At 44.1% G+C, this 144,179-nt stretch overlaps 1 protein-coding gene, 1 long non-coding RNA gene and 1 pseudogene across 9 annotated transcripts in view; 2 read left to right on the top strand and 1 right to left on the bottom strand.

Annotated features, from left to right (window-relative positions):
• Positions 1-2,630: 2,630 nt before the first annotated feature.
• On the bottom strand, positions 2,631-3,509 carry LOC100716191 (heterogeneous nuclear ribonucleoprotein D-like; annotated as a pseudogene).
• A 59,190-nt stretch (positions 3,510-62,699) lies between these two features.
• On the top strand, positions 62,700-132,319 carry LOC101788241 (uncharacterized). Of its 8 annotated transcripts, XR_010044909.1 has the most exons (10): positions 62,700-63,022; positions 96,020-96,166; positions 97,309-97,470; positions 98,078-98,164; positions 100,740-100,861; positions 104,204-104,383; positions 109,991-110,239; positions 110,857-111,797; positions 125,425-125,757; positions 128,069-132,319. It is a non-coding gene; the product is annotated as an uncharacterized LOC101788241 (long non-coding RNA). The 8 variants fall into 8 exon arrangements; XR_010044917.1 differs by lacking the exons at positions 125,425-125,757; positions 128,069-132,319 and having other exon boundaries at positions 62,700-62,923; positions 110,857-115,727; XR_010044907.1 differs by lacking the exons at positions 125,425-125,757; positions 128,069-132,319 and having other exon boundaries at positions 104,256-104,383; positions 110,857-115,727.
• A 1,848-nt stretch (positions 132,320-134,167) lies between these two features.
• The window catches only part of Lep (leptin), a 12,714-nt gene continuing 2,702 nt past the window's right edge, over positions 134,168-144,179 (top strand). The window contains exons 1-3 of the mRNA XM_003475050.3: positions 134,168-134,307; positions 142,425-142,596; positions 143,887-144,179. The exon at positions 143,887-144,179 is cut by the window's right edge and continues 2,702 nt beyond it. Of these exons, the coding sequence (XP_003475098.1) occupies positions 142,453-142,596; positions 143,887-144,179 (437 nt within the window). The 5' untranslated portion in view covers positions 134,168-134,307; positions 142,425-142,452. The remainder of the gene's footprint in view (positions 134,308-142,424; positions 142,597-143,886) is intronic.

Below are 144,179 nucleotides of genomic sequence, written 5' to 3'. Positions count from 1 at the left end.
TAGAAGAGGATAAGGAAGCACAGACAGGCTGAGTAACCTGCCAAGGTCACACAGCTGGTGAATGGTGAAGCACTACTTGGACTGGTATTCTCACCATAATGCCATGTTTTAACCTCCTCCCAAACTGCCTCTGATCTTCTTGCCCCCACCCCATGAGTCTCTGGACTGTCTGAATAATCTTTATCCCAGATACTGTTATGATGGATGTGGGCAAGGTCCCAAGGGTCACAACAAAACAGCTTCTCCTGTGTGCTGCTTACCAGAGGCGTGAGGGTGGAGAAGATAGACACCTCGGAGCAAACTAAATGGACTGAAACCAACAGATGCACAAGGAGCTGAGAGTAAATGAGAGGCCAGGGGAGATGGAGATGAGCTAAAGTGAGAGGAAACGCTTTTGAAGGGAGAGAGTGAGATGGACCCTAGAGAGGCGGATAGGAAGCAATAAAAGGCTTGTCCAGGCCCAGCCAGCCCCGAGGCCTCAGCCCTCCTAAGCTCACTCAGCCTGCTCTGGGCTCCCAGCCAGGTATCACCAGGCTTGAGGGAAGGCCTGCAGCAGGTTTATGGCATTGGAGAGGGGTCAGGGGGACTTCTGCCTCCTTGTGAGAGGCTCTGAGTGCAGCAGGAAGCTGGCTGGAAGGCCTTGAGGTGTAGGATATTGGCAGCCATTTGACTCCCACAGGTCCCCGCCCATACAGGCTGAGGGTAGGCTGTGAGGGGAACTCAGCCTGGCTGGGTGGAGCTTGGAGCTCTTTCCCGGGGTTCCTGAGAGAAGCCCCCAGGAGCCAAGGATGTGAGCCAGTGTGGGCACTGGCGATAGGAAACCTGGCAGGGAAAGAGGCAGCCCAGGGGCACAGGAGACCCAGTCCTGCCACCTATAGCCAGTGTGTCCTGGGCTTACCACACCCTGGGACAACCCGAGGCCGGGGGAAGGGGCCATCTGTGGCTCACTTACTCTGTGCCTGTGTTCTGTCCCCGCCTGTGGCTGCCATCTCAGCTAGACTCTGAGCCTGTGCACAGGGCCTCTCCATGTGGGTCTCTTTAGGCTTCTTCACAGCATGGTGCTTCAGGGCATAGTGCCCAACTGTTTACGGGTGACTGAAACCTTCCAAAGTGAGAGCTCATGCCACTCAGCAAAGCAGAAGCTGTGTCACCTCAGAAGTCACTTCCTCTGTCCTCGCCCAGTACTGCTTCCAGCTTCACTCAGTTTCCAGGTAAAAAGAAACTGCATCCCTGATGCCTGAAAGATGAGGACACCCTAGGCAGAAGCTGTGGGAAGGGAGACGGTGTCTCAGCCACCCCTGGAAGCTACAGCTACTGCATCAGACTATGCCCACAAGATAAATTTTCATACCTAAATAAATTATCAGCATGTCCCCAGGAGGCCCTGTGAGCGTCTCAACAGTATCCGCATCACACCGCACTGTGGGAACTTATCTTGATACGATGGTGCCTTTGCATGCTGGCTGCCCTTAAGGTCATACATGGGGCAGAAGGCTCACAGACCAAATGAACATTCTTGCATCGTAGGGCTTATTAAATCCATTAAAAATGCACAGCAAGAAACAAGGGGAAAGAGATGGGGGAGTTAACATCCAGGCTAGGGTGCCCCATGGGTTGGAGGGGTACACATACTACTACTCTCGTGATGTGACATTCAAATGACTTGTTTTGGTTGCATCAGCCTTGTCACTGTGGTGGGGAGATAAGGAACAGAAACAGGTGAACAAGGGGGCTCAGCAGCCAGAAGGTAGCTGGAGCCAAGCCCTCCTGTTCAAGCAAGGTGGGAGCCAGAGGCAGCTCCGGATCTCCAGTTAATCTGGTATGTATTCATTTTTATACACGTTCAACCCCATTTGATGTCTTTTTTAATTATAAAGGGCACTTTACACAGTAAGACTTAATAGAAATTAGAGGCTGGGATGTTGTAAGTATAGAATTGACTCATTTTCTTGGGTATAGGACACATGGGGACAGAATGAGTGTCACCAGTGGGTAGCTGATTCAAATGTCATAATCACTGAGCATATTAGGTTCCTATTAGGGCTTGGTTCTGACATGTGCCCCGAGGCTTGGTCCCCAGTGCATCAGTGCATCAGGGGCCTTTGGATCAAGTTATTGGATCGTGAGCGCTCTGACCTCATCGAAGGATTAATCATCCATTGATGGCTTCATAGCCGAATGGGCTGTGAGAGGTGGTGGATGCTTTAGGATGCAGGGCTGGGTTGTAGGAAGTAGGTCACTGGAGACAGGTCCTCAGAGTGTATTTTGTCCCCAGTCCTTCTCTGTCTACTTCCTGCTTGCCATGAGCTGAGCAGCTTTACTCCCTCATATGCTCACTGCCATGATACTTTTTTAACAATCACATTAGGAAGCATTTATTTGGGGTTTAATAAGAGAAATCATACAAATAAAATTTGCATAAACACCAATCCACAGAATCATAACACATGGCAAAGGACAAAGTAAAAACAAAGAACACTAATTGGAGGCTGTATCCAGTTGTACACAGCTGGGTCTCGTACACTAAAAAGTCTTTTACAACACAATCATTAGAGCAACAGAAGACCACTCTTCAGTGTCATCCTGGAAGATTTCTTTAGTATCACCTGCTTTCTCCAATGCCTTCCTCTTTAGTATGGCTGGCAATTATTTTGGTGATTGCCACCTCCTCAAGACACCTTGCCATCAGTGCTCTGTTGACCACTGTAGTCTGTATATCCCTGTCTGTAGCCACAGTTCCCACAGTTATACCCAGTATAATCATATCCGCCATAGCCACTATAGTTTTGATCACCTCCATAGGCACTACTGTAACTTCCGCATCCTTGGGTCTTAACAGGTATTAAATCCTGGGTTCCAGTTTTGGCCCTGACCTTAGCCACGACCCCTCGTACCACCTCGTCCCCCAGCTGCAGCACCTCTTCCTCCTTTTTGGGTTGTAAAACTTTGATTTCACACTTTCGAGAACCAGTGTGACGGTATCTGCTTTCTAACAAATTCTTGATGGCTCTTCATGTGTATATGTAATGAAGCAAAATCGTTTCCCTTCATTTGTTTTTGTATCCACAGGAAGTTCAATATTTTTGATCTCTCCACAGGCTCCAAAATATTCTTTAATTTGTTCTTCAGAAGTATCTGGGCTCAATCCACCCACAAACACCTTTTTAGAAGGTTCTTTCTCTTTTAAAGCTTTGGCCTTTTGGGGGTCTATCAATTTGCCATCCAGTTTGTGTTCTTTTAGTTCCAAAACCTTATCAACACCAGCATCATCTTTTGAAAAGTACAAATCTAAATCCTCTTGATCTTCCATGACTGGATCTGTCTTAAGTGTTCAGTCTACAACTTCCCAAATCAAGACAAATATTCAGTCAGATCTTTCTTGCTGTATTCCAGCTCAAGCCTCCAGTAAACATTTTAAAGTCATTGTACTGGTTCTTGCTTGAGTTGATCGTGGACCCCCTGGCGAACTCCTCTGTATTGTTCATGTCCTCCATGGCGGTGGAGCTGTTGGCAGGGGCCCGGCCGGTGAACTGTGCTGGTCGTGGGGGAGCTGGCGGCCAAGGAGCCTTGTATGGGGCTAGATTTAAACTGGGGCAGAAGAGAGGCCAAGATATTTTGTTTCACTAGAAGCTCCAAAATAGAGGAGCCAAGTGACCTTGGACTGACATCTCCGACACTGAGTTAAATCTTTTTCTCCTGTAAATTTTTTCCTCTGTGGCATTTTGTCACAGCAATGGCAATCTAACACGGCATGTTTAATGTAACACGGATTTTTGACACCTTGTGCTTTTCCCATCTTTCCTGTCAGTCATGTTATTTGTTCCATTGTCTTTAAAATATTTTTCAACATACATATATACTTTATCCATGTTTACCATGGTTAACCAACTAGTTGTTTCTATAAGTAGTTTCTGTTGCTTAAAAAGAATTTCATATTCTTAACATAGCCACCATGCTTTACAAACACACACACATACCGCGCGCGCACACACACACACACACACACACACACACTGCATCAGTGATGGCAAACATTTTAGAGGCGACTGTCCAAACTGCAACCTAAAACCCAGTTATTTATCACAAAGTCCCCACTACAATTAACCCTGAATACTGAGGTTTCAGTTTACAAAAAAACAATTCATATATTAGCATCATTTTTCTTAAAAGCAACATGCATGTGGAGGACCACTTGGATGCCTCTTCTTGAGTAAAGAGCAGTTACCTCCACTTTGGCTAAACCTGGCCCTGATACTGATACGTACAGAGCTGGCTAAGCCATTTCCTTTTCCCTTCAATTGGCTCTAAGCAATGTAGATAGGGCTAGCTGAGGTGCTGCTGCATAATCTTTGAAGCTAAGCAAGCGACAGTCACTGTTTCCTCACCCCAGTGTCCCCCTAAACATGGTTGAGTTGGGTGGGATGCAGAGCCATAGTTCTAGAGGTATCTATGAGGTTCAGGCCTCAAGATAAGAGGCCATGATATCCCAAGGCAGAGAAGTTTGTACATCAGTAACTGAAGCACCAGCCTACAAGACATTAACTGCTACCCCAACTGTGCTGTGATTGGTCTTCTGCAAATCCTTTTCTCTGCATATTGCAGAGGTGCTTTCTAACCTTCTAGCTACCCAGCTCACAGCACTCACATAATTCCCACAGTCACTCATGCTCTAGCCACCCCTTCTTCATGAGTTAATAAAACCTAGATTAGGTCCTGGGTGGAGGCCTTTGTTCTGATGAGCCTTCATCCTGGCCGGACTCAGGACCCTTTGGCCACCCATGATTATAAATATGTCTTAAAGTCTTTATTCTCACTGTGGGTTACACTGGAAGTGGTAGACTGAAATTAACTCACTAGAATTCCAGTAACTTTTCCATGAAATTACAAATTTAACTCCCTGGACCTTGACAAGGATGGAAATGGCATCTCTGTACATGCATGCCATAGGTGTGCCACCACTGTACTACAAGTGTTCATAGCACTGCGTGTTCAGAGTCCTCAGAGGGACGTGGTGCATGCACTCAGCACATCATAAGCCCCTTCAAAATCTCTCCCCCTTTCTTTCCCCCACCTCCATTTCTTGGTTACCTTCCCATATGCAAAAGATTCATCTTGCTAGTTCCTATTGGTGATCTTTTTTTTGCACTTTATTCATATGTTGGGTTTGTCATATAAGATAAACAGTTAAGTGTGTGTGTGTGTGTGATTTGCTTCACTTAACATTATGGTCTCAGAGCATGCATTTTCCAAAAACGACCCATTTATTCTTCTTTATGGCAGAATGATACTCCACTGTGTATACGTTTGACATTTTCTTTATTCATTTATCTGCTGCTGGACATTTAGGTTACTTCCAAGATTGAGCTATTATGAATTGTGCTGCTATAAACATGGGTATACATGTATCACTGTAATGTGACATCTTTAACTCTTTCTGGACTATACCTAGAGGGGAATGCCTGGGTCAAATGGAACTTCTAATTTTTGGGGAAATCTCCATACTGGTTTACAGTTTACCAGTTTATGCTCCCACCAACAATGAAGAGGGTTCCTTTCTCCTCAAAGTATTCCAGCATTTGGTATTATTTGATTTGTGGAAGATAGCTATTATTCTGGCATGAGATGGAATTTCAGTGTTGCTTTAATTTGGATTTCTCAAATGACTGGCAATATTGAACATTTGTTTTTCATATATTTACTGGCCATGTGTACTTCCTTATCTTAGAAGTGTCTATTCATTTCAGACACCCATTTTTGATTGGCTCTTTACACTTGGGAGGTCTACCTTTCTTTATATATTCTAAGTATTAGTCTTTTGAGGAATAGTTAGAAAAAAAATATTTCCCCATTCTCTAAACTGTTTTACCACCGTGTTCCTGGTTTCATTTCTGTGTAGAAGCTTTCTAATTTGATGTAATTCCATTTGTTGATTCTTGATAACATCTCTTGTGCAACTGGCGTTCTGTGCAGAAATCCTATCCCTATGTCTTCAAAATTTGCCTATCCCTATGTCTTTAAAATTTTGCCTATTTTGTCTTCCAACAGATTGTTTCTGTTTTAATATTTAGACTTTTGATCCATTTCAATTTTAGTTTAGAAAGATGGTTCAATTTTCAGATATGTGGATAAGCCAGTTTTCCTGCATCATTTTTTTTTTTTTTTTTTGAGACAGGGTCTCACTAATACAGTTCAGGCTGGACTTGAACTCACTGGGTAGCTTGAGCTGGCCTGTATCTCATGGTGATCCCCTCTGGTCCCAGCTTCCCAACTGCTGGGATTACAGGTGTACACCACTACACCTGGCTCACACTGTTTGTTAAGAGGTCATCTTGGTCCTTTGTATTTGTCCTTTTTATCAAAACAAGGTAGCTGAGTGTACCTGATGTTCAGGATTTGATACTCCCTGACTTGCCCTTGTTGCCCAGGTTGCTTTCTCTTTTCTCGGGCACTTCTTATTCCCTATAAATTTTAGGATTGTTTACTCTAGTTCTGTGAGGAATGTTACTGGTATTTTAATTGGAATTGCATTAAATCTGGGTAATAGTTTTTGAGGTATGGCCATTTTCACTACATGCATTCTACCTACCCCAGATTGGGGATGTCTTTCCATTTTCTGATATTTGAGTGACAATTTTAGATAGACTGGATAGGAAAAGCTTCATTGAGAAGGTCATATTAGACAAAATGAAGGCACAAGCTTGTGATGGAAATATAAGGAGAAGGCTATTTGGGGCAGAAAGAGCAACCAGTGCAAAGCCCCTGAGGTTTCAGACAAAAATATGTATTTTCTGTGTTGTAGGTTTTTATTAAATGCTCTCAGACTCAACATGGTCAGGTTCTTCCCAAAATGTGCACAGGGAGGAACAAACAGAGCAGGCCAGGCTTCTAATGTGGGTGAGCTTCAGGTCAGCAAGGGCCCACTGGACCCCCAACGAGGAGCAGGTTCTTTTCATTCCAAGCAGCCAAATGGCTTCCCAAAGGGTTCTCCTCCTGAACAAAGGGAAAGTTGGCTACCAAAGATAAATCCAAGTTTCTGCCTTTCAAAGAAGTTACTTTAAATCGAAAAAGAATAATATTTCCAATGTTCTAACATTTTAAATCCAGTCTTTCTCTAACAACTTCTCTGGACTTACTCTTTTATATGATATATATCTGAAATTTCCTTAGGCCTGATTACTGCTTTGTTTTGCAATTTGGGAACTGAGATTCAAAGCTGGAGGACACAGCTAGCTGGTAACAGAGCTGATGTGCAAATGCAGGGTGCTCCCTGTCCAGTCCCCTTCTGACTGGGGAGCTGTTGGGGATTCAAGAAGGGGGGTGCCAGCCTGGGTATCCCTCCCAGCTGGAAAAAAATCCTTGGACCCAGGCCTTTGGTTTTTGGGCTTCCCTGTGGGGAGCCACGCTCTCCTCAGTGTAGCTAGGTGCAATTTTGCACCTGCGTCACTGGGCCTCCTTGGAGTTTTGCAGGTAGAAGTTGTGGGTCGTTGGCCAAACCATTTGCCTCAGAGCCTCAGAGATGTTCACTTGGGAGGGCAGTGGTGGTTGCTGCCCAGCAGGACAGTGAAGAGTGACCTGTAACAGGCACACAGTAAACTGCTTCCATTTGGCGTGGGTAATGGGAGCCCAGGGTCCATGAGAGACGACGTCCCTGTCTAGTCTGGCCTTGAGGGTCCCAAGGTGATACACAGGACCTATATGGTAGCAGAAACACAGCTTGATTTCAGGGCTGGCTCCTTTAGGCTTTCTGATAAGTTTTTATCTTCCCTTTCCTCTCAAGTTACGATAATTTAACAACCTCGGAAATGAGAAAAAATAGCTGTGAGAGTAAATGTGGAATAGCTTAAATTAAAATATAATTGAAATAAATTAAATTAAATGGGCAACTTTCCGGTGCTCATCTCTTAAGCCAAATTATGGGAGGCAGTTTGAGCTGCAGAGGAGAGGGTCCCCGTGGCAGGCTCTGGAATTCAGGGCAGCCCCTCCAGAGGCAGAGGCAGAGCTTCACTCCTGGCCTCCCTTTTAGCGCCCCCTGGCTGGGGAGGTCCTGGGGAGGCACAGGGAGCCAGAGGCTCAGAGCTGCCTCTGCCATGCTCCCCATTTCCACCTTGTGGGCCCAGGTGAAGTGAACCCCAGATGGATAATCTCTGCTCCAGGTCTCTTGTCATCTCTCTGACTGACAGCCTCCAGGCTTAGATCACCTGTAGGTCACAACCATCTTGGCTCTTTGGGTTTCTAAGGCTGAACCTTAGAGCCGGGTTGGGATCTCAGCCACCTTGCAGCACCAGGCTCCGACACGACCCAGTGCCCTCAGGCCAACCCAAATAGCTTCCATGCCAGGCTGGGGTTGTGGGTTTGTGCTTCTTTCCACTTCCCATCCAAGTCCCCCCAAGTCCCAGGGTAGAAGAAAATGTGCCACCAGACCAGGATTTCTCCCCAGTCCCCAGTTTTGAGAGCAAAAACTCATTTGCATTTTGCATTCTGCTTCATAAGCATTCTTGTTTATTTAACCGAGTAATGTCTTACGATACTTAGCAACAAGTAAAACCGAGAGGCTTGGAGGCTGGGCCCCTCTTGGTTCTTCAGGAGCCTCTGGCAAGGCCTGGAGATCCCTGCCTGAAACCCAGCCGCAGGCTCGCCACACACACAGCGCTCCCTGAACCCCGGCAGAGTTTCAGAAAATGGGAGAATCCTCAGTTCACGGCAGCATAAACAAGCCTTGAGCACATTATGCTAAGTGAAACAGCCCAGTTGCTGAAGGGCAAACGCTGTGTGACCCCACTCAGGTGTGATTCAGGCACAGAACTGAATGGTGGTGGCCAAGGGCCACGATGCAGAGGGGTGGGGCTGTCAGCTGGGGACCACATTTTGGTTTTGTTCAATGATAAAGTGACAGAGATTGATGTTGGTGATGGCTGTGCAACAGTGAGAATATACTTAATGCCATAGGACCATACACTTGCAAATGGATGGGATAGTAAATCTTACAATATATACATTTTGCCATAGTTTTCAAAACACAAAGAACAGAAATGAAGGCATTGGTTAACAAGCCTGGGTCTCACTGTGGGGCAGCTTCAGGGGCTGATTCACCCTCCTTTCCCTTGAAGAGGATGCTGGCTCTTCTCCCCAGGAAGGTCGAAGTAGAGCTGGGAGATACAGCCTAATGGCCACCTATGGTGTCCCCAGCATCAGGGCTGGAAGAAGCCCTGGAAAGTAATCATCCCAATGCCTGAAACTTACACAGGAAGGGCCTGGGGCCAGGGGAGGGGGGAGCCTCCTCCCTAAGTCACATGGCTAGTGGCCGCCCAGGGGGGTGATTCTGATGCCAAGCCTCCAGCTCTTTCTTGGTGACCAGCGGCCACCAAGGTCAAGCAAAGCCTTCCTCCCATCACCAGCCCCTCACCCACCTCCACCCCTCTTCTAAACACACTCTAATAGCCCTTGCCCCTCCCCAGACTGCAAAGAGACTGATTAATTAATTAATCCTCGTTAAGGGTTCAGGCACAGACTAATGGGCAATAGGCATTCTCATTATTATTTTTAATCAGACTCCGCAATTTTATAGCTTCCATCACCCAGGGCTATTGAGTGTCTCTCGAAGTTAATTAAGGCTGCCAAGGATGGGCTCAGAGGGGAGGAGAGGCGTGGGCTGGGCTGTGGGAGGCCCAGAGGTCCTGATTCCCCTGGCTCCACTTAAAGGGTGATATGAGAGGACAGCAGAGGAACTGGCCAGCCTGTTCTAATCTCCATGGTTATCTGAGTAAGCCCACAAGGGAAGCAGTGATGGACGGGAAGCGGGTAGCGATGAAGGTCCTGGCTCCAGCCTCTGCCTCTTTTTGCTTTGTGTTGAGCCTCTTTTCGCTTTGCTGTGCTGGTCAGGCCAGCCTTGAACTCCTGGGCTGGGTCATTCTCCTGTCCTGAGCAACTGAGATTTTCAGACACTCACCACAGCCACTGGCTCTCATCTCTGACTCTGACCCAGGGGCAGGCTTTCTGCTCTCAGTTTACAGCCTGAGTTTCCAGTCTTGGGGAGATGTAGGAACCACAGGAAGTGTGCGACATTCCTCTAGTTACCTGTGACTTTCCATCTGCAAGGGACGAGGGGCGCCCTCTGTGGAGCAGCCCCTCCATTGCCCTTTTTCTGTATTTTCTCAGTCAACAAGTACATCTTGGAGTATGCGGGCTTGGACGAGGATGTGGGACTGAGAATTCCACACCTCCAGGAGATCAGAGCAGTAACCGCCTGTCCAGTGTCCTGTCTCCCCTGCCATAGCCCTTCCTTCTTGCTCACTTTTTTCCCTCTTAGCCCCTTCCCAGCCCCTTGCTCTTCCCCAAGCACTAGCATGGGGATATTCTGGGGCATGATAGGGGTTGGCCTGACCTGGCTCCTGGCTGGCTGAACAGGTACAAAGCTTCCAGGGGTGCTGGCACCAAGGCAGCCTCAACACCCGAGGCAGAGCTGCTCTGACTCACCTCCAGCCACAGCCCAGAGCCTCCTCTCTGGAAGCAGAGGCAGGAGAGTGCTGTCACCACCTTGGATGTTTGGTGCAGGACAGTTAGGTAGTGGGAGCCCAAGGCATGGAGAACACTAACGCAAGGCCCCACAGCTCCTACATGTATGCACTGCCAGACTCACCAGTAACACTGGAGAACTTTGACAGAGAGAGTCCGAGGGTGTGCACTGTGAAAATCAAGAAACCTTAAGGCAGCGAGCTCCCACAGGCACCCCAAGGTGTATGTGAAGTCCTAGAACGAGTCTTGTCACAGCCAGGTCTCTACAGACCCTGCTTCACAGCTCTGCCTGTGCTGGGATGCTGGGCTCTAAGGGCCCAGCCTTCCTGGGAAGGGAGAACTGGAAGCAGACCTTTCAGAAAGATGTAAGAAGGATTCATTGAAAACTTCCAGAATGAGAACTGTATATCGTTTGCCATCAAACACAATTATGCACAGCAAACTATGCACAAGATATAACCCACTCTGGGGCCAGGAGTTCAGCTCAGCAGCACAAGCGCCTGCCTGGCAGATGTGAGGTCGTGAATTCAATCCCCAATTTAAAAAAAAGACACAACCCACTCTGATACTGTAGTTTATTTTTATGATTTGAAGTTTGAATTTATGTCTAGTATGATTCAAAATTCAGTAGCCCCCCACTTGCAGTTTCACCTTCCAAACTTGCAGTTTCCAGAAGTCAGTCAAGATCCAAACATGGAAAACTCCAGATATAAACAATTCATGAGATTTAAATTGTGCACTATACTGGATAGCAGCATGAGACGATCTCAGGATACCTGCTCCTCCCTGCCCAGTACGTAAATGATGACTTTTGTGCAGTGTATCTACATTGTATCCTCTACCTGCAGTTCACCAGGTAGTGGCCACCTCTGTTATCACATCAACTGTGCTTGTGTTTAAATAACTCTTATTTCTAATGGCCCATGGAACAGCCCATGGCCCCGAAGCACAAGAGCAATGATTCTGGAAATTAAGATATTCCAAAGAAATGATGTCAATGCTTTTTTTTTTTTTTAAGTGAAAATGTTAGGCCAGGGATTTAGCTCAGTGGCATAAGCACCTGCCTGGCAAGCACCATACTGCCTGTACCAAAAAAAAAAAAAAAGAAAGAAAGAAAAAGTAAAGATATAAAAGAAGAGGGGGGGAACAAGAGGACTTGTATTATTTTTAAAACAAACTTCATCATAGGTATGTATGCATATGTGAAAATATAGTACAGCCTAGTTTCAGATCTGTGTTTTGTGGATAAGGGAAAACTATTATATTAACACATAAATTTGTTCACCTTAAAAATTATAAAAAATAATCTAAAGTCTTCCTGGAATCAATAATTTTGCCCTTCTTTTATTTTCAGAAGTAGCCACGGTTATAATTTTGATGTGGAACCTACAGTGTAAGAAATATTTTTAAATCTGTGACAACAGATATATCCCAGGAAATAGTGTTTTGGGGGTGTACACTTTTAGAAAAAAAGGTATTTTGTATTCTGCAGCTGTTTTCTTCACTCAGTGACACATTTTTTCATGTATATACATTGATGGTTTTAAATCTGGTTCACAACATTTAGCTGCCATGAAGTCGTCTATCCTAACAATATACCACATTTTGCTTAACCATCCCACTATTGTGTTACTTCAAAGCACAATCATTCTTAGGTGTGCTTACATACATACTATATGCATGTGAGCATTTGCACAGTGCTGACACAGAAGCGTAATCACTAGGTTACAAGATATGCACACTTTCCATTTTGAATGAATGCCACGAGCTCAGTCTCCAAAGTGCTTGTGCTAATGAACAGCCTCCTCCAGCAATTATATGAGCAGGCCCACTTCCACACCCCTCACTAGCACTTGGGATTATAATTTTTTTCTTTTGCTAAGCTGATGATTAAAAGTAATATCTCCTTGGTATTTCAATTTGCATTTCCTTAATTACTCTTGGGGTTGAGAATCTTTTTTTACATGTTTATCGGTCATTTATTTTTTCTACTTTATAAATTATGCATTTCTATCCACTGCTCACTTTTTTTCTATTGAGTCATTTTTCTTTTTTATTGTAGAGCTGTAGATGGTCTGTGAATACTGGATCTTAATTCCACTTGATCTTAGCGAAAAGATTGAGAAACGATGGATTTTAATTCTTTTTGTGTGTATTTAAAATGTTTGCCATCGGTCTGTTGATTGCTCTTTATGCTTATGGTAACCTGTACCCTGTATGAATTTTAGGTTTTGATTTGTTACACTTTCTCCATATAAAAAAACTTCTTAATGATTTATTTTGCAGGCTTTATGTGTATATTAAATAATGCTTCTCTGCCTTGAAGTGGAAAATATTATGACCTGTGATTTATTCTAATAATATGAAGGTGTTTCTTTTTTACATTTAGCTCTTTAGTTCCTATGCTGTTGTATCAGTGATGTGCAACCCTCCCCATCACACTTCCCCACATCCTTGAGGAGGGATTCTCCACATGACCCAGCTCAGCCAAAGAGAAACAAGTGGAAGTCTAGGGGTGTGTTTGGGGCTGAATTTTACTTTCTTACTATGGACAGCACCCCTTTTTCTTCCTTATCCCCGTTTTTCTCTGCCTGGAGTGTGGGCATGTTATTCTTTTTTTTTTTTTTTTTTTTTTGTCTTTTTTGTTTTTATCGGTACCAGGGATCGAACTCACGACTGCAAGGCAGGCGTGTATGCTGCTAAGCTAAATCCCCAGCCCCTGGGCATGTTATTCTTGCATAAGAATTTCGGATTAGTTTGTCAAGTTGCACAAAAAAATCTTGTTGGAAATTTAACTGGGATTTGTGTGAATGCTGAATAACTGAGGCAAACAGACATTTAAAACTATCAGGATTTTAGTTTTGTATAATAAGTAATTCCAAAGGAAGGCAGACAAAAGCTGAGGCAGAAACTCTGAGTTGTAGGCAAAAAACGAAAAACGAAACTTAGCCTCTCTTTTTTCTATACTTTTGGTAGCATGTGGATCTTATCCTTTTGGTTCCAGGATATTCTGGGCATTGCATTTTAATAACATCATAAACGCTAAAGTAAACTCGGCAGAAATGTCTAAGACCTACAGTAGAGTCCTTCCATCCACGAACATGATTTATATTCTGCTGTTCTCTTGCATATTACTTGGTCACTGATTGATTAGAATTTTTGTACTTATGTATATAAATGAGAGTGGGTCTATAATTTTCCCTCTTGTGCTGTTCATGTCTAACAGGACGATGGTGATTGATGCTCAGAAAATCAAATTGAGACTTTCCATCTTTTTCTGGGTAAACTATAAACTATACAAGACAGTTATTCTCCATAATTTAAAAATGTATTAGTATTAGTCACCTTCCCATTGCTAGCACAAAATACCTGACACCCACAATTTTAGAAGAAGAGAAGTTTCTTTGGTTCAGTTTCCACTGGTTCAGTCCACAGTACAGTAGCTCAGGGCAAAAACATCATGGTGCAAGGGTCTAGTGGAGGGACGCTTCTCACTGGATGGCAGGCAGGAAGTAGGCAGAAAGGAGGGGCGGGGCCAAGAATACATCTTTCCAGATCATGCACCCACTGACCCTCCTATAAAACCCACCTCTGTACATGGGGCTTTGGTGACATTTTAGATCTAAGCCATACCATTACCTCAAATACTGTCTGGATCTAGTATTGTATTAGTTGGGTGTCACTACAAATATTATAAACCCGAGAATTTTTCTCATAGTTCAGGAAACTGGTAAGTCCAAGATCAAGGTATAAACACTTTAGTGAGGGGATGCTTTCTCACAGATAGAGATAGAGAAAATAAACATATATAGTGGGAATTAGGAAGTAAAGCATTCTCACTGGTAGAAAAAGCAGTTATAAAAACATGAAGAGGAGAAAAATAGAAGTAACCCTATGATGTTGTATTGGAATTGGGCACACAAGAATGAACTAACAACTATACATACACAGGTATAAATAGATAGATAATAGATAAATATTTATATAGAGAAAGAGATTTTCTAAATATGTGTACTGAGAGTGCTGGGGACCACTACCATCCAATAGAAAAAAAAGCACCCAGTGACTTAGACCTTGGTTTCTGAAATCATCGTCCTCAAAAATGAATGGCAGTTCCTTGGAGAAATGGCTCATTCCAAAGTTATGGCAGGAAAATTACAAGATAAGCCTGTAATATCTCATACTAGAAAATAAGGAAGTGCTCAGGGGTAGAGAAAAGTAGCGTGAATGGGCTCTCATTCTTTAAATCATGGACTATTTGAACATCAAAATTAAATGTCAATAACAGATTATTACTTATAAAGTCAGAATCTATGGGTCTACACATACACACGAGGGGAGAGAGAGAGACAGAGACAGAGAGAGAGAGAGAGAGAGAGAGAGAGAGAGAGAGAGATTTTTCTTGAACAGACTGCCAGTGAATACAGAAAAAAAACAATGAAATCAGAAAATTTACCACCCCTTGTGGTAATGATTAACTCAGCAAAGAAACATCAATACATGCTAAATTAGCAAGGGAAGACGAAAAGTAGTAACAGAGCTTCAAAATACTTATTGATTACCAAGGAGAAAGAGAAGCTTTCTGTGGAGAAACCTGGCAGTGGCTGCCTCAACCAACTGATCAAGGTTAACATCATCAGTACGGGACACGTGGGAAGCACGCACCGTCTTCCAGGCTCAGTGAGAAAAGCACAGCCTCACTTCTGTGACATTCCTGCCAACGATGCACAGCCTGAGTCTAATCATGAGGAAACGTCAGACAAACCTGAATTGAGGTACACTTTATGAGATAACTGGGCTGAAATCTCAAAATGGTCAAGGAAAGATTGGTGAATCATTCCAGACTGAAGGGTGCTAGACACGAAAACTAAGTGAAACATTTTGATCTCAGATTGGATCCTTTGGAAGAGAAGACTTAACAGATAACTGGTGAAATGTGAATGGAGGGTGAAAATGGGGGGATAATGATATATCACTGGGGTTTTGCTGTGTATTGTAGGTAAATAACCTTACTTGTAGAAAACACACACTAATGCATTTTTTGGAGATAGGACATTGAATTAGCTGACCAAAAGGAAAGTTATGTGTTATATTTGCAACTTTTCTTTAAATTTGAAATGTTTTAAATCAAAAGGCCCATATATTAAAGACCTGGCCCCCAGGGTGATGCTATTGGAAGATACTGTAGAACTTTTAGGAGGTGAAGTCATTGGACCTCAAAAAGGACTGTGGGACCCCAGTCTCAGTATTTCCCACTTCCTGGCTCATGATGTAAGTTTTTGCTCTGACATACACTCTCCACCACTACAGTTTGGCCCAAAACAAGAGTCCACTGATTTTGGACTAGAATCCCAGAAGTTTAAGCTAAGAAACCTTTTTCCATTATAGTTAATTGCTTCTGGTATTTTATTACAGTAACATGAGCTGCCTAGTGCAGACATTTTAATGACAATCAGAGAAATCTGAAGACAAAATATTAGATATTAACAAGTAATTTTTCTAGTTTTGTAAGTCTGAAAAAGCTATCGTAAGAAAATTATGTAAGAAAATAGATTTTTCATGTGCACACTGAAGCATATGGTAGTGAAATGACATAAGGTCTGAGACAGGCTTTACAATACTTCATAAAAATAGGGGGTAGACAGATCAACTGGAGAAAGACCTTTGATAGTTATGGGATCCGGTGAGTGTGTTATTAGGACACGGGGTTGGGTTGGAGGAAGTAAGTCACTGGGGTGTAACCCAGAAGGGCACCTGCTTATTCTCCAGCCATTCCTCCCTCTCTCTAGCTCTTTGCAGCTCACTCTGCTTCCTGGCTGACATGAAGCACACAGTGTTCCTGTGCCGCACCCTTCTGCCGTGATGTTTCTGCCTTGGAGCCAGCCAACCACGACAGAAACCTCTGAAACTGTGAGTTACAGTAAACCTTTCTCCTTTAAGCTAATTTTTCTCACATATTTGGTCACAATATTGAAAAGATAACTAATACAGACACATTCTATGTTACTGAAAGTTAGGACTTCAACACAAGAATTTGGAGGGGACACAGTTTAACCTGTAACAGGTATATGGGAGTTGATTATCCAATGATGTCACATTGAGAAGTGTTTAAGCTTTCATAATAAAGTATAAATTCAGAGAGAGGGAGAGAGAGTAAAACTGGCCACTGTATACGGATCTTTTGAGTTTCACTGCTAAAGACACTGAAAAATGAGCTCACTCTTGGAGACGAGTTATGGAGTTAAAGTTCTTTTTCTTTTAAAATGACTTTTATTATGGCACATTTGTATGCTAATAGGAAGCACCCAGTACAGAGTAAAACGTTTATGTACAATAAAGGAGAGAGGTTAATTGCAGACAAAAAAAAAAAACTTGGAGTGGGCAAGAAAGAACAGAATTTAGATTCAAAAGGAGGTCCTGCCCTAGCTCTGGAAACCTGAGGGGAGGAAGTGCAGGTGGGGGCAGCTGCTGCCAGGGGCTCAGTGCATGTGTCTGCGAGAGTGTGGGCATCCTCTTCCAACTGATCATGATCCTCAGTGAGATAAGGCAGAAGGGCACTCACCAGATTGAGGTGAGAAAGTGTTAGAGATTTTAGAAGAAGCAAGAAAGTGTGAAACTTTCAGTTAGGACAGCATGGAGTGAATTGAGCAGGAAAATGTAGGCACAGTACCAAGAAGTAGTTCTGTTAATGGGTGTCTAGTTGCTTCAACACAGGTTGTTGGAAAGACTGTTTCTTCCATTGAGCTGTTTTCACTTTCTTTTTTTTTTTTTTTTGGCCAAAAATTACTTCACTGCTTCTGTACTGGGACCAGCTTTGGATTCTCTTCTGTCTCACTGACCTATAAGCCTATCACTTGGCAGTAGTACTACACAGCCTTGGTCACTTTAGCTATATTCTAAGCCTTAATCAGGTAGGATGGTTTGTCAAAATTAAAAAAAAATAACAAACTATTCTAGGGCTTATGCCTTTTTAAATTTTAGAAATAAACAAAAAAATCTGCAAAAAAAATCTTGCTGGGATTTTGATAGATATAGCATTCAATCCATAGATCCGCTTGAGCAAATGTGTGTTCTCACTATACTGAGTCTCCCAATCAATCCATGAACACAATACATGAAATCAAGCATTTAGGTCTTTGATTTCTTTCTACAGCATTTCCTTATATTAATGGAACCTGCATGGAGCCAAAGTAAGTGTGTCTCTGAAACAGTGGACTTGAAGTGTGGCATCAATTTTTAAGCCTGCTTTGCTAAAGGTTGGTCAAAACCTTGAACAAGGTAGACTAAGAAAATTATTCTGGTTTGGTTCAGAATGGGTTGTTCTTAAGTCATTCGATTTTCTGTTGACACTTTTCCTGTGCTTCTATTCTACTCTATAATGGTCTTTCCTTGTACCTGGGTCCTTGGACTATGAATTTCTTAAGGTTTGCTACAAAGTCTCTGCCATGAGATTGTTAAGAAGACTTCCTCTCTTCCAATGACCTTTGTGGCAATTAGTATATTAACAATGTTGTGTCTATCACAAATATTTTGTGCCTATATATTTCATTGCCCCTAAAGCAAATCCCCAAACCATTAATAACTCACTTCCATTTCTCTTATCATAGGTCTTGGGAGCCACAGATATATATTATGTCTCTTTGAATTTTCTGGGTATTTCATATAAATAAAATTATATAGTATGTGGCCCTTAGTGTCTGACTTCTTTCACTTAGTATATTTTCAAGGCTCATCTATGTTGTAAAAGTGTCCCTACTTTGTTCTTGTTTAAATTTTGTTTGAGACAGAGCCTCATCCTGTAGCCCAGACTGGCTGTAAACTCACGTCAATCCTCTTGCCTCAGCCTCCCAAGTGCTGGGATTACAAGCGTGCGCCCCTACGCCTGGCTTACTTGATTCTTTTAAATGGCAAGACAATGCTGCATTGTGTGGATATACCACATTTTGTTTACACACTCATTAGTTGATGGACCTTTGGTTTGTTTCCACTTAGTAGCTATTTTGAATAATGCTGCGATAAACATTCACGTACCAGTTTTTGAGCAGGCATATGCTCTCAGTTCTGGGGAGAATGTATCTAGGAGTTGAATTGCTAGGTCATATGGCAATTCCATTTCACTTATGGAGGAACTGCCAAATTATTTTTCATAGCAGCTGCACCATTTTGCATTTCTACTAGCAATGTGTAAAGATTCTAATTTCTCTACATTCTCACCAACACTTGTTATTTTCCTTTTAAAAAATTATTATTATAGCCACTCTCAAGTGGACTGTCATTGTGGTTTTGATTTATATTTGTCTAATGATTCATGATTTTGAACATTTTCTTGTGCTTTTAGTCATTTGTCCACCTCCTTACAGAAATGACTTTTGAAGCCCTCTGATCATTTTGAATCTTGTTATTGAGTTGCAAGGGTTCTTTATATATTTGCTATACTGGACCTTTATCAGATATATGGTTTAGAAATATTTTCTCCTAATCTATGAGTTCTTTTCTCTTTCTTGATAGTGTCCTTCAATGCACAAAGGCATTTTTAATTCCAATGCAGTCCAATTTATCTATTTTTGTTGCTTCTACTGCTTGTACCTTTGGGGTCATATCTAGGAAACCACAATCAAATACAAAGTTACCAGAATTTTTTTTTATGTTTTCTTCTGGATTTTTATAGTTTTAGCTCTCTCTCTCTCTCTCTCTCTCTCTCTCTCTCTCTCTCTCTCTGTCTCTGTCTCTCTCTGGCTTTTTTTTTTTTTTTTTTTTTTTTTGTCTTTTTGAGGCAGGGTCTCACTATGCAGTTCAGGCTGGCCTTGAGCTCACTTTGTAGCCTAGGGTAGTCTCGAATTTACAGCGATCCTCCTGCCTCAGCCCTCCCAGTGCTGGGATTACAGGGGTGTGCACTGCGACCAGCTATAGTTTTAGCTCTTAAATTTAGGCCTTTGGTTCATTTTGAAATACTTTTTCTGCTACATTCCAGTTGTCCTATGTTTTAGTGCCTTCATGGTCAATTACCAAGTTTATCATTATATTTATTTGAAAATGTACATCCAATGATAAATTTATCTTGTGTACAGGGAACTTTGTAGTTCAAGCTGCCCTCAAACTCGCCATGATTCTCTTTCCTCAGTCTCCAGAGTGCTGGGATTACAGGTGTGCACCACCACATCTGACCGTATTTAAATTTATTTTAAATGATACGTTAAAAACTAAAAGTTGCCCATATTAGTGGAGTGATAGGTATTGAGTTAATTTCTGCATATGGTGTGAAGTAAGGGTAACTGTCACTTTTTGTGTGTGGACATTCAATTCTCAGGTTAACAAATGTCAGGCTGACATTCAGTTGTCAAAGAGGTCACGATTTCCTTCATTGACTGGTCACAGCACCACAGTAAAAAACCAGGGGATCACAGGTGTGTGGGTTTATTTCTGGACTTCAGTTCTTTTCAGTGAGACTATGTATCTGTTCTTGTGCCAGCAACACAGTATTTTGATAATTATAGCCTTGTAGTGAGTTTTGAAACAAAGAAATCTGAATTTTCCAACTTTGCTGTTCTTTCTTAAGACTTTTTTTGGAGGAGGTCCAAGGTCCTTGTAACTAGAAAGAACCTTTCCATGTCTACAGTAAAATGCCTTTGGCTGGGCATGGTGGCACCCTCCTGTAATCTCAGCCCTGGGGAGGGTGAGGTGGGAGGATCACACATTCAATGCCCGCCTGGGATACATAGTAAATTTTATTTTATTTTATTTTTTTTTTAAATTTTATTTAAGGAGAAAAGAAAAAAAAAGCAAGGAAAGGGTACAAGTTATACAGATTTACAGGAAAAAAAATGAACAGTAGGAAATCACTAGTTAATGGATTACATATTGTCATCTTAGAAATAATTGTTCAAGTCACAAAATTAAAGCTTGTAAAGTGGACATTCCATCAATGATACTGCAAACAGTTCTGTTCATTGATCCAATAAAACTCTGTGATATCATTTTCTATCTTATACACTTAAATATACATGCAGTTATATAATTTGGAGCACTTTCTTTTCCTCTCTTTTGTACCATGACTATTACACATTTTGGGTTTCATTGCTCCCACGGTTCTTATTACTTTTTTGGAAGAGAGTAAAACCAAATGTGACATAATAGAACAGAATCGGTCAAGTCAAAAGGGTGGACATAATAGATAATGTAAAAACATAATACAAGGTGATCAACAATGGTTACCATAATGCCTCCCGCTATCTCTAATAGAATTGCCTATATCGTTAGTTATAATACAATTGAACAAAACAGTAAAGAATAAAACCGACAAAACCAAAACATTGGAGACATTGTAGGTCTTCAAAAGTAGATAAAAGTCAACAAGAATGGGCATCATAATGAATCTCATTATCTTCACAGCTGATGCCTAAACTTTCGAACCTGATACTATCCAGCAAAACAGAATAGGGGAACATCAGTTAAAAACCAGATGGTGAGAGTAATACAGGGCTTTAAATCAAGGTAATGAAAAGTCAAAGTGGGTTACTATAATATATCCTGCTATTTTTTCCCTTTAATTAAAAGGATAAAGATAAAAAAGTAAATAATGGAGTGGAGATTGAGATAAAAGAGGGCATAACAACGAAACAGCGCAGATCAAAACGTAACCATTTAAGCAGAATAGTGTTTCACCACCAGATAATCCTAACCTAAAAGTAGTTACCATATTGTCTCTTTCTTTGAAATCCTTGAGTTTGTTCGTATACTGTAGCATTAAGTATATCAAAACAATGTAAAACCATTTAAGAGAATGACAGCATTACAGAATATTTAGAATCGACTAACAGAAAATGAACAATGGTTTCTGTATAATCTCCTTGTCTTTAAAAGGTTTTCGCTTATACTATCATATATAATAAAATCCAATAAGATACAGCCTATTTAGACCATTGGAGACAGAAGGACAAAAGCTAGATGAGACTTCAAAACAAGATGATACTAAATCAGTATTACCTATTAAGATGTCATTTTCTCCAAAATAGCTTTTCCTATCATCCAATCTTCTCTGCCTCATTTCTGTTGAGCTCTTTTTCTGTCAGTAGCTGTCAGTTTGTCTTCTTCATTTTGTTCTCTGCTCCATTTGTTGTGGCCTCTCTGCCATTATTTCTGGATTCTTTGTATTTTTCTTTTTTTAGAATATCCTGCAATACTCTCTGTAGAGTTGAATTGGTGGTTGCAAATTCCCCCAGTTCCTCTTTATCCTGGAAGCACCTTGTTTTTCCATCAATTTCCAGGGACAGTTGTGCAGGATATCTCAATCTTGGCTGGAGATTATTATCTTTCAAAGCTTGAATTATTTCCCCCCACGCTCTTCGTGATTTGATGGTTTGTGCAGAGAAATCTGCTGTAATTCTGATGGGTGTTCCCTTTTAAGTGGTCTGTTTCTTGTCTCTGACAGCTTTTAATATTCTGTCCTTGTATTGAATTTCTGGAATTTTTATTATTATATGCCTGGGTGTTGCTCTGTTTGGGTTGTAGGTAGCTGGGGTCCTGTATGCCTCATACATCTGAGTATCTTTACCTTTTGCTAAATTAGGAAAATTCTCCTGGATTATTTCTGTGAGTAGCTTTTGTAGTTCACTTGTTTGTGTCCCTACTTCTTCTTTTATGTTCTTAATCCTTAAGTTATGGATCCTCTTATCATCTTCTTGTCTTTGTATTATTGCTGTTTGTTTCTTTGTTATTTTTAAGAAGTTTTTCATTTCATTCTCCCATATTACAAGTCTGCCCTCCAGTTCAGATAGTCTGTCCTTAGTTTCTTTCAAGCTGTTATGCCAGTCTTTGATAGACTTTTTAGTATCTTGGTAGTCCCTTTGAACCTGCTTCACATATTCTATGCTTTCTCTGTTTTCTCCATCAAACAATTCTCCCCTTTTTTTCTGTTCTTCCATTCCACCACCTGTTTTTTCTTGGGTGGTACTTAGCATTTCTCTAACTATTCTGCATACTTCTAGCTTCAGGTCGTTGATAACTTCATTCCTGAATTGGTCTATGAGGCTCTCTATATGGTGCCTTATGTGTATTGGTGTGGTGTCTGCTATTGCCTGTTTCTCAGAATTGGGGGCCGAGGAGCCTTTCTTGTTGCTGCCTCTTCCCATGCTGCCTCTTCTTCTCTGTTCCTTATATATGCAAGCTTATATAAGAGGCCCAGCTTCTCTCCCAGTCAGCCACAGCCTGATCAAATTGCGCCAGTTAGGTGTTCCCGCTCACCGCTGCGCACCAGGGAGTTACGGACCAGGCAGCCTACGCGTCTCCCCTCCCGGCCACCGTCAGGCTCTGGGATCTGGGTTGGGACAGCCTACCAGGTCGGCCAGCAGCGTCACGCAGGCCAGGCACTTTTCACCAATCCCGCCCGAGAGGGGGATGTGTGGCTGGAGTCGCCACCGCGCCCTGCTCCCGCAGGACTGCTCGGGTCCAGAAAGTCCTCTGCTGGAGTCAAACTGTGGTAGAGTGTCAGTTTCTCTCACTCACCTCACCACAAGTCAGTGCACGCTTCCCTGCCGTTCGCAGATTGCCGTTCTCAGAGCTTCTGCGGGTCTCTCTCCTTGCCGAGCCACTGTAGAGGCAGCCAGCCGCCGCGGGACGGGAAACCCAAATCGCGGCTTACAGTGGCGCGGGGTCCAGCTCCACACCGAGGCTTTTCTGTTCCTGTTTTAGCACCAGGACTGCATTCCAAGTTGGTTTCTCTCAGCCCAGTTCGTTCCTGAGTCAGCAGAGCATATCTCCACCTGCTTATGTCTCCTTAGTCCGCACCATTCCTGGCTTCTGAGCCGAGTCTTTCAGAGAGCCTCCGGTAGTTGCTGTTATCTGTCCGCCATGTTCTCCCGGAAGTCGATACATAGTAAATTTTAAAAGCCACTGAAATTTTGATAGGGATTTCCTTGAATCTGTAGATCTCTCTGGTTAGTGTTAACAATATTGTCTTCCATCCTGTAAATATGAAATGTATTCTTACTTATTAGTTCTTTAAGGTCTTTCAACAATATTTTGTTCAGTGTGTAAGTCATGGTTCCTTTATTACATTTTCCTAAGTATTTTATTCTTTCTGGTGTCACTGTGAATGGAAGTGTTGCCTTAATGTTCAGTTGTTCATTCTCTGTGTGTTGAAATACAATTTTTGGGGGATTGTGTGTGCTATAATTTTGCTGCACTTGTTTCTTAGCCCGTGTGTGTGTGTGTGTGTGTGTGTGTGTGTGTGTGTGTGTCTGTGTGTGTACGTGCACCTCAATTAGGGTTTTCTATATACAAGTTCAAGTCATCTGTGAATAGAGATACTTTTACTTCTTTCCAATTTGAATGCTTTCCTTTTCTCGCCTAATTGTTCTGGCTGGAATATCCAACCTAATGTTGATTAGAAGTAGTAACCTTGTCTTGCTGATTTTTTTTTTTTGTCTTTTTTTCCTTTTTATCGGTACCAGGGATTGAACTCACGACTGCCTGCTTGCAAGGCAGGCACTTATGCCGCTGAGCTAAATCCCCAGCCCCGTCTCACTGATTTTTGATAGAGGGATGCTTTCAGTCTTTCCTCATCAGTATGATGTTTGCTGTGGGTTTTTCATCTGCCTCCCTTGTTATGTTGAAGAATTTCTCTTCTGTTCCTAGTTTTCTAAGGGCTTTTATCATTAAAGGATTTTGGGTTTTGTTAATTGTGATCATTATGTACTTTCCCCTCTTCATTCTCTTACTGTGGTGTATTAATGTGATATACACTGTTTGATCATTATACATTTACTCCTCCTGAGTCTTTGGATAATTCCTACTTGATCTTTTCAGTATGCTGCTAAATTCAGTTTGCTAGTATTTTACTGAGGATTTTTTTTTTAAAGACAATTTCATTATGCAGTTCAGGCTGGTCGTGAACTAACTTTGCAGCCCAGGCTGACCTTGAACTTAACAGTGATCCTCCTGCTTCAGCCTTCTGAATGCTGGGATTACAGGCATGTGCCACCACACCTGGCTGTTGAGGGGTTTTGCTTTTCTTTTCATGACGGGTGTTAGTGTCGAGTTTACCTTTTTGTGATTATTGGTGTGTGTTGTTTTGGTAGTTTGGTGTTGGGGTAATGCTGGTCCCAGAGTAGGAATTTGGAAGTGGTCCTTCTTTTCCATGTTTGGTAGCATTCACTAGTGAAATCATTTGGTCCTAGGCTTTGATTTAGAGAATTTTTTTATTATATTTAGTTACTTCATTTATTGTAGAACTGTTCAGATTTTATATTTTCTCAGAAGACAGTATTGGTGGTTTGTGTATCTCTAGTTCCATCTAATCTAGGTTATCTAATTTATTGGCAATTTTCAAGTGTCTCTTATAATTTCTTATACCTGTAAGTTTGGTATTAATGTCCTGGCTTTAATTTCTGATTTTGGCAATTTGAGTCTTTTTTTAAGTTGGTGTAGCTATTTTACCAATTTTGTTGACATTTTCAGAGAATTAACTATTGATTTCATTACTTCTCTTTATTGCTTTTCTATTTTGTGTTTATTTTTCCTCTAATATTTTTTCCCTCCTATCTGCCACCTTTGGGCTACTTTACTCCTTTTTTCCTAGTTCCTCATGGAATAAAGTTAGGTTACTGAATGAAACATTTCTTCTTTCTCAGTGTAGCTGTTCATAGCTACGCACTTTCCTCAGAGCCCTGGATTTGGGGAATCCCGTGAACTTTGGTGTGTTGTATTTTAATTTTTATTGATCTCAAAGTATCTATGTTTAATTTTCATTGCAATTTCTTCTTCAGTCTACTAGTTGTTTAAAATTTCCTCATATTTTGATTTTCCAGGCTTTGTTTGGTTATTTCTACCTTTAATTCACTATGATTAGACAGGGTGCTCTTATATGTCTAGTTTTAGATTTCTTCTAACATTTTTGGGGGATTGTTTTGGCTTCCAGATTGAGATTTTGGTACCTTACATTTATTCTGAAAATTATCAGCTATTTTAAAATATTCCTGTCTCTCATTTCCTGTATTAGCTTCTGACTGTTGTTTTCTTGAGAGTTTTGTTCTCTTGAAAATTTAGTTACTTTTAATTGGGAAATCATGTTCCTTTGAGATATTATCTATGGAATTTATCTTTAGCCTGGGTTTAAAATGTCTTCCTTGAAAGTTGGTTCTTTGAAAAAATAAATAAAATTGATAAGCCCTTAGCCAATCTTATTTTAAAAAGGAAACAAAAAACTCAAATTCAAGCAATAAGGAATGAAAAGAGAGAAATCATTACAGACCCTGTGGAAATACAGAAGATCATCAATGCCTACTTCAAAAACCTTTACTAACTCTCATAGGTTTGATAACACAGAAGAAATGGACCAATTCCTAGAATCACGTGAATTACCAAAGGTGGATCAAGAAGATATGAAACTACTGAATAACCCACTTTCAATTAATGAAATTGAAAATATAATTAAAACCTTACCAGCAAAGAAAAGCCCAGGTCCTGATGGATTCACTACTGACTTCTACAAGAAATTCAAGGAAGACTTAATTCCAACACTTCTCAAACTCTTCAATGAAATAGAAAGAGAAATAATTCTCCCTAACTCATTCTTGGAAGCAATTACTACCCTAATACTAAAACCAGAGAAAGACCCAACCAAAAAAAAGAGATCTACAGGCCAATCTCCCTAATGAACATAAATGCAAAAATTCTCAATAAAATACTGGCAGCAAATCATCAAGTAAATCAAGATCACACACCATAACCAAATGGGATTCATCCCAGGAATGCAGGGTTGGTTCAACATATGTAAATCAATAAATATAATATACGATATCAATAGAGCCAAAAATAATTACATGATCATTTCAGTAGGTATAGAAAAAGATTTTGATAAGGTCCAGCACTCATTCATGATAAAACCCTACAGAAAATTGCAATAGATGGTCTTTACCTCAATCTGATAAAAGCCATCTATGACAAACCAATGGCCAATATCATGTTAAATGGTCAAAAACTGAAAGTTTTCACTCTAAAATCAGGAACAAGACAAGGATGTCCATTATCACCATTCCTATTCAATATAGTGCTGAAATATTAGCCAGAACAATTAGACAAGAGAGAAATAAAAAGAATAAAGATAGGAAAAGAAATTAAATTATCATTATTTGCAGATAACATGGTACTCTACATAGAAGATGCCCAAAACGCCACTGAAAGAATTCTAGGTATAATAACCAAATTCAGAAATGTAACTGGATACAAAATCAACACTCAAAAATCAATAGCATTCCTCTCCACAAACAAAAAACTCACTGAGAGATAAATAAGAGAAGCTACACCCTTCACAATAGCATCCAAAAAAATGACATACTTAGGAATCAATCTAGCAAAGGAAGTAAAAGATCTATTCAATGAAAATTACAATACTCTGAAAAAAGAAATAGAGGATCTCAGAAAATGGAAAACCAGCCCTTGTTGATGCTTAGGAAGAACAAATATTGTGAAAATGGCCATTCTCCAAAAATTGTTATGCAGCTTTAATGCAATTCCAATCAAAATATAATTAGCATACCTCACAGATCTAGAGAAACCATTCCTAAAATTCATCTGGAACTATAAAAGACCTAGAATAGCAATTCTGGGTAACAAAAGCAAGGCAGGAGGCATCACAACCCTTAACTTGAAGTTACACTACAAAGCTACTATGATAAACTCAGCATGGTAATGGAATAAAAACAGACCTGAATATCAGTGGAATAAATTAGAAGATACAACCACAACTACAAACACACTCAGCCACCTTATCTTTGACAAAGGGGCCAAACATGTTCACTGGAAGAAAGATAGGCTCTTTACTAAATGGTGCTGGAAAAACTGACTTTCCATATGCTGAAAACTAAAACTAGACCTTATGCCTATCACCATGCACTAAACTAAAGTCAAAATAGGTCAAAGATCTAAATATTGAAACAGAAACACTAAATCTGCTGGAAGACAAAGTAGGCAGAAATCTTGAAGACGTAGGAGTAGGCAGAGAATTCGTGAACAAAAATCAAACTGCATGGGAATTACTTCCCAGAATCAATAATTGGGGTCTTGTCTTATTAAAAAGTTTTTGCATATCAAAAGAAATTTCCAACAGAATAAAAAGAAAACTCACAAATTGGGAAAAAAATCTTAGTCAATTGTCCCTCCGACAAAGGACTACTGTTTAGAACATATAAAGAATTTTTAAAAAATCAGACCCCAGAAATTCAAAGACCCAGTCCAAAGATGGGCATCTGAGATGAATACACAGTTCTCAGATGAAGAAATACAAATGACAAATAAATGCATGAAAAAATGTTCATCTTTATTGGCTGTTAGAGAAATACAAATTAAAACCACACTGAGATTCCATCTCACTCCAGAAAGAATGGCCAGGATCAAGAAAACTACTAATAACAAATGCTGGAGAGGTTGTGGGGAGAAAGGAACTCTTCTGCACTGTTGGTGGGAGTGTAGACTGGTGCAACCAGTCTGGAGATTCCTCACAAAGTTGAGATTGGAAGCCCATTTGTAGGGGCTGGGGATTTAGCTCAGCAGCTTAAGCACCTGCCCTGCAAGCAGGCGGTCGTGAGTTTGATCTCCAGTACCGGAAAAAAAAAAAAGGAAGCCCATTTGTCCTAGGTATTCCATTTCTGGGCATATTCCCAGAGGCATTGAAAACATCATACCACAGTGATACATGTACACCCATGTTTATAGTAGCACAGTTTGTATTAGTCAAATCTTAGAGACAACCTAAATCCCATCAACTGAGGAATGAATAAAAAAAAGATGTGAGATTTTTATGCAATAGAATATTACTCAGCTATAAAGAAGGATCACATTGAGGCTTTTATAGGTAAATGGATGTGACTTGAGATCATATTCAAGTGAAATAAGTCAAATTCACGTGTAAATGCTGTATTGTTTCCCTAGTGTAAGAAACTGAAAAAGTAAATAAGATACAAAATCTTCAACAAATATTGTAAAAGGGTAAGAAACTGCTCAAAGGGAAAAAAATAACTCAGGGAAAATGAGGAAAAAAAGAAGGGGAAAGAAAAAGATATAAGTTTGTATATATACACTTAAGATAGCTAAGATGATTGTGCTACTAATTTTACTAGTTCTTGAAACAAAACAATTAAAATTCATTCATACATCAATTTTGCATGTTTATATCTGGTAATCTGAGTAACTCTTTTTAAGATAACTATGCAAAATAACAACCTTAGTTCTGTTCCTACCATCTTGTTTTGAAAGCCTATCTTGGCATTGTTTTGGGCTCTTTGCTATTGTTATTTATCTGTCTCTTCTGTTTCTTTTTCACATAATTTATTTTGTTTTCTTTTGTTTTGTTTTTCCCTCTAATACAGAAAGGATAGATATACATGTAGAGGCTTATACATGCCCAGAGCTTCTCTTAAAGAGTTTACAAGAACTGATGTTATTGCATGTGATGGTGTGAATGGCTGCTTTGAAGAAAATGAGACATCATGGTAGCCATTGCTGATCTGCTATCATCTTGTTGTGAAGTCCAGTAATGCTTTTATTCTTTGTTTTAATTGGTTTTAGTGTTTTGTATTATTTAATTTCAATATATGTGGAGATATGGATCTGCTTTGTTTTGTTATGTTTTGTTCTGTTCTCTTTAAAATTAAAAAAAAAAATTTCATTTGAAAACCACGACTTCTTGTGAGCCAGGGCAGCCACCATGGGGAACGGGAAGAGAATCAATAAGCCAAACCATGCCTTCCCGTGAACCAGCCGGGGTGCGGGGTGCGGGCTGGTAGACAAGAAGAGCAACACCCCTAACCTTTCTCCTGCAAGTATTGGGCTGACTCCGAAGAAGTCAGACTGAGATGATAGCAACTGAAGTAAAAAAAGAAAAAAAAGCTTGTATTGTTTGATTGACTTTTCAGGCCTAAAGCTGGTAGTCTGAGCATCTATTTGGGATAACAATATGCATTATAGCAACTGTGTGAGATTTCCTTTTGTCTTATTTTTGAAATCCAATGTTTTATTTGATTTTACTGCTTTGTTTTATTCCTGTATCTGGTAACTAGAGCAACTATTTTGACGACAACAATATGCAATATAACAACCATCGTTAAATTCCTATCATCTTGTTTTGAAAAACGATATAGCTCTTGTCCTTCTTTGCTGCTGTCATTTTGGTTTTATTGGTTTTTTTTTTTTCTCTTTTCCCTTTAAAATTAAAAAAAAATGTCTTCCTCCATGGAGAAATTTCTTGTTGGATTACAGAGTGATACTGGGAGTGGAGGAGGGAGCACAGCACACATTGGAATAATTTTAAGTTAAAATTAAGCTTTTCAAACACGTTAGTATGCTGTATCAGCTCCAATCATATGTAAATGCAACTTCCTAGTTAGGAGTTACCAAAGAATGTTTTTTAAGTTTTGCACTCATATACAAGAAGGAGGCACGCCCGGGCTCCAGTTCCTGCAGGGGCATTCTGCTCTGGTGCCTTCTCCAGGGCGGATCTGGCTCTGGGGGGCCCCACTCTCATGACTCCCACCTGGACTGGACCCTGAGCTTCACCGGCTGCCTTGTGGCTCCCACCGTTGGCTCACTGAAACCTGGGCTCTGGGCAAATGCTAAAAGCAAACAGGGGCCCAGGGGCTTCCCCACACTCAGGGAGTCATCCCTGTCAGTCATTTCTGATTTCCTTCCTGCTAATTCAGATGCTGATTTTTTAAAAACCCATAGAAGCATTTTTATATATTATAAGCATTTCAGGTATGTTATGCCAAGGGGAAGTAAGGGGGATCTTGAACACATGCCCTGTATGTACTGCCACGAGTCCTCACTGCACGGGTGACTTCTTGGCCCAGGTCATCTGGTTTAGAATTCCATGTGAGTGCACAACGCAGCGTTTTCCTGCTGCAGGCGCTTCACACTCTGTCCTGTGGCTGCATCTGCTTTCCCTCCCCGTGTGCTGTCAGAGCTCTTTTTACTGCTCGGAGCTTTGCACTTTGCTGTTTCCCTCCTTCTGAAATTGTACTATTGGTGTTAGAAATTCATTGGTATTAACAAGAATTGATCTGCTTTTACATTTTTTTGTTTTTAAATTATAAATGAGGAAAGGCTTGTCCATGGTTATAATTTAATGTGAAGTTGTTTAACAAGTGAAACTTTCTCTCACCTCCAAGTTCAACTTGCCCACTCTGAGAATAAGAGTTAGATTGCTGGAGAAACCAAGTGAATGTACGTCAGAGCCAGGCACAGGCTCCTGGAATACCGAGAGAACATCAGGACAGCTCCTTCATCCTCTTTATTCTGACAGGCCCTCACTCCCTAGCCCAGAGCCAAGACGGCAGGGACATTCTGTTCCTTTACAGGTTCAGGTTCAGCTGACTTTTGAGAGGTACAGCAGTCTATATAGAGAATATATACATATACATATTATGTATATATATGTATATATTCTTTCTTTCTGAATTCCAAAGAAGAACCAACCGACATATAAAAGAACGGGAAGTCTAGACCCATTCGCCTATTCTTAGGGGAAAAATTCACCCATTCTTCCCGTTTCCTTTAAAGTGAAGGTTTGATTGGTGCAGTTCCTGGCTTCTCCACACATTTCACTTCTATCCCCTTTTCCTCCTGAGAGTGACCCTACAGCCCAGTGGAGGAGTCTGCTTCTCTCTGGGGTTCAGCTGACAAGCATTTTATCCTCGCAGTAAGATAAGTCCTCCAATTTAGGCTTGGTTAATAGGAAAGTCGATATTTCATTTCTCCATCCTCTTGTTTCTGTCTGATCTTTCAACTTGTTCAGAACGTAAGTTGGAGTCTTTCAATCTCCTTTAGGCCATGTTTGTTATTTCTGTGTCCCACCAGATTCTGAACCAGACTTCACTAGTTCAAGAATCTTCAAAAATAAGATGAAATTTCTCTCTTCTTCCTTTTTACAATATGGCTTTTCTAAGATTCAAGACATTAGCAATGTGCATGTAAAATGTTTGCATGCTCATTCATTCATAAACTCCATCAGTGGAAGATGGGAAGATTTCCACCTGCTCATGCAGGAATGTTATTAGTGGCAAAGATTCCTTTGCCACAAAGATTCCTGTTGGCATTTCCGGATACAACCGGGGTTTCTCCTAGGCTCAGTGGCTCTTAGCAATCCCTCGGCCTTCCTGTGGAGCCAGCCAGTCATCCCCCCAGAGCTCCTGCCACCTTCAGGGCTCCTCTGAGCACACCAGGCTCTGCACCTGCTGGCCTCGCAGCTGTGCAGAGGAGACCCTCTGCAGTCTCCTTGGGCTGAGCTGCAGCAGGTGCTGGAAGACCCCCACTCCACCATTCCATCTCAGCCCCATAGACAAAGGGAAACTGAGTGAGGGCAAGGTAGGTTTGGCTCTGAAGAGGTTCAGAGTCAGTGGACAAGTCATTGCAAAGCCCTTCTCTGCAGGACTTACTGATTCTCCTCTCAGCACTGAGGTAAGTTCGAGGAAAAACTGCTGCATGACTCCCCGCTGGTGCAAGACGCCATGGCTGCGTCTGGCTGTTGAGCCAAACTCTTTCTCTGCTACAGAGATTCTTCTTCAAAGGGTCTCCAGTGTGTTCTGCATTCAGCAGTCCCCTCTGCCAGGCCCACAGATTGAGAGGCTACCCTGCCACCAACCCCAGCATACACAGGCCAAAGTTGGCTCACATCAGGCATCTCGGCCTTCTTGCAAATCAGGGATGCAAACCTACTGGGGTGCGGTGTCATGGGAGAAAACCCCTGTTTCCACCTCTGGCTTGCACTGGCGTTCCAAGTGACCTAGGACACAGTGGGCGGCAGGGAGGGTGCACTCAGGGCGTAGGCATGAAACAGGATGAAGGGGTGAGGCTTTCGGAGCTAAGGGGCTTTGGGGACCAAAGGGGGTGGCAGAACCTGGCGCGGGGGGGGGGGGCTCACTTGGCACCCTCGAGGTCCTCAGGGCGGGGTGGGGGCAGTGCCCCGAGTTCCCACGAGGGGGCGCGCGAGCTCAGGGACCGCGACAAGGCGGTGCGGAGGCCAGAGGAGCCAGGGACTCCGGGTTCTCTGCTGACTCCAGCGCACCGCGGCCTCGGGAAGGGGGGGCTTTGCCTCTGAAGCACAGCAGGTGCTGAGCGAGTTCTCGTGGGCTGAAAGGACGAGTGGGCTGCTCTGACACACTAGGAGTCTCTTCCGAGCTGCTGCCTGCCCCGCCCCCCAGGCTCTGCCTACTCCCACCGCGGTCCTCGGGAGGTCCTCGGAGGTCCTCTGCCTTCTCCCCTGTCCTCCCCGCCCAGGCCAGGCGTGCAGCCTGCAGTCCAGCAGCGCCTCGGTCGTCATAAGGTTCTCGTGTCTCGGCCTTTCAAGCAGCTACTGGTCTCCGCATGCCAGTGGTGCCAGCAGATGACTCAAGCCCAAAAGAATTGCTCCCTCATGCCCAGGACCCGGTGTGGAACCTCCTTCTCTCCTTTTTCCCACCCACTTTAAAAACGAATCTTGTGGAGGACCCAGATTTCTGCTCCCTGCTCACTCCAGAGTGCTTATGTTTTGGGCTCAAGCCTGAGAACTGCCAGAGATTCGGTGACAACGGGGAGGGCTGAATGGTGTGGTGCGCGGAGAGACTCAGCTTTTGCTTGACGGATGCTTCAAAGCTTCCGTGCCAACTCACTGGACCCCGTGACCTGGAAAGGACACACACTGGTGAGGCAGCTGGAGAGGGAAAGTCCTGTCTGCAGCTAAGAGTCTCCAGGGAAAGGAGCCGGGTTCCTGTGCTGCCCTGGGCCGTGCCATAGCTGGCCTTGCCTGGCTGCTCCAATGGCTGCTCTCTCCCAGACAACTGTGTCAAAGTGGTCACCTGGGGCATGACCTCTCAACTGGCCATTTCAGCTGCTGCCAGACCCCTGCATGAGCAGGAAGTGGATATGGCCCTTCATTGCCTCCTCAGAGAGCTGGGCCTGCTCTGGGCCATGGGCTTCAGCCATGGAAAAACAGAAGAGAAACCCGCTCTTACAAGCTCCTCCTCTCTGCCTTTCAATTGTTTATTGGTCACTGTTGTGTCTCTGCTACATTCTAAATGCTGTGCCTGTAGGAACTCCTGACTCTGCCTTTCTCCCTGCCTTGTATGATCCTCATTATCCCAGAGGGCCGCATAGTTTTGTCACCTCGTGTTTCCGTTCAAATGAAGCCCCTCATCTTTACAACCCTTGTCCCTCTCCAGCTTTATTATCTTTTTCACAGCACTTATTATCACCCGCCTTACAGATTTTTAAAAAAATTATTTTGACAGTACTGGGGGTTGAACCAGGGCTTTGTGTGTGCCAAATACGCACTCTGTCCCTGCTGACCTATATCCTTAGGCCTGGATCTTTCTTCTTACCCATTTTTCCTTCCACCTCTTCATCCTCCCTCTGCCGTCTCCCTCCCTCTGGGTTTCTAGGGCATCTTTATCCCTTAATATTCGAGCCTCAAAGGGGACAATAGTTTAGGAAAAGATCTACTTCTGGGCTGGAAGCCTCCTGAAATGCCAAGTAGAGAAGAATAACCAAAAAAAAGGCAAACAGAAGAAGAGGGGGAAAATCCAAACCATTGACAATTACAAGACAATAAAGACTTGTAGAAGGTCTTGTAAGAAAGACAGACAGTAAAATCCAGCAGCAGATCTTTTGCAGATGACATGATCCTCTACATAGAAGACCCAAAAAATTCCATCAACAGACTCCTAAAATTTTTTTTTTTTTGTCTTTTTCTTTTTTATCGGTACCAGGGATGGAACTCAAGACTGCCTGCTTGCAAGGCAGGCGCTTATGCCGCTGAGCTAAATCCCCAGCCCCGAGACTCCTAAAATTAATAACCAAATTCAGTAGTTTAGCAAGATACAAAGTCAATGAAAGAGTTTTCAGCGTGTTTAGAAGACAGAGTATAAAGTAAAGTGGCCTTTATTTTAAGAATGTGGAGAGAAACTCCATGACCGCTGGGGCCTGGCTTTCTCTGTGGGACCCGTGGTGTGGGGGGCATAGATAGAGCTTTGATCTGGGGTGGTGCCTAGAGGGGCACAGCTGATGCGCCAGCAGCCAATTGGAACTCATTTTTGCCAGAGGTAAATTGCCTAGGGGCGGGGAAACGACCTCAAGGTAAAGGGAGTGCCTTGGTCCCGCCTCTCACTGCTGTAGAGTCCTGTCTAGGGCAAAATCCTTTCAGTCAACACTTAAAAATCAATAGCATTCTTGTACAACAAAAATAAACTCACTGAGAAAGAAATTAGGAAAACAATACCTTTAGCAATAACATCAAGAAAAATTAAATACCTAGGATTTAACTTAACCAAGGAAGTAAAAGACCTCTACAATGAAAACTACAGTACTCAGAAAAAAGAGATCAAAGAGGAAATCAGAAAATGGAAAGAACCAGCCTGGTGGTACATGCCTGTAATCTCAGCTCTCAGGAGGATTGAGGTGGGAGGATCACTGCAAATTCAAGGCCAGCCTGGGCTACATAGTGAGTTTAAGGCCAGCCTGAACTACAAAGTGAGACCCTGTCCTCTCTGCAAAATAGGAAATATATCCCTGCAGATGGCATTAATGTTGTGACATAGTTTGGCAAGTATTTCCAAAATACATTGAGAACCACACCAAATTCCTCCATCAGGTCAACACTAAACCTAACCACTGAATTTGGTTTGGTCCCTATCCAGTTCGGTTTGTGACCAGAATTGTGAAAAAAATTAAGTTTGTGAACCGAGGTACCACTGTAAATGTATTTAAGGAGCTCAAATTGTTGATAAAGGAACAACCATTAACCAAAAAACAAAAAGACAAGGCACTCAAGTAGGAAGAAATGATTTAAGAAATGGATATTTTGAAAATGGAAAAAATTGTCATTGATTGAACTTTATTAGTGAATCTGAAAATAGTTAAAAAATAATGGAATACAGCACCGAGAGATGAATAGATGAAGACAGGCCCAAATGAGACACATGAATGAGTGATTAAGAGAGACACCAATGTTTGAAAATAAGAGTCTCAGAAGAGAATGAAGAAGTAGTGTTTGCTTTTTTGTTTGTTTGTTTGGTTGGTTTTGGTGCTGAGGACCAAATCCATGGCCTCCCACTTGCCAGAGCAGTGTTCTATCACTGAGCTAAGCCCCAGCCCTGAAGAAGTAATGTTTGGAATAAAAAACTTGAGGATTTCCTGGACTGCAGAGGGCATGAATTATTTTATTGTAAGTGCTGTGAAGTGTCATGCAAGGCAAGTACAACTAAGTCTACACCCAGACACGCTGTGCGGAAGCTGTAGAATTGAAGGGTGTAGTCGACAAGCGATAACACCTAACGCAGTCTGTCAGACTGTCAGTCTACTTCCCGTGAGCAACAGTACCTGCCAGAAGACAATGGGGGAAGATCTTTAAGGTTCTTAGTTAACATGCAGCTAAATTATTATGGAGGGATAAAGAAAAATAAAGATATTTTCAGACATTCAAAGACTAAGGGAATTTACCACCCACAGATGTTCATTACAAGAAAAAGTCATTCAACAAGAAGAGAAAAGGACCCGGAAGGAAGCTGTGGGTGAACACAGCACTGACAAAATGCTAGTAAATTTAATTAACTTCCAACTTAGAAAGGAAGTTTTGTGACTTAAAAAGGTGAAATGGAAGCTCTAAAAACCAAGCAGTAAAAACAGAGGGGAGGCTGGTATTTGGTTGATGACTAAAACAAACTAATAGATTTCTGTTTGGAAGGAGATAGAAATACTAAATTTCTGGCAAAGCCAGAATAATTTATAACTAAGCATGCGTGTAAAATTATAATGGTGATTATTAAAAGAGAGGACATGTAATCTATCTTAGTCATGTTCCTGTCACTGGACACATTAGCCAGCATCTTCAAGGCACAGAGATTTATTTTGGTGCAGTTTTAAGCCATAGTTGGCTGCTCCAAGCCACAGGCAGGACGGTAGAAAGGAATGGCAGAGGAGGAGATGCTTAACCCACAGTGGCCAGCAAGCAGAGCGAGAAGGAGAGAGCCAGGAACACCCTCCCACGTCAGTGTCCAGTGACCAACCCCTTCTGAACAGCCTCCCCTTCCAATGTGGAGCTTTTGTGGGACATTTTAGATCCAAACCATAAACAGTCCTTAGCTTCCAAATCAGCAGAATGTAGAAAACTGGTTTTTTTTTTAAGAAAACTTTTTGATCAGTCCAACAGAAGGCAAGAAGGGAGAAAATGACAAAGAAAATGGATGCAATCATTCATGACAAAGTGAGGTGGTAGAAATGCAATCAAATGCATTTACAAGCAATGTGAACTAATTAAATCCACTAGACCAAACTTTTAAAAATCCAGCAATATAGGGTTTGGGTTATAAACACACTAAAACAAACCAAACAGTAAGATTAAAGACATGGAAAATACATATCATACAATACTAACCCAAAAAAGTTGGTGTAGCAATACTAGTAGTATCAGGCAGAGCACATTTTAATACAGTCCTACCAATATAAAGGTAACATAGACAGACCTGGTGACACAAGCTGGTTACCCCAGCACTCTGGAAGGCTTAGCAGGAGGACTAAGTTTGGGCTCAGGCTGAGCAACTTAGTGAGATCCTAAAAAATTTTAAAAAAAAATTTTTTTTTAAATGAGCTGGTGATGTAGCTCAATTCAAAGACCCTGGATTCAATCCATACCGAGGGGGAAAAAAGAGGGTATCATATAACAATAAAAGGAACAAGCCATAATGATTTAAAATTCATATACTTGTGTGTAACTTGCAACGCAGCCTCCCTGTATATAAAACAAAAACTGACAGAATTGTATAGAAGAATGAATAAAACTATAGTCATATGGGCAGAGTTTAACACCCTCCATAGAAACCAGTTATATATTATGATATACATATTTCGGGTTTTGTCCACGGCTCCCAATTCCTAACTCCCTCTCCAGTGCAGGCTGTTGAAACTCAGATTGTAGTCATAAGACCACCTTCATTCCAGAGGGTCTTTCCCCACGCCCCAGAGGGACAGAGAGGGAAAGATAAACCAGTGTGGTCTAATCGATCAAGGGATTCTATCAAAACTATGGCAAACACAGAATAGGAAGGCTTTGGAATCATGCTACAAAAATCAGAACCAAGACAAAAATTGCTGTTCAGCATCACACTCAAGATCCTACACACAGGGGCTGGGGATTTAGCTCAGCAGCATAAGCACCTGCCTTGCAAGCAGGCAGTTGTGAGTTCGATCCTCGGTACAGATATAAAAAAAAAAATCCTATGCACAATGACACAGAGAGAAAGAAAAACAAAGCATAAGAGTCAAACGAAAGAGAAGACACTGTTCTTAGTTGCAGAGGCACCCATTTTCTGTGTAAAAAGTCTAGATGTCCAGGTAAAGATGATGGACTGAACACACAAATTGAATTCTTTTCCTCTCTGTTATGCTGCTAAAACTGCAGGAAAGGCACTGTTTTAAAAGTAGACATAAATCCATAAGGACAAAGAAAATAGGAGAAGTGTTAACAGCACTAACATTTTAGAACCTGGGAAGCAGATGGACAAGAAGTTGCTGACTTAGCAGCTCCAAGAATTTCAGAGCCCAAACAGGCAGTGGTTAAGTGGGGCGCACCTGAGCCACCCACAGTTGCCTCAAGAATGGCAGCCACTGCCGCTGTCGTGACTGGGGTGGAAGGGCAGGGGTAAACAGCTGTTTCTCCCCCTTCTCCACGCTGATGAGCTATGCCCCTCCCACCCTGGCATAAGTGGGTGGGGCTGTTTTTTGGACTGAGAAAACCAGATGTAAGGGTATGGAAAGTATATGCTATCCAAGAAAGAAAGTCTTAAATTAATAGGCTCCATAAATGCTGCAACTGCCTGTTATGGTTGATACATTGCGGCAACTTGAGAAGGTTAGAAGTTTAAGCCCCTCAGCAGGGATCCAGGGTCCTTACTTTGTAAACCTCCTGAGCCTGTGCAAGAGGAGGGCAGGGAGATTTGTGATTGCTACTCCCGCCCTGATGGGATGGTAGCCTGCTCACAATAGAAGGGAGGAGAAGAGGCTTGCTTCCCTCCCCTCTTTTTGCTCTTGCTGCTTTTGCTGTCTGCTCCTGCCTTAAAGTTTTGCCCCTGTGCCATACTCCCCTGCCTTGGAGCCCGCTTACTGTGGGAAGAAACCTCTACAAACCGTGAGCTAAATAAACCTTTCCTTCCTTAATTTTGGGTGTTGGGTATTTTGTCTCAGCAAAAAGAGAAAAGTAATCAAGACACTGCCTAAACTTTCCTGCTAGGTTCTCAAGAAGAAAGATCTAGAATGATGACTACTGGGGCATGCTGAACAGTCCAGCCAAACCTCTCTCTCTCTCTCTCTCTCTCTCTCTCTCTCTCTCTCTCTCTCACTCACACACACACACACACACACACACACACACACTCACGCCACACCACACACAACCCTAACTTGCCATGGCTTGGAGCATTCCAGTGACTCTTTAGAGTCTCACACTTGCTGAGAACAGGCCACCAGGCCACCACTTAACATGAAAGAAATGGGGCAAAACCACATAAAAGGCCAGCCAGCAGAGATGATGAAAGTGGGCTGCCTTTTTAGAAATGTGAACTACCATTCATAGCCTTGGAGGCACGGAAGTTTTATGTCCGTGAATTGAGAACAGATGCAGTTCTGTTTCTTACCAAGATGCTGAAGTGTATCAAAGCCACAGAAATAACTAGAGAAAGCCACCCCCCAGCAAGCTCTCAGGAAGCCCCCCTGAACTGCTGGAGTTGTTCTCGTGATCCTTCCCACTCGCCACTCTGAGCCCGACCGCACTTGTTCTCTGCACAGCTGTTGAGACCCAGCTTCCTGGCCTGAGAACGTGGGGAGTAGAGGTCTAGTGCTTGTGAGGAGCTGCGGGAAGTGCAGACGGGCCAGCACCCTAAAGGGGTTTCTTCCTCACCCATCACTCACAAACCCCCAAGGCCTGAAAGTTATAACCATAAAGAACCATCAATATTGCTTTCTCCTGAGGAGCTAGTTGGAGACTGAGGCAGATCACTGTGAGTTCGAGGCCAGCTTGGGCTACAAAATGAGTTCAAGACCAGCCTGAACTGTATAGCAAAACTCAATCTCAAAAGACAAAATGAGATAAAATAAAGTCAGTTCTTTATGGGCAGGACTGAGGCTTTCTGACATTGGGGCTCCCCACCCCAAATCCCATCTGCTCACCTCATGCCACAGAGCTGACTGGGTAGTACAGAGAGCTGGCCTTCCACATTGCCTGGCAGAGCATCCAGGGCCCCAGGAACTCAGAGGAACACATATTCCATGAGAAAAACAACATACTGAATTTCAAATTCCATCAGAAGCAAAACACCAGAACAGATGGACCCAAATTTTCTATTTAACTTCATAAACATAGAATGATAATGATATTAGCAACATGAAACAAAATTTTAAAAACAGAAAAAAGAACCAAGCAGAAATACAGCTCTGGGTGTGAAAAATGTAATAGTTGAAATACAATAATAGATATGGAAAATATAATCATTAAATAAAATAGGGCTGAGGGTATATTTAGCAGTAGGGAGCTTATCTAGCATGCTCAAGGCCTTAGGTTCAAACTCTGGTGTTGTAAAAAGAAATAATATAAATACCTATAAAGATATATAAATAAAATAATTACCAGCTGAGGAGTGAACTGGAGATCAGGTGAGGATAGCCTCAAGAAGAAACAAGGAAAGGACAAAAAACTGAATGCACCAAAAAAAAAAAAAAAAAAAAAAGCTAAGAGATAGTGAAGTCATTAAACCACACTGATACTCAAGGTATTAGGGCCCCACTTGCCAAGAATTATGGAGGAATTTGTGGATATTCCATCCACCACATTGGCAATAGATTTTCTTAATGTATCTTGCTTGGGATGAGTGAAGATTGATATCTCTCCTTTATTTTAGAAAGCTTTCAGTCATTATCTTTCAATTCTTCTTTATTTTTTGGTCTGGGATTCTGTTAAGCAAACACCACATTGTCTCTTTTGGCCTATTTCAGTTTCCATATCCTAATTTGTACTGAATAATCAACATGTTCACATATGACTTCTAGCTCATTAATTCTCCGTTCAAGTAAATTTTCAGTTGGATCGAATATGCTATTTATGACATGCTGAATTTTATTTTAAAATTCCATTTTACATTTCTAAAAGTTCTGTGTGTTTATCAATATTTATCAGTTCTTCCCAGTCAGTTTAGTCTTTCATTATTCACTCATTTTGTTATTCAGTATTCTATTTTCTTGCACACTCCCTCCCTACACAGTGGTTTATATCCTGTGTTAGTCAAATTTCCTGTCACTGATACACAATACCTGACACCCATACCTTAAAAGTGGAGAAGTTTAATGTGGATAATGTTTCAGGAAATTTGGGCCATGGTTGGCCAGCTCCAGGGCAGAAATATCATGGAGGAAGGGCTTGGAGGAGCAAAGATGCTTAGTTTGTGGTGGTGGGGAAACAGAGAAGGGGACAGTGCCAGAGAGGAGAGAGCCTGGGACCAAATCACACTTCCACGGCCCACTCAGACACAGTCAGAAATGAACTCTACTAATCTCTTGGGCAATCAAGTTGACACAATTAAGCTCAACTGCCACACATGGCTACCTGATTATTCCAATATCTGTAATTCTCACAGATTGAATTCTGTTGGTGGTGGTTTCTCCTGTCCCTTTCTCTGGGAGTTTGTTTTTTTGTGTCTTTAGTGACTGTTGGTTGTGCATTCACACCGATAGGTATTAAACTGTGGGAAGTCTGGGCCTTAATTCAGAGAAGGTTTATAGTTGCCTTATCTAGGTGTCAGGTTATTAATCACTTCCGCCATCTTCCAGGGTGCCAGCTTATTACAGGAGTCTTGGTTCAGCTTCTCCTTGCTGCTGGCCCAAAATTTAGTCTTACAAAAGTGGACCTGCTGCAGTTGCGTGCACAGACATTGGCATTCAGGGCGAACTTGGTCTTCTGTATGATTATTCTTCACTAGTTTCAGTTCACTTGGTCCCTTAGAGATTTCAGTTACTTCCTGCAATCTAACTGTGTTTCCTGCAGGATTGACGTGAAGGTGGCAACAAGATTTCTCAGCATATCTAGCGTGTTATTTAAATAAGCAGAAGTACCAGGAATTCCATGCACAAATAGAATTAGAGAATTCTGCAAGATTGCTGAAAGAGGTTAACAAAAATCTATACTATTCTTATACACAATTGGTAATGGCCAATTAGAAAATACAATGGAAAAGTATCATTTAAAATTGTAATACACTTTAAGATAACATGCATAAATCTAACAAAAGATATGCAAGACTTGTATGGAGAAAAACTACAAAATATTACTGAAGAGCATAAAAGACGGTCTGAATAAATGGAGATTTTTAAATGTTCATGGGTGATATTCCTGGGTTGGAAGATATTATCGTAAAGGTGTCAGCTCTTCTTAGTATAATCTATAAATTTAAAGCAATAGAAATAAAAATTCTGGGCAGAATTTTTTGTGGAACTTGACAAGCTTATTCTAATATTAATGTGGGGGAACAAGAAGAAAAGAAGAGTTAAGAGCACCATGAAGAGGCATAACAGGACGGGGTGTGCTTCCATGCAAAATATGAAGATTCGTTATAAAGTAATATTAACTGAGATAGTGTAGTATTAGCATAGGGACAGAAAAGTACCCCCATAAATTAAAATAGGCTGCAGCCCAAAAAATAAACCCACTCATATTTAGAAACTTGATATATAAGAGAGAATGTCTTGTATTCATGGGGAAAACTTTCAAGAACTATTTAGTAATGATGCTGACACAAGCTATTATTTTTATGGGATCATAAATCTCCGTAGATACCAGAGAGAAATTCTATGTAGCTTAAAGACTTTAATGTAAAGACAAAAACTTGATAAGTCTTAGAAGAAAATAGTTTATCTTTGTAATCTCAGGCAGAAAGAAGAAGGATTTCTTTTTTTTTTTTTTTTTTTTTTTGGTCTTTTTCCTTTTTATTGGTACCGGGAATCGAAGAAGAAGGATTTCTTAAGACGCAAAATCTCCAGATATGAGAAAATGATGGATTAAACTTGACCTCATTAAAAATGTAGATCTTTGGGTGTTAGTGTATCTGTCCTTCACTCTTCTACTGTTGGCCAGGCCAGCACAGCTGCAGAAGGGCTGCAGCCCCCAGCCTAGCACGTCATCACTTCCTCCTCAGACAGAAATTATATGGCTAAGCTCAGAAGCCATTGCCAACAGGCCAGCAGTTTTTTGGTTTCTAGGCCATGTATTGCTATTGTTATTATTCATTGTAATGCTTTAGCGAGGCTGTCATACTTGTTGTAGTCAGTTGTTCTCCCCTCTATTACAACACTGGGCCTGTCTAGGGTCATAACCACTGCCATAGTCTGGTACCAAAGAACAGGGGGCTCAGCCAAATAGATGGTAACAGCTTACTCTTATTAAATTGGACAGGTAGGATCTTGGGATAGACACAAAAGCCAAGAACTTTCCACACATAGGAGAAAACTCTGAAGAACCAACATTTCCCAGGAAGGCTTCAATATTAGTGATACTACTATTAGTATCACTACTATCACTAGTAGTACTAGTAGTAGTGATACTACTACTATAAGAAATTTACAGGCATCAACACAGAAAAAAATAAAAACGTAGATCTTCAGTATAACAAAGACATTATAAACATGGTTAAAGACAGACATAGACTGGAAAAATTTTTGTAACAGAAATAGCCCAAAACTTAATAGCTAGAATATATTTAAAAGTCCTATAAGTCAATTTTTTTAAAACAACTGGCACAATTTAAAAAATAACAAGTGATGCAAAGAGGACTTTCATAGTTATAGAAGCCCAAGTGGACAATAAGCATCTGAAAACTGCTTGACTTCAACAATAATCAAGAAATTGCACATAAAATATAAATCAAGGTATTATTGTTAGATATTAGACATTTAATATTAATAAATGCTCGCATTATGGGGGTGTAAGCTAGTATAACTGTTTTCAAGGGCAATCTGGGAATCCTTAGCAGAACCAAGGGGTACACCCTTATATCCAGCAAATATATTTGCAGGCATACTCCCTAGGGGAGCTGTTATAAATGTGCGCAGGGAGATTCTAGACAGGAATGCTCACCATCACTCCAGAGGGCTTTGTAATAATGAAACACCAGGGCCACAGGAGAATAGACAAATTGTGATGTTTCTATTTAACAGAATTCAGTGCAGCTTTCAGAGTAAATTAATAAAAGCCACATATATCAGTACAGATGTTGAAAACCAAGTGTCTGAAGGATGCATATTGTATGATGTCATTTATAAAAGTTTCAAAATAAGAAAAAACAACTCTACATTGTTTATGGTTATGGTTACTGCATAAATTTGTAGGAAAAGTGTAAAACATGGATGGGAAGTAAAATATAACACAATGTTAAAAATTGATAATGTTGAATATTTGATAATACAGGCATTTGAGGATTTCATTATATTATAATTTTTACTTGTTTCAAAGTTTGAAATATTTCATTTAGAAGAAAGTACCCTGAAACAGTGTGAAGAATAGATTAGTAGGAAGCAAGACCTGCTGGTGGCTTCTGCAGGAAAGGATATGAGGTGGCTGGATGGGGAGGTGGTAGAGAGATGGTATATTAGTTCACTTATTTTTATTACTGTAACAAAATACTCAAGGCAAACTTACTTTACGATGCAAAGAGGTTTATTTAGCTCTTGGTGTTAGAGGATGAAAGTCCAAACAGCATGATACAGACTCTGGTGAGGGCTGCAGGCTTTGGCTCCACCAACCCATAGTAGATGACAATGGTAGGAGCTCATGCGGGAGAAGAGATCACATCACCAAACAGGAAGCCAGAGGCCAACTCAGAGGTTGGTCTTACTTTGGTACCAACTGCTTCTCACGGGGCAGCTCAGGAGTCCCAGGAACTACCTTAATTCCCTCCAAGGACAGCTTCCCCAGTGACCTCTCACCAGACCCTCCTTTTAAAGGTCTGTGACCTTGCACCATCTTGCACCACCCTGCACCACTGGGAATGGGGCTTCCAAAATGTGAACCTCTGGGGACACATTCAAACAAAAGTAGATGGGGGGATGGATTTTAAACTTGTCCTTATGTTTGTGGGTCTGTTTTGTTTTGTTTTAGTCTTAATCAACTGTATAAATGGGGAGGCTCAGAAAAAAGTGGCCAAGTCTAGCCATTTTATGTGTTGTCACTGGTGTGGGGAACTAGCACCCATGCCTGCTGCTCTGGGTGTAAACTGGCTCAAAGGCTTTGTTGGCATCGTGGTGATTGTGGCACCATTGATCAAACCTATGTGCCAGGAGCCCTGTGCAAGGACACTCAGTACAGCATCAACCTCTATATCCTGCCAAAGGGGGACAGATGAGGAGACTGTGGTATATGCTTAGGCCGGCAGCCTGTGATATCTGCTTTAAGTCTTTGCCAGACTGATCCATGAAAAAACTTTTTTCTAATACTGAGGACTGAACCCAGGACCCTTGCACTGAATACATCTGACTTTTTTTCTTTTTGGTACTGACAATTGAACTCAGGACCTTGTGCTTGCCAGGCAGGCACTATGCCACTGAACTATGTCTCCAACCCCATCTGATCATTTTTTGGAGAAAGGATCTCACTAAGTCACTAAATCACCCAGGCTGGGCTCAAACTTGTGATGCTTCTACCTAAGAGTTCTGGGATAATACACATGTGCCATCACACTCAGTGATGTACAAGGGAAAGCCTTGAAATCTTAAAATCTTGACTAGCAACCACGACACAAATATAAATCAGAAAGTACCTGCTTCTAAGGTAAAGCAAAAATTTAAAAATCCTTGAAACCAAATGCTTGAAACCAAATGTCGTTGAGAAGTGAATGTAGCCACTTCCACACACTGAGCCCCAAGTCCTTTTATCTTTGAGCTGTGTGGAATTCTCACTCCTAACAGGATGCTGTGCAGAGGGAGGGGCAGACACAGGTAGGAAGTTATGCATTCGCATCCTCAAGATGCTTTCAAAGAAACCTGAGTCAAGGTCCAGCTGTTCTTTCTAGTCCTAGGACCTAGCCCCAGACCCTGCTTAGCAGTTAGGAGATATGAGTTGAACACTGTGCACCAGGGTGAGTACATCTCAAGAGCAACAGTGAGTGAATACAAGTGGGGTGCGGAAGGATGTGTGTAGCCTCACACCGGTTTATGGAAAGCAAACTGTAAAGCAAAGTTATACCTTTTCTATGGACACACGTGCATACACAAAATGCACTTTTAACAACTAGAAAGAGCTCATCAGATTCCTAATAAACTCTCCTGATAGATGGAGAGAATTAGGCGGAAAGAGTGGAGGTCCCGAAGGTCAGTTTTCCTTGTTAGGCCTAAGTGTTTTCAGTAAGGGACACTGTATTCATATATTACATACATGACTGAAAAGATGTGAGCATAAAACACAAAGCAGAAAAGCAAAAAGGCCAATATATTATGCAGAGGTGACTTTTTGGAGATGAGAATACAGATAATAGCATCGTTATCCTTGTGTTTTTTGCATTATTTTCACTTAAATCGCTCTTAACTGCTGCTCAGAGAAGATCAAGTAATGTATTACACAGAACCTGTCCCAAGGACGCTAGAGTCCCAGTAAATATTTGCACACTTGAAAAATAAATGGAGGTTGAGGCTCAGCGGCAACTGCTTTGGAGAAGGCTTGCTGTGAAGGGGAGCAGGTGCTGGCCTCCTTTGTGCTCAGCGGGGGACGCTGCTGTGGCTGTGAGAGTGGAGCAGGGTCCTGGCACCTCAGTGGGGTGGCAGTGGGAGGGGAGTTCGTCCCCTGTCAAGAGCAGGATTTTGAGTAAGATGCACTCAGGATCAAATTCTTGCTTTGCCTCTAAGTAGCTACATAAATTTCAGACATACCACATACTACTTGGGCCTCAGTTTTCTCATCTGTATAATGGAAAAAACAATGCTTACCTCACAGAGATGACAGAACTCGTGGACTCCATTCTGGAGATCTTCGTTTATTTCATAGTAATTCTTCATGGCTCATGAATCAACCTAAACCTTTTTCCCTCTCTGGGAAGGCTTGCACCTCCAAATTGTCCAGTGTGACAAAGAAAAGATGGGCTGAATTCTCACTCCTGGGGCAAGAGCAAGAAAACTGGTGTCATGCTTAGCATGTGGCAACTGTGTCCACTAGCTTGCAGCAAAATGCTGTCCTTCTAGTACTGGAGAAGCAAGGCAGGAATAGAAATCTAACAAACCTGGGCAGTGCTGATTTAAACAGACCGAAAAAGTAATTGTCTGAACTTTTCAATTTTGTCCACTTTATGAATTCCCACGGAGAAACTTAAGCATATGGACCCCTCAACTTCCTGGGCTGTGGGGCTCTTGTTCAAGGAACATCTGTAAGTCTGTGGAATAGGAGTTTGAGGACTGCCTGCTCAGAAATTAGGTTCTAGGTAGATAAGTTACACAACTGGGTTGTAGTAGTTTTGATTATCATTCTTAGCCTTGAGCTCTTACACAGAGACTGAGGGCCGGGAGGATGGTCCAAGCCCAAAGGATAAGATTTCATCCTTTAGGCGTACACTGATGATTCTTGAAGGAGGGCGGGAGGAGTCTTGGGGGGTTTTCTTTTTAGACAAGGTTCACTGTGTAGGGCAGGGTGGTCTTGAACTTGGTTATGTAGCCCACGCTGGTCTCAAACTTACAGTGATCCTCCTGCCTCAGCTTGCCAAGTGCTGGGATTACAGACATGCACCACAATGCCAGGAGGGTCTCTGTTCTGACCACGTAGAGAATATCTTGACTCACACCTGTCCCGCAGGAATCTCCTCTCAAGGATTGGGCTTTCCCGCACAGCTGCCCGACTCTCTAGCCTTTAAGCATGGGATCCAAGGCCAAGTTGGTGCCGGTTTAACCAGAACACAGTTCTTTAGTTGGCTGCACTACAAAGCTAATCTTTTTATTTCTACAGTGAGGTAAACTTAAGCTTCTCAAATTTGAAAAATGGGTGATTTATTTGGCTAGTGAGGGAATGTGTTTGGTAACATTTACTTCACAAAAGTGTCAGACATAGATAAAAGTAGAGAAAATAGTTTAATGCACAGGGTGAGGAATTCTGCTCCCAGGTTCTGGCTAGCATCTGGCTTGTTGAATGTGGCTTAGAAGTCATGCTGCGTTATCTGTGCTTTTGTGATGTAGTCAGTTAAATTTTTTGTTATGAGACCACTGTAGATTCACATGCATTTGAAGTAGATGTACAGAGAGATTTCTTGCACTCTTTGCCCTTTCCCTGCTCAACGTAACATCTTGTGAGAGTAGATCTACAGTATCACAACCTGGCAGGAGGCATTGGTACAATCTATCAATCTTACTCTAGTTCCCCAGTTTTATTTAAACTGTGGTTGTGACTCTTGTGAGGGAATTTGTGACGATGCACTGTGAAAAAGTAAGGAAAAGGTAGCATAGCAAAGGGAAAAGGAAAATAGGCAGGGCCCCAGGAGACGGAGGCACCGAAGGATGAGGCGGCTGCAGCAGAGGGGACTTCATAAAAAGAACAGACGCGTAACAAGCATTTTCAGAAAGTTGTGCTGTGCAGTGAGTGAGTGATCTGACCACATTCCCACCAAATCTGAATGTTCTCTTTAATTAATTCATTTGGAGTTGGATTTGGGGCAGGTGGGGAGACAGAGTGGTGAGGGGCTGAGACTGGTGGGAAAGGCTCATCAGCGCCAGTGAAGCCTCACTAGCTTCTCACCACCATACAGAAAGCGGAGAGCAGCACACTCTCCCTGCAGCATTGACACAAGAAAAAGGACTGAACATAAGTGACTTGCCCAGTATCACACAGCACAGAAGCAACAAGCTTTGGAAAAATCCAGGGGTGGAGACATCCCATTTCCTGGCTCCAAATCAAGCCTGGCTAATCCACGAGGATGCACATGGAGACCCACTCAGAACAGCCCGCTGGCTCCCGCTTCCTTCCCTGCCACAAATGGCGCCACCATGGAGTCGTCCTGGACTCCTCTTAGCTCACTGCTGCACCTTGCACATAGGCACGGCCTGGGCCCAGCCCAGACGCCTGGGATCCTTCCCCTCACCTCCACTGTGGTCACTCACAGTAAGCCTCACTGTCTCCTGATAGATTCTTCTGCAAAACCTCTTAATGATGCATTGACCTGAATTATCTGACTTGGGAGCCTCCATCAGGGGTCTGCTGACTGCACCCATGGGCCAGTTTATACTTGCTGCCTGATTTCATATGGTTCACGGGAGCTAAAAATGATTTTTACATCCTCAAATGGTGAGGAAAATCAGGACAATAATAGTTTGTGACACAAAATATGATGAGATTTAGATTTTATTGTCCACAGTGGAGTTTTATTGAAATTCAGTCACACTTATTTGCTTATGTATTGACTGTTACATAAGCTGAAAGTTTGCATCAGAGATCAAGATCTCGTGGCCTATGGTGCCTGAAGCAGTGCCCCCTGGGTCTGGCAGATAAAGTTTGCAGCTCGAGGGCCGCCTCTTCAAAGAGGCTTCCCTTTCTGCCTCTTCCCTCACTTCCTCTATCTCATTCCTCCTCTAGGGCGCTTTTGTTTAGCTGCTCCTTGCCTGTGCACCCCACCCCCTCAACCCCGCTCCACTTGGTAAGGCACAGAGTAAGTGCTTAATGAATGTTTGCCAGTGAAGGAAGGCGGTCCAGGCGCTGTGTGTCCGTTTCCCTACCTGGGTAGCTTCTGTCTCCTAACTGAGAAAATGCCTGTTATTTCCTCTTTAGTGCTGTACTCTTGTCTTGTACTCATTACTAGTAGTAACCACAACCAACCTACAGAAGTACTTCTCCTCTCAGCAGAGTAAGAGGCGCCTTCTAGTATCAAGAGCCCCAATCTATGAAAACAAGATCAGTCATGTCAACATTGAAGTTCAGTGATTGGGTCAAACATGAAACATTTTAACTCACTTGTTTGTCTAAATAATAGGAAACAGCTTCAGCAAATAAACTAGCAGATTGCAATGTCATATACAATAAGGTTGAGGGTCTGAGTACATGAAAGGTACAGTGAACAAGCTACCCACACATGTGTGTGCGTGCACCCACACATATACATAGTCTGTCTGTCTCTCTCCATCAAAACAGCACAGGCTTCTCTCACCTACAGTACACCTCCATGAAGGGTTGTCACAGATACCAAGAATGGTAGTCACACAGGATCCAGGACAGTGGCATCATTGCCATCTTGACTGCTGCTGGTGGCCATGCCAGGAAGAGACTTTGGATGATCTCACGTCAGCAATCAGGTGTTCTGGTGGATGAGTTGCAGAGGCACATCACCAGCTGTCTTAGTCACAATACCCAGGACATAATACCTGACACTGACAACTTAAAGGAGAGGAGGACTGATGTGGCTCAGGTTTTCAATAGTCTGCTGGCTTCAAGGCAGGATGGCACAGCAGAAGAACACAGCAGAGGAAGGCTGCTCACATCATGATGACCACATGGAGAGAGCCAGGGAAGGAGATGTATCCTTCGAGGCCCGTGATCTGTGTCTTCTGATCAGGCCCCACTTTTCACATTGCCCATGAGTCAATCACCTTTACAAGACCACCTTTGAGTGCATGCGCCTTTGAGGGCCTGCCAGATATAAACCCTAACACCAGTGAGATTCATCACATGGGCTCAGTCTCCAATTATGGGGAACAGGGGTGCAATCCTATCCTGAACCTGGTAGATAAAAGCTTGGAGCACTGCATGAACAGCAAGAATGACAACCACATGGACAGAAAATGTGTTCTCTTTAGAAATAAAATCAGATGAAAGGAGGAGAGGGGAGCACAGGGAGGATGGGAACTGAGACTGATAGAACTACTAAGCTTATAAAGGGCTTTCGGTGAGGCTAACAACTCTGGTCACATGCTCTGTTCACCTGAGCTGTAAATTCCTGTGTCACCTATTGTCATGGTATCTGAAAAGCTTATTATGCACTATTCAGAGCTCTCAACTACTTTTTACTCTTAAGCATTGATAGTACCCTTCTGAACGCTAAGTTACAGCAATCCTCCTCAGGTAAAATCATTCTGTAAGCTACTGCTTCAGTGAGCAGAGGAACACAATCCCTGGGGGACATGCCAGCCAAGGCATGAACTCTGTAACAAACTCAGCTGCACACAGCATTTCACGCATACCTAGCAGTAAGAACTGTGAATGAATAAAAGAAACCTCCTTTACTCCTTCTCTTGGGTTGACATTAAAATACGTTTTGTGTTCATGTCAAACCTTCCAGTTGCTCAGTATCTTCTTCCTTTGGAGTAGTGCTGCCCAACAGCACTTTCTGCGGTGACAGAAATAGTCCATCCCTGCTCCATTCAGCGTGGGAGCCATTACCCCCTAGAGCATTGACACGTGAACTGTGGCTAATGCCGTGGAGGCACTAAATTTTCTACTTGTGTTTAATTTTAAATAATTTAAACTTAAGTAGTTATGTGTAGCTAGTGGCTACCATATTGGACAGTGCAGCTTTGGAATGAAAAGCAGAAGCATTGCTTGGAATTCGGCCTATCTTTGCTATTAAAAAAAAAAAGGAAAAAGATCAACATAGTTGCTGGTTATGTTTAAATCCAGTATCTCCTTCTAACTCAAACTGCCCTGCTCACAGCCTCCTATCCAAGGAAGATGTCCTGATATTCCTCGGAGAAGAATGGCATCTAATTGAACGGGGAGATGAGTGTCTGTCCAAAGGGTATTCTTCAACTACAAGATATGGGAGCCCAGAAAGATGGCCAACCGTGAAGTCTCTAAAGGTGTAGTGATGATTGACTCGCACAGCTGGGCTCCTTCCTTGAGAATTTTAAAGGCCTGGCAAGTCAGAATCAAAAGGAAGCAGCAAATAGAAATGAAGTCTTCTGGTTGAAGGATATACATGGTTCTAGTTGAGAGAGCTAGGTTCCTGACAGCTAGCTGTCCTGTTCTAATCCCAGACCTCAATCATATATATCCTTCAACAAGCAAGCAAGCAAATACCAAGTGACTATTTTTCTTTGTTTCAAAAGAAATTAAGTAACTAGAATTTCTTTAGATCAGAGTATTAACCCTTGGCATGACTGACATTTGGGGCCAGATAATTCTTGGTATTGGAGACTGTCCTGCACATTGCAAGATATGTCCAGTATCCTTGCCCTTCATCCTAGATGTCTGCACATCTACTCACCACTCCTGACACTGCACAATGTCCTCAGAGTTGGAGTTGGGGGCTCTCCCTCCCTTCCTGCTTGAGAACCAATTCTATAACTGAATCCTAAATCCACCGCTTCTGGTTTCCTTAGGAGGAAAAGATAAAAGCAGCAGTTTATTCCTAGCAGTATCGCAGCTCTCCCTCCTTCTCGTCTCCAGGCTAAATAAAGATAGTTTTTTTAGTCTTTTTTCTAGACTCTGTTTCATGGATATTAATGGAGATATCTAAAGATGAGGCTGGAACCCTTTGGTCAGGACAGACTGTGTTCCCTACTTACAGACAGTGTGGGGGTGGCAGGGACATCCAGGCAACCCCACGCCGGGGAAGGAGGCGACCACTCGACAAGGGGGTCCCTCTGAGCCCAGCACTCGGCTGAGCCCGTCTTCCTTTGAGCCCACTCAGACCTACCAAGCCTGCAAACTGCTAACAAAATGGAGGGAAATGATCTTGAGCCATCAGGATCTGTCTGTTCCCAACCTGCTGACCACTCCCATTCACCTGGCATCTCTCCACTTGATATTTTCAGGGACACCTCAAACTCAATAAAAACAAAACCTGTCTTCCTTGAATCCACACTTGTGCCCATGTTTTCCATTGTATCAACTTAGTTTCTAGAATCAGAAGCCTGATCATCACCCTTATCTTGTTCTCCTCCCTCATCATCGTATTTAACCAAACACCAGGGCGCTAGTCTCCTCATGTCTCAGCTCCCCTCACCCACTCTCCCATGAGGTTTAGCTATGCTCCCCTGGAGTACTTTTTAGTCCCTGAACTATTTAAGTAGTCTCCACATCTCCCCTGATTCTCTCACTCTTTTTAGGGCAGCCAACATAATCTTTTTAAAAAAGAAATCTAAGTATGTTTCACAAATACTTAAAACCTTCAGTTATTACCCATTGTCTTAGGATGAAGTTCAAAATCGTTACCACGACTACAAAGTTCTCCAAAACTTGGGTTCTTTGCACCCAAGTTTTATCTCTTCTCACTTTTGCTCCAGCCACTGTGGTCTTCTTTAAGCTCTTCAAAGACACCACACCCCAGATGGACTCTGGGCCTGGCACATGTCAGGTTCTGCACACATCCACCCTTCATCACTTTCTCTGGGAGAACTTCTTTCAGTTCTTTTAGTGTCAGCTTAGACATTGTTTCAGAAGAAGATCTTCCTAAGGAGACCTTAGAAATCCAACCAGGTTAAATCCTCCTAGCACACCTTCTCATAGTTCCTTGAAATTCCACTGTGTTTAGTTAGGTCCCCGAAAGCACAGCATGAGCCATCGACTTAGCACAGGCCCTGTAATGCGGGTGTGGCCATGCAAATCAGAAGCACAGGGGTGGGGAGAAACAGGTAGGAGGAAAGGTGAGGAAAATGGGGCCGTTATTGAGCTTTCCAGGTTAGTAGGGAGACTGTCCCCTCAAGAATTCCCTCTCTCTCAGATTTCCGAGAGGGCTCCCACAGAACTAGAGAGGACCCTAAGGCAGAAATGAAAACTTGGTAGTGCACAAGCTTCAAGGGGGATATTGTCAGCAAGTGACCAACCCGAGCTTGTCTAGCGCTGCCCGCCAAATCTGTAGCTGAAATCAGAGATGGGTTTAAAGAATGCTATCCAAGAGATGAAAGGAATCTCCCACAACTACTTTCCTTGAACTTGCAGCTACTGTACCTGCTTATATGTTTTACTTTATCTATGAGCTTGGAATCTATGTTTGTCCTCTTCATAGCTGCGCCTTTGATGCCTGGCCTACTGCAGTGGAGAGTACGCTGAGAACACAGTGGGCAATCAACTAGCATTTGTTGAATTAAAATTAATTGAAATGGGGAGGGGTACCCAGGAAAAAAAAGAGCACTGATGTTCCACTTAGAGCTCAATAGCCCTCTACTCTGGCTGACATGTATAGTTCACTTATGGATTGAATGCTAGCTTTATTGTTGTCTTTGTTTTTCTCTTGTTAGTCCAGATTCTTTTTTGCTTTGGAAATAAAAACCTTTGTCTCACTATTACTTTCCCATCCTGTCTTATTAACAAGATCATATTTCTAAACTTTAAATCAACATTCACTAGATCTCAATTATTAAAAATGCCAAGAAATATCTTACTGGGGTATGATAGTGAAACCTGGTTATAAGGAGCCTTGATTATACAGCATCTCCTTTCCTATTTGTCCTCTCATTTTTGTCTACCAGTCTCAGAATAAATCTCCCTTATTCTATGTTCCCTTGATACTAACTCTGGAGGGATCTTTTTAAATCCACTGCCCACATATTTGAGAGTTCACTGTACATCAGGCATTGTGCTACCTTCTGTGGCTACAAAGACAGTCTGCTCTGTGCTAATTTTCAGGAGATCACGAGGGAGACAAGTTCACACTAAACTGTAAAAATCTAAAGATTTGACAAATTCAGGAGTGGAGGGAGGCTTGGAGCATCAAGGGAATGCCACAGAGTGACACCTGACTGCTCTTGTGGGTTAGTGAAGGTTACCTGTAAGACAATGTCTGAACTGAGCATGGGAATTGTGCAAGGGTTAATTACACCAATGGGAACAAATTAATCACACCAATGGGAACATCCCAGATAGTACAGAGGCAAGACCAGCAGGTGTGGAGCAGTTGAACAGAACTGAACTAAAATATGAGAGGAGGAGATCAGCAGAAGAAAGGTTTGAGATTGTGACCAGTTCATGGAGAACTTTGTGTGCTGTACTAAGATTTTCCATGTAGACAGCTGCCTCGTTTTTCTCACTTCTTGGTCACTTCTTGCATTTGACTTGCATGCCTACCACACCATTCCTAATGTCCTCTTGAAAGCCCCTGCCATATTCCCTGACCTTGTTCGTGGCAGGCTTTAGACAGGTGGGTACAACAGGAGTCAGGAATCTTGGGGCCATCTTAAAATTGGATTTTAATCACTTTTCTCATTGCTGAGACACAATATCTGATGCCTACACTTTAAAGGAGGAAAGGTTTATTTTGGCTCACAGTTTGTAGAGGCTTCAGTCCATATACAGCTGGCCTCAAGCCAGAAAGAGCATGCAAAAGGGCCCTTGGAGGGAAGCTGTTCGTATCAGGTGTCAGAAAAGACAGAAAGAAAGAAAGAGCCAGAGAGGGAGAAACACCCTTCTGGGTCACACCTCCCAGGGACGCACCATTTCTGACCAGGCCCTCCCTCCTAACAGTGAGGCAGCTGTACTGCCCCTGTGGTGGATTAACTAACAGTCAATCAGTAATGCCCAGCTGAATTGAATCCACAGGGTGCCAGGCACGGAAGGCACACCTGGGGATTGGTATCAACACATAAAAAGAGAACTGGAGGGAAGGCTGTGTGTTGTTGATCTTCCTGGAGAAGCTTGTTGCACTGGTTTTCCTGATATGAACTCAGCTGTTCTCATCTTCAGAGGAGCTTGGGGCCTTGCTGCCACTAAGGATGGCTGTGAGTCTCTTCAGGGGGTGCGCTAAGCCTTCCCTTGAGATTCGATTCCTGGATCCAGGATAGATCCTTCAGCCTGCTGATGCAGATCCTTTGTTCTGCTGGCACAGATTTTCTAGTTTCCACCCCTGACCTTTGGACCTTCCTAGAACAGATCCTTGATACAGACTTGCTTGAGACATTGTTGTGGGCTCTAGGCCTCCAGCTGGACTCACGGAGGGCATTGCCATGGACTCTAGGTCTTTAGCTGGACTCATGCAGAGCACTGCCATGGGATCCAGGCCCTCAGCTGGATCTTTGGGTTGCTAGTACATGGACAGATCTATTGCACTCTTCTGCTTCTGACTTTTTGGGTGAATATTATAAAATAATTCTACATATTATGCATCCTGTATTAAATCTGTTTCCTTGCAAACCTTAACTACAACAGCCCCCATGGTCCAATCCTCTTCCCAAAACCACGCCTGTGAGCACATGAGGCTCTTGGGGGACATCTAGATATAAACCATAACAAATTATGCCTCATGTTTCCAAATCAACATACTAAAAAATATTTTCCCAAATAGACTCTATGATTCAAACTGTCTATTTAAAGAAAAGAGATAATGATAGAGACTGTTAGCTCTTCTTAAGTATCTGAACTTCTCTTCTTGTAGAGAAACAGAGTCTACTTTGACTATACAATTTTTGGCTGAATGTAAGTTTTCTTAGAAAATAAAGATCATACTTCATCGTACTTCTTAGATTCTATTGCAACTAAGTTTAGCCACAAGACAAATTTCTGGGCAAAGGAATGTGCAGGAACATGATGAATGCTTACTGATGAATCTCCCTCAAGAGACCCTGGCTGTTGTGTTTTACCAGTTCTTCTCCATACGGATGCTGGAACCCAAGAACTGCCATCTGGCAACATGAAAAGGGACGGCAGGAGTCTGGATTTCGCAGGACTTTGTGGAACAGAATTGCCATTTCTGGTGCAGATAAAACCTTCTATTTTGTTTAAGCCACTGCTGATCGGTCTGATACTCACTGTTAAATAGTATTTTAATGATCATAGTGACTATTTCCTTAGTCTTCCTAGAATTAAATGTTTACCTTTATCTTTCTTCCCTCAGTCTCTCTAAGTCCTTATGTCCACTAAAGTCTTAAATCCTGTTGACTCCTCCTTTGTGCCTCACCTTACACTTACCCTTTCTTTGCAGTTTTCATGGCACTCCTGACCCCAAACTCTTCTCTGGATTCCATCTCCTCCTCCAGTCAAGACTACACACCTTTTAGATTCTCAATGTGCTTGCTAACTCCCTCATGTAGTGCTGCATCTTTGAACTATAAATTTGAGTTTCTGTTATGCAGGATGAAGTACCAACATTTTACTCTGTTATTACACAATGTAGCCCATATATAATGACTTTCAGTTTCTCCTCCAAGGATACACATTCTTTCCAGCATCCAAGAGTCTGTGTAACAGTCTGCTTTGTCTTAACTTCCTTGCCCTTCCATTATGCTAGAAGTTCTCCTCATGGCTACCGATACAACTATTTGCAGAGACATTTAACAGAACAAGTACCCAGGGAGTCCATCAGTGATCCACACTTGAAAGCATTATCTCTTGGGGCAACAAAACAACCCCAGGAGATGTAGGAGCTACTATTGTCACCATTCCACAGGGGAAAACCGAAGAAATTCATTAATCTTGGGACAACATTCTTGGTCAGATGGTCAATGAGCAGGGAGCCATGATTCTAAGTGAGAGAACTTGCCTCTAAATCATACTCTAGTCTACTGAATTATGTTACAAATTAAAAATTATTTCTGACAGTGTGACACATAGTTGCCAATAAATCACAAAGTACAAATGAAAATTTTAAAAACTGTAAATGCTTGGGCCTCACCCCAAAGCAATGAAACCTGAGTCTCCTGGGCCCTGGGTATCCCCACATTAGCTTTTGGTCAGGTCAACCCCCGGAAGATTCTAAGGGGGAGCCAAGGTGAGAACACAGCCTTGTCTGGGGACTCCCACCTGTCTATCTCTCTCTTGTTCCCCCTCCCCGCTTACATCCCACTTGTCTTTGGAGTTCAGTCAAAGCATCCATAGATCTAACCTGCTTTCTGCAGCCACCATGAACACTCTCTTTTCCAAATGCTGGTTATAGAACTTGTCTTCCCCAGCTAAAGTGCTGCCTACTCTACTCCTTTAGTTTGAATTTAACTCTTGGCTTCATGCCCCCAGGCCTTTAGCAAGTGTTCTACATTTAATCATTTGATGCTCAGTTACTTTCTTCTCTGTACAAGACAGCAACAAGAGCAATGAGGTTACTATCAGAAAGCAATATTGGACCTCAGGGTCATGCCAAGTGGTATCTTTGACTCAGCACTCCCTCCAATGCTTTGGAACCCAGATAAATTCAGGAAAACAGATTGTGGGTAAGGGCCGAGGGCACCAGAGTAATGGGGCACAGAAGTGGGGGTCAAGGCTTCCATGCTGTCAGATGCAGATCTGGAGATCAGAAAGATGAACACGGGCACTGTTAAAGGACAAGTTGGGCCCATGGGCTAGGAACCATTAAGTGTAAAATCTGGGCCTGGTAGTTAAAGAATAAGACCAAAAATAAGACCAAAAAGACTGGGGCCACACTGGCACTGGGTCAAATGAGGCTGCTGAATGACTGAGAGAATGGCTTTTCACTTGTGTTGGTAGGAAGAACTTAGGGGACTACAGCATTTTTGCTTCATGCAGGCTATTGCCAGACAAGGAAGGATAAGAAGGCTTCAAATGGAAGGCAAGTTGAGAGGAGAGGGGCTGTGGCCACCAAAGGCTCAGGTAACTAGGCCACATCCAAGAGAGCAGCCCACTCTGCCACCTGCCTACCTATAACCCACAGGTTGGAGGGGAAGAGTCTGTTATGAGCCCTCCAGAACCCCCAACCTCGAGTCCAAAAATGGTGCATGACATGTTTTTTAAAAAAGCAGCACTGATTTATTTTATCCTGGGCCCAGCAATACAGTGCAGTCGGAGTTTGCAAGAGCTGTGTGTCCCCCTCAAAACTTTCCAGACTTCTTGTAGAAAGCACAGTTTACAAAGTAAGGGGTTATGGGCATGGATCAGGAAATCTGCTAAGGAATGAGGAAGACCTTTGTTTTCCTTTGCAGAGGACAGAGAAGTCTAGCAGGAATTAACAATCCTTTGTCAACTTATTTTAGCACAACATCTGTTATTTGTAGAGGGCAGTAATGGTTAACATATCAATTAGGTCAGGTTCTCAGGGATGGCGGTGTTATAGGTACTTTGGTCATATAACTTAAGCATAACACAAACATAACAAAGCTCTTTTTGCTAGTGTACAGCAATAACTGCTTGATTATGCCATTCCACCAGCATACAAAGCAGGTAGCAAAAAGAGCCAGCTGGGGATAGAGAGTACATTCCTCTTTCTTGAGTTATACCATGACTTACAGTCAGTAATGGGATTAGAAACCAGTTCTCCTAATTCCCAACCCAGAGCCCTTTCTTCCTGATCCTATTGCCCACACTGGTCATTTTGCCTTTGTGGGGCTCAGAACAAGCCTTCTGGTAGAGATTATTTCATAGGAGACCCCAGGTCTTCTCTCAGCAGCCTCTGAGGGGACAGCCTGCTGGGTTCATTGCCAGACCATTGGCCCTCTCATCTGGTTATTGGCTCTTGCTGCTTCAGAGCTACAAGACAGCCCAAGCAGTCCATAGAGCAACCTGGTCCCTAAATGGCCTTCCAGGTATCTCCTCTGAATAGCAACGCCTGCTATGTGTGGATATGCCCAGAATCCTAACTCCCTTATCTCAAGCAGCTCCTTACAACAAACCCAATAACCTGGAGCAGCCTGATTAAGGCCCTGTTACCAAAGACCCTGGGATGGCAGCAGAGGTACTAGTGGGGACAAGTGTCCTAAGGCAAAGCAGGGTGCGGTGACCACCCCCCTCCACATTGCAAATGTCTACCTTGGAGAATGAATATTCTATTAGATGATGCCACAGGACCCTGCAGACTCATAGGCTGGAATATTTATGCTGACTGGCCTGAGGTGCAAAGCTAAGACTGTTTAGGGGACAGTTTGCTCAGTCCCACAGCTGTGTGATGGGGACCTGTGGCTGCCAACAGACCCTGCTATGGGCCTGGGTGAGACTGGAGTCTGTCCTTCGAGGGCAAGACACTGACTTCCCTGTCCAACAGCTCACTGGGTGGATTATGGGCTTTGACCCTGGGTAGCTCATCTCCTCAGGTTGCCAGACATACTCTGCACCCTCCCTTAGGGTGCAAGAAAAGCCAGGGTCTCCCTCTCTGGGGCTGGGCGGCTTGGGACATTTCCTACAGATATGAAGAGGTCTCTTTTAGCCTCTCACCATCAGCACCAGCCTCCTCCTGTGGCCTGATCAAACCTGCACAGTTCAACTTGGCAGACCTTTCCTGAGCACCCACCGTGAGCTCAACTGGCATGGCTGAGCCACATGTATTGTAATCCTAAATATTAAGTATGGTAATCCAAATATTGTAACCCCTTTTCTAGTCTTCCTCACAACCCAAGAAGTTATGTTTATAATCCCACTGAGACATTATTGGAATCCCAGCAAGTTAATTCCAGTCTACCACCTTCAGTGCAGCTCACAAGGAGAATAAAAAGCCACCAAGACATATTCAAAGATAAGGGCAGCCAAGGGCTCCTGAGTCCAATTCCTGTGAGGATGTCTGCAGGCCTCTCCCTGAATTTATTATCTTGTGAAGAAGGGGATGGCTTGATGAGTGACAGTGAGGATGGCAGAATCTATGTGAGGTAGGTAGTGAGAAAAGCATCTTTGCAAAATGCAGAGATAAGGATATGCAGAAGGATCAATTTGCATAATTCAATTAAGGTAGCAACTGAATTGTTTTTGTTGCTTCCAGTTTCTAATATGTAAACTTTTGTGCCCTGGGGAGTCATAGCCTCTTTGTCTCATTTCCAGGCTCATACGAAGCTGACATTCCTGGAGATGACTGGCTCTACCATCCCTCTGTGCTTATATATTTTAGAGAGAGCACTATGTGAGGAAGTAGGAGACTGTCTGATGGCTTTAGAGATTACATACCAGCACCTTGGCTAGCCTTATTTACAATGCTTAGAGCCAATTGAAGAGAGAAGGAAATACCATTGTCAGCTCTGTGCATATCAGTATAAGGAAATAAGTGTTGATATAAACAAAGTTGCAGCAGTTATTCTGCATTCAAGGGCAGTCACTCAAATAGTCTCCTACAACATGGATACCACAGAAACACTTCCAGCTCTGAAGAATTTCCACAGGTAGGGAAATGTACAACATACTCAGAGAATGGCAAAATCAGGACAGAACCTGATCAAACCAAGAGATCCTGCCATGTGATTCAAGAACAAATGACATGAGAGTGCACAACCATGAAAAGCAGGGAGGAAGAGTCAGAATTTAACCCAGGCCTCAGGAGCCACGTGGACTTTGATGTAGAGTGGTAGATGGGAGCAGGAAGCTGGAACAGGAGATTCCCAAAGGAGGGATTACCAATTTTTTCTGCACAGAGTCATTATCAGTTATTGTGCCAGGGACTGTGTCAAGAGGAGCTGCCGTTACCCACAGGGAGGACTGGACAGGAGGTAATAGCCACAGGGGACTTTGGGGAATCAGATGCAGCCTTGGTGTATATCCTGTAGGCTGGGAAATACACTGGAGGACGAGTCAGCACTCCACAGCTGTCACCACTGCTTAACCTAACTTCAGTCTGAAGGTACCAGAAAGCTGTTTTAAGGGTTTTGGTTAGAGACTAATGGATATCTCGGAAGGAAAGAGTACTGATGGCATCACTTTTGGGGGTCAGGGTCCTCAGTGTCACTGTTCTCCACCTATACTTTGATTTAGCTTCCCCAAATACCTAACCAAGGAGCATGAATATGGTGGGTTCAGTCTTGGCTGAGAGAACCATTTTCCAAGGCCAGGAGAGGAACAGGGCATATGATTTCCCAGCATATTCTCCTAGCATCACTCTCCACCTCCCCAACAGCCTGTGGAGGGGCTTCATGACTCCAATTTGCAGCCAAGCCCACTGTGGCTCTGGCAGAAACTGGCAGAGGGAGGATCTCAGAACTTTCAGGGGGCAAGGCGAGGCCCGACCTCTCCGAGTCTTGTTTTGGCCCTGGCTCCTACCTGAGGTGACTGTGTTTCTACTCATCATCTCTGTGGTCACTAAGACAACGGGATGCTAAGGGTCTAAGGGTCGCCTCTCCTCGCCGAGCAACGGGGCCGGGTGAGTCACAGCACCTGGGCGGGCTGCGGGGACGAGTCCCTGAAACCCAGTCTCACCCTCTTCCACGCCAGACAGAGCAGAGGCAAGACAAGGCCGGAATGAAAGAGGAGAGACCTGTCTGTGCCCTTGGCAGGCCCCATAAGGGACACTGGGGAAAGGACTAGGAAGATCCTCTCGGTTTTCCGGCCAGCCCAGCTCCTCTACCTGCTTAGGTTCGCCTCTTCCTGCGCCCTCGGAGTTCGTCTCCGCCTGTCGCCTCCCCGCCTCCGCTCACAGCCCTAAACTGGTCGCTTGCTATTTTGAACGGATAAGCACTCTCCCCAACCTCCGAAAGAAACTGAGTCAAGGGCGCAGCCAAGGAAAGAACTGACCGCCAGGAGAGCCTCTGGGGCCAGGGGGTCGCCTTAGGCTGGCTCGCTAGCAGGGCGCGGCGGAGAGCTGCGGAGCTCAGCCGATGCTCATAGTAATCGGTCACTCTCCGGTCCAAACTATTCTGGAACCTGCGACAGCAGTCCCATCCCGCAGTGTCTTTCTACCCTGTCCCTGAGTCCTACCCTGAAGAGGCGTGGAGGCGCCGCAGTGTGGTCTGACCCATTTCGGCCAGGGGCGTAGAGAACCGCGAGCGGCCGGCTGGATGCCCGCAGGGCTTCCCCAAACCCAGGTCGGGGAGCAGCCGGGGGAGAAAGGGCGGGTGCGCCTGCGGGGAGAGGAGCCCCTGGCGCCCGGCCTGCCTGGGTGGACGGGACAGGTGTGGAGAGAGGGAGTGTATCCGATTCTCCGGTGGCAGGAGGGATCAGGTCCTTCAGCCCTAGTAAGGCGGGAAGTCCTGCCTGGAGCCTGTCCCCGCGCGCATAGGATCGCGCGCACACACCCGAGCAGGTGCCCACAAGAGTCTGCAGCCGTGAGGACAGACAGACCCAGATGTGTGCGTACGCGTGTGTGTCTCAGGGTGTGCGCGCGTGCAAGGCGAGAGGGTCTAGGCGTCCCCCGCACCCTCTCCGGGCTTCTATATTTTCCCTTCCTTTGTTCTCAAAATAGTAGGCGAGCGCGGCCGGCGCTGCCCCCAGGAGGGTGGGGGCTGTTGCGCGCTCGCCTGCGCGCGCGAAGTGAGCTGCAGGGTTACAAACAGTCTCTCCCTGCTCCCCCGGCCTGAATTAATGTGTTACTATTTCGGGCGAGCCAGTGTTTCCAGGGGAAACCTAATGACGCAATGACGTCAATGCAGGTCAGCGGCAGACTCTCCGGGAGGGCGGGCGGGCTCCCGGCTTCAGGCTCGGCGCAGTCTGCGGGCGGGAGGGCGCCGAAGAGGTGGCGAGGGCCGCGGGCGCGGGGGCGCGGGAGCCCCGGCCGAGCCGGGGGACCGGAGCGCGCCCCCTCCCAGCGTCCGAACGCGGCAACTTCCCGCGGCCCAGGACGGAGTTTCTCCGTTGCCCGTGGACCTCTAGGGAGCGGTGTGGAGGGCAAGCAAGGTAACTCCCACTCCCACCTCACCTTTATCGCGGGGAGGCAGAGGAGCCAGCAAGCCCGGATTCGCTGGGGGGGCTCCACGCGGGGCCACCCACGCACAGGTACGCGTTATTCCTCCGGGTGTCCCCCATTTGGGAGGGAGTCGCGCTCACACACTCGCATCCGCTCTCCCCTCCCGTCCTGGCACCATGACTGGGAGTTTGGGGAAAGGAGAAGGGTGTCAGAGACCTCTGCCCCCACCCCCTCCGCCCCCCTTTCCTGCCTAGGAGCTCGCTGGCTGCTCCACTTCAGAATCTTCCCTGATCTCGAACTAGAATGGGGTTTCCTACTGACGGTACCTCCCTTGGGGTCACCACCCGAGGCCTGCCAAGCAAAGCGGGAGGAACGTCCGGGCCAGACGGGCCAGAGGGACGCGAGGCAGGAGCCGAGCCTTGGCATCCTGGCGTGAGCCGGTGCCTGGGTATAGGACGCATGCACAGGACTGCTTGCGTGTGCTTGGTGTGTGCTGATTCTGGGAGCGTGCCCCGTGTGTCCACGGAGTGTGTGTGCACCCACGACGTTCACTGTTCAAGTGTCTGAGCCATAGGCATGGGAGCACTGGCCATGCATCAGTCGCGCCAGAGTGTAGGAGGTCAGCGAGGGACCCGCCCAGGTCCCGGATCTCTCCCCTGCTCGCCCCCTACAGCTAGCCCAGATTACTTTCTACTCCTAGGGGGGCAGTGGCCTGCTTTCCTACACTGGCCACAGCTTTGACGGCTGAACACTTCGCAGAGCTCAACTCGCCTTCTTGCGCCAACTCTCTTGTGCCTTTCCTTCTTCCGAGAGTGAGTAGAATAAAGAAGGTGAGGGGGGTCCGTTTTCACCTCCTGTCTCTCCCCGGGAAGCTCAAGCTCTGCCCTCCGTTTTCAGCACCGTATCTCGGACAGCTCCATGTCCGTGGGCGAGGCCTCTTTCCTGGCCTTTGCAGAGGGCCAGGCCTGAGACTGAGAGCTCCACCCTCACTGTAGTCCGGCCTTGCTAGCTTCTAACTAGCTCCAGAACCTGATCCTAGACCTTTCTTTCGGTCCCCAACACACACACACACACACACACACACACACACACACACACACACACACACACAGAGTCCTCAGCAGGTGGCCTGGAGCACCTAGGGGCAAAGCCTGCCAACAGAATCTCAGCGGTTGTTGGGAAGGCCTCACTATGTCACCACCACAACCAGCCTTTCTTCCAGGAGTGAGGGACTCTAAATAGGGCCCTGCCACAAGTTCCCCTTTCCCTGCTCAATTCATTAAATTAAGTGGAAAAAGGGTAGATTGCTCCTCCTCAAAGGCAAGTCAGATTTCAGAAAACAGAAAGGACGCCAGGATTTTCTAGATTCTAGAGATCTAACTGGTGTCCCCCGAAATGCTCTTCTAGACATTCTCATGGTCCCGTCTTTGTCTCTTTTATGTCCAAACTTCACTGGGCAGAGAATCATGGAATGAATCCCAAATACCTCTCCACCTACAGACAGAGGATTCAGATGATGTCATGTTTCTGGGGGCACTGGGTGGGATGGTATCTGGGTAAGTTTAACCAGAAATGTACCTGACCCCAGAAGGCCACAGAAGTGATTTTTGTAGTGTTGCATCTTTACACACAGACCACAATTACAGGGTTGTGGCCACCCAGGACCTCTGAACAGCTTCTATCCCACAACCCAGCACTGGTAGAATCCAAGGTACAGCAACTCAGTCTGTGACTCCCTCCACTCCTGGATTTCTTGTGTTCATAAAATACCAGCAAGACCTAGAATATTCCCATACACTTCTCTCCTTCTTGGTCAGGAATCTTTGTACTATCTTCCCAGATCTGCCAGGGCCTATGTGATACCTCAGCTGACTCAGATAAGTATGAGAAACCAAGGAGAAGTCACTTCTCCTCATCCTGTCCCACCCTATTTCAGAGACCATTGGCAAGCTGGAGACCAGCCATGAACCTTCCCACAGCGTGGGCACCAGACAACACTTCCTCCATTGACTTTCTCTTTCAGGCATTACAGATTAGGCCATCCTTGTTAAATCTGGCCCAGAAGCAGATCCTACTGTTAGCTTTGCCCTATAAAGGCCAGACCATTGGAGGAGTTTGGGAAGGAAGGTGCAGAAGCTACAGACCTAGAGCTAGCCTTGTATAGTGTCAGAAGAAAATAACCTTTTCTCTGAAGTGGCCATTGTTCTGCCTGCTGCTGAGCTACCAGAGAGAAGAGAGAAAAATCCCCCAGAATGGGGACCAGGGAAAAAGACTGCCATCTTAGTCCCCTGGCACTTGCCTCTCACAGGGTAGAAGCCTAAACCCAATTCCCATGAAATCTTTGGTTTCCATAGGTCCCAAGGGAGCCAGGAAATGGCTGTTTTCCCAGAGAAAATAACTTTTATGATAAAAAAAAGAGCAGTGTGTGATCTGGTTTAAGAGATGACAGCGTGGGCAGAACATATAACTGCAAGGAGATGTTCGTTCCCCTAAAGGACAATGGCCTCCCCAGAGTCTTACAGTCGAAATCCAGTCCTCTGGGAGTGCTAAGCAGCTGCCATCTGCCTAGCTCAGTGCCTGGCTACTTTCCAAGCTTCCCTGGCTCCCTGGCTTTCCTCTGTGCTCAGCTGGGTAACATCTGGCTATGGCCTCGGTGGAAGGCTGGCCAAGGTCAGCAGACACAGGGAGGTTTGCCCTGTGGATATGGGTCTCGTGTGTCCTCTAGTTGTACAGATCAGAGGACTCAGAGAGCTGGCTAAGGTATGGTGAGGGGTCCTACCCTGCTGCAGGAGAAAGCCCAGGTCCTGTTGTTGTCCTTGCCTAATTACAGATGTCAAGGATCGGAGGAGCATCTGGCCCCATAAGTCCCAGGATTAGTTATCAGCAGGGAGTGGACAGACCCAGCACCATTCCCAGAATAAGGGGCCAGAGTCTGTCTTCAGTCCCATGCTGACTGCTTGAGCAAGTCCTTCTGATGAACCTGTCCTTCATCGGCATGATGGGCACTTGGTGAAGCAGGGATAGCACTCACAGATTGAGAGGTTGCTTGAACAGTGTTGTATTAGCATCTGAAATCAGACCTGGTGGGTAGAGCTGGCTCATTTGTTCACTAGAATGCCTAGGTGTCCTGACAGGCTTTGCTGCCGTGGGGTCTGAGAAGGGCTGATCTAGGGCTGATGGTAATTGGTTTGCCTCTGAGCCAACTTTTCTTCTTTCCAGGGTCTCTGTCTCTTCTTATAGATGAAAGCCCAGGCTCCACCATTCAAACATCAGAGGACTCACCTTTCACTGTTGCCAGAGAGGAAACAATGTGTGGGGAACAGCTCTAGGATGGCCAAAGTTACCCAGTCCTGACCCACACTTTAGGGCTCTAGCTGGCAACTCTCCTGTCCTCAGATAGAGGACAAGGGCTGTCTACAGCAAAATAGCAATAGTGTTTCTCTTGAGGCTGTGACGCTTGGGGTGTTCCCAGCTGCAATGATCATGTAGAGGTCTTGTGATCACTTCGCTGTCCATCAGCTGGACCCCTGCGGGGTTGAGCGAAGGTCCAAGTGAGCTGGAACAAGGTCACTGTGCTGTCTTCTCTATGCAGAGTTTCCCAGGAGACGCTTAAGAGAGACTCAGTCCAGAGGTGTCCTGTGGCCAGTTTAGTTGGTGAGACCTGGAATTGCCTCACATAGGGGAGCAGGGTCCATGGGCAGCCACAGGCACAGGTTTGGCACAGACCTTAGAGCAGGCCTGTGAGGGTGACCTGGCCCCACCTCTCACATGTGACCTTGGATAAGGCACTTCACTTCCCAGCAGAGAAATAGGTGTGCATTTGCCACTACTCTTCCTATGGCAGAGTCCGCTGAGATGTGGTGGAGATAAGCGTATCATGGGGTGATGTGAGGGTCGTGGTTGCAAGAAGGCACCAGACACTCTCTCTTGCTGTCAAGGTCTTAGCCTCTCCCTGTGAACGGAAACCCAGGCACCACCATTCAGGAATAGGGAAAGGACCCCTCAACCCTGGGGGTTCAGGATTTAGACAGTTTGTTAGCCTCCATGTTCCAGCCTAACTTTTACTAAGTTACCTATTCTGGCCACTGCCTATGTACCCTCATTGGTGAAGGAAAGACCCCTGCCCTAACTTAGATGAGACAACCAAATAGACCACCCCTGGCAATGACAGATGTGGCTGGCAGCAATTTACTAGTCATATAGACAGCCTGGGGTTGGAGGACAGCAAATATTATGCAGGGCCACATGAGGACTATACTCAAGAGCTGCACCAGGGCCTGAGTAAATCAGCAGGAGTTGTAATATTCAGGCCTTATAGTAACACAAGGATGGGGTGCTCCTGGTTCCTTACGAAGCTATAATTGCCTTCTTTGTAATCTCATGGGGCATGATGGGAGTGTGAGTCAAGTTCTGTCCCCCAACAGGCATGGTGTACACTTGGGAGGCTGAGGCAAGAGGATCACCGTGAGTTGAGGCCTGTCTGGGCTACAAAGTGAGTTTAAGGCCAGTCTGAATTACATAATGAAACCCTGTCTCATAAAGACAAAAGTAAAATAAAATAAAATAAAATACCATCCCCAGCCTAGCCTCACTGCCTCAAAGAAGTGACTGGACTTTGTTGGCTAAGGTCAACTTCCTGAAGACGCTCTAGGGACAGAAAAGTGTTCTGACTTGTCATCTGGTTTCCAGAGTTCTGACTCCTTTACCTGTGCAAGTCCTCTGCCTCTAGGCCTGTCTTTCAGATACTCATTATACCTTCAAATGCTTTCTTTCCTCTCCTGTAGGGTTGCTGGATTTAGTAAATAAATGATTAGTTAAATTTTAATTGCAGACAAATACAAGCAATATTTTAATATAAGTATCTCAAAATTCTCTGTACCTAGGCCCAGACCCTTCCCATACTAGAATCTGTTCCCTCTGTCTCCAGCCTCTTTATCTTGGGGCCCAGGGTTCCTGCTGCTCCAGGGATAGGAATGTGCCAACTTGATACATTATACCAATAAGAGTAGAGATAATAATGACAGGAAACTGAGTTCTAGGCTCATGCAGCCAGGGGCAATAGCTAGATTTGAACCTAAGATTTTTGTGTTTGTTTTGTGCTTTTGCCTCAACCCATACAGAGATAGTTCACAAGAAATAAATTCTGGTGCAGATCTACAGCCTTGTTGCCGTGGGTCAGGTGGCAGCACTGTGGCGTGTGCTGAAGACTGTGGGGGAGCCTGGCCCACGTGGGGCCAACCAGCCCGCCATGCAGCATCCAGGCTGCAGGTAGGCTGCTTTGTAAGGGTTGTGTTTTGATTCCACCTCTCATCCTGCTGCAAATGCAGGTCCCGTGACTTCCCCTTTGGTAGCTGGGCTGCTACTAAACCATCTGCTCTTTCGCTGGGTTTACAGTTGGGAATTTATGCAGGATAGAGACTTCTCTGCTGGCAGCCAGTCTGATCCATGGGGATGTGAGTGGTCACTACATGTTAGAGAGGTGAAGACAGGCAGTGAAGTGGACATGTTTCCAAATTCCTCTGGAGTCTTGACTTCCATAAGCCTCTGCAACAATTGGGGACAGGCGGAGCACATATTTTGAGTCTTACATTGGAGATGAGGTTAAATTAACCTCTTGAAGATTGTATAGCACCTAACTGGAGAATGGGGACTCAGCTATGATTTCACACCTACTCTTCGTTCCAGACTCTGAGCATGCCCGTCTGGGACCATTCCTTGGTGGCAGAGTCTGAAAATGGATCCCACTCTGGCTGCATATTAGAATCAGCTGGGGAGCTTTAAAAATGCTCAGGTCCAACCCCAGAGATTCTGGTTTAATTGATGTGGGAGCAGTCTGGGCATCAGTAGTTAGCAAGAGCTCCCAGATGATTCTAATGAGTGTCTATCACTGAGGAGCGACTCTGAGGAAGGGAGAAAGGCCTAGATTCAGAGTTTCAAGACTTCACTGCATGTTGGAATCAGCCAGGGTCTCTAAACTCTGACCTTAAACTCTCTTCCTTAGGCATTCTAAGTTAATTAGTGTAAAAAGTCTGGAATTTAAAAAGTTCTCCAGATGACTCTAACATTGCTTAAAGTTTGAAAGCCACTGGTATAAGATAGGGCCTTCTCTTGCAAGTGTGACCAGCAGACCAGCAGCATGAAGATCACCTGGGAAAGCCAGGCGTGGGGACACACATCATTTTAGCTGCTCAAGAGACTGGGGCAAGAGGATTACAAGTTCAAGGGTCACTTTGGCAACTTAGCAAGACAATTTTATATATTTAAAACATTAAATATATAAATAAATCAATAAATAAGGGCCGAGGATGTAGCTCAGTGTTGCCCAGCAATGTAGGAGGCCATAGGTTCAAGCTCTAGTATGGAAAAAAAAGATCACCTGGTGTTAGAAATGCAGACGCTCAGGCCCCATGCTGAAGGTACTGGGCAGAATCTATGCTTTACCAAGGTATTCAGATAATTCGTATAAACATTAAACCTTGTCCTAGGGAATGACTTGATGAAGAGGTGGATGTGGGCATTTTTAAAAAGAAATCAGTCCCTCTGTTGATCCATTTATTGCACTGCTTTCCTGATCACTGCGAGTGCCTGCTATGTCCCTGCACCATGCCAGGCACTGATTATTCAGAAAGGAACAGGACCACAGAGAGGAAGACACAAGGGCAGTGCCCATGCTGGTAGAATCGTAAGGAGGGTACAGTGTGAGAAGTGACAAGGGATGTGTTCTTTACTGTCCCAGGGTGCAAAGGAATTGTCCTTCAGGGCCTAGTATGTCCAGGGGCTATAGAGGTTCAGGATGGCCACAGGAGCAGTGGACTGGCCAGGCCAGTGAGGGGCGTGCTGAGCCCCTTTCCTATGAACAATGAGGACGCTTCAGAGAGGAAGGAGAAGAATGTCATGAGGCATTCTGATCTTTGTTAGCTGGGGGTGTAGGTGTGCGCCTGTAATCCCGGCACTTGGGAGGCTAAGACAGGAGGATTATTGTAAATTGGAGAGCAACCTGGGCTACAAAGTGAACTCAATTCCAGCCTGAACTGCATAGTGAGACCTGTCTCAAAAAGACAAGCAAAAAACATACTGGTCTGGGAGAGTACATGGAAGGACTGGAACAGAGAGAGCCTGGTGACCCTGCAGACCAGCTGGGACCCTTGGAGTCCAAAAGTCCAGTGAGGAGGGTGTGGCAAAGGAGATAGAGAAAAGGGCCAGGCTCAGAAGATAGATCTGGTCAGGACCCGCTAGATTTAGGGGCAGATTGCATATGGCTGGGAGTGAGGAAAGTGGACCGTGTCTCCCAGCCACAGGAGATAGTTTAGTGAGATGAGGCTAGGGAAGGCAGAGGAGTTGGGGGAAACTGAGCTCTCAGCTGTCCTGCTTGGGACTGGAGCCAAGAAGAGGGAAGTTGAGGCTGGATGTAGATGTGGGTGTCTGCCACATCCATGATGCCATAGGTGTAAGAAAGAAAACTTAGAAAAGGAGGGCGAGGAGGGTGGAAAGCTCACAGGATTTCTGTGCTAAGAGGAAGACCAGAGGGATAGTGAGGAGGCAGGGAGGAGACGGGGCAACAGAGCCAACAGGAAAGATTAAGTTACAATAGCAAAAAAAAAAAAAGATCACCGAGAAACAAAATCACTCAGGGGAAAGAGCAGGATTCATGGAATCAAATGCCGCAGAGAATTGAAGTTGGAGATAAAGGCTGGGAGCGGGCTTTGATAACTAGGCCATTAGTGACCCAGTAGGTGCAGGGGTGTGTAGAGAGGAAGAGGGGATTGAGGAAGAGGATGGAAGTGTGGTAGATAAATCCCTGACCCTGGGAGGAAGAGAGAGCTGGAAATGGAGCAGTCATTTGAAAGAGAAGTGGGACCCAGAGAGCCTTGTTTCCTGCTTAGGTTGGGAGATGAGCCAGTTTCTCAGTAGAGAGAAAGCGTCAGAAGGTAACCATAGACTCACATCTCAGAGGTGCTGGGCAGAAGCCATCGGGGAGAGAGAGCTCCTCTTGGAGAGGACAGAGGTGCTAATGTGGTCCCCGTCTGTGGTATGACTGTCCTACACTTAATCTTCCAGAGATAAAGGGTAGAAAAACTTGGCTGCCGAGATGATGTTCTCCCCAGCACCCTGATGCCCTTCTTTCCTGCCTGCTGCTTGGCTGGTCCATATTCCTTGGTTTTCCTCACTTCCTGAGCCTCTGTAGCTGCAGCAGCATATCGTCACACCCTCTCAGTCTGTCTCCATCACGGGCAATGCCAGGGACAGGGCTGCTGGTGCCAACGCTGTGGATATGCATCTATTTGGAGGGAGCCTCACGGGTGCTCTCCCATGTCCACCAACCCGGATGGCTCCAGAGACTGGGGTCTGCCAGTCTCACTTATCCTCTTCGCTGGCTCTCCAGCTCTGGAAGGAATCTGATAATCCTATATTTGGAAGAGACTTTATGGTCACTTAGTCTAGTGGTAAAACATAGGAGCATTTGGAAATGTGTGGCCATACTTGTGATTGTCATAATGGTTAGAGGACTGCTACTGACATTTAGTGAGTGGAAGCCAGAACATTCATTGTACTACTCAGTCCTGCTTAGCCAAGATTGGTCCCTTCTCTCTTATGGTTTTCAAATGCCCTGCCAAACAGTAAAAACCTACTCAGAATAATTGATGAGCTATGTTGACACATAAACACAGTTGAATTGTCTAGGACTAGGTAAATTGAAGCAAGGTTGTACTTTGGAATTTTCCTAAGAGTTGTGTATCATTTTGGAAAGTCACATGTTGGAAGGCAAAGCTCCTATCATGATTGAGTCATCGAAGCAGCACACCTGTATCTGGCTACACTTGCACTAGTAGTACCATGATGTCTCTGCACACTAGTGCATTGTGCTAAATGCCATCATGAATTTGCATTTATGCTAAAATGTATGTCCTTATATTATAAATTATGCCATTTAAATTTTACATCTCAAGGAATTATATTGATTTAAAATGTTATTTCTAAAAGTATATATTAGTCTCTTTTATTTCAGAATAATAGAGGGGGTATTATCAAATATTTGGTGTAAAAGAGGGTGCTTTAATTCTGTTCCACTTAGAAAGGACTGGTCTAGTCTCTGAACCTGTGAGTTGACTTGTCACTAGAGCACCTCTGTTGCTGGTTGTCTAGCTGTGCTTGAGCATCTCCAGGCTGGGGAACTCCTTCCTTCTCCGGGTAGATTTTCCATCACCAGGAAGCTGGCTGTTCAAAAGGAATTGTGTGTAAGGAGCTGATGCTGTCATGAGTGCTTCCACCAGTCCTGGTCATATCCTCTGAGGCCACATCAAGAGTGGCAATTCTTCCATGTGAGATCTTTCTGATACTGGTAGATGCCACAAGCCCCAATACCTCTACTTCCTCACTTCTGCTCTCTTCTCTCCAGACACAATGTCTGCAATCTATGTGACCTGATTTTTCTGTCTGTCTTGTTATCTTGGCCAGTCCAGAAACCATACTAAGCACAAGGGATTCAAAGAGGCCAGAAAGTTCAATTTCACTTGATGGATGTTTTATAGACTGTTGACTGACCTATGTTATTCACTGTGCTCAGCTTTAGTAGCACAAAGATGATTTAGAAGCAGCTGTTGTCCCTGGGACCTCAGCCAGCAGTGAAACCATCCCATAAAATGGCAGATTGAACACATATTCCTGTCTTGCTGCTCTTCCAAGAATTCTCTAGATGTATGGAAAGGGTATTTCTTCACTTTATTTTTATTGGGAGGGTGGGCATCTTTCTGTGTTGCCCAAACTGATCTCAAACTGATTTGTTTTCTTTTTTGGTGGTAGTGAAGAGGATTGAACCCAGGAGTGAGCACTCTCCTACTGAGCAATGTTCTCAGCCCTGACCTCAAACTCTTGAGCTTAAGTGATCCTCTCGGGCTCAGCTTCCCAAGTAGCTGGCATTACAGGCATGTGCCATCCTGCCAGCAGGAAGGGATTTCTAAAAAAAAAAAAAAAACTAACAAAAAACCCCAATAGCAACAACAAAAATACCATTAATGTGTTATGATAAAGAGAGGCCATGAACAGATTAGATGTTTCTGGCAGATTCTAGAAATCTAAGAGCAAGTGGAGATAGGGGATGGTAATGTAGAAGAATAGAGAAAACATTAGCTTAAAGTTCATAGAGAAGAGCATGGAAACATAAGGGGTTTATTTCTTCCTGGAGAATTCCCAAGAAAGTGATTTTCAAAAGGCAGAAATAAGAGTTGGTACCAGAACAAAGGAACTGTTTAAAAAGTCTACTTATGTAATTGTCAACTCCTACACCAAATAGAATGTTTGCAGGCAAGGCTCTTCCCTTCCCCAAAGACATTGGAGTTTCTTCTCAGGACAACTGAAGAGCCCCACGTGTGACAGCTCCCACTGAGGACCCAGGACTCAATAACTCAGTTATTGAGAGAAACTTACCCCCACCCCCGACCCATACACACAGCTCCCAAGTGATGGATATCTTTTTCTTGCTACGGCGAGCAGAAACACTGAAACGACGTCCAGGATTTGGAGGCTGATTTAATTATATCACTGGGCATTGATTGGGATCATTCCAAAAATATCAGGCCCTGATCTCTGGTGGTCTAGGTTTTACATGGGAGCAGCAGGCAGGAAGTCTTGTGAGTTGAGAATGAGTTTATACGTGTGTATGTTAGTGACCAGCTGTGCATCACAGTGACCAGCTGTTTCTAAGCGACAGTAGCAACCAGGACTGGAACAGAAACTATTACCTGGACAACTAATGCACTGAAGTATCCTGGCTGGGGGGACCATTTTCTATTACAATCTTAGATATAAGATTTTATATATATATGTATATATATATATATAAAGGTAATCCATTCTCAAAGGCAGTATCTAGTATGATTGAAACTAAGGGAAACCGAGAGAAAATAGAGGTAATTTTTTTAAAAAAGGAACTAAAAACAAAACAATAAAACTTGTAACTCATATCCAGAGAGACAGTACTTAAAAAAAGGAAAACTTGGAAGAAAAGAAAATGCATTGGAAATTAAAATGTTTTAAAATTGGCTACCAGAATAAAATATCTCATAGAATTGAAAATAAGGTTAAGGTTTCTACTCTTAGAAAGTAGAAAATAAAAAATTCAATAGAATTGGAAGATGAAGCTAAGGAAACCTCCAGGAAAGTAGAATAACAAGGCAGATGGAAATGATAAATAAAATTGCAAGCTGAATCAACTTGGAAGGCTCATATTGGACTAATAGGTATTCCAGAAAGAGTGAACAGAAAATCAAGAAAAAGAAATGATCAAGCAAATAAGATAGACAAATTCTCAGTGCTGATGTTTAGAAGTCTTTAAAGAGCCTGCTGAGGCAACCCAGCACAAAGAATGAAAATTGATCCTCACTAATGTATGTTAACCTCAAATTTTAGTATATCAGGGACAAAGGGAATAACCAAAAAAATTGCAGAGAGAAAAAAACATCAAATCCCAATGAACATTAAAATGGCATGGAAATTTTTCATGATAACATCAATCCTATAATAAGGGGAAGCAGGCTTTCAAAACTCAGAGAAAAATTAGTCTTAACCCAGAATTCAATACCCAGATGAATTATTGTGCAGTAGGGTAGAACAAAGACATTTTTCTAATGTGTAAGGACTCCGTACCCTTTTTAAGGGAGTTATTAATAATGTGCTCTAGCAAAGCAAAGGAAAAGAGTAAGCCAAGAAGAACAGACAAAAATCTGGAAACAGTGGCTTCATTCTGCACAGTAACTGAGAGATGTCCTGGGCTGCGAGCCATCGAGTGTGTGCGGGAAGCTACTGTCCCCAAGGACAGAGGGACCATGACAGGTCCTGAGAAAAGAGACTCAGTAGGCACCGGAAGGACTCAGTAAGCACTGCAGGAAGTATGGAGGATTATTTAACAGAAACCACGACAAAAGGAAAATGAGGAATTCCTGAAAAATCCAAAATCTGCACCCAAAATTTAGTCGATTAGGCAGTGACATGTAGTCAGAATAATGCAAACATTGTTTGACCAAAGACAGCACATAGAATGAGAGAGTCATGGTATGGGTGATGTCAGAGAACTGAACCCTCTTCTGTATCTAAGAGTAAAAATGAGGGATATATTTGATAAATCAAGAAGTGACTTTTTAAAACATCATTTAGAGACATGAAAGTAATTTTTAAATTTTTTACTTTAAAGAGAATAAAACAATAAAACCAATAAAAACAGAAAGTGCTCTAAAGAACACAACTGCAAGTGTGTTTAGGTGTGTAAGATAGATGACCATATTACTAAAGTTTTTGTTGGATCATTGAACACAACTGTTTGCAGTCTCACTGTTTGAAGGTCCACTTGGTATGCTTAATTTTGTAACTTGAACAACTATTCCTAAGATGACAATATGTAATCTATTAACTAGTGATTTCTTACTGTTTATTATTTTTTGAAATTCTGTATTACTTGTACCCTTTTACTGTTTTGTTTTGTTTGTTTTTTCTTTAAATAAAATTTTTAAAAAGCCAATAAAAACAAACCAGTGTAAGAGATACAGGACTTCAAAACATTATGAAATCAACAATAATTATCATAATGCCTTTTGATGTCTTCAAAATAGCTGCAGATAACTTCGAGCATAGTAAAAATCAAACAGAACAGAATAGAATAGAAATGATAAAAACAAAGCAGTGTGTGCAATAAAGGACTTGAAGCCAATAGTAAATCCAAAGTTGCAACCATGATATTTCTTGCTAGCTTTGAAATAGCTGCTTCTCCCATCTGATTTGACATAATTAATAAAAAAAAGAGAATAAAACCCACCCCAACAAAACAATGGAAACAATATAGGACTTCCAAAACACAACCATAGGGAATCAACAATGGCTGCATCCCTCAGAAGGAGATCCCCCCCTAGATGTTGCACTGCGTACCTATGAACCTAGGATCAGACCACTGGCCATAGAGCTACAATGTTAGTGAAACACCGAAGCACCCCAGGCGTCCAACTGCATTTCACCTCCGTAGCTACCATCACAGCTTGCGTTTCTCCAGATAAGCTGGTTGCTTATGACACGGAGGGGGTGGTGGTGGTGGTGGCAGTGGATACTGGTACTTCTTGTTTGCCAGCCCATATGCTGGAAGGGGCTGGTCGCTGGCTGTTCTAGTCCGGTGGTGGCTCACATATGGCACTTGTTCCCAGACCAGGCTTGCTTGCTGGTGTGGCCTTGTTCTCTGTATCCCTGGTCTGCAAGTGGCACTGACTCAAAGGGAGAGGCTGGGGTCTACCTGTTCCTGTTCAGCAGCAGCCTGTGCATGGCGCTGGTTCCCAGAACAGATATGAAAGTAATTACTAGAAGACATAACTGCAAGAGTTAAAAGTGTCTCCAAGGAGGAGCACAGAGGAGGGAGAAGGAAAGGCTGGTTTTTGTTTATTGTCAGCCTTTTGATGCAACTTGATTTTTATTTGATAACTGTGTGCACATAGTACATTAAACCTATTTAAAAACTCAAATCAATATAGAGTGGTCCCCAGCACTTATTTACCATATTTTGGTGGGTAATAAAAGAAACAGGCCAAAGAGCATCAGTGAGAAAAGAATGGACCAAGGACAAAAGCCAGGACTTTAGCATTTAAACAGCAGGCTGATGACACTGTACATAAATGCAAGCATATTTTAATATATGAATCACTTTTATTTCTCCTGTGAAACATCTACTTGTATTTTGACTGTTTTCCTATATTATTTATTTCAAACCAAATCCATTGTCTAGCTTGATGATAAAACTATGAAAAGATTCCCACTAGACGAAGGCAGTTAGGTAAAGTATTAATTAAAGCATTTAAATAGTAAGAAGAAATGAAGCACCACATTAGAAAACCCAAAGTAAAATTGTATCATTAATATAAAATGATGTGATTGCATAACTTGAAAAAACCCATGAGAACAGAAAAAATTGCAAATAGTTAGAATTCTATAAGATTGTTGATATAAAATTAATATGAAAAATTGATGAACACTCCCATATGAATCGTAGTTTAAAAATACAATGGAAGGGAAAAACCAATTGTAAGAGCAATAAATATGCAAGGCCCAATTTAAAACATTATTGGGGAACACAATAGAAAAACTTATAAAATAGAAATGAAAGTCCTCATTCTTGAAATGAAAACTGTTGACCCTAAATATTATAAAGCTAATTCTTCTTAAATTACATTTTATACTTAATTACCTAGATAACTTTTTTCTTGGAATGAGAGTAGCCTATTCTCAAGTTCATATGGGAAAATCAAGCTGCACAGATATCCAGGACACTCTCTTAAAGAAGAAACATAAGAAGAGATCAGCTCTGTCCTATGTAAAAATATAATTAAAATAGAGAATTAATAGAAAATATTCAGCCAGAGCAACAGAATAGAATAAAGAGCTCAGAAACATGCCTGAATTAATATAGAAATTTAGTAAATGGCATCTAATGTCAGAGGGGAAAAGATAGATTTTTCAGTGTATAGGCTGGGACAAGTGAGGGCATATCTAGGAGAAAAGGTAAGTTCTACTTCACATTGAAATAATGGAGATAATTTAAAAGTTAAAAATCAAATAAAAATACTAGAAAAAATCATGGCATAGTTATATATATAATTATGTATACTAGTAAGGAAGGATTGTTCTTATGAAGTTGTATAACAGAACAATTAAACTGGCTGTATAAAAATAATATAATTCTGCATCAGGAAATACAGCACGTATAAACAAGATCAAGCAACAAATGAAAAATTGTGAAGAGATTTGTAAACATAAATGGTAGGCAAATGCCTACTTATTTCTATATAAAAGGCCACTATAAATCAATGAAAAATGGGTGAAGACTATCAGTAAAGCTCACAGCTAAAGAAAAATTGCTCTCACATATAAAAAGATATTCAAGTTTATTTATGAAGGAAAGGTAAATTATTTTTTTAAATGTTTTTTGGTACCAGGGATCGAACTCACGACCTTGCGCTTGCCAGGCAGGCTCTGTGCCACTGAGCTATATTCCCCGGTATAAATTAAAATTATAATGAGATATCATTTTATGGCCATAAAAATTTAATAAAGATAAAAATGTTTGATAGCACAATGAATTGGCAGAGATGGGAAGGAACTCATGCATTACTGGTTGGACACCAAATTGATATGATCAAGATGTACTGTCAAGTAGAGAAAACAAAGTCGAAAATTGTATGTGACATGCTACTTACTATTTGAGTTTTTAAATAAAAGCATACATTTTATAGAGATAATTTTGGAAGAACACAAAATACAGATTTTCTTCCTCCTTCCCTCCTCTTCCCTCTCTTCCTTCTTTTTTTCCTTTATTTAAACGACAGATATAATTTTAACTTTTCTCATTATAAAAGCAATACTATATTTTCTTCTCTTAAGAAAGAATTTGAGCCAGACATGGTAGTGCCCCCTGCAGTCCCAGCACTCAGGAGGCTGAGGTTGGAGGACTGCCACAAGCATGAGGCCAGCCTGGACCACATAGTGAGACCCTGTCTCAACCCCTTTCTCCACAAAAGAAACAATCGGAAAATACAGAGATTTAAAAGAAAGCAAAGCCACCCCTCAGTTTTATTACCCATGGAATAATCACATTAACATTTTAATATATACTCTTTAATATATTTTTCCTGACAGGTCCTTTTGAAATGGATTCCTATCTGTCTTGCATATAACTTTTAATGTGATTTTTCTCACTCAATTGCAACTCTTTCCATGTCATTAAATTTAAATCTACATCATCTTTTTAAATGTGTGGATGCATAATTCACTTAATTATCCATTGACTAATATTCGAAGCATTTCCCCAATGTTTCATTCTTATAAACAATGTTATGATAAACACATGTATACACATGAGTGTGAACTTGAGTGTATCTATGAGAAAAACTCTTAAGATTGAATTCATGAGTAAATGCACAGCATATTTGAAAAGCTCCTTGTCCCTAAAATGTTGGATCAGTTTACCCCCAACCTATTGTAAGAGGCCCTTTTCCCTCTCCCCTTGGCTTGTCTTAAACAACATTACCACATTCTCTAGCTAATCTTTGCTGTTCTTACAGATTTGAAGTTGGATCTCATTTTTAAAAATCTGTATTTCTTTGATTACTATTGAGACTGAACATTTATATTGCTTTGTAAGAGTAATTTGTATGGTAAGGACATTTATTTTCATGTGTCAGGTTGCAAATTTTCCTGCTTGGGATCCTTAATCAAGGTATTTTCTATTTTGGAATCTTTCTACTCTGCAAAATTTCAAACATGTATAAAGGAGGGCAGAAGAACATAGCAAACGTCCACCTGTCCACCAGCCACCTCCAGATACTTTCACACATCATTTTGTTTCATCTGTACCTCTCCCAAGTTTATCTGGGTTATTTTGCAGCAAACCCCAGGCATCAATATTTTTTCCTATATATAAATAGCATTTTCTGTAAACATTTGTATTGTATGGTATCTTTGACATATGGAAATTGTTTATGTTTCGGTAAATCAACTCCAATAAGAAGCAAACAGTCTTCATGTTATCCCAGCAGCATTTCCTGAATAGCACATTCTTTCCCTCACCAACTTGAAATGCCAAGTGGATTTTCTCTTCTGCTCCTTTGATCTGTCTGTTTACTCTGACACCAGGACCCTACTGCAGCAATTATGATGGGCTTAAAATATATTTTTTCATATATGATATGACAAGCATGCTCTGCACTGATGCACACTTTTCTCCTCTAAATTTTATGAATTTCCTTAAACTCCTTCATCCAGATTAATGTTAGATTCATTTAATCAAGTTGGATTCAAAACTCAATCGAGATTTTCATTAGCATCATAGGAAGTATATAGGTGTATTTGGGGAAGATTGACATTTTTACAATATTGAGTCTTCCTGGAGTCAATCAGACTTTCTACCTTCTCTTTCCCACAATTATATTGCTTTTTCTTTTCTGGTAATGATTACCTTGACTAGAACTTCCAAACAATGTAATATTTCAGGATTGCTCTAATCAAGGACAGCTCAGTGCAGTGATAAGGTAATGTTTCATTGTTAAGAGTAACATTGGATTAGGTTTGTTCTTTATCCTGCTCTGAAATTATCCTTCTATTTCTAATTTACTAAGAGAGCTTTTGAAAATACATACACTGGATTGTATCCTGCAGTGTCTTTTGAGTACCTCTCAAATGATCACATCATTTCTCTCTCTCACTCTATTCATGACATAAACTGTATTAATAGATTTCCTGATGGTGGCAGCCTGCACATTCCTGGAATAAACTTCACTTTATCATTTATGCTATTTTGCTTATTACTCTTCTGCTAGATTTTACTTGTAGTATTTCATTTTGTTCCCATTAAGGTTGGTATATGAGAGAACAAATTATTCTTTCAAAAAGCTTTGCTGAGAAAAGGAGGCAAGAGAGAGCTGAAGCTCCTGAGAGTCAAAAGGGAAGACGTGCACACTTCTAGAGTCTTCCCAGGCTCCAGGGAGGAAGCCAGGAAAGCAAGAGCTTGAGATGAAAGAGACCAACAAAGGGCCAGCGGAGAGGAGGCGTTGGGGCCAGTACACTGCATGTCCATGGACAGGACTGTCCGTGCTATGAGTCAGGAAGGGAGGAAGGCAGGACTGGTGACATGGACAGATCACTCATGGCAGGACACTGGGGGAGATCACTGGGTCCAGGAATCCAGTGTGTCTGCAGGTTGGTGTGTAAGAACTCCCTCCAGGCAAGTCATGAAGGATGGAAACAGTTGCTGAGACAAGTGGGAGAGTCAGGATTATCACAGGGTGCTGCGGACCCCCTGAGGTTGAACATTGTAATTTTGGGTGGCATCAGTTTGCAAGAGTATATCACGACTTTTCTCAGGGGATTATGGGAGCAGGACTGGGAGAGGATGACGGGACTGACGTGGGTGGGCAATTTTGATGGATGGAGGTGAAGACAGGCAGGTCCCAAGGTCAGAAAGGCCATGGCAGAGAGCAGGTGAGGACAAGCACCATGAGGCAGGGCTCACTGTGAGCAGCTATTGTGGTCTGTCTTTATTTTATATTTTCACCTTGAGGCGAAAATTTCCATTTTTGCCCTGTCACAAAACAAATAGACTGCATCCTGGTTTGGCTAGATCACTTATGTAACGGGTTTCATGCTCTGCCACGTTCTTGACAGTTACAAAAAGTCGGTGCTGTTGGGAGGCTGCGTTGGGACACCAAGACGTGTGCTCCAACGTGGGGACACTGGAATGGGGGCGACTACGCCCCACTCTGCACTTTCGGCCACTTGGGGCGTGGATGGGGGAGTGGCCCCGCATGCTGGCTTTTTCCTCCACCTTTAACTGTTCTCCCTCCCACAACCTGCAAACTGCTGCACCCCTGGACCTCGGCCCTTCTCAGCCCTGGATGCAGCAATCCTGCTTCCTTCCCTTCCCTCGACCAGAAATAGATTGTAAACACAGCGTCCCCTCCCTCGGCCCTCAGTCCCTGTCCCCTTCCTGAACCCTAAGGCTGCGGCGGGGGCCTTCCTCAGATCCTACTCTGCCCCCTCCTTGTCTCCTTCCTCTTCCGCCTCCCTCTCTGTCTATTCCTCCTCTTCCTCCTCTTCCTTTCCATTGGCCTCTCCTTCCTCCCCCCTCTACTTCTCACTTTCACGTCCTCTTCCTCCTTGTTTACCCCACCCCTGCTTCTCTCCTTCTTTTTCTCCTTTCCTCTTTTTCCTCCACCCTTCTCTGTCCTCTGCTTCCTCCCCGCCTCCTTCCTTCTTTCTCTCTCTCCTGCTTGCCCAACCTGGTGCCCATCACATCCTCCTGGTCCCCCACCAGGTGCCAGCCTGCACCTCCACCTGCTCTCTGGTCCTTGCTTTCTTGGTGGCTCCCTATGCTCAGCTTCTCAGACCCAGTAACCCTAATTCACATGATCTGGACTGGAGCCCTGGCTCCTTCTGGGTCTGTGTTTAGGCTGCGCTTTCTCTGTTCCCCAGTTCACTGCATATAAATGCCAATTGAGCCAGATAGGGTAGCTCACACCTGTATTCCCAGCACTCAGGAGGCTGAGGCAGGAGGATCACTACAAGTTCAAAGCCAGTTTGGGCTACATAATGAGTTCAAGGTCAGCCTGAACTACACAGTAACACCTGTCTCAAAAAATAAAATAAAATAAAAAGGTAGATGTTAGTTGAGTATTTCCTTTTGCCCCCAAGTTAACCTATCCCTGTGGTTTCTGTTTGTGCTAATGACTCTTGCCTCCAGGCACTGGATAGAAATCCAAGCCCTGGCCTCCAGCTTGCCTCACATGCCCCCACCAGGCCATCCCCAGATTACTCAGCTTTCTTCCACATTGTTCTCTTCTTTTTAGAATCTGTGATTGACACATAATAATTGACCATGTTTATGGGGTACCGTGCAATGCTTCAATATATGTATACATTGTGTAGGATCAAGTCAAAGCAATTAGCCTATCTGTCATTACAGCATTTATCATTTCAAATATCATTAATATTTCAAAATAGCTAGAGCAGAGGATTTAGAATATTCAAAGAGCCTTTCAGTTTTCTCCTTACTGTTACACATCATTGCCTAAAAATAATTATAAAGTTAATTTTTTTTCTCATGGCAAGTAATACGTGCTTAGAGTAGAAAATTTGGAAAACAAAGACAGAGACAAAGCAAAAACTAGAAAGTACCCATAATTTCAACAACCAGAAATAATCATTATTAAAATTTAGGAGTATAGACTTTCCATCTTTCAAATAAATTAATGTATGTATAAAATATATTTCTTTCAACTTAAAACTGAATTGAAAATGTTCTGTAACCTGGTTTTTTAACCTATTGACCATGAGCATCTGTATCTAGTGCAATATAACTTTTTAAATCCTAAAAATATATACAATGTATGCACTGAATAAAAACTTCAAAATAGGGGCTGGGGATTTAGCTCAGCAGCATAAGCGCCTGCCTTGCAAGTGTGTGGTCGTGAGTTCAATCCCTGGTACCAGTAAAAAAAATAAAAAAATAAATAAAAATAAAAATAAGCAAAAAAACCCTTCAACATATACCATAGTGAGAAAATGAACTTAGAAGAGAAGATTTGAGGGGCTGGGGATTTAGCTCAGCGGCATAAGTGCCTGCCTTGCAAGTTCGATCCCTGGTACCGAAAAAGACAAAAAAAAAAAAAAAAAAAAAAGAGAAGATTTGACCTCCAAAAAAATCAACAACTATTGTAATGCTATAGTAATTAAGACAGTGTGCCATAGAAGGAATTGAATTATGAAAATCTGATTTATGGCAATAAAGGGCACTGTGGGTTCATGAGGATAGGTTAGTCTATTCAGTAAATGCTGTAGAGATGATTGCTTACTTTTAAGGAAGAAAAGTGAAATTGTTGCCACACTTCATATTCTTTACAAAATTTTTTTCTACGAATATCCAGTAACTAAATTTAAAAGGTAAGCCAGGCTCCCTGTAGTTCCAGCAATTTAGGAGCCTGGGACAGGAGGACCTGTTGAGCCCAAGAGTCTGAATAATACAGTGGAAACCTATTTCAAAATAATAAATAAGTAAACATATAATACAGCAAATAAATAAGTGGCAAAACTATACAGCCTTTAGAAGATAACAGAAATTATCCCCATGAGCTTCAGCAGGAAAGTAATTTTTAAACAAGACATACAAAAAAAGCACAAAATGGCAACTTTAAAACAGAGGAACTGAGCCAGCTTGGTGGTGCATGTCTGTAACCCCAGCACTCAGCAGGCTGAGGCAGGAAGATTGCCTTAAGTTTAAAGCAAGCCTGGACTAGATAGTGAGTTCAAAGCTGGCCTGAGCTACATAGCAAGTTCAAGGCCAACCTGAACTGGATATCAAGACCCTATATATATAAAAAAAAAAAAGAAGAAGAAGAAGAAGAAAGAAAGAGAGACAAAACAGAGAAACTCTGTATATCAAATGACTCATAAGAAAAGTAAAAAAGTTCTAATTACAAATTTAAGAAAATATCAGCAACACATTAAATTGGATACAGCCAAATGCAGTTCATATATAAAGGCCTTCTACAATTCAATAAGGAAAGTATGCTTGTGCAGCTTTGGAACCTTGGGATGTATCCGTGAGTAAATTAGATGAGGGCCTGTGTAAGGAACAGTGGGAAGCAGGGACAGGCCAAGACCACCCGGCTGTGTAAAGGCAACATGGCATGAAATTCGCTGTGCCTAAGTTCAGGCAGACAGAGTACAAAAAGCCACCTGTGCAGTAAAGAGAAAAACGGAGCCTTTTTATAGGCCTGGGACAAAAAGACTCAAGTGAGATCAGGCAGATGGTCAGGTCTGGACAACACATCCATGGTCAAAGTTCTCCAGTGTTTCAGTGTTCAAAAAGTCCTCAGGGTGCCCACGGTAAATATGTGGGTGTCTTCAGAAGTCCTGGTGCCTGGAAGATTCCATACTCTATCTTCTGTTTTATGGCATCCTGTGTTTCCTGAAGGCAGCCCTTGTGGTGAGCTGCGTGTCTGCTGAGAACACTTCTGCTGGCAAACAGGTTGGATGCTGGGAGAGTCACATCTGCTGGGAGCCTGACAGCCTGTGCCCTTATAGAGCGTGCAATGCAGCAAAGAAACACAGAAAGTAACAACAGGCATAAAAATGAGCAAATTATAAAAAGCGAAAAGCTCGAGTATTATAACCAAAACAAAACAGAGACATAAAGCCAGATAAAGTGTTGCAGAGGTGGGGTGGGGCGGTCTGCAGTATTAAATTAGGGGACCGTCCCTGGCCTTGTTGAGAAGTGAGACTTAAGCAAAGACTCAAAGGAAGCCAGGCAATAAAGTAACCCAGGGACGTCTGGACTGGGGGCTTCACAGGCAGAGGAAGCTCCTGGAACAAAGGCTTGGGCCAGTGTGGTGAGCTGAGGAGCAGCCAAGCCAGTGTGGCCAGAGCAGAGTGAGAACCTGCAGGAGGAGGTTGGGAGGACAGTGGGGGGCAGCAGGTGGCCTGCTGGGCTGTTGTAGGGACTTTCCTGCTACTCAGAATGGCCTGGAAAGTTGTCTGAGACACAAGTGTCCATCTGGGTGAGGACACACCTAGGGAGAGCCCAGGAAGAGGGAGCCCTTCCTCCTGACCCCGATGTATTTCTTTCCCGGGGTTTGGTCGCCACAGTGCTCCCCACAGAGGATTGTGAGCCCTGGGGTACTAGGATAATATAGTCTGAGTTCGCTGACTTTATTTTCATTTTCCAGAATTCTTTGTATATTTTAAGTTCTTTGTGTTTTTGCCCAAATTTTCCTCTTTTTTTCTTTATTAAGGTATATTTTTCTATATAATAAAACTCAGTCATTTAGATGGACTGTTTGACACATTTTGTAATTGTGTACTGACATGTAAACTCTATCACAGTTGTGATAAAGAATTATTCCATTTCTCTAAAATCCCTCTCCCAACCCCGGGGCTTCACCCACTACTGATCTTTCTGCCACTATGGTTCCACCTTTTTAAAAGTTTCTGATAGGGCTGGAGAGGTAGCTCAGTGGAAGAGTGCGTGACCAGCAGAGCTGAGCCCCTGGGTTCTACCCAGGACTAATAACAACAAAGCTTTCAAAACATTGAATCACTTAGTACACAGAATTTATGTCTGGCTTCTTTTACTTTGGATAGTGTTTTATACCGCATAATGCACACAGCAGTGCAATGCTAGAGACTAGATCGCGCCTGCTGACCACAGTACTACTTTCCACGAAACACAAGCATTCACGATGGAGTCATTCATGCTTTCTCATTCTTTGTGCTATTGTTGTCATAATTTTGCTGTATTTCTATGTGCTGTAAACCCAATAATGTTACTATTTTTAATAGTTGGTTTCAAAATAAGAAAATGAAGAAGCCAGTCTTGTACATTTACATTCCATTGCTGGTGTTCTTTCTTCTTCCTATAGCTCCTAGTTTCTATCTGGTATCATTTCCACTCCGCTTTAAAACTTCTTTTATGATTTTATGCATGTCTTTTGGCAATGAATTCTTTTAGCTTTCACTTTTCTGAAACTGTAATTCCTCATTTTAAAAAAAATGCTTTCACTGGAGATAGAACTCAGAGTTGACAAGGGTTTTCTCGGTTGGGGGCATCTGTTTCCTTTCACTGGCTTAGCAAAGTTCCCTGTCTCCTCTTCATGACTGCTTCACATGAGAGGTTGGCTGTCATCTAAAGTGCTTAACGCATCCTTTTTCCTACCTCTGGTTGTTCGTTAGCTTTTTCTCTTGTGTGTTAGTTTTTAAGATTTTGGCAATGGTGTGCCTATGTGTGCTTTTCTTTGTATTCATCTTGCTTGGGGTTTCCAAAATTTCTTATATCTAGGGATTAATGTTTTCCTTCAAATTCAGGGAATTTCCAAACATTATTCTGAAAGTAAACCATTATCCTTTTCCACTCAATTCTCCTCTACTTTTTCTTCTGATTCTCCAATTACAAAGTTTAAGTTATATAATATGGTCCCATGGGTCAGTAAGTTTTTTTTAAATAATTTTTCTCTGTGGTTTTCAGATTGGATTGTTTCTGTTAAGCCTTTCTTCCAAACAATTTTAGATCTTGTAGTGTCCCATTCTAGAGTTTCCATTTAGGTCTTTTTTAAAAATGGTTTCTATTTTTCTGCTGAAACTCCTCTACCTATTCACTTATTCTGAATGAATACTTTTAAATCTTTGAATATATTTATAACAACTGTTTAAAAGACCTTATCTACCAGTTCTAACATCTATGCTATTTGGGGGCCCATTTCTATTGTCTTACAATAATTTTCTAGATCATAGATCACATTTTTCTGCTTTCTATACCTATAAAAATTTTTATTTTTGTACACTGGATATTGTGGATGTCACATTATAGAGAATCTAGTATATATTTTCTTCTTTTAAATGGTATTGAGTTTTGTTCCAATAGACATTAAATAATAGATAGATCGTCTTGATCCTGGCCGGCTACATTTTTGTTCTTTGCTGTGTTTCTTCCCTTGGTCTCAGAATATGGCCCTTCCTTGAGGGCACAGCCGTAACCCTAAGGGACGGCCTTTGTGGTGTGACTCTTGAGCATCTGAAGTACTTACTGAGGTTTTATCATTCTTTGCTGGACTGAAACTTTGTCTCAGACCCTCCGTGGACCTTGGTAACTCTGTCCCGCTCTCATCTCACAGCAGCCACTCTGCTGAGTTTTGTAGCCCAGGCTTTGTGTACAGCAACTCAGCCTTCAGCCAGCCACCCAACAGGAGCCCTTGTAGATCTTGGTTTCCCTCTTGAAGTTCTGGGGATTAACATATGAGATCAAGGAGTATCTCTGTGTTCCTAAGCATGCTCTTGTATGAAAACAGTCAGATTAGATTAGCACTTACCTAACAACCTCACTTTAATAACCTCTTTCAAAATCCTTATCTCACAGCAGGGTGCCCTAGTGCATGCCTGTAATCCCAGCACTCTGGAGGCTGAGGCAGGAGGATTGTTGTGAGTTCCTAGACCAGCCTGGGTGGACTACAAAGTGAGTTCAGCCCAACTACATAGCGAGACTTTGTCTCAAAAAGACTAAATAAATAAATAAATAATAAAATAAAGCCTTATCTCCATATCTTGAGGTACCAGGGGTTAGAGTTTCAACATATGAATTTAGCAGAATTCATCCTGTAACGGCTATATCCTGGCCTTCCTATTCTAGCCGTTCAGAAGAAGCCTTGCTCTTTGATGTCTGCTAGCTGAAAAGTGACCTGGGTAGCAGTCTACAGCAAACGTGGGCTTCGCCTCATGCATTTCCTTTCAGCAATCACACCCCATGACTGGAAGCATTTGCTTTTTATGTGTGGTTGCTCAAATCAAGAGGGCAAGTCCAGTTCTAGCGATCCTAACATCATTGGCAGTGAAACTCAACTCCAGCTTTTTGCCTGCTATACTCCAATTTAGTGGTCAAAATTATCCCCAGGGCAAAACAGACTTATTTCAGCGCAAGTCCAGCTTTTCTTTCCCTCATACCACAGTTATGCTGTGGTGCTTAGCAAACCGAAAGTATCCACGGGCCTTGTTTGCCTGAGTCTGTCCCGGGGCTGCCCTGACCTCCCCAGCCTGTAGTCCTCGGATTGGGATGGGAGGAAACAATGTGCCCTTCATTTGTTTTTACATGCTTTTTTCTCCCTTCATTTCATATATTGCTCTAGAAAAAAGAGAGTCAATTTGGCCCTGGAGGTAGGAATAATAGGGAAGCAAACAGAGAGACAGAAGGGGGGACAGAGGGAAGAAGACAGAGCTGTAGAGAAGAGGCCCAATGGGAAAGGGATGAGACCAGGGAAAAAGGTAGGAGGAAGAGATGGCTTTACTTCTGGGCTTCACCTGGGCCAGTGCTGTGGGCCGCACGTCTGGATACCACCTTCCCGGTCAGCATCAGGACATGGCATGGTCTAGGGCTGTCTCAGTACTAGTAGAGAAGACCCGCAGGTAGCTTATTCCTTGACTGTCACATTCTTGTCCGACAGCTGCCTGCTGTCATGTCAGAAATCATAGCCCAGCAAACTGTCTTGGCCACCAGGGGACTTCTGGCCAGGCTGGGATGAGGTCCCTGGGTGACAGGCATGGCCTGGAGTGTGAATGTCTCCTTCAGATAGGCCTCTTCCCCGGACAGTAAGCCAGCCCAGACCGTCAGCTCCATTTCCCCATCCCCAGCTCCCTTCAGAGCAGCTCCGTTTACATTTGTTAAAACCACTCCCATCTTCGTGGCTGCAGTTCTAGTCTAGGACCATCTCTGAGGGCCTTTCTAGGAAGTTTCAATAGCACAACTCTTGGGGCATTGTTAGGGTGCAATGTGCTCACCAGCTGTGCTGTTTTATGTTGCTTCTTATCCTAAGTTAAAGAGGATGATGCTTCCAAGCCTGCTCTGATTTTGAAATGAGGAAGAGCTTTCTCCCTATCCATGTGAATATTCGATCTTTGGGAAATGTTCTCTTTCCATTAAGGTCAGACCCTGGAGAGCCCCAGTGAATGAATGACAGCTTTCTGATTCTGAGGTCCCTTCCCTCACTCCATAGTCTAAATTCCTTTCTATAGCAATTTCAAGCGGATGGAATGGGAGTAGGAGGTTAACTTTTCACTAGAAAGAAAGAAACCAGGAAATGCTAAAATTATTAATAGAATAGAATTCAATAAATGGCAATATCTCAATTTATACACCATTCAGAGTATATGCAGTAGTTATTTTTATCTAAATTATTTCCTGAACAAGAATAAGATTCAGATGTTAAATTAAACAACTGTTACTCTACTTAGTTTCATTTTCTGGCTAATGAAACCATGAAGACAATAAGAACTTATAATAGATCTGGAAAATATTATTACTGAGCTGATAAAAAAGAATATGAATACTGGCTTATAAATTAGTGAGTAACACTTGAATAAGAAGTAGTCCTATTTTAACATGAACTAAGAAAAATAAATGTTCAATGGAGAAAATTAAAGGGATAATTTGTCACCAAGCGGTGACAAATCAAGAAATGTGAAGCTACAATGAAGAAAAATGTATGAAAGTTATTCACTAGGTAATGAAGTCACAATATAAAAATGCATACATTATAACAGAAGGTCAGGAGCAGTGTCTTGGTTCATCTTCTGTTGGTATAACAAATGCTTGAGTCTGAATAATCTACAGAGGAGAGAGATTTACTTTGGCTCACTGTTCTGGAAGCCCACGAGCCTGGTGAGAGCATCTTCTTGGCTTGGTGAGGACCATGTACTGCTATGTGGATGGTGGAAAGCAGAAGTGGGTTTGTATGGTAGACCCGGAGAGGATGGAGGAGCTGATCTTCTTTGTAAAGCCCACTCTTGAGAGAGAGCTAATCCATTCCCCAAATCCAGTCTCAAGATAAAGGAATTAATCCTTCTTACAGCCATCACCTTCCAACAGAGCTACATTAGCAACCAAATTTTAATATGGGTTTTGGTGTGTTCAAAGCACATCCAAACCAGGCCTGATGGCACACTCCTGTAATCCCAGCACTCAGGAGGCTGAGGCAGGAGGATCACTGCAAGTTTGAGACCAACGTGAGCTACAAAGTGAGCTCAAGTCCAGCCTGAACTACATAGCGAGACCCGATCTCAAAAAGACAAAAAAAAGGCAAACCACATCCAAATCGTAGCACAAAAAAATAGATTGGATTCCCTTTCGAAGAGACTCTCCCAGAGCTCTCAGAGAAGGAGGGTCATTGGATGTAGTAGTGACTACAATAGGAAACCCTGGCTCTTAAAGGAGGACTTAGCTACCCATTGCTGCCTACAAAACCCACTTGTGCCACTTGCGAAGACCCCCAAGTAGTGAGAATCATCCTCTGTGAGTGGCAGCAATGTTTAGAACAAGACATAAGACCAAAATCGGTCATCACGGCAAGGTCTCAGCCTGCTTCCCTTCACAGCTTTGCCACTTAGCGGAAAGATTCTGGGATCTAGGCTACAGCCCCTCCTGCCCCCGCCCCGGGTCCTCCCTGAGGTCTAGCCACTGGTGCCGGCAATGGCTTTCTTTGGTTTTCCTCTCTTGGTCATATTTCTGACCACTTCTCAGCCTCCGTCAACATGATATCTTCTCCCCAAGTCCCTTCTGGAATGGACAGAGAACACTCCCCTCAGAGAGCATGGGACCTGTGCCACGGCTCTGCCTCTGTGTCCTGGTGGTAAAATATGGGCCGTTCAGATGAGTCTCCCTGGAACACTGACCAACCACCCTCCTCTGCCCACCGAATCTTAGAATAGTTCCAAACCTTGGGTCCAGAGATGTCTCCAGCTTCCGGCCTCCATACCCTCTGTCCTTCCCTTCTTCCTTCCTCTCTCTTTTCCCACCCTCCTTCCTCCTGTTTAATTTCTCCCTTCATTCCATGGACAGTAATTATGGGTGCTGGGCACACAGCAGCTAATGAGACATCAGACAAGATTTCTGTCCCGAGGGATTTACAGTGCAGTGGAACAGACAGTCACTAGATAAACAAATCACAGCCATGCATGCATGTGTATTTGTGAAAGGAGATTAAGGGAAGCACAGGGTGCTCTTGCAATGGGCTAGCAGGGTGGATTTAATTTGGGTGCTGCAGGAAGACCGCTTAGAGCCACTGATAATTAAGCTCCCTGCTGCAGGCTGTTGGGGAAGTGGGAGGGACGGTGTTCCTGGCAGAGGGGACAGCAAGGGCAAAGGCCCTGAGGCAAGCTTGGAGTATTCAAGGAGCTGGAAGAATGCCAATGAGGCTGATGCATCCAAAGAGAGGGAAAGATTGACACCGGAGGAGTCTGGGGAGAAGGCAGGTGATCACACACAATTTAATTTTAAGAGTGGCAAGAAACCACTTACAGATTTTTTGGGCGGTGATGGAACAGAAGCATATTTGCATTTTTTAAAAAGTGCTGTGAGGACTGGAGGGGAAGGGGTGGGCGTGGAGTGAGCGGGTAAGGAAGCACTGTGCTGGAAAAGGTGCGGAAGACACAGGGTTTCCCACAGGGCAGAGCAGGGGGTGGCAGGGACCCTCAGAAGTGTGACCTTGAGATGTGTTAGAAATGGAGCGTGAGGAAGTGGGGGTGCTGCAGCCCTGGAACCCTGGACATGCCCCCCCCCCCGTGGGGTGGGCCTGCCCTCCAGCCGCCCTGAGACCCTGAGCCCTGACTGCCCCCTGGTGTCCCTGGAGCAGGGAGGTCCTGACCCTGCACATCTCCCTCCTTCACTGCTGTCACCTTTGTCCTTCAGTACCACCATTATCAAGTCCACACCTTGACAGCTGAAGGTGACCTTTAGGTCTGCTTCAAATGTGTGTTACTCTGGACTGCACTCGGTATGTGATCCAGCCGCTCACCCTCCTCTGTGGCGGGCCCTCTCTCCTCGTTGCGCTGCGGGGACCCCTTTCCCCAAGCTCCCGCATGACCTCGGTTCCGTTTGTTACATCCTCATAAATCCGCCGAGTCGCTGTCCTCTTTCCATCCTTCTGGGTCAGCCAGGGCTCCATTACCGCTCATCAGAATTATTGTAAAGCTTCTATTTTCTGCCATACCAGCAGTCTCGCCCGCTTCCAGTCAATTTCACAAATTTTTCTGCTCAAAAACCTTCAGAGACTGCTGATCGTCCGCTGGAGGGACAGCAAACTCTTCAGCCTGGCCTGAGGATCAGGCTTTGACTGAAGATTCTCTCCCACCTTTCTCACACCGACAGCCCGCCCCCCTCGAGGGTGTTTTCATCTGGAGACTTTGCTTCTTCCGCACCCCTCACTCAGCTTCACACCCCTGCCATCCCCACAACTGCAGCTCAGAACGACTTCCTTGGGGAGCTCCCCAGTTGCCTCCCCCTGATCCCAACCAACGTGGAGCCTGACCTTTCCTGGGACCTTCCTCAGGCATCTGTCCTCGCCACCTGCTTTGCTGCCTCACCATTTACAGTGGTGGAGAGGTGACCCTGAGGGAGACCGGGCTCCAGGAGGAGCCGGGGGCTGGATGCAGGATGTTTCCTCCGAGTGCTTCCAGGCTTCCAGGCACTTCCAGGCAGAAGTGCTCTTGTGTAACAGCTGCTAGAAGGCAGGGTCTGTAGTGGGCTCATCTTTGTAGCCTCACCCCCAGCACAGGTGTGGCAGGTGCAGGCCAGGTGAGCACCTTAGGGTCCTTGGTGCAGGGACTCAGAGACAGAGATTAAGGCCTCCAAGCGAAACCTCATGGAACGGTGAGATTGCTGGAGTAGACAGGGAGGGATTTGGATAGGAGGGGTGATAATGAAGATGTTCTAAGAGAGGAAGGAAGGAACTTCCAGGGAGAGGTGGAGAATAGCAGGGAGGCTAGAGCTGGGCTTGGAGGAAGGTCGATGTTCCATCTGTTGGGTTGGTTCTGTCTGAACAGGTGTTAGACAGAGAGGGAAGAACAGATTTGGGCAGGTGCTTGAACAGAAATTTGAGACCCAGCCTCCAATGCTGTGTCCCACCAGGTCAAGGATGCTAGATGGGACCTCCTGTTCCATCTCATCTGTAGGGGAATAGCCAGACAAAAACACCCACCAGACCTGGTACAATGGTCTGTGTGAGAGGAGCTGGAGCAGGAAGGGACACTGAGGACCTCTTTCCATTCACGGTCTCATCTTTTGTGCTGGTCAAGTCCCAGGGAAGATGTTGAGGTGGTGGCAATCTCAGCCAAGGACATGGCGAATCCCCAGGGAGGCACAGAGCCACTGAGACAGTTGCATAGATCTTAGGGATTTAGGTGGCAGGAAGTGAGAATGTGGGTGGCCTTGGAGGCGGGCCTTGAGATTGCTCCAGAAGAGAGGTACAAAAAAAAGAAGTCACCGGAGACTCTGAGGACCCACCTGTGTGGTCAGGCTTGACCTTGTGATCTAGGAACCATCCCAAACAGAGTGGATCTGCGTGCCTGTCCTCAAACAGGGGTGTTAGCCAGGTGAGAGGAACAGGCTGAAACCAGCCTCCCTATGGGCCCTAGATAGCCACAACGTCTGGGAGAGAGTTCTGAGGTGGCAGGATCCTGTCCCTGTGTTCTCTCTTTGTCTCATCCCCCGCCCTCCTCTCATCTTTGGCATACCCCCCCTCCCGTGTCCTGACCCCACAGCCTCTACTTCAGCCTCTGAGCCAGGTTCCCCTCCCAGTTCCATTCAGTGAAGACTTGTGAGCTCTGAGGAGGACAGCCTCTGGTGGCGGCCATTGTCACCTCTGCAGAAGGAGGGATCAGACTCAGTCTCATTACCTCTACAAGCAGCTTCCTTCTTGCTAGAGTGAGAGGGTGTTTGGAGAGGGACTGGGAAGGAGTGACACTTTCCTGTATCCTCATCCCTTGCTCATAACCTGTGACTTTCTCCCATCATGCCTGCCAATCTGGGGCAGTAGGTTGGGCTGAAAATCTGGAGGGTCATTGGTTTGTGAGGAAAAGATATAATGAATCTAGTTTTTGACAAATCTAGCAGCAGGATGGATACACATGCCTGGTATCATTCTACTAATGGAGCCACGGGAATGTGGGCCATGACTCCATGCCAGCTCTGTGTGTGTGTGCTCAAAAGACATTTGGAGAGGGATTTCAAAGGAAGGGCCTCAGAGGATGGACTGATGTTTGGTTGTCCCATATATCTGAGCCCTTTCTACAGTAGGAAGCATTTTCTCTCTATGACCTCATTTCATTTGTGCACTCACCTACCATTGCATACCTACTATGTGCTAGGCACAATTTCGGGCACAGCCCATAGTGGCAAAACAAACCAAGTCTTGCCTCTTGGTAGCAAATTCTAAAATATAACATTTGGTTGTCTTAAGTATCATGAAGTCTCACAAAGTGGGTGAGGATATAGAGGATGAGTCCATGTGTGCCGAAAAACATTTATTACTAGGAGTAGGTTCACAGTCCCAAGATCTGCAGCCAGCAAATTGGAGGCCCAGGAAAGTGGATGGTGTAGCTCTAGTCCTGAACCAACAGGCTTGACACTAGGGAGAGCCAAGATTCAGTTCAAGGTAAAAAAAAAAAAAAAAAAAAAAAAAACCAAAAAACAGGGGAAAGAATCCTGTTCAAAGACAGGCAGAGAGTGCTCTTTTTTTTTTTTTTTTTTTTTAATCAGTACCAGGGATTGAACTCACGACCGCCTGCTTACAAGGCAGGTGCTTATGCCACTGAGCTCTTTCTAGCTCAGCCTGTTTCTCCATTCAGGACCTCTGGGATGGGTGAGACCAGCCACAGTAAGGATAGCAATCAGTTTTATTCCTTCTCCTGATGCAGGTGTTAACCTGAGCTAAAAATACCTTTAGAAGCACAGGATGTTTGACCGAATAGCCAGCACCCTGTGGGGAGGCCAAATTAACACCTAAATATGACCAGCACAGCCTCTCTAAAAAGGCCTCAGGTGACAAAGGTGCCTAGTGAGCCACCAGGCTAAGCCAGGGGGATGGAGGAGAAAGGCATCCGGGTAAAGGCAGGGGCAGGCTCGGAGCCCTGAGGCCAGCTGGCAGTGTGGAGTTCCACAAGGTGAGGTCAGAGAGGAGATGGGCTGGGGTGGATGTAAGGAACCCTTAGCTTCATTGACCATGGCAGAGCCTGTGGGTGTCAGTCTGAGTGAGACGGAAAGACCCCGAGGAGTAAAACTTTAAGCAAAGACGGAATGGCCGGGGTCACTCAGGTGCTGTGTAGAGCCTGGACTGTGGGTGTGATCATGAAAAAAGGGGGACCCACTGGGAGGCTGGTGGGGTGGTACGAAGCAGGTGAGAGCCTTCTCAAAGATATACCCAGCGATATTCACGGAGCAGCTTGAGTTGAAGTGAGGGAAGAAGAAGTCAGGGATGATTCTAACGGAAGGTTTTGCCCTAAAGCTGGATTTCCATTTCCTGATGTAACAAGTGAGATCCCACAGGGGAAGCCTGCGGGGCTGTGCAGCTTGTGGTAAGCACTTGGTAAAGGGCAGTGCTGGAAAAGCCCAATCGAATCTGATGGAGGCGCCTGGGAAGAGGGCGCCACGGTGATGCCAAGGAACCCGGGGTGGGGGCCTGTGCAGGAGAAGGAGAAGCTACTGGACTCCCTGGGGGCCCAGGCTCCAAAATCTGTGTGGATCAGTGAAAACACACCAGGAGGATGCACTCTGCTGTCCCCCACCCATGCTGTCCCCTCCCTCTGAGTAGCAGGATTCATGGGGACCAGGCAGAGCTCACAGTGAACCGTGGCAGTTCTCCATCTTGTGGCAAGCAGCACAGCCTGCCCAGGTGTCTGCAGCTCAGTGTGGGACCTGGCCCCCAGATGAACATCTGGGCAAGGAGGGCCCACTTTCTGGGCAGGGAAGATTCCCTCCTCTTCCTCTCAGATGGCCAGCAAGGCCCCCCATAAGGAGGCAGTGTGAGTGCTACTCAAGCCTTGACCCCTTGTGTGGCCCCAGGCACTCCTCTGCTGCCTGCCCTGTGGCTGCTACCTGTGGCCACATTCTGGTCCCTCCTAGCACCAGCAGCAAAGCAAAGCCCAAACCTCTGTGTCTCTAGGGTGGCCTCTGCTAAAACACTAAGCACTGCCATGTTGTGAGTTGGTGCAGGCCCCCAGGCCACCCTCTCTAACAGGTCCCAGTTGCCTCCTAGACTGCTTCGGGAAAAATGAGACATCCACCGACTGCCCCTGAGGTTCGAAGCACGATGGAGGCAGAAGCCAGCCATTCGCACACCCTTGGGTCAACACTGCTGGGATCTCTTCTGCTTTCCGTAGCAGTGGCCTCTGGGACTCTCCAGGTAAGGCAGGCAAGGCTCTAGCCAGCTGGCTCAGAGGCTCCTAGTAAGCTTTACTGTCTTCATAGCTTCTGGAAGCAGTGACCACTGTGTGACGTGGGAGCTTGGCTGCCTCTTTTGTGGAACAGCCTTTTGAGGTAGCAGGAGGGGTTTGATCATGTTGGCTGTCACTCTAACAGTGATGTCCACCCAAGGAGACCAGAGCCATGTCTGAAAGGTATCTCAGGGTAAGCTCTGGGTCTCATCCAATGGCAGCATCTTCCCATTGGGTTTCTTGGTGTCTTGAGACTCTGAGAGAGTCCAATGGAGACAGGGTAGGCACCAAAGACCTTGAGCCCCCCAGCTGACTGAACTCCAGCCACTGCACAAGGCTGCAAACTCTCCCAAGGTGGAAGAGAAAGCAGGGAGCCATGGACTGGGGAGGGAAACAGGAATACAGCCCTGTGCTGGCGTGTGCTGCAGCTCTGCTTTTAATAACTGGCCAAGTAAGAATGGGGATGAAGTGGGCTAGGTGGACTCACAGCTGGGATCACTGCTACCACCTGCTTTCTGGGGCTCCCAGCCCTCCCTGCTCCCCTGCGTTCTCTCCCCAGCCCCGCATCTCCCAACCACAGCCCATCTGCAGGTGTGGGACCATCCTGGAGCGGCCACGCCCCCCCTCTTGAGCAGCAAGGTGCTGTCTCCTTTGGATCTTTTTGCGGTCTGGGCTTGCTGTTTCTTGCAACGGTAGTCAGGAAGCCCTTACCCCAAAAAGTATCTACGGGAGGCCAGGTCCACCGCAGAGACCCCTGAATGCTCAAGGTGAGTCATACACAACAGAAGAATGGACGGAACTGGCAGTTTCTTAGGGTCAGTAGTATCCTCAGGTGAACTGCTGAGGTTCTCTATGCTTCAGAGTTACACACCCCCTTAATCATTTCCTGGTGGGCCATGCCTAGGGGACTCCACAGGTAAGGACAAAGGGGTGGACCTATAAAAGGCCGGGAAGACCACAAGGTTGACTTTGGGGATCCTCATTCTCCTATGTTCTGTCTTCAGCCTGCACACAACCAACCTCTGAGCTCCTTCAGGGAATGACTCTTCCGGCACTGTGGGCACTCCTGGAAGAACTATCACTCAAACATTCTGTCCTCCCTGCCCCCTAGGTGGACATGAGACCCAAGACAGGCCTGCAAAGGGAATCCCTTGCAGGGGACTCAAGACTGAGAACGAACTGACTGATACCAATTGAACCCAGCAGCTGCTCAATGAGATTAGAAGCTCCTGCCACCTGGATCGCTGAAAAGATTGCTGTCTGCTCACCTCTGGTGTGAACTTTTGATGGCCCCCTTCGTTCCGTGAACCATCCCCAAATCCTTCAAATAAAATTCTTGATTACTGAAGTTAGGCAGAGTCAATAGATTGCTCGCCTTGGATATAGAGACCTCTAGAGGGAGGAGAGAGAATTGTGTGCCTTGGAGAAGAGGTGGAAGGGACAGAGCTGGGGGGAAGGTCTGCGTCACCTTCTTGGGAGAGGCTGGCACACAGAGAGGGCAGGTGTCATATGCGAGGGTTTGGGCCAGAGCCCTGGAAACTTTACTAAAGTTAAGAACCATGTTGGGTTAAAAGAGAGAAAAGAGCTAATATAATAGCAAAAGATTTGAAGCAAGGTCAATGAAGTCCTTATTTTCTAAAGGAGACAGAAAATGAGTTATGACAGTTGCAGGTGGCAGTGGGTTCCCTGTCTCTTCCACCGTGCGTGGCTGGGTGGTCACCTCTGTAGCTGCGATGAGGCCACTGAAGGTCAGGGAGGTCCGCAGGCACCTGTCTCATTTCCCACCACTGACAGAGACCCTGAGTACCGTGTGCTCTCTCCTGGGAGGAGACTGGGCTCCCACAATGCCGGGCCTGCCCTGGGCCCTTTGCTTGTTACAGAGCCACAAGTCTGAGATCTTTGGTACCTGGAAACTTCCTTCCACCTCAGAAGCTGCTACGGGCGATCCCAAGGCAACTTGCTAGCTGGTGTGTGGCCCCACGCTGAGTTCAAGCATGCTAAAGGACCCCTGAGCAGGGCTGAGGTTCGCTGGGGAGGTTCAGGAAGGAGGGCTGGGCATTGGGATGAGAAGCGATGACTGTGGGTAAACTGCGCCCACCCAGACTCAGGCAGGCATCCGTGGGAGCAGGCAGAACAGGCAGTGCTGCTGGGCTGACTCATGCCCATGACCCCTGCAGTTCCTGCCGCTTCCCTCCGGATCTTCCAATTCCACTCGCTGCAAAACAAAGCAGGTCTTACGGCCACCTGCCCGCAGCAGGCAGGTAGGAAGAGTGTGCAGCTCAAGGGTGGCATCGTGTGGTCATAATGGGTAGTGCGCTCAGGCCTCCATCACGTGCTGGGTCTCTTAGCAAGTCTTGCCAGACTGAGGCACTTTTCCCGAAAGCAAGAATCTTTCCCAGCAGAATCGGTTTCGGTGCAGGACAGTCTCGAGGGGCACAGAGGCCAAGAAAGGGTGGGGGAGAAGGGAAGGCAGAGGGAGGAGGTTGCTGGACGGGGCCTGGCCCTCAGTGAGGGTGTCTACAGTCTACAGCTCTCCAGTCGCCCTCAAGGTGGGTTTCTGGGTCCCTGCCCAAGGAGTTTTGACTGTGATTAGCCCTTTACTTGAGCATCTCAAGTTGCAGTCCGCAACCGGCAGGGACCTCCTGGTCCTGCAGAAGACATTATTCAGAAAAGGATTCCAGTTCAGGAAGGAATCTGGATTTCAGGGTCAGTCAGATCTGGAGTCAGATATCATGCCCCCCTATACTAGCTGTGTGACTTCAGGACAGTCCTTAACTTTCTCTATGCTTCAGTGTCTTCATCTGTAAATCAGAGATAATAATACCTAGCAATGAGCTCATGTTGGTACAACGAATGACCTCTCATAGAAAGGAGGACCCCAAATCTGATCTAGAGGGTGTTAGCTCAGGGTAGGATCAGCTGTGCATGGCTGTCTTTCTAGATTTGTGTGTGTGTGTGTGTGTGTGTGTGTGTGTGTGTGTGGCATTTAGCAATAACTTGTTGATTGAAAGCAGCAGTGTCGCCTGTCCCCTACCTCTCCCACCCAGACAGACAAGAGGCATGATGCTGAGAACCCACTCATTTGTGCCCTGACCCAGGGTGCTTTGGGAGGGAGCAGGGGGATGGTCCACCTCGCAGGAAGGGCTTGGAAAAGGCAGAGGGCGCTGTTGCCCTGCAGCTCTCCCAGGGTTTTGGGGGGGGGTTGGAGGGGTGTCCTGACTTCAGGGTCACCTAGAGAGGGAGGGAGAATTTGAGGAGGTGGCACAGAAGAGGTGAAGGAAAGTCAAAAAGAAAAGGTAAGTATCAGTAAAGTAAGGCAGAATGGGAAGCCTCTCTAGATGGCTGGACCCCCTCCCATGGTTCCTAGTACCAGCTGTAGCAACCTATAAAGTGACTTTTCCAGGCACCAGGGACTGAGCAGGCCTGAGCCACACCTACTTTTCTGAGCTGGGGTTTCTGCATCTGTAAGCAAAAGGAATATGCCGGATTCTTTCCCTGAGCTGCCACCTCCACCTGGAAACAGGCAGGCAGGGACTGTGTCCTCAGTGCTGTGCTTGAAGTGGGCACTGCCTAGGGTGTGGGAGGGGCTCCTGAGCCTGGCAGCCAGGAAGGAGGCAGGCTGGGCAGGTTCTGACAGGGAGGAGGCAGAGGAGTCACCAGCAGCGGGAGTCCCCAAGCCCACCAGGAAGAAATGTCAGATAAACCCGCAGCTATTGTCCCGCATACCCCTGATGGCACAGGAGCCTACGTACTCCCATGACGCTGTTCCATGACGTTTGCATCCTACTATCTATGAGATGATCTTCCTCTGGCCAGCAGAGCCTGCAGGACTTCTTTGTCCTTCCCAAGGTGATCTGGGTCTGGGGGAAAAGGACAGAGGAGTGAAAGTCAAAGGCCTTCTTGATGAACCAGCATGTCAGCTGGAGGGGAAAGGGTACTGCCACTTGGCGCTTTCATTTTTGCCTTCTCTGGGGTGTACCCTGGCAGTCCTCTCCTTGCCTCCCTCCTTTCTTTCTCCCCGCAGCATCTATACCTTGTGTAGCCAGGAACCTTCTCAGAGTAGGAGGCTAAGTGTGCCGGTCCTGTTGGGTGTGCTCCTTAACAGCTGTGGTCAGGGAGCACTCACCATAGGGCCGGGACCTCCAGCCCAGTGCCCCAGCTTGGTGTGGAGTCAGGCTTGCTTTATGCAGGGTGCCCTGGGCCAAACCCCATAATATGAGCCTCCTTTGCTGAGAGACTCCTTTTGAGATGCACTACCATACTCCTGTACCCTGGTTTCTAGGACAGTGGCTCTTGAGGTATGAATCACTTCGAGACCAACAGCTCAGAATCACCTTAGATCTTACTAGACATGCAGATCCTGGGGTCTCAGCGCCAAGGGTAGGCTGGAGAGGGCAGGCGTCGCCTTGGGAGGACAGCTGTGCACAGCCCCTTCCCAACTCCACAGTCAGTGACAGTCACACTGAGGGCTTGAAAATGGCCGGGATTTCACACCGTGGAGACTGGCAAACACTTGGGATGTTTGCTTGGTTTTCTTTTCAGTGAACCTGTCCTTCACCCAATTCTGGAGCAACGCTGGGCCCCATCCAGACCCACTGAGGGAGAAACTCTGATGAGGGAGCCCGGCAGCCTGCGCTCTCATTTGCTTCCCAAGGGACTCCAAGGTGCACAAGAAAGAAAGGAAAGTACTCTGGGTTGTGGATAGAAAAGGGAGGGTTTGGGGGTTTGGAGAAGGATTTCACAAGGAAACTTGGGAAGGGTAAAGAAAGGAGAGGGAAGTAAACCAAACTCCGGGGCTTTCCTCTGGGCAGAGGCAAGGGCAAGCAGTCCCCCTGGATGGAGGTGAGGCCTCCTGGGCTGCCCAGTGGGTTGGATCAACCGACTTCAGGTTTTCTCATTGTTCTGTGGATCTGGATAACAGCGATGCTTTTAATTTCTGAGTCATGAAATCAGAACAGCATGGAATAATTGGCTGGAAAATGTCCCTGTGGATGCATATTTCTACAACAAGGAAAAACACATCTTGGGTATTTAATGGGACATACAAGGAAGGAAAATCTTAAAAGTTCCTTTCAGAGAAGGAATGAAAATGGGAAATCACATTACCCATTACTATTCTTACAAATGTGTGCAAAATGCCAGTGGAATTTTCTTTTCTTGTTTCAATTTTGAAATACTCTGAACATAACAGCAAAATACAAGAAAAAATAAAAAGCCTTTTACCCACCAAAAGAAATGCTAACATTTTGCCACATTTATGTCTCTTTTTTTTAAAAAGAAAGAAAACCTTCCAGACACAGTTCGAGTCCCCTTTGTACACCTTGTCCTCCCTCCAACTTTGCAGCAAGTGTCCTGAAATTGGTGATGTTCTGTTCTTACACATGCTTGTGCCCAATTGCTCATAAATTATACCTAGCAATACTTTGAGTGGTTTTAATTTGCATAAATGGTGTCACGCTGACCTTATTTTTCCAGAACTTGCTTTTTTATCTAACCTTGTGTTTCCAAAATCCACCCACATTGTTGGGTTGATTTCCAGCTCATTTTAACTGCTGAACAACATTAAGCTGTACGTAGAAATCATAATTCATCTGCTCACCTAATGATGGACATTTAAGTTTGCTATGGTTACATAAAGGATGAATAATAGGAACAGGGAATAGAATTTTTGCAAATAGGAAGATCTAAAGGTAGAGGGGGAAGACAGGGAGGGGAAGGGACATGAAAAGAATTAATATGTGTAATGTACATTCATCAACTCCCCACAATGAATTGTACTCATTACGTACTGTAAACATGCACTATCAAAACAATTCGCTATGGTTTGTTCCCTCCAAAATGAGTTGAAATGTGATTTCTAGGGTGGTAATGTAGGGAGGTTGTATGTGATTGGTCATGAATGTACTAATCCATTCATGCATTAATGGGTTATGGAAGGAATGGTTTTGTTATAAAACAAGCTCTCTCTAACTAACTTGCTTTGCCCTGTTGCAACGCAGTGACAGGGTCCAAACCAGATGTTATGGCTTATATCTAGGTGTCCTCGGAGAGCCTTGTGTGTTACACACAAGGTGTTTGGAAGGTGATTGGATTATGGGGTTTAGAGCTGACTTGCTATCTTAGGAGACAGCATCTGGGAAGAAGAGGGGGCCCCTAAGGTCCTGCCCTGGATGGGTGTCTCCGTCTGTTGCTCCTTCCTTCCCTCTCCGCTTCCTAACCACCACGATAGGAGCAGCTTTCCTCTGCTCAGGCCCCTTCGCTATGCTGTTAACCATGCAAGAACTGAAATTTCAAATCTCTTCTCCTGTAAGTTGTGAGTGTCAGTGGCCCAGAGATGAGGAAAGTGACTAAGACATCAAATGCCATGCAGATGTCAGCACCCTCCTCTTGAATTTTCCAGCCTCAGAAACCATGAGCTAAATAAACCTCTATTCTTTTGAATGACCCTGGCTCAGGTATTTTTACAGCAATGGAAAATGGGCTAAGACAAAATTGTTTTTTGTTTTGAATTCGTCACTGTCACAAGTGATTCTGCAGCAAACATTCTTGAACGTGCTTCTCTAGAGGAGGCCCCATGTGTGGGTTGCAGGGTCACGGAGAGGGTGCATTCCCACCTATAGACACGTTGTCAGTTTGCTCACTAGCTTGTCTGAACCAGTTCATGCCTCTACCAGCAACATATGATGCAGGGCTAAAACATGCTTTGTTTGGTGTGCGCTTGGATTGTGTTCTTTCCTGAATATAAAATCAATCATAAATATTAAACCACCCCTCACATTTGTTCTCTTGGCTTTGCTATCCCTTAAAGTCTTAAATCCTTCAGCCATGAATTCTTCTGCCACTAGGGCTTTCCAGAATATGAACCTAGTAGCCAAGAATGGATGACTGGTATGCATGTGACAGGGTGGAATGTCCCTGTACACGTACATGACTGTGCGTATGTGTCTGTAGCCTTGTAGCAAAGACAGGAAGGAGAAAGACTAAGAAAGGCAAGGCTCCCATGATGTTTTCTCAACAATACATCAACCACAAGAAGAAGGGGCGCTCCTAGTGACCCAGAACCCACGCTCAAGCTCTTGGTCTTTCCCTCCCCTTGTATTTGTCATGGGCCAGCATGGGACAGGAGTTGTTCCAGGATCTCATTCTGCAGCTCTGTCTTCCCTGCTTCTCTGCCCCCATGAGGCCTGGAGCTCTTCACTACGTAAATTTAGGGGAGAAGAAGGAGGTGAGCTGTGGGGTGGAGGGCCAGTCCCAAAGCTCATCTGCGACAAAGGGCTGATTTTGGCCCCCAAGCCTAAGGGCTCTCTGTCCATGCCAAGGACTGCCCCTGAACCTGTGCCCGGGGGAGAGCAGAGCCACTAAAATCTTATACTGGGCAGTGACAGGACCAAGCCTAGCTCCTTCCACCACCAGCCTTCAGCAGAGCATCCTCCAGACCTCAGAAACTGACTTGAGAATAGGTGTTGAAAGGGACCACCACCAAACTGTCCAACTCAAAGGAGAGACATTTCAAGGCTCAGGGACCCGAAGTCAGTAAAAAAGTGCAATTCACTTTTGCAAATGGAAAGGGAACCAGGAGATAGAGGAAAGGATGTGAAAGAAGGAGGGGAGAATGGGAAGCAAAAGGAGTTAAGATGTGTTTTGTACAGGTACTAACTGCCCACGATGAGTGTAATCATAGTATACCACAAATTAGTCCTAATAAACATAAAAGCTTTTTTAAAAAGTGCATTTCACAGTTAAGTGAATGTTCAGGGGCCCAGATCCCAAGGACGATTTTTTCATGAGATACCACCCCACCCTCAACACCTAAAGTGTGGTCTTAAAGAGTTGTTTTTTCTTTAAAAGATGAAGTCTAGTTCTTATGAAGTCAAGGCAGGAGGATTGTGAGTTTGAGGCCAGCCTAAGCAACAATGTACAATAGCAAGTTCAGTGCCAGTTGTGGGCTACGTAGGAGGGCCCTATTTTACAAAAAGGAGTTCCATCGACTCCTTTTGATCTCACAGGGTCTTTGATTTATTTCCGTCTTGCTGACATGAAGCCTATGCCTCTGTCCAGGGCATCCCACAGGGGACTTCACCTCAGAGCCTCACCCGCAAGGAAATGGGGATGTGCAGAGGTGATGTCACTACATCCTGTGGCCCAGCTCAGCTGGAGAGGACAGGACAAACTGGGGAAAAGAGCCGGTAAGTAACGCATGCCACCCCTGGAGCTGGTAAGGGAGTGATGGAGGGCGAACGCGTCAGCAGCAAGTTTGAGCAATGAGCAATTACACCACAGCGTGTTTCTCAAATTCTTGTCTACTTTTAGCAAGCAGGCAACGCCATTCGGTAGGCATCTCGATTCTGAAATAGCTACAAAAAATGTTAAAAATGTTGTGTTGTGAGGATGTGCCCGCACTGACCTCTTTTCTAAAACAATGGTTAACGATTGTGTCGTGCGTCCTTAAGCAAATCTTTTAACCTGGCCATTCTTTGCTTTCCTCATCTGTGTGACCTGAGGGAAATGTTTTCAATATCTCTGGTGGTTCTTTCCAGACTAATATTCCTTGATTTGATGATTGATAATAAGCTCGCATTCTTAATACTCAAGCTATGTCTGCACAATGCCAACATCACTGGCCAATTCACTTAGTGTGGACAAAATGTTCTCTCCAATCAATTCTTTGGCCTGGTCAGATAAAACAACCAACTAATTGGCACCATCCTTCATTTCATAACTGATTTCCCTGGCATCGTCATGCCCAATGTTTCCTCCACAGCACTGTCCTGACAGGCTGTGTGTCTGGCACATGGGCGAGGTGTGTCATCCACAACTAGCTACTGATAAATTATTTTCAAGTGATTGAGGATTTGATCGTCAATTCAGACAGACTCAGTGAACCCCTTTAACACTAGGCAAGTGCATTCTGATATGCCCCTTTGTGCGGAAGAAGAAGTGGAATTATAGCTGGTGGATGGGGATTACCTGTAACCCTGAGCCAATGGGACACCCATGCAAGGGTGTCATCTGCAGCACATATGTCTGTCCCCTGAATCACCTACAGGATGATTAATGGGGACCTCTGACACATACTTGGACATTAAGTCACTAGAGACCAAGCCCTGGAACAATCTGATCTAGATGTGGACAGCTGGCAGCAGCCTATGATCCAGTAGCCAGCCAGCGAGGAAAGCAGTCCACAGAGCACCAAATAACAGGGCTGTTCAGTCTGCCTCTCTCTAGTCCCAAACAGAAAGGTTCCTCCAGCATATAAAGCATAGATTTATGCCTTCAGCATATAAAACAAGAATACAGCCAAGGAGGAAGTCAGGATATGTGAGCCTCACGGAAGCTCGTTATCTGCCAAAGCACAGCACGAGTCGAGTCCGTTCCCCAAGGTCCAGTGGGCTCAACTCTTCTCTTAAATCAGCCTATTAGTATTATCATGACTGCCTCAGCTGGCTCAGCCAGCACCTAGGAATGCTCTGGAGAGTGGGCTGCAGAGGAAGGGAGAGAAGGAGCACCTCCGTTAGGCACAAGAGGATTCTTCCCTCCCTGCAAGCCTGGCCTGATGGGGAGGGAGATGGGGGACCACTCTGATGCTGTATGGCTCCTCCCCCCTGTGCCAGGTGCCCTAGAAACTGTCAAGCTGAAGGGAGTGATTGCCACTTCTTTGGTGGGATGTGTTAGTTCCAAGCCCAGTTTTCTCCCATGTCTGTTTCCAGATCACCATTTTCTGCTGAAATGCCACACGCTGGCCATAAACTTAGAATTAGAACCATTCAGTGTCCCATGGGACTCTGCACTTCTGCCTCTGGGGAGGAAGCTTCCTAGACACATCACACAAGGAAGGTAGACAGCCACCCAAGCCCCAAGGAGCACTTGGACATTATTAACTACCTGCTATCAGCAAGAGTCAGGTAGGAAGCATCTGTTAAAGCCCCCACTGCCTTCACTGAGCAAAAAGCAGAGATGTCCAGTTCTAAACAAAGTCTAGATGCCAGGCGGTGTTTGTACCTGGCATCACCCCAATCTCCACTTGTTCTTCGGTTTTTATTCACCTATGCAGAACCAGGTCCCAGGCGAATTCCCACGGTCAGTGTGGGGTACTCTGACCTCCAGTGGATGGGAAATTCTATTAGGAAGCATGTAGAAGATGTCCATGGATTTGTGGCCAGTGCTTAGGGTAAAGTACAGTGAGAATGGAAATGAGACTGTGAGACTGAGTCCTGGAGAGCCATTCTACTTCATTTTGATCAAGATCCCAGATCCCCAGCCCAGATGAGAATCTACTAATTGGATTTCTACAACATAAGAGAGACGAGTAGTGGTTTGCTCGAGCATCCACAGAAGCGGATGGAGCCTAGTGAAAAATATTCACTTTGTGAGCCAGCTTGTAAACCGCAGGTAGACTGAGCTGGTTATGGTGGGAGTGTTTACTCCCTAGACACACAAATGCTACACACTGGGGCTGATTTTTCCTTCTTCTCCTTCTCCTCCTTTTCCTTCTCCTTCTTTCTCTTTCCTCTCTTTTTCCTTTCTCTTCCTTTTCCTCTTCCTCTTCCTCCTGCTCCTGCTTCTGCTTCTCCCTCCTTCTTGTTTTCATTACGCTTGTTTAAGAACTACTTTGCCAATATATAATGGCTCCTATCCCAGGTACAGAGATGGGATCAAAGGAATCAGTATTGTATATGGAAAAAAAAAAATGGAGCTCTCTTAGCCTTGAGGACTCTTGGTAAATATGACTTTTAGCATTTAGTGATACTCTGATCAGATAGCGGAATGTGGCTTCAGACACTAGATTTTACATTTAAAAGCTTTAGCTGAAGTGAAAATTACATGCAAATGTTGGGTTATACAGAGCTGCAGGAGTCTGCAGTCATGTTCTGGCAAAAAGCCTTTGCTGAATTCTCACTGGAGCTGTGGTCTCTCATTGATGTGGTTTCCTGGGAGGAAGTGTCTAGCCCAAGCCTTGCAGAGAGGGACTGCCACCCGTGTTGCGGCTGACTGCGCCCGTTGCTGTAGGGCTGCTGTTAGAAGAACAAAGAACACAGCACTCTAAAGAATCCATGTTGTGGATTGAATTGTGCCTCTTCAAAACTACTATGTTGAAGTCTTAACCTGAAAGTGACTGTCTTTGGAGATAGCACCTTTAGGGGATTATTTTGGTTATATAGCATAAGGATGAGGCCATAACCAATCTCATGTCCTCAGAGGAAGAGGAAATGTGGGCACACAACAAGGATGAGTATGCACATACAAAAGACCACGTGATGACACACTGTGAGCTGGGGAGAGAGGGATCACCAGGAACCAATCCTGGATCTTGAACTTACAGACCCCAAAATTGTGAGAATATGGATTTTGGTTGTTTAACCCACCCAGTCATGGTATTATGTTATGGCAGCAAGCTGACTGATACATCCTTTTATTTTATTTTATTTGCTTGTCTGCTTAATGATCAATTCTTTTTTTCTTTTTTCTTTTTCTTTTGTACCGGGGATCAAATTCATGACCTCATGCTTGCCAGGCAAGGCCTTATGCTGCTGAGCTGAATCCCTGGCCCTAATGATCAGTTTTTAAGAGTAATTGACACTCTTCCATGATTCTTCAGATCCTCTTAAGTCTGCCTGATGCCTTCAATGTGTTCAGTCTCTCAAGTATGAAACACCTAGCCAGGACCAAGAAAGCAGAGACAGAACACAGTATGGTCCATGGTTCACTAGTCACTTCTCTGTCACTGGGACAGATGCCCAACACTCACAATTTAAAGGAGGAGAGCTATGTTTTGACTCACGGTTTCAGTGTGTGCAGTCCATCGGTGGTTGGCTTCAAGGTAGAAACTGCGTGGTGGAAAGGCATGGCCAAGGAAAGCCACCCCAGCCCTGGCAGGCAGAAAAGAAAGAAGAGAAATGGGGTCAAAAATATTATTCTCCCCCATAGAGGTAAGGTGAGGCTAAAACAGGATAACAGAGTGATAAGCACACAGCACAGTGCTCAGGGCAATCCTCATGAGCAAGCCAGCCTGCGTACAGCCTGGGTCTGGGACAGGGCTCTTCACCTTGGCAGTGGGTAGTGGGGAAACCAAAGATCAAATACCTGAGAAAGCAGAGTCTTTCTTTTCCAAGTGGCCTGCACCACCGGGAGAAACTGGCACCCGACCTCTGCCTCCACCAGTTGTACTCAAACATGTGAAGCCCTTGGAAGATTGAACTGTGTATTGCAATACATAGGATAATGAAGTAAAAGTTTCTCAGGGTACCTGGCTCTCAACAAGCACTCAATAAGTGGTAATGATTTTTGTATGTACAGCACCCACAAGCAGTTTTCATGCCATCTCCCAGAGCAGTTGTGGTCTCAAAATTGAGGTATAATTTGAATACTACATTGTATTGACAAGAGCGACTTCATTAACCACTTTGGTTCAATTTTACTAAGGAGAAGAATTCTATTCATAGGTCATTCAAAGACTTTTCCAAGCCTTTCCCATATATTAAACCTCCCTCAATATATTGTTTTACTAGAGAAACAGATATAACATAAGATGTACAAATGTATAAGAAATGATAAGATTGACTTATGACAGTCGGCCACAGAGCTGGACAGGAAAGCGCACAGAAAGGATCTGCACACTGGAGACCGAAGGTTTTGGTCCAAGGCCTAGAGCTCACTGCAGTGCCCCATTAAGTCCATATCAGGAGGCCAATGGGTCTCTGTCAGAAGGCTGAAGGGAGTCTATGCTGGAAGTCTGAAGGATTCTCAGCAGAACTTGAAGCATCTTCACCAGAAGGCTGAATAGTCTACAACAGAAGCCAGTGAGTGCTCTGGAAGCCAGGAGATGACATACAAGGTAAAGGCGAGGACTGAGCCCCTGTAAAGAATAGAAGCATATGTGTCCTTCCTCACTTCCCGTTTACACCATCCAGGAGACAAACCACCTTAGGTGGGTCTTCTGCACCCTAGGGTGTAGAATTGCTGAGCCAATTTCATTAAACTCCTAAACCTCTCAAGTTGACACAGTCAGTCAACCATCACAACCCAACAATGCCCCCAACAAGAATGACTTCCTGCCAGAACCCAGCACATTCCAGCAGCTGGTCTTCCCTCTCTGATACCTCCTGATGAGGACTCCACTCTGTGGCTTTCCTAAACTTCACCCTTTGCACCTTCCAAATGTCTTTTTTTGTACCATGGTCAAAGGCATGGGCGACCTGGTGCCAGAATCCACTCTGACCCTGATTGCTGATAGCAGGATTCAGATCCTCAGAACCTGCTTAATACCAGAAAACAGGGCTTTCGTCACAGGTGGTCCTAACCCAGCAATGATGAGCCACATGATGCTGGTGGCGTCAACTCTGTGGCATCTGGACCAGAGTGCTTTGTACCTGACTCTCCACGTGCCTCCATCTATACTGGCTGAAAGCTCCTTCAGCATTTTCTGATTTTCACATCCTCTGAGATCTTGCTGAGCACACAGGGAGACTCAGGTAGAAGTTGCTTTGTGTCACTTTCTGCTTAAAAGCACTTTAAAACTCATGTTATGGAATGACCTGCTTTGTACCTTCCAAAGAGCAGGCTTTGTAAAGTCAGTGACATAAAGGGTCAGTTTACAATCTAACCTTGTCAGGGACCTGGTTGCTAAAGGACCTTTCTGTGGAGATTACTGATAAGAAACTCAACAAAGGATAAGGCTGACACAGGAATTCAAGAAAAGAAAGTCCTCCTGCTGATTCTGAAAAAGGCAATCAGGAGTTTCAACCATTCTGGAAACATCATACTTCACTATAATTTTTCTGTCTTTCTATCTGCAGACTAAAAAGTGGAGCTAGGACAAGGAAAATCAGGAGAAGCCAACACCTTCTTCAGAGAAGTTGTAAGGGATCAAGAGAGAGTCCTTAATGAGACATCAAAAATCAAGGCTGGCGGGAAGCTGCAGACCTGAACTCTGGTCAAATCTGACAGTACCTAAGAAAGCTAAAATATTCAGTCTGTTGACTCTACTGAAGTCTAGAGAGGAACCAGGACTAAATAAATAAAGGATGAAAGCTCTGGTAATTAAGGTATCAACTTTTTCTTACATATTTATATTTCTTTGAATTTAACTCCAACTGTATATCTTGTTTCAAGTTAGTATTTGTTGATATCTTAATTTGATATTCTTTGTTCTCAGCTATTTTAATAAAAAATTCTACTTAAATTTATATAAAGGACATCAATGCCACTAGAAATGAATGCTTTAATTATTATTGCCTTTGGGGAGTTCAGCAATTCCAACCTGGCTGGATCCTTGGTGGCATTTTGTTCCAAGGACAGGCAAGGAGTTTCAAAGGAAATAAACAATTTGTAAGGTGCTGGTGATGCTGACCTATGAAATTCTGATCACTGCCATAGTATTTGATCAATACTTATGAACAAACCACACCATGGAAGAAATAAGTCTGAAAACACAGACACTACTGTTGAAGATACTGGTGTTGTGCTTTGTTTAGATGTCCCCCCAAAGCCTCATGCAGTCATGGAGGCAGATGAATCTAGTGTTTGTGGTTGATTTGTTGTCTAGTGCTGGGACTGGCAGTGTGAATGCTGCACCCACCCAGGGATGGGTAGCCAGCATGCAATGTAAGGGAAGGAAGGAGGCTGCCTTTCTCTTTGGCCCGTCCACTCTTGTCTCTTACAGGTACCATGAACAGCTGCCCCTCATCCATGCCACCCTGCCTTGGGACCAGCTGAGTATAGACTGAAACCTCCAAAAACTAAGCTAAAGAAGGATTTACTTGCTTCACTTTGGGAATCGAGTACTTTATCTCAATGAGAGAAAAGTAATCAAGACAACTGGATAATAGTGAGAAGGCCAGACACAACATTTTTCTGGGGCAATGTTGCTGTGCTTTAGGTCAAAATGGCAGCAAGTGATCCCACCTCCACTGGGTTAGCTGGAAGAAACATTCCTGCAAAATGCCCCCAACACAGCACTGAGTTCTGCAATGTGAAGAGTGGAGGCCTCTGTGCAATGTCAACTCAGACCCACTGGAGATTCTGAGAGCCTAAGGGAGAAACTTGGGACTCGGGTATTTGGGGGCAACCCTCTTGGTTGGAAGGTGTAAAAAATGAAATACTGGAATCCCAAAAGATATATCAAACTACTCTATAGCACAAATTTTTGTTTCTCCTCAAAGATCCACATTCTCACCAGCATTTCTAGACCTCTTTGATTATTTGGGGCCACATGGCTGGTAGGAGTGGCAGATCTTGCTTCCAAGATGAGATATGGAAGAGCTTCACTTGAAATATCAACTCACTCTTTCCTCCTGATGCAGGGGCCATGGAGCCACATGAAATGTCAAAGGAGGATATGCTGTAGAGACTCCACACACCTAAGCTAGACATACTGTGAACACACAGTAAGCCTGGGATACGTAGAGCCCCTGTGACGTCAGAGCACATTTGTTCCTGAATCTTATGCCCCACCTGGTAGAGTATACACACACCTCAGTTCTGAGTAGTGCCTGTAATCAGACTGGAAGACAATAACACCTCTGCCCACGTGTAATCCTTAGGATGTCACTCCTCTGTGTGTCATTATCCAAATTCAGAGACACGGATAAATTGACCTTTCTGGTATGTCATTCTCTAGTTTTGTGTGTTTGAAAATACTAACTGAAAAGTTACTAATTGTCAGTAACTTCTTATTCACCCATCTATTTACCCACTATCCATCCATCCTTTATCCATTCATCCATCCTTCCCACATATAAGTTCACCCTCCTCCTCTTCCCATCCATCCATCCATCCTCCTGTCCATCCATGAATTCCTCTATCTATTTCACCTGTTTCCTTATAAAGAGAGCTAAGACAGCTGAAGTAGTGTTTCAGACTGAGCAATTTGTTTTGCCTTCCCTGCATCCCCAAGAAGATTCTAGGGATCCCTTACTTCAGTGGTTAATTTTTGAATCAAACTGTCCAGAACATAGTGCCCAGACAGTTAAAAACATTTTTCCAGGTGTTTTTATGGTATATGTGTTGGGGTGTTGATAAGGGTAACATTTAAATTTCTGGGCTTTGAGGAACCAGATTGTCCTTCACAATTTTTTTTATTGTTGTTGTTGTTTTTCTAAGAGAAAAAAAAGACAGAAGAAGAAAAACAAAAAGCAAAAGAGACAAACCAGAAGCAACAACAACAAACCCCAAACAACAAGAGTATAGGTTTTCAAAACAACATGGTAAGAACCGGGCATGATGGTGCAAGTCTATAATCCCAGCACTCAAAAGGCTGAGGCAGGAGGATTGTTGTGAGTTCAAGGCCAGCCTGGGCTACAAAGTAAGTTCAAGGCCAGCCTGAACTTCATGGTGAGACCTTGTCTCAAAAAGCCAAAAAACATGCAAACAAAAAACAAGATGACAGGAATTTAATAATGGTCGTAATACTGCATATTGTTATCTTCAGAAGGGCTGTTTAGATTACCAGATACAGACTTGTAAAATTGATCCAATCATGAATATTAACTATTCTTTTCCAAGAACTAATATAATTATTAGTATAGTCATTTTAGCTATGTTATGCATATATATACAAGTTTATGTCTTTTTTCCTTCCTTCTTTTCTCCTTTCCCCCATCCCACTTATTTTTTCTCTTTGAGAAATTTCTTACCCTTACATAGTATTTATTGTAGATTTTGGATCATATTTGCTCTTTCAGTGTCTTACATTAGGGAGACAATATGGTATTTACACATGTGAGTTTGATTTATCTCACTTATGAATATGGTCTCAAATCGTGTTGTCCTTTACAATGTTGGTGGGCCTTATCCAATCAATTGAAGGCGTAAGTAGAGCAAAGCAATCTGACCCTTCCCAACTAAGAAATAAGCCTCCAGCAGACCACCTGCAGACTCAGACAGGAACATTTGTCTTTCTGGGTCTCCAGTTTGCCCTGAAGGTTTTGGATTTGTCAGTCCCCAAAGTCATTGCAAAAGGCATTACTGATAAATGTCTTTATGTACACATGTGTATGCACATACACACATACAATTTCGAGCATATTGGTTCGAGCGCTTTGGTTTTGGGACATTAGGACAAAGCTCCTATGACCAATCTTGCCCTGAGTCATAGCCACCTTATCTCTTTGGGTCCTGCCTCCATAGTGGAGACTGCACCTGGCTGGAGAGCTCCCCAGTGGGGCTGTGGCACCAAGTGACCAAGGAGGAGTCTTGAACCATGTTACCCAGTCCAACCTTTGCACCTTCACCAATGGCCTGGTGATGGTAAATACCTTTCTCTCCTGTGATGCCAGGTTGCTGAGAGGATGCACTGAGAATAATGTATAAGAAAGTGCTCGAAGAATAGAAAGGCGCTATCCAAATATAGAGTGCTGTTACACAACATTCATTCATTTCACAAATGCACTCTCTGCCAAGAACTGTGCCGGGGGTGGAGAGCCAGGGAGGGAAGATGCAATCTGTTCTCAAACTCTTGGTCGTGGTCTTGTGGGTGAGACAGACAAATAAATAAGGGATTAGAATAGGGTGTGGCAAGTACTATAGTAGAGGCATGACCAAGGTAGGTGGGAGCCCTGACAGGAGCTCTTCCTCACTTGGGGGAGTTGGGAAGGCTTCCTGCAAAAGGCAACATCCCTGAAGAATGAGCAACACTTAGCAAGACGAAGTGAGAGCAGATGGATTCCAGGCAGAGACCTTCAGGTGTGGCCAAGGGAGCAAGGGAAGCATGTTTGGAGCAACAGCTCACCAAGTTCTCATCTGGGAGAAATGGGAGACAGGGGCACGGTCCAGAGCCATGAGGAAGAGAGCAGGTCAACCCATCACCTGGCCCCATCAATCCATCACCCAGCCAGGGTCCCTCCTGTTTGCAAACAGGATCAGAACCAATCAACTGCTAGGATGACAAGCAGAACCATGCAGAAACTCCTCTCCCTACACTGCAAGAGCATGCACACGCCTGTGACATGCAGACATGCACACAAGCAGTTCATTCGCAGAGACACACACAAACAGCATGCTTAAGTGTCAGATCCCACCCTGGATTTGCTAGCAGAAATATAAAAAGGCCTGCATGCCACATGCTTGCAAGCACACACTAGCTCTCAAGGTGCTGTTTAGACTCTGCCAGCTGTCATAGCACCTCATCATCACCATCCTTCCCACCACCTCACGTCCAACCTGCCCAGAAGCACCCCCGGAACCCCATCTCCTGGTGGCTCTGCCCCGACTGTTTGCAACATTAACACTCAGGGCCTGAGTGGAGCAAGCCATTCTGGAGCTGCTTTGCAACCCCTTGCTCCATCCCCACCCCCCAATTCTTTTCTTCTCTGGAGAACACTCAGCAGCAGAGGCTAATTTATGAAGTCCCTAAAGATTTGAACTTTCCACAGAATTGGCAGCAGCTTCTAGTGGGTTAGAGTCTAATTGGAGTAGAGCAGAAGCCGTGAGCGATGCTGGGCAGGGGAGGGAAAGAAGAAGCCACGGCCTGGAAACCACACCAGGACTCTCCTGTCTGCAATCCACAGATTCTCTTGTCTGCAAGTTGCTGAGACACCCAGACTCTGCATGTTGGGGAGGGCACCAAAGGTGATCCAGAAGTCTCAAAAGGCAAAGGGGTCAGAAGCTCTGAGATTGGAGGGACCACTCAGCCTTGCTAATATTCACCAAATGCACAAACTACCCAAATGCTGAATGTTCCTAAACACATCCAGTCTACCCTTGCTATCTCCCAGGGCTGCAAGATCAAATTCAGCTTAACTCGACCCCTTGGGTTTTCTTATGTTATAGCCAGCTGCCCCTGGAGCTGGACAGTCCTTTCCCTGGTAGGTGCTACTTGAAGGCCAAAGTTGCCATCTGTAAGGGCAAATAAACATTAAAAATGAGAGGCGTAAATAACAGGAGAACTCCCACCCCCATAGCACTCCCTCTTCTGAGATCACTTGCTTTAGAAAGCTACTTAATTGGAAGTCACTCTCTGAAATATATGTATCTCTTAAAGACCTCAGTAAGCCCCTTTCCAATTTCAACCCTTCTTTCTCAGACACCTGGGAACCTCTCCTTTGAAGAAATTGTCAAGAAAGTTAGTGTCTCCATCCTCAAGGTTTTAGGGGAGGAGAGGAGCCTAATTATGTCTCCCACTTCCAAAACTACCTCTTGCCATAAAGAGATGAAAAGCCAATTTTTCTTTTGGATGAAGGCAATTAACAAGCACTGAGGGTGTAACTCAGAGGAAGACAATTTGCCTGGTGTGCTTGAGGCCCTGGGTTCAATTCTCAGCACCAAAAAAGAAAAGAAAATGCAATTAGCAAATGCAAATGGCCACTCAAATAGTAGCCAGGTAAATCTGTCTCTGTGGCAAACGGTGCTGCCATGTCTTCCTACCTAGAAGAGTGATTGTTTATCCCGAGACGTGTAAGTAATGGATTGGATCTGCTTGGCTATGCTGAGATATAATATTCCTCTCTGTCTTTGTGGACACTTGGTAGATTGCCCGTGATACACGTCACATTCTGTTGGATGCTTATTCAATAATAAAAGTTTTTCCTTCTCTTCTGCCTTTGTGGGGAGCTCTGGTTTGAAGGGAGATTTTGTCTTTAATTGTAATTGCCCTCAGTGCCTGCGCTGTCCTTTAGCAAGAAGTACAGGCACTGGGGGAGAGGAAGGGAGAAGGGTTGCATAGGTTTGGGCACCACTTCAGAGAAGCACCTCAGTCCACCCAGACCTGGGGCTGGCCCACCCGCAGCTCCAGCCTGCTTCCTCCCAGAGCTCTCTCTCTCTGCCTTCACCTACACCCAGTGTGCACTGATGGTTAAACTTTTTTTGTTTCCCCCTCAACAACTCTGTCTGCTCTGAATAGGGGCCAGGTATGTCCTGGGCCCACCATGGAGGTTCCCAGATTCCATTTTCTATTCCCTAAATTCTCTTGGAGCCCGCGGTGAACCGCGTTCACCTGGAGCCTCATTTGTAACATTTTTAAAGATCACTTTTCCAGGCAAAGACTAAAGTGTGCTGTGCGTTTTCTGTGAAGAAAGATTATGTCAAGTAAATTTGTCAACGCATTTGCTGGAAGCATTGAGTTGACCCGAACGCCCAAATGAATCCTTTCTGAACGTTTGGCATCTCAGCACAGCGGGCTGTCCTGTGTAGGTTTTGTGTGTGTGTGTGTGTGTGTGTGTGTGTGTGTGTCCCCGTCCTCGCTGTGCTCCCCACGGTGTCGTGGGAGCCCACAGAGTGCTGGTCCATGTTGCTCTGGGCTGTGTCCTGACTTGGAGAGGCAATTTTGTTTAAATCCCCAGATTCTAATTCTTAATGCTGACTGCACTTTAGAGTCATTTGGGGAGCTTCCCAAGCCTTAGGCTCTTTGGAGCCCCTCCTCTCCTCCCAGAGTTCTGCCTTCACTGAGAGACCAGGGCACCATCTGTCCTCAAGCCCCTGAGACTGTTGAGGAGACTCAGAGCAGGAGCCTCTGCCACTTTCTCAGCGCCTGTGAGTTCAGAGTCCCGTCGGGTGAAGGTGTGAGACCAAGGCCTCTGCAACCTGGCTGCCCTTCACAGCACCTGGGGAAATTTTAAAAATTCTGATGCCTGGCACCAAGCCCAGCTATTCTGACTGAGACCTGGGCACTAGGAATCTGTCTGCAGCATAGCCAGGGTTAAACTTGCCCAAATGAAGGAAAGAATCTTGGCTTCTCACCTTGTCCAGGAATAAAACTGGGCTCTGCTGGGTAGCTTTGAGCAGCTTAATTGACCTCTTTGAGCTTCTGCTTTCTTATTTCCAATATTTGGATGGTTTTAGGTACCTTGAAAGTTGACTGCAGCCTGGCTTCCTGCATCAGTACAGCCTGGCCAACTATCAATAATTTTTCCTTGTCAAAAAGTACAAATTTAGCTGGTCATGGTGGCATATTCCTATAATCCCAGCTACCTGGGAGGCTGAGGCAGGAGGATCCCAAGTCAAGAGTAGCCTGAGCAACTTACTGTGATGCTGTCTCAAAAAAAGAAAAAAGCTGGTAATATACAATGTGTAGCTCAGTGGTGGAGCACATGGGAGCCCGTGTATTCAATTCCCAGGACCAAAAAATAAGTATCAGTAATTAACTATGCCACCAGCTGGGCATTGGGGCCCATGCTTATAATCCCAGCATTTGGGAGACTGAGGCAGGAAGATCACCATGAGTTTGATGACAACCTCCACTTCATAGTGAGATCCTAGTTAAAAAAAATAAAAATGAAAATTAAGTAAGCTACCAATAAAAATTCAGCCTTATTAAAAAGGTGCTGCTTCTGGGGTCATGGAAAAGAAGATACAAAGGTCTGCCTGTTTTCCTTGTGGACTCCTGAGGTATAGTTAAAATCCCGCATGCTAGTTACTATGGTAAAGCAGTGAATTCGCTGTAAATAATCAAGTTCATATCACAGTATTAATTAATATGAAGAAACTTAGTTCCTATTGAATTGAGCCTTGAACTGAATGTCAGATCATATGGGTTCAAGGCCATTTGTGTGCCTTGATCACTCCGCTAAATTTTAGGTTACAGTTCCAAAAGGTAGGGTTGAAAATGCTGCTCTGAAGACTGCAGTTCCACAGTGCATTCCTGCTGTCGGTGTCAGCAGGCGGAAGGATGGAGCTTCACAGCACTGCAGGGTATGTCTGAATCGTTAGAAGAGTGACCTTTTCCTAAGCATGCCCCTCCATCACACTTTCTGAACCTGCTGTTAGTGCTGCACTCCGCCAGGTGTAGTGAGGGATAAAGCTGGAATAGCTACCGCTTCTACCTGCCCACCCACAGATGGATTGTGGTGGGAAAGTTCAGATGAGTCATGTGTGTAATGGACTCTAGCGTGCAATGGAAAGAGATCTGTCTCGGGTTCAGGTAGGCTTGCCAGAGGAGGAAGTATGCGAGCTGTGCGATGCGGAGGAAGCGCGAGTAATGGGCGCGGAATGCCTTTCCAGTGTCAAGGGTGGTAAAGAGCTCAGGATGTGAGGCAGGTGAGAATCGGTTCCTGGAAGTCTTGAATTATTTTAAAAATACTCCTAGGGGTGACCTGATGGTCAAGAGGTATGTATATTTTAAGGCTGTGTGTATGTGTGGTACTAGGGATTAAATCTAGGGAGTACTCTACCACCAGGCTACATCCCAGCTGTTTTATATATTTTTTTAACTTTAATATAGGATCCTGCTAAATTGTCCAGGCTGGCCTCAAACTTGTGATCCTCCTGCCTCAGCCTCTGAGCAGCTGGGATGATAGATGTGAACCACTGTGCCTACTATGTGAAGGCCTTTGGTACATATTGCTCAAGCATCCTCCAGAAGGAACATTCCAGTGTAGAGTGCAATGCCAGCTGCTTTGATCTGCAAATGCAGGTCAGCTAGGTGTGGAGCTGTAAGTTGGAGCAGAGTCTGTCCCATCAGCTCAACAAGCATTTACCCATCACTGGGTTGGGGTGGTATGCAGGGGTGAGTGCAAATTCTGCCACTGGGAAGCTCAGTTCACTGGCAATGACAGCCCACAACCCAGCAGTCAAGTGGGCAAACCTGGGGCTCCCCTGAAATCAAAAAAGTTTTTGAACTGGAAAGAGCCTGTCCATTCTGATTCTTCCTCTGTGTGGCCGTTCACTCACTTCCATGGAATTATTCATGTGGTTCCTCCCGGTCTCTCGTGGTCCCCTGAATGTCCTAGCCGCCACTTTCCTTTAGTAGTGGAGGGATTTCCAAGGTGCTTGGTGACCTTGCCCAGCTCCCAGCTTTCTACAAATGGCTTAGCTGTGTTTTTATCTCTGGGAGCTGTGTTCTGCAGCCATGTCCCAGGAACCCTTGCAGTTGGCATCTGAGGCCTCCATGCACGCCTATCTGTTGACTGGCATTTAGAGATGATCCTAGGGAAATATGCACGAATATTTGTAGAGATTTACCTGTAAGATTATGCACTAGAACTGTTCATGAAAGGAAAGAAAATCATTGAAAATGATCTACATTTCCAACCACAGAAATTGGTTAAATAATTTATGGCATATTTATATACTGCAGACATTGTGAACTACAACATGGAAGAATATTTAATAACATGAAAAGAAATGTAAGGCAAATGCAAAACATTATGTACTATATGATGCTATTTCTGATAGGAAAATGTATACACATATAAGGACACAAAGCTGAGAAAAAAGTTTAAATCAAAAATACAAAACATTTGTGATTTCAGAGTAGTAGAATTATAAGAAATTTGAATATCTTCTTTGGGTGTTATCTACATAAAATGTGCATCACTTGTATATCAGAATACAAGATAACCCTTTTTAAAAAGTGACACCTTTAAGGTAAAGGATAATGATTCCCATTTAAGACTCATGCAAAAGTCATGCTACCAGGTGAGGTAGCATATGCCTGTAACCCCAACATTCTGTGAGGCTGAGGCAGGAGGATCGCAAGTTTGACCCCAACCTGGGCAATTTAGCAACTCAGTAAGACACTACCTCAAAAGGGGAGGGGCTGCGAACTAACTATCTTTCTATGAAGACACTGGGTTGACCCCTCCTGGACAAGATGACATGCAGGTGGGGGCTGGGAGCCACATCCCTGGGGAAAGGCCTCCTTCCAGAGACAGCAGCTCAGCCATGCCCTCTGCACGGTGCCATGCAGCCACCTCCCTGCTTATGCAATGGCACTGCAGGGAAAATGTATTTAGTAGCCTCTTCCCTGGGCAGACAGATTTTCTGACTCAGCTCCACTACAGACCATAATGGCAAAAAGCAGAGCTCAGGCCCTGTGGTTGCAGAAAGGATGAATTGTTTCTGGCCACTGCGCTCCACTCAGCTGAGCAGGCACATTGGAATTCCTTCCCCGCTGGCTGCTCAGCCCATGCAGAGCAGGCTGTGCCATGTGCCTCCAACACTGTTGCTCTGATGAATAATTAACACTGCAGAGTGCTTCACTTGTAAAAACCCAAATGATTCATACAACAGCTCTGAGAGGGGTACTGTAACACTTCCACTACAAACGAGGCAATAGAGGCAGAGAAGGTATAAGCCATGTAGCCAAAGTCAGATGCCAATAAATTGCAGAGACAGGATTCAACCCAGGCAGTGTGGCCCCAGCGCCAGTCCTTGGAAACACCATGCCATGTAGCCTCTCTGGCTGACAGCTGCTGTCATTGTTGTTTTCACAGTGATTCTGGGTTTTTCCTCAAAGACCGAGCAACTTCAGGGTGTGCACTGTGTCCTGCACGCTTACAGGACCACACAGGACCTTTCCAGGGACTGTACCCTGGGCAGTCACAGCTTACCTTCTTTGCTACTCCAACAGCAAGGAAGCAGGTGAATTTGTTAAATAAGACTCCAGCCATTAGAGTAGAAGCTCGTGTGCAGGTGATTATGAGACTAGGGAAGCCTTACCGTGTTAGATATCAACTTTTTGGATGGTTTAAGATTTCTTCCTCTTTCTCCAGAGCATCTGCCCAAAAGTCTGTTCGGCCCCAGATTCCTGGATCCAGCTTTACAAAGGCTCATGGCCCAAGGTCTTCTGCTCCAACAGGAAAGGGAGAGCAGGTGAGGAAAGGAGCACACAGCCTAGAGTGGAGCCTGCTGCATCTTTGACTTCTTGGCTGTTTTTCTTTCTTTGGGGCTTCTAGGCTGGATTCCAACCCAGGATGTAAGAGGTTATTACTATGTCTGGGCAGATCAGTGCAGACATATGAGCAGGGCTTATCTCAGCATGGTGGGACTAGGGATGGCTTTGTTCATGGCTTTGCTTCTCTGCCTTTTCTAATTTTCTGCAATGAACATAATTATTTAGGCAATTAAATAATTAAAAGAGGCAAAAGTCACTGTTTTTGCTTCATTCCTGTAGAACCTCTTGTGTTCTGCAGGCTGCTAAGCTCCAAGGTGCTGTCTATTTCATGTGGATTTCTCAAGGCCTTTGCACCACCAAATTCGATCCCTAGGTTTTTTTTTTTTTTTTCTTCCATCCCCTTCAGCCATATACTAACTTGCTCAATACCTTGCAGATTAAAGAATGTTGCACAGTCCTGATCCTCTGGTTTCATGAAAAGTCATCTTTATGTCCTTGTAGATGATGTCTGTGTGTTTCCATGGTGATTCTGGGGTTTTTCTCAAAGGCTCAACTCCTCCAGGGTATGAGCTATATTCTTCATGCTTATGGGACCATGAGGAACCTGGCTCCATCCTGGCCCCTCAGCTGGAGTTTAGCTCCATTAACTGCTGAGCATCTACAATTTGAAAGTCCAAAACAACCATGTTGACAATGCCCATCTTAGTCCCACCTTCCCCTTCACCTTCAATCACCTCCTCAGCTTCTTGTCTCTACCAGCACGGGCAACGCTGGGCTCTAAGCGTGAAAGTTGATGGCAGTACGACTGCTTTTTCCTCTTACATTAGTCAAGGTACTCTCTTTAAAATGTCTTTTGGTGGCACATGCCTGTAATCCCAGCACTTGAGAGGCTGAGGCAGGGAGAATGGTTGTGATTCAAGGCTAGCTTGGGCTACAAAGTGAGTTCAAGCCTGAACTGCGTAGCAAGACCTTGTCTCAAAAAGACCAAAAAAAAAGAGGTCTTTTGGATCTGAGTTTGTTGTCTGTTTCTTCAACAAAATACCAGAGACTTAGAAATTTACAAAGAATTAAAGGTTTATTCCCTTGTTGTTCTGAAGCCTAGGAGGTGATAGTTTACTTCTGGTAAGTCTTTTATTGCTGTTGGGGACTCTGCAGCATCTGGGGTGGTACAGAAAAGACTTCATTTAACAAGGGAGAAGATATGAGAGACAAAGGTTAAACTGGCTTCTGTAACACCTCTAGATAACCTATTAATCCATTAATGAGTGGATTAACCCATTCATCTGTCCATAATCACCTCTTTAATAGGTGTTATCTCACAGTGGGAATTAAATTTCCCCGTGGGTTTTGGTAGAGCGACTCAATTGCGGAAGAATCTGTCCATCATTCCTCCCACTGCTCCTTGCCCACACTCCAGACCTACTGCTGAGGGCAAGGACTCTATCTCACTTGCTCTTGACCCTTTAGGACCTAGCCTGGTGTTAGTGTACAGTGTGCCACCCCATATAGGATTGTTGATTCTGTGAGCAAATACACGAACAAATAGGTAGATAAATAATGACTTATAATTAATCACCTTGATGTTAATTTTCCCCATCAGTCTTTTCTGTATTTTACTGCCAGGTGACCCCTTCCAAATAGTGATTTGACCATGTGAATACCTTCTGGTGCCTTTAATAGCTCCTGTTGGTTGTCAGGTTCTCAGAAATTCAGTGCCTGTCTTTTTGTAAAGAATCTTTTCTGTCATTCCCATCCTACAGACCAGGCCCCTCAGTGTCCTTTCAGGGCATCCCATGGCAAGCCCTTTGCTTGTCTAGTTGCCCTTTGCTCTTTTCTGCTTGATAGCTCAGTCTCTGTGCTGACACTTACTGTTGGCTTATTGTTCTCTGAATGTATGGACATTCTCTCCCATGATATACTGAGTACAATAAAGGTCCCAATCTGTTCATGCCTCCCTGGGTTGCTACTGAGTAGTCTCCTTCCATTGTGACCCTGGGCTTGACCATACAACTTGTCTTGGTCAATGGGAAACAGCAACTATGATGCTAGCAGAGATGTAAGAAGTGTTTGCACATTGGAGTTTGCCTTCTTTTGTGCTCTTGGGAACCCAGCAACTGTCGTCATGGATCCAAACCCAGGCTAGTGCTGCTACCCTCATCAACTCAATTATCAGCCAGCCAACTACCAGACACCCAAGTAAGGCTGTATGCTGATCCACAGAATTAGAAGATAAATCAGTGGTTGCTTCTTTAAGTTTTGGGGCTGGTTTATAATGTAGCTCATGATAACATAAGACTGTATTTTCTAACCACAGAAATAATGATACAAAGACCACATTTTGAGATTTTTCTTGTCAACAGGTGTCCGGACAGAGGCAAAAAAAAAAAAAAAAAAAAAAAAAAAAAAAAAAAAAACCACTCACTAAACTTTTGGGTTTAGTTTTCATTATTTTGCTTAAGAAGGTCCAGAGTGGAGGGAGAAGAATGCACAAAGAGGCAACACAGGAAAAGACCAGAGGAAAGTGGGAAAAGCAAACACAATGTTTTACAACCAACACGGATTCTTCCTGGAGACAGCCCACAGAGTCCAGTCAAGAGGCAGCAATCTGCAGCACTAGCAGAGACCTGATGGAAGCTGAGACCGTTTGTCCAAGAAATCAATTGGCTCCTTTGCCCTCTCCTCCTTTATGCACATACACATACCCCTGGCAAGGTTGGTCCAGATGAGAGTATGGCCAGGAACTGTGTATGCCCTAAAGATGAGAGTCTAGCTTTCTTATTTTCCTAACACCCCCTGGCTCCACCAGTCAATAAACATTTGGGAAACTGAGGCACAATTAGGCTGAATGAACTACCCTGATCATCAAATCCTTACCTCCTGAGCCAGCCCTGAGATCTTTTCATCTTGTGAGCAGACCCCACCTCGAGGAGGAAAATAGCATTCTAAGGATCTTGTGGCTTTATATCTTTATAGATTGAGCCTTTAAACTCTCCACTATCAGGAGCAGACCTTTTCTACAAAAGAGTAGGTATGGGTGAGTCAGTGATGGTTACAGGTGTGTCTGTCCTCCCCAATCCTCTTCTACTAAAAAGTCTATTGGAAACTTAAAGCCTGAGCCAGAACTACCCAAGCAAAGCAAATGAGGTGGAAGCCAGAGTTGGGAGGCATCAACTAAATGCAATAGGTCACTCACTGATGAATAAAATCATGAGGCAGAACTAGAGAAAGTTGGGAAATAAGTGAGACACAAGAGAGGTAAGTGGCCTCATGGTGGACTATCTGTCCATCTGCAGTCCAGCTGGGTGGCCTGGCTTCCTGGCCATGCTCTGCTTTATCAGACTGCAGTCTTTGCCAGACCTGGCAAGAGTGTTAACCTAAAGTCATCATTATAGTTAGTTGGGCATTTATTCCATAGATAGTTATTTAGGGCTTACTGAGTACCAAACATGTTTAGTTAAAAACTAAACATGCAAACATTTGCTCAGAGCTTCATTTAACAGTCTATGGAGCCCTTCTGGACTCAGAGACTGGACAGTCTTGACCTACAGGAAACTCCCATTCTCATGATGGAGACAAAAACATAAATTCAATCCTGGAACAGAAAAAGGGTATTAGGACAAATCTGAAGAACTCTAAATAAAACATGGACTCTGGTTAATAGTAAAGTATTGATATTAGCTCATTATTTGTGACAAACACACACTAATGTTAATAGAAAAAAATGGAGTTGGGGTATATGGGAACTCTGTCTCATTTTGGTAACTTTTCTGGAAGTCTAAAATATTATACAATAAACAATCTTTTAAAAATACCTGGGTCATATGGAGTGCACATGTAGTTCTAGAATGGTAGTCAGCATGGATCAGAGCATGCCTTTCTGTCAGTCACTGGCTAAGGACCACCTCCCCATCCATCTGTAAAGGTTCTGGTCCTACCTATAGTCTCACTTCTCTAACTCCCAAGCAATAGCCACAAAGTTTGTTCTTGAGGAAATCCCCAACCTTCAGTAAATGTACACTTTTGCTGCCTTTTCTATGTCTGGTCCAATCCATTTTGGGGACACCAAGAACCTGAAAGCAAGCCCCATGGAACTTTTCATCCAATAATAGTTCCAGCTACTTAGAAAGCTGAGGTGAGAGGGTTACTTGAGCCCAGGAGTTTGAGACTTGCCTGACATTAGAAAGACTCTCTCTAAAAAAACAAATAGGCAAAACATACAAATGATAAATTAGCATTTAATTACCCAATCAATTGTAAGTTTTGTTTGGTGTTATGCATAAATAGATAGGGAACTCTAGGAGATGATGACAGGGAAAACATCTTTCATTAGCAAAACTCAGACATGCATCACACAACAGGTACTACATGCTTTGCATCAGTCACTAGGTCAGGCTGGGAATAGGGAGGTGAACGAGACATGATCTTTGCCCTTAAGGAGCTATTCTCTAGGTACATCCACGCCAAAAGAATTACACACACACACACACACACACACACACACAATTCTGGAACATATAGACACACTATTTGACTGAATTATCTAGTTGTTGGCCTTAGCTTCAGGCCTATGTAGACCTACAGATAAGAACTGAAAAGCATCTTTCACACTCAGAAAGCTTCTTGAGATTACGTGAAATCACACTGGAGCTCTAACCCTCTCTTGCCTTCCTTCTTCCTTGACAGAGTGCCACCTGTCATTCTGCAAAGCCTGGGTATCTATGAGGCCACCTTCTGATGATGGTACACCTCATGGCTAATGCCATTAGCTTGCCATGGTTATCAGTTCAGGACTACAGAGACCCCTTGACTGAGAATGGTGGCATCTTATGATAGTTTCATGCATGCGGAAGAAGGAAACGTAAAGATGAAGACAGGCCAGATAACCAGGCCTATGACTTTGGGGGCAAGTCCTTTGAGCACTCTGGATCTTGGGCTTCTTTGGATACCATCAAATATGACCAAATACAACCTACTCCACCTCTTGTCTGGGTTATAACAAAACCAAATGAGATCATGGTAAGTATTTTTATAAGCACAGAAGTGTTATTCAAATTCAAAGTGCTAGAATGACCTTTTTATAAAATTGTAACGATCGGGACTCAAGGAAAAGCAATTTTTAAGTCTTACTATTTTATGATGAACTTGAGTCTCTCAGAAGTGTGACAGTACATTATAGATGAGTACAGTGAATACTACATGTTTTATACCCAAGAGCCACTCCTCTCCTTCCATGCCCATGGAATCTTTCTCCACTGTCACTTGCTCAGACTTGCATTATGCATTTGGAGTGTATTTGTGGAGCACCTACTACACATCAGGGACCATGAGACAGGCCTCCTCTCATCTGTCTAGATCTTCTCCAGCCCAGGGGAAGAATTCTCATTGGTCTAAGTCAGTCATGGCAATCCTATTCCACTTTGCCAGGGATTTACTAAGGATGAGCGTATGTCCCAGTCTGGCCTGCCTCAGCCCTGCCTTTCCTACGCTGTGTGGCTGTCATGTATGAGGAGTAGCATTCCTCTTGGGACTTCAAGGCTGAGCACAAGGACACAAGGGAAACACAGATCAGAAAGAGAAGGATTCTTGAAGATGCCACTGGGTTCCCACACCCACCTCCCTCCAGGCTCCTGCGTAGAAGAGATAACTAAATATTGTTAATGTTTAAACCACTGTTACTTGCTGTCAATTGCATATGCAAATTGGTGCAATCTCTAAGGAATAGAACTTGGCAATATTTCTATTTTGAATGCGTATACCCTTTGACTAAGTAATTCTACTTATCAGAATTTCTCCCATAGATATACTCTCCCAGTGCTCAAAAAAGTAATATTTAGATATATTAATTGCAATATTATGTATGTAACAATATGGTTAGATATAATATGGTGCATCCATAAAATGGATTACACACTTACTTTAAAAGGACAGGCACAGGTCTATGTACACTAGCAAATTAAGGGAAAGAAGTAAAATTAATAATGATTAAAGTCAGATGACAGGCTCATATTTTTCATGCCACTTTTTCTTATAAATGTATTGTGGAGATTTCAAATTTTCCAAAATGAAAAATTTTAAAGTTAAGGGGCATGAACTGTAACATGATTACTATGTCTTCATTTGTACATGTGTGCCTTTTTAAGAGAAAACACAACTATAAAGGATAAAAAGATAGTAAGATATGATATGTATATGTCCCAATATTTTCATTATGTATTTCAAACAATGTTAAGAAAAAAACATTTTTAAAGAATAAAAGGAAAATCATTATAACCAGTAATGTCAAAACCACGTTCAAATCTAACCACCTCTATGAAGTCTTTCTCTCCATTACATACATACAGTGATTATAGAATTTGGTGAAGTTTTTAGGCATAAGTATCACTTACCTACATTTAAAGTTAATTCTAGGCGAGACTATTAGCTATGCACAATAAATGATCACAACTGTTGAATGAATAATGTATTTTAACATTTGACTTTTAATAAATAGCTTATTAAGCAACTCAGAGGACTTACTTGAAATAAAATGACAACATTTATTTTAAAAAATAATACCCCTGGAAGGCCATGACAAAAACTGGTAATAACAGTTACTCCTAAGGAGAGAAGAAAGCCTGCGGAAAACTGAGTCTTCATCTCTTTTTATGTCTTTCAAACTTGTTTTTAACCCTATTATTTAGTACTTATTTTTAGAGTAAACAATATTTTAAAAATCAACCAAATGCAAAAACAAGTTTATGAACAGATAGCCTACATCCTCACATTATGATTTCAAGCATTGCTTGCATGCAGGCTAGAGCCCTGTGGGTCTCAACTAACCTAGTAACCCCTAAAAGGTAACCTCCCTGAGGCTGCCAAGCCTTACAATAAGCTGTCTTTCCTTGGAGCACAAATACAAAGATGTTGAGGACAACAAACAACTTGGTTATATACAAGCACTACAGTCTATAGATAAAACGTAAACAAGGGCTGGGGATTTAGCTCAGTGGCATAAGCACCTGGATTGCAAGTGCACGGTCATGAGTACAGTCCCTGGCACACACACACAAAAAAAGTAAACAAAACAAAACCCCACCTTTTCCATGGAATGTAAAAGACTTCTTTCTTAAAAATAATCCCAGGTTGTTGCAGTCTCACTGTTTGAATCCCTACTTTATATGCTCCACTTTAGTATCTTGAATAACTATCTGTAAGAGGACAGTATGTAAGCATCAACTAGTGATTTCTTACTGTTTACTTTTGTTTTGAATGTATTATTTCTACTCATTTTCTGTTTTGTTTAGTCTTTCTTTAAATAAAATTTAAAAAAATTTTTTTTAAATCCCAGGTTGAAAACTTCAAGAGAAAGAGATAACAATCATAAGCATATATGCACCAAATATAGAAGCTACAAATTATGAGACAAATATTAATAGATATGAAAAATCAAATAAGCAATAACATAATTATAACAGCAAACCTTAATAACCCACTGTCACAAAGAGATCAACTAGACAAAAAAATCAGCAAAGAGGGCCAGGGATATAGCTCAATGGCACAGAGCCTACCTGGCAAGCAAGAGTTATGAGTTCAAACCCCAGTACCAAAAAAAATAAAAAATCGGCAAACAACAGAACTGAATCAAACCTGTGGACAAATGAACTTAAATGTCTACATAGTTTTCTACCCAACAACATTAAAAAACACATTCTTTTCAGCTGCACATGGGACATTCTCTAAAACTGACCATATCCTAGCCCATAGAACATGCTTAAGTAAATGCAAAGGAATCAAAATTATCCAGTGCATATTATATGACCATAGAGCAATGAAATTGGAAATTAATGGTAAAAGAAACTGCATGAACTCCATAAACACATGGAAATTAATACTCTCCTGAACAATCAATGAGTCACAGATGAAATTAAATAATATCTAAAATAAAACAAATACAATTTATGGGAACCTGTGGGATGCATTGAAAACAGTCATAACAAGGAGATTCATAATGGTGAACTCTCACATCAGAAAAACAGAATGAGCACAACCAAACAACCTAATGCGGCACCTCAAGCTTCTAGAAAAAGAAGAGCAAATCAACCTAAAGCCCATACAAGAGAAGCAATTATAAAGATCAAAGCAGAAATTAACACAATTGAGAAAAACAATGCAAAGAATTAAGGAAAGAGTTGATTTTTTTGAAAGAGTGAATAAAATTGATAAACCCCTATCCAACTTTATAAAAAAAACCCTCAAATCCAAGCAATAAGGAATGAAAATGGTCAAATCACTGCAGACCCTGTGGAAATTCAGAAGATCATCAATACCTACTTCAAAAATCTTTACTTTCAGCAGTTGGAAAGCACAGAAGAAACGGACAGATTCCTAGAAATGTATGAACTACCAAAGCTGAATCAAGAAGGTATAAAATTCTGAATAACCTGATATCAATTAATGAAACTGAAACATAATAAAAAATTAACAACAAAGAAGATCCATGGTCTTGATGGATCCATGGCTGAATTCTACAAGAAATTTAGAGAAGATTTGATGCCAATACTCCTCCAACTCTTTAATGAAATTGAAAGTGAAACAATTCTCCCTCACTCATTCTTGGAGGCAAGTCTTACTCTGATATGAAACCCAGAGAAAGAACCAACCAAAAAAGATAGCTACAACAATGTATACAAATCAATAAACATAATACACGATATCAACAGAGCCAAAGACAAAAATAACATGGTCATCTCAATAGATGCAGAAAAATTTTTTTGTTTTGTTTTGGTTTTTTGGTACCAGGAATCAAATTCAGAACCTACCTTGCACTTGCCAGGTAGGTGCTTATGCCACTAAGCTATATCCCTGGCCCCAGAAAAATATTCTGATAAAGTCTAACACTCATTCATGATAAAAATCCTACAGAAAATTGGAATAGATTGTCTTTACTTCAACCTGATAAAAGCCATCTATGACAAAACAACAGCCAACATCTTACTAAATGGACAAAAACTAAAAACTTTCACTCTAAAATCATGAACAAGACAAGATTGTCTACTATTACTACTCCCATTCAATATAGTTCTGGAAACACTAGCCAAGGCAATCAGACAAGTGAAAAATAAAAGGAATACAGATAGGAAAGGAAGAAGTTAAATTATCATTATTTGCAGATGACATGATGCTTTACATAAAAGACCCCAAAAACTCCACTGAAAGACTTCTAGAACTAATAACCAAATTCAGTACTATAGCTGGATACAAAGTTAGTACTCAAAAATCAATAGCATTCCTGTACACAAACAACAAACTCACTGAGAAAGAAATTAGTGAAACCACAAGCTTCACAATAACATCCAAAAAAATGAATTACTTAGGAATCAGTCTAACAAAGGAAATAAAAGATATCTACGTGGAAAATTACAGCACTCTGAGAAAAGGAAGTTGAAGAGGATATCAGAAAATGGAAAGATTTCCTTGTTCATGGATAAGAAGAACCAACGTAATGAAAATGGCCATTCTCCCAAAACTGTTACACAGATTGAATGCAATCGCTATCAAAATATCATTAAGTACCTCACAGATCTAGAGATATCATTCCTAAAATTCATCTGGAACCAGAAGAAATGTAGAATAGCAAAAGCAATCCTGGGCAACAAAGATAAGGCAGGAGACGTCATAACCCCTGACTTGAAATTTTACTACAAAGCTACTATGATAAAATCAGTATGGTACTAGCAAAACAAAAACAGACGTGCGGCTCAGCACAACAGATTAGAAGATGCAGAAATAACTACAAACACACTCAGTCACCTTATCTTTGACAAAGAAGCCAAATATGTTTACTGGGAAAAAACCTCTTTAACAAATGGTGCTGGAAAAACTAGACTCATGTCTATCACCATGAGTGATAGACTCACTAAACTAAAGTCAAAATGTATAAAAGATCTAAATAGTAAGACAGAAACAATAAATCTGCTGGAAGACAAAGCTGGTAGAAATCTAGAAGATATAGGAGTGGGCAGAGAGTTAATGAGCAAAAACGAAACTGCACGGGAAGTATTTCAATGAATAAACAACTGGGATCTCATCCTATTAAAAAGTTTTTGCACACCAAAAGAATTCACCAACAGTGTGAAAAGAAAATCCATGAATTGGGAAAAAATTTTAGCCAGCTATCCCTCAGACAAAGGGCTTTTATTTAGAACATATAAAGAGAAAAAATCAGGCCCCCCAAATTCAAAGACCCAATCCAAAAATGGGCATCTGAGATGAATACACATTTTCCAGATGAAGAAATACAAATAGTAAATAAATATATGAAAAAATGTTCAACATCATTGGTCTTCTGAGAAATGCAAATTAAAACAACACTGAGATTCCATCTCACCCCAGAAAGAATGACTATCATCAAGAAATCAACCAATAACAAATGCTGTTGGGGTTGTGAGGAAAAAGGAACCCTTCTCCACTCTTGGTGGGAGTGTAGACTGGTGCACCCCATCTGGAAATCAGTGAGGAGATTCCTCAGAAAACTAAGATTAGAGGTCCCATTTGACCCAGCTATTTCTCTTCTGGGTATTTTCTCTGAAGAATTAAAAACATCATATCATAGTGACATATGTGCACCCATATTTATAACAGCACAATTTGTAATAGCTAATCTTGGAAACAATATAAATGCCCATCAACTGAGGAATGGATAAAAAAGATGTGGTATTTTTATATAATGGAGTACTACTCAGCTATAAAGAAGAATAAACTTGAGGCTTTGATAGGTAAATGGACACAACTAGAGACTACTTATAAGTGAAATAAATCAAATTCACATGCATAAACATCATTTTGTCTCTCTGGTGTAAAAAACTAAAAGAGTAAATAAGATACAAAATCTGCAATAGATATTGAGAAAGGGAAAGAAACTATTCAAAAGAAAAGAACAACTGGGATGGGGGAAAGGAGAAAAGAAGGAAAGAAAAAGAAAAAATTCATATGATAGCCAACATAATTATACTACTAATTTCTTCTAGTTCATTGAAAAGATTGGTCTGCGCTTATATTGATTGATCAATTTTGTTTGCCTGTATCTTGTAATCTGAGCAACTATTTTAAAGACAACCATATGCAGTGTATTAACTATTGTCAATTTCCTGTTACCTTGTTTTGAAATTTTACATCATTGTTTTTTATTTCTTCTCTCTCTCTCTCTCTCTCTCTTTAAAATAACATAAAAATTAAAAAATAATAATCCCAGGGCAAAGGGGTGTAGCTCAATGGGAGAACTTCATACATATGAGTCCTGGGGTTTGATCCTTAGCATCATGGAATAAATAAGTAAATATTTATTAACAGCAAAACAACCAGGTTCAAACAAAGCAACTAGTAAGACATGCCTGAGACATTTGAGGAAATTCAATAAGACTCACTCTATTATGATGCTAAAGAATTGCTATTGTGTGATAATGGTCTGGTGGTTATATAAAAAGTCTTATTTTTTAGGAAGTCCTAAAGTATTTAGGGATGGAATTCACGTTTGCAATTGGCTTTGAAATGCTTTTGCCAAAAATAAATAAATAAATCAGCAGATACAGGAAAGAACTGCTCTGTGTGGCTGAGAGTTATATTTGTTATATGATTGTTCACTTTTCTATATGCATGATATCTTCATTTATACTTCTTCAAATGAACAGGGCTATGAACAGGAGGTGTTTCCATGAATAAGACAGGCCCTATGTGGTCTTTGGGGAGGTCTCCATTAGGATGTCTCAAGTACAATGACAGCCACCTCCAGGAAGGGTATGAGCCTCCTTTTCCGTGTTCCCTTCACATCATCATCTCTGCACATGTATCTTCCCAAGTTACACAAATCTATCATCACTGTAGCCTGGTGCAGTAATCTAACACATGTCAAAAATCAGCTCTGCGGAGCACAGTGCCCCTGAAATTCCATTCTGCAAATTTTCCTAGGCATATTCGTTTGTGTTTGGCACAGTGAAGGTAAGAACATCAGAAGGGATGGCCTAGTCAGGCGAGGCGGCACACACCTGTAATCCTAGCATGTGGGAGGCCGAGGCAGGAGGATGGTTGCAAGTTTGATACTAGCCTGGGCTACAAAGTGAGCTCAAGTCCTGCTTGAACTGCATGGTAAGACCCTGTCTCAAAAAGACACACACACACAAAGGGATGGTCTGACTCCTGTCGTTCACTTGTAACCTAGGGAGGAGGCAGAACAGCCCCCTGACCCAGTCAGGGAGTGGGGAGTCAGCAAAAATGGTGACTAGCACAGGCTCCCACGATGATGGAGAGAGAGGGGGAGGGCTGGGGAGATCTGCCTGGGGGTGGAATGGAGGCGCCGTCGGGCAACCCTGCTGAGAGGCAGCCAGAACCAAAGGCCCGGAGGAGACTTTGCAACGTGGACATGTGTGCCCTCCATCAGGAGTTGGCAAACTTTATCTCTAAAGGGCCAGATGGCAAATATTTTAGATTTTGCAGGCCAAAAGGCACAATTAGGGATATTTTGTAGGTACTTATATACAAGAGAAAAACATTTCTCAAAATTGTGGACAAAATTCAAAGCTTTATTTGTGAACACTGAAATATAAATTTCCTACAATTTTCACATGTCAGAACTGTTCTTTCTTTGGTCTCTGTGTCCCCCCAAATCACTTAAGTGTCTATAACCCATTTCTGGCTCATGGCTTAACTCGGTACTGCCTGCATCCTCCGAATAGGATCGCTGGTTTGTGCTTAGAACTGCTCTCAGCAGTGGGGACCCGAATGGGACTGATGTAGTTGTTGATACTCGGGTTCCTGACCCTACTCCTACTGCTGGGGGTTTGTAAGGGACATCACGTAACCTCTCTGCACCTGCCTCCTCACAATGGAAGCCCGAGGCGAAAGCCACCCTGCTGACAGATAAGGGGGACGAAAACATCACGTCTGAGATATCCTCCTCTGTACAAAGGAAATACCAGGTTGAGGATGAAGACACGTAGCACGGCCAGAGCGTGCAAAAGTCGGGGTTCCTGGAACCCAGGAGCTGGCACACTGCTCTCAGTCTTGGAGGCAGACTCCTCACACCTACCAAGACACATGTCTCCAGGGTGCCATGGCTGCTCCCTCTAATCCTGTGGTCCCAGGTTTGGAGGGCCATCGGGGCTAAGCGCCACGGAGGCAGCAGCCTGCAGCCCCCGCTCACCCCGTCGCCTTGCAGCACCCCCAAAGAGAGCTGCTCCTCTGTGGGGAGCAACGAGGACGCCACGTTGGCCCACAGCCGGCTCCACAGAACCACCCGCACTGGCCGCGTCACCCCACCCTGAAGTTGGTCCCCAGATACGATCGTTGAGTCTGGCGGGACCTCGAGGATTTCTTGCCAACTGCCCCCAAACGTTTGGGACACACCCGAGAATGCATGCCTGACTCCTGGCACGAAACTGCTGAAGGCACCGTGTCCCTCATCCACAGCAGCCCGCCCAGCCTCGAGTGCTGAGCCGGGACCTGCCCTGCAGTTGCGCAAGTGGTGCTGCGGAGCTATAAGAGGGGCTGGCAGGCATGGAGCTCCAGAAGAATCCCGGTACCAGCAGCTGCGAGGTAAGCCCGGGTGCACTTCTATAGCCTTTGCTGGTCTTTGCTGGCAGGCTACAGCATCCCACCCTGACTCTGTCTGGGGAAACTGAGGCAGGTGGGGAGCAGGGCAAATGGTTTGGTTCTGGACTGTGCAGCTTTACACAGAGTTTCAGCCAGCAAGAAGGCAGCTGGGAGCTGGCTGGGAGCTGGACAGGTAATTTAGGGTGGGCTGTGCAGAGCAGGAGTTTGCCTTAAAGAACCAGCCAGGGCCCCAAAAGATTATTATGTCTGAGTTCTAAGATGCTTTGGAAACTGCCCTGTATCTGAAAGAAACACAGTTGAGGTGTCCAGGACACAAATAGAGAGCTTTCAGTTTCTGAGGATAGACACCCTTGCTGGGCAGGTGAAGGCTTTGGATTCATTTTGCAGGGAGGGTCCTGGCCCCTGTCTAAGAGGATCTGCAGAAGATCCAGGCCTAGGACTTGGATTGTAGGAGAGATAGGCAGGAGAAGTGTCAGGCAGATCCCAGATCTCCCAGACAGTCTGGGCCAGTTGGATAACATCAGGTCTCAAAGCCTGCAAATTGTCTTCTTCACAGTGGACACAACTGGGTGTCTGGGGAACAGAACGGCAGGCTGTAAGAAAGGCCTATATCCTGCAAGTTTTTCACTCTTACAAATTTCTAGCCAAATCCACCCTGTTGGCAGATGGGGCTCTTGGGAGACCACCCAGTCTTTTTTCCTCCTAGACTTGGTTTAGACTTCACTGTGGGCGTTGTTGCCTTTGCACTCTTGCTTCTATGGCTTACAAGATGGTGGTACTTTGGGAAAATGATTCCTTTAATACAGCAAGATCCAGTGAGATAAGTGGCCTGATTGTCATGTGTAAATAACTGCTTTGGAGAGGACCAGATGATTCATTGAGAAGATGCTCTTTGGGGGGAGGTGGGCAGAGGCCCAGGCTTAGTACTGTCCTAAGATCTCTGAGTGTCCTTGGAAGGGTGGGATTTGCCCTTGATGGCTCCCCCTGTGTTTGTTCTGGAGAGTTTTGAGTTGGGACTGGAGTACTCAGTCTCCCACCGGAATGGTCTGTGGAACCAAACTCCAAAGGAGAGGGGTTCCTAGTAACTTAGCTCCCATTTTATATCGTTAGGTTTGGAAAGGCCATACTGATCATTTATCTCTTTTAGACAAGGAGTTAAGAGCCAAGAAAAAAAAAATGAATGCTTTTTTATTCTTTTCCTTCTCAAGCAACTGAGGACATTGATTGGGGGGAATATTTCAGTGTTGGCCAGAGAAGCATCTTTCTCATATTTTGTGTATCCTATACTCAAAATAACTCTTCTTGATATCTGAGGGAAATATACTCCTCCTGCTCTGTTCCAAGAAATCACTCCAAGTGTCAAGGACAGAGCCAGAGAAGTTGCAATGAATTATTGCCCACTGGCCCCAAGCAGATGCCTCACATGTCTCAATGGCCCATACAACATGGCCATCTGGGAGAACTCTCCTAGTAGAGCCCAGGGCCATTGTCCCACCCCTGCCTAGATGCCCCAGGGGAGCATGGAAGCCAGGGAGAGAAAAGAGGCTCCAGGGAGATAGAATCCTGCTGCATGCATCCCTGAGTAACATCTGTGGGACTGAAAGGCAAATCAAGCCAAATGATCAGGTATTCAGTCCATCAGCAGAGCCCAATCTCACAAGGCAGGAGTGGTGGGAAGATTCCAGCAGCCACAACTCCATTCTGACTCGTGGATAAAGAGCCTTGAAGTTCTTCTCTGTCTCCACTGTTGTCTCTGAGAAACAGACAGGTTGTTTTCTGCTTAAAAACAGCACACCTGGTGCCCAGGTCCACAGGTGTCCTCACTCACACAGCACATGTGGACTGAGCCTTGAACAATACATGTCACCATAATTCCTGCTCATTTTGCTAATGCTCTGGAACTGAATCTGTAATCGGGGTCCGGGCTTACATTTTAGCTGGCCGAGGGGCAGGTTTAGTCCCCATCCGTAGATATGCTGTGTTGTGCTCTGGACTCTGTCGAGGAAGTGACAGAGAAGATAGGGGCAAAGCACAAGTCCCTGGCAAGGACAGGGGCTCAGAGGACAGGGTCAGGGGCCAGGCTCGTGAATGGGGTCCATGGCAGGGACACCTGGGGACAGCAATCCAGGTGGAGTAGAGCTCCGGAAACTGAAGGGAGTCTGGGTCCCCATGGATACTGAGGGACATGCAGGTGGTGCAGAAAACTGACCAAGGCCAGGCGTGGTAGTGCACACAGGTAATCCCGGAACTGGAGGGGCTGCGGCAGGATAGTAGCAAGTTAGAGGCCAGCCTGGACTACAGAGTGAGACCCTGTCTCAGAGGGGGTGGGGAGACGGAGAGGGAGAGGGAAAGGGAGAAGGAGAGGGAGAGGGAGAGGGAAAGGGAGAGGGAGAGAGAGAGAGAAATAAGAAAGATGATCAAGGTGTTCAGCAAAGGAGACCTGGACCCCAAAGAGGCATCTGCCTATTGAGACAGCTTCCTTGGCAATTCAGCTGAGCAGCATTGAATTTAGAATTTGGCTTTCAGATGGGAGCAGGTGTGAGGTGCCATGGAGGCAGGTTAACTTGGTTAGCCAATGAAGATCAGGGCTAGGAAATGTTTCATATATTCATTCAACAGGTATTTAGCAAACACCTGCTCCATGCCAGGCCCTTGGTAGATGCTGAAACAAGTGCAGGGTCACTAATTGATTGTGGCACCCTCTCCCTCTGAGTCTGGCCAGAACTTCAGGTTCACCTCCTACAGTGCTCCAGGGAGCCATTTAAAATTGATCAGAGTTGACACAAGAGTTGAAACCTATTTGCTTCCCCTGGTGAGATCAATCTCAGGGTAGTTCCTGATGAACAGGAAGAATATAATCCCCACTTCCGTACTCTGGCTACCAGTTTAATATGTTAACACAGTTTGTCAAACAGGGCTTTTGGTTGCAAAGGAAAGTAAATGGTTCTTTCTAACTCAGTGATTCTCAAATTATTAATTATGACTAACATTTGAAAAATGAACAGAAACTCTCAAGTGTATCACCAATAGTAAGGATGAATTTCAGATTGAAAAATATTCAGAAAGATGAAAACATCTCAAGTCTATTAGTTTGTGTTCGCTACTATAACAAAGTGCCTGAGGCCATGTAACTATAAAAGAAAGAGATCTCTGCTTCTTTGAAGTCAACTTAATCTAAAGTCCTCCGGTTCCATCCATGTTCTTGAACACGAGAGAATTTCATTCCTTTATGGGTAAATAGTATTCCACAGTATAGGTAGTCTGCAGAAAGGCTAGTGAGGAAAATGGCCAAACATGAGAGAAAGGAGCGGTGTGAGGGATACACGGAGTGGACTGTGTCCAGGCAGTGTGCAAGCCCTCCCCACCCAAGCCCATTAACCCTCTGGCCTCCTGGGCACAGTCCCTCTCCTCTCCACTTCTTGCTTCAGGATTCCCTAGACAATGAGAAAGAAACAACAGTGCTGCATGACGGTTTTGGCAATTCATCTTTCTGGCTCTTACAGCTCCTCTGTGTTCAAATCCCATTTTAGAAACCTTTGGAGAGTAAAGGCTTTGCAGTCCAGGCTGGCAGGTGACAGTAGCCTTTCTTCCTGCCCACTGCCTCTCATCTCCCTCCTCTACGGTGGTCTACAGCTCCTGGGGCTCTACCACAGGCCTTTTCTCCTGAGTTCAGACTCCTGAGTCCAGCTTCCCACTGGACACACCCACCCGATGCTCCACCAGTGCAATACCAGGAGACTAGACTGTCCCCACAACCCTCTTTCCCAAACCTGTCCGTGTGTCTCTCTCAGTGTCTATGTCTCCATTCTTTTGGTCACCCAGGCGGAAAACCTGTGTTCCTCAGTTCTGCAGATGGCAGCACAGCACCCAGACCAGCTCTCATAGCTTCCCCATCCCAACCCACACCCTCATCCTTGTCAGTCTCCACCCAGCTGAAAGCCACCATCTTCTGAACCCACCTGAGTTCTTCAGCCTCTACTGGCATGGATCTTGTCTTCTACCTTCACGGACCCAAATCCAATATACTCAGGCCCTTTATCAAATCTCATCTTCTCCATCCTATTTCTTCTTAGAAGTAACGGCAATAACAGCTAACATAGATTGGACGGAGGTGGCACTTGACATGCCAGGCTACATGCCAAGCAGAGGTGGCACTTGACATGCACCACCTCAGTTCAGCCACACAACAGTAACAGTAGTGGGAATTATGATTCGCATCAACGCCATTGTATAGCTAAAGAAACTGAGTCTCAAAGGTGCACACACTTTGCCCAGTCCTTTTTTTCCCTAGGTCTTATTTTTGAATTCAAATATAGTTCTGCTGGACTCTGAAGTTCATAAATCTCATCATAATGACTTCTTTTCCTGAATTATCCAAAGCATTTTATCTATTTAAATATTCTTCTTTGTGTTGAAATTAATTATGTAAATTCTTAAGCCAGAAGAACACCATTTTGTCCTTTAATTTGTAATAAATAATATATGCAAATAGTTGCAAAATTAGTATAATATAGTACCTATGCCTCCTGAGGAAGCCTTCAGCCTGTGACCCATCCCTCCTCACCCCAGCTCTCTCCCACTTCCCTGAGGTTGTTTCATCTCTGTCCTGGCCCTGGGCTTTCAATAGATGTTAGCTGCCAACCATCAAATGTATCTTGAGTGCTGACTGTTTGTCAGGCACCATATTCAGTGAAGTATTTGCGGTCTTGAGTATCCCTCCTCTCCTAGTCCCTGCCACTCCTGGCCACTCTCTCTCTCCCTTTCTTGGGCCATCACCAGGCCCCCCTCAGGGGAACCTAGAAGACTTGTCCATTCTTTTCTGCTGCTGTCCATGTTGGGGTGCATTAGTCATCTGGCATTAACTTTGGCTGCATGCAGCGGAGACCCCGAAGAACAGTGGCTTAAACAAGGCAGACATTATGACTCTCACATCCAGAAGGCACAAAGCCAGAGACAGGTTGTCCAAAACGAAGGTGACATCTCAACTCCGCAAGGAACTCAGGCACTAAGGCTTTTGCAGCATCCTGTCTGCCATTCACGAGGGAGGCTTTTGTCCCCAGAGTCAAGAGGGTGCTAGAGTGCTTGCTATCACCTCTGCATTTCGGGCACTAGAATGAAGGAAAGGATGAGAAAGCAAGAAGCAAACTCACACAGTGGGGTCCTGAGAGCTGTCTTACAGCACTTAGGCTTCCATCTAACTGGCCGAGATTTATTTGCATAGCCACGTCTCTAGAAGAAGCTGGGAGTACAGGATTTGCTCTGGATGGCCACACACATTTGAGTTTCCACAAGGGGATGAGAAGGAAAGACAGCACTGGGGACAACCAGCAGTCTCTATTACAAAGCTGATGTATATTGGGGTGTGTGTGTACATGTGTGTGCACAGGTGCGTATGCATGTATTGTGTTGTGTGTTGCCCTCACGCTGATCTCAGATGGACCTGTTGCCATTTCTCTCTGCAGCCCCAGCAGGTAGCCCCTAAGCCTGGACTTCTCCTCTTAGCTGACTTGCTCAGCAACTGCTTTTCAATTCCATGCTTTCAAGGAACTGAAGCACTGATCAGCATCCACTGAAGCACATGATCAGTAGTGATAGAGGGGCTTGTAAACCTGCTTTCCATTCAGGAGTTAGAGGATGGCCATTATGTGAAAATGGCTATAATACAACCAGAGTTAATCTGGCAATAAATTTTCTCAGGAGTGAGAGAATATTCAACATAAATCTTAGAAAAGAATGCGCTTAGTCTTGTGCTGGGTTTCTGAAACCCAGAAATACCAGGTTCCCTGTTGGCATGGCCTGTGGGAAGCAGTGAGGTGAATATTTAATTCAGAGTTGGCTACAGGTGGTGTTGGCCTGAGCATTGCAACTCATACCTGGAATTAGGATAATTTTTAAGCATCTGACATTTATTACCCTTACCTGGAGCCAGACATATGACATTGTGGGCAGGGACTCCATGGGTTCATCTCGCTGAACCTTTGGGCTAGGTGGTGGAATTAACTGCATTTTACTGACAGGAACAGATGCTTTGGGAATTGCGTATCTCACCCAGAGGCACACAGCTAATAAGGGCAGAGCCTGCTGCTAAAGCCTCAGGCCCTAAACATGATGCCTCCTACCTTTGCCAGGCTCTCAGGGAACTGTTTGGATGAGTAGCAACTATGGTAGTGCCCACTTCTCTGTGGGGGATATGTTCCAATACCCTAATCTGCAGACAATACTGAACCTTATATCTACTAGATTTTCCTTTATATGCCCTGCAGCATCACCACATGGTACCAGAATTAATCTGCCCTTCCATGTTTTATCCTCCTTTGCATCACTACTTTTGTACTTTAGAACCATTGTTAAATTAAATAAGGGTTATCTGAACACAACCACTGTGATTCCATGGCAGCTGATCTGATAACCAAAACAATGACTAACTGATAAATGGGTGGGTAGTGTACACAGTGTGGATACACTGGATGAAGGGATAATTCACATCCTAGGTGAGATGGAGCAAGACTTCAGCACACTACTCAGAAAAGTACAATTAAAGCTTAGGAATTAGTCACTTCTAGATTTTTCTCATTTAATATTTTTGGACTATGGTCAATTGTAACTAAAACCTTGGAAAGCAAGATCATATTGCAAGCAGGGCTAGGGTACTTAATTCTGTTCCACAAATATTTTAGCTTTGCCACATACTCGTCTGATTTTGGGCAAGTTAGCTCATCTTCCTCATTTTTTTCATTTCTGTAAAATAGACTTTTAGAAAAAGAAAACTGTGACCAACCATTATAAATAATATGTAACAGTCTGCTTATTTTTGTTTTATTTTTACTGACAAAAAATGAATTATATGAATATTGCCACCTCTGCGAAGAAAATGCCTTAGAGACCCAGATGAGGAAGAACACAAAAAGTGGGGATCAACTTCTTGCCCTCCAAGAATCTTCATCTTAATATTTACTTTCATTTTGTTGTTATTTTACACTCATACACGCATACTTAGCATGGATCATTGGCTACAGACTTGCATATATTTACCTTAATTACCTTTTGCTTCATGTATCTCATTAAAATTTTGCTGCTTAATCAAGGATCTGCATATTATTAATTTTAGAATTCACAGTTCCATGATTCTTGACCCAGTTTCACGCATTCTGGGTGAGCATGTTATGTTCTTTCCTGCCTCGATGCCTTTGCACTGCGGATCTCTCGGCCACTTGTCACAACCGCTTTCTACTCTTACCAGTTTTCAGGCTTCAGTACCCAGCCAAAGGCGACACCTCTTCCAGGGAGATCCTTGGGGCTCCTGTGATAGCCTGAACTTGGCTTCCGTGCAAAGATCTGGCTTGCTGTCTTATAAGGACCCACTTGTTTCTCTCCTGCTATGCCTTGGATGCTGTGGGATAAGGGGCATCTGTGATTCACTTGTGCATTCTTGGTGCCTAGCTCTGTGCCTGACTTGTTATTACATGGTGGAGAAGTACTGGTTGGATTCAGGCTTCCAGTGGGAGAGGAAGAAAATAATAAGGCAGTGAGAAAGGCCATCCCAGACGTAGCTGCAGGCTGCTGTGAGAATAATGGAGAAACCAAGGGAGTAACATCATCTCTAATAACAGGAGAGTAAAAGAGTACATTCTACAACTCCTTTCCGTGGTTTCACATACATTATCTAATTTGATCTTCATAAAAGCCTGGAGATAGATATATTATAGGAATGAAAGCAGAGTTTTGAACAGTTATGTAATATGCAGTGAGTAAATGACTGGATTCAGACCTCAACAGCCTCTTCTCTTTCCCTCAAAGCACACAGTGAAGTCCCCGTTGTTACCTCAACGTCCATTTGATCATGCCTGGGCTCACTGCTCTGTGGTCTGCTGGACAGATCATTGTGGTTTTATTGACTAAGCAATAATTCCTTACCCAAGGGGATGCATTTCATTAATATGAGTCTGGATAGTGAACTGTCTTTGACTTTAAGGAAGCAGTTGACAGGGTGGGAAGCAAATCTCACTTTCAAGCGCATCTGACAATGCAGTTTGCAGCAGGGCAGGTGGGTGTGTTCTGAAATACCAGCCTCTGCAATGTGAGGTTGCTTCTGTTTTCAGGCCCAACAAGCTCATCCTGGGAAGGAAAATGCGCTGTGGACTTCTGTTCCAGCTCCTGGGGCTTTGGCTCTACCTATCCTATGTTCAAGCTGTGCCCATGCAAAAACTCCAGGATGATGCCAAGTTCCTCATCAAGACCATTATCAACAGGATCCGTAACATTTCACACCTGGTAAGGAGGGTCTGGGGAGAGAAAATAGAACTATAGCCAGCCCTGTGCTGGCTCCTGGTGGGCCTGGAGCCAGGTAGTCCAAGAGATGCTTTTGACACTTTCTGAATGCTGGGCACCTATTGGATGCTGAGGAGGATTTGAAAGCTCAGGGCTCCTATTCTTTCCAGTTGTTTCTCTTGACCCCTCTGCCTGCTGGGATTCAGGAATGAGTGGCTCTAAACCTAACCACTTTAAGAGCATTTAACTTTACCATATTCTCCTTTTAAAAAAAATAGGATTCTCTGATATCACGAAGCCCCCATAAGGAATTCCTGACCTTAGAAGTTGGCTAAGGCATGTGCAGTGACACGGAAGGGCTGTGGCAGTCTTGATCCCCCCCTCTCACACAAACCACTTCTCTTCCTCTTCCCCTGCCTCCTCTGCCTCTCTCACTCTCCTTCCTCTCTGACCTCAGAACCAGAACCAGAGAGAATCATGAAGGTCCTTGTCCAATTGGCAGGTGACCAGAACCTCAGCCCCACTGGGCTTGGCCCATCTCTAGATGTGCATATCATTAGGGTTCCTAGAGTTCTCACTGCAGTTTCCTCTCATCACATCTAGTTCTCTTTTCAGGCCATACAGAAAAGTGAATTTCCCTCTGCACATTTGTAAACAGCTATCTATCACTGCCCACCCTGGGGTTTTCTCTGGGATTCACAGGCTAGACCTTTAGCCATTTTCCAGATGCATCTGTGTTTAGAATTAGGAAGACCAAGTATGAATCTTTCCACATCTGCCATCCCTCTGTGAGATCTTAAGCAGATTTGTCAGTGTGTTTAAGCCCTGCTCATCATCTAGATGATAAGAACATCATACAGCCATGTTCTTATGAGGCGTTCAGCATGGTGTGACCCTGACCATTACGGAGGGGGAAAAGCATGACGGCTTGACCGGGAGGGAGGAATTTGCTGAGGGTGGAGGGGAATGAGAGTGATGGGGTGCTTAGGGAGAACCTAAGATGCCTGGGAAGAGATTCGACTAAACAAGACATAGAAAGCCATGGCTCTTTCTTCACCGTGGTGATTTGAAGAAAAGAATATCCAGAAAAGATCAGTCAGAAGTGGAAGGTAGGATGGTTTGAGCTGGGCAGGAATCTAGGAGACCAGCTTGGAGATTCGGCAGTCACTTGGGCACAGCAAACAGTGAGGAAGGTGAATAAGGCTGTCACCTACATTCACAGCGGTGGCGGAGGGCTTCAGAGAGCTTGTCTCCCCACTGCTCAACACTTGTTTCTCTCTTTCTCTCGTGCAGCAGTCGGTGTCCTCTAAACACAAAGTCACTGGTTTCGACTTCATTCCTCTTTCCCCATACCTGAGTTTACCCAAGATGGACCAGACATTGACACTCTATCAAAAGGTCATCACCACCCTGTCCTCCTCACACACAGCGCAAATATCTAACGACCTGGAAAATCTCCAGAGTCTTGTCCAAATGATGGCCTCCTCTAAGGGCTGCCCTCTGCCACACACCACGGAGCCAGAGCTGCAGGACCTGGAGAGTACCCTCAAAGAGTCACGGTACTCCATAGAGGTGGTGGTCCTGAG

This window comes from Cavia porcellus, unplaced genomic scaffold, assembly GCF_034190915.1.
Source record: "Cavia porcellus strain 051 isolate PalLab524CR breed Dunkin Hartley unplaced genomic scaffold, mCavPor4.1 scaffold_2, whole genome shotgun sequence".
In the NCBI taxonomy this organism is placed as follows: domain Eukaryota; kingdom Metazoa; phylum Chordata; class Mammalia; order Rodentia; family Caviidae; genus Cavia; species Cavia porcellus.
The sequence above is the reverse complement of the archived record's forward strand: the minus strand, read 5'-3'. Positions and strand labels throughout refer to the sequence as shown.